The 137,290-nt window shown below is 40.3% G+C and overlaps 1 protein-coding gene across 1 annotated transcript; it reads left to right on the forward strand.

Moving 5' to 3' along the window:
- The first annotated feature begins 32,264 nt into the window (after nucleotides 1–32,264).
- WDR44 (WD repeat domain 44) lies at nucleotides 32,265–119,537 on the forward strand. The gene is made up of 20 exons (XM_080795828.1): nucleotides 32,265–32,759; nucleotides 61,381–61,414; nucleotides 68,124–68,198; nucleotides 74,823–75,459; nucleotides 75,884–76,014; nucleotides 77,114–77,209; nucleotides 79,488–79,624; nucleotides 80,411–80,494; nucleotides 86,797–86,903; nucleotides 87,661–87,812; nucleotides 91,898–92,036; nucleotides 93,293–93,357; nucleotides 105,279–105,392; nucleotides 107,464–107,586; nucleotides 111,933–112,124; nucleotides 112,305–112,406; nucleotides 112,623–112,738; nucleotides 113,598–113,725; nucleotides 114,509–114,643; nucleotides 118,402–119,537. Exons 1-20 carry the CDS (start codon nucleotides 32,683–32,685, stop codon nucleotides 118,494–118,496), a joined length of 2,739 nt encoding a protein of 912 aa, XP_080651954.1. The 5' UTR covers nucleotides 32,265–32,682; the 3' UTR covers nucleotides 118,497–119,537.
- The last annotated feature ends 17,753 nt before the right edge of the window (nucleotides 119,538–137,290 follow it).

The raw sequence follows: 137,290 nt of genomic DNA on the forward strand, positions 1-137,290 counted from the left end.
GATTGAGCCTCCACATCAGGCTCCGTGATCCAGCGGGAGTCAGCATGGAATTCTGTCTTTCCTTCTCCATCTGCCCCTCCTCCCTGCACTCTCTCTCTCTCAACCTCTCTCTCCCTCTCTCTTTCTCTTAAATAAATAAATCTTTAAAAAAAATTTTTTTAAATAATAAAACCAACCGCCAATTCTATGGAGAGATGCATTAATCCCAGGTTTCCTCCAAAATGTATTACCTTACTCTTGTACCTATATCTTAAAGCATCTGGCTTCGGCTGAAGTTAAGAACATAGTATGGAAACAACAATTCCGGTCTTTTAACTGTAGACCTACTACTTCAAAGTCCTTGGGACCCTAAGGTTAGAACACCATTGGCTCAAGTAACCAGTGAAATCAGAAAACTGTTTTGATAAATAAGGAGGGCAATATTTGTAGATATATATTTCTTTCACATCCAACAGAGGCAGGACCACTCACCAGATGCCCTACCACAGGAGCCAGAATACCAGGGAGCCTGAGAGTTCACTCCATCCCCAAAGATCCCCTGGCCTAAAAAATTATATCCACCTAGCATCATGTGGAATTACAACACACTAAGGAAAGCAGAAGAACATTAAGTAGACTGATGTATGGCTGAGGCACAGAGCTTCCCAGGGCATCATTTGTTGAGATGGAAAGCAAACGGGAGGTTAGAAGGATAGATACACTCTTTCCTAAGGACTTTCCATAGGTCTGAGAGGAGCCCACATGTAACTGATGTACATTCACCACAAGTAACTTCCCGGTTCTGCAAAAATGACCTCCCCAAATACCCTCCCATGCACCCACACTTGTGAAACATGTACCCAGATCAAGAATCCATTAATTCCACAAATACTGCACGTTGTTTCTGTGCCATATTCCAGGAGAGAGGGTGAGGGTGCAGTGAGGAACCAACCAGTCGTGTTTCCAGTCCTCGTGGTTTCGGGGATAATGCAGGTAAGGAGATACTAGACACATCATTACAATAGAGTTGATCATACTACTATGATTCAGAAAGTATAAGAGAGACCCAGAAGGCCCAAAGGGTTCCTATTTGAGGTCCAGCTCCCAATTTTAATGTGTGTATTGGGGGTGAGGGATGGTTCCACCACACCACCAACAAACAACGCTCCAGACATCAGCTGGGTATCTTACCACTCACCTCAATTCAGATACTATCTACCCGGAGATGACACGGGGTCTCATAGGTTAAGGGTTCAGTCCCACAAGACTGCACCACCCCCCCCAACACACACATTCTTCAGACAGCAGAAGTGAGCCCAGGTTGTTATCTGTGCTTCTGACCAACAGGATACAACAACCCTCCACCAACTTAGGATACCAGTTACAAGTCCAGGTTCTTTCCTGTACATCTGATGGCTACAAATCAGAAATTCCCCTGACCCCCTCCTTGGGTCCCTTTAATTTGCTAGAGCAGCTCTCAGAACTCAGGAAACCTATGGTATCTCTCCCAGTGGGATGGGGGGGCCCCAAATGTGGGGCAACGATCGGGTGGGAGCCGGTGCCATGGATGGCGAAAGGACTCACCCAAAACAAAACAAAGGAGATGGAAGTTTATCGAATACACCGGAGGGGAGCTACAGGCAGGACAGCAAAGGAGAAACTCTCTGCAACAGGGCAGTGGGCGGAGGCTGTATTTAAAGTGGGAAGTCGAGAAGGAGGTATGGAACCATATAGAATTTTCCTTGTTTTGGCCACTGTGCCTGGTTGTGAGTAGCCCATTGGTCAGTTCAGGCTGGATATACTGAGGTGGGGTGACAGATGGGCCTGTCTGGATTCAGCCAGAGGGTTGCTGTGGGCCCTTTCTACATTCCATCACTCAAGCCTGTGGCCTGAAAGCGGCCTCTACAAACGCCATTTACTTCTAGATTATTGGTTTAGTATAAAAGGATTTAATTCGGAAGCAGCCATATGGAAGGGATGCACCAGACAAAGCATGGGGAGAGGGTAAGGATCCTTCCATCTTCCATGCACTCCCAGTGTGCCGTTTTCCCCAGTTCTCCACAAGTTCAAAACCCCAGAAGCTCTCCAAACCCTGTCCTTCTGGATTTTTAGAAAGGCTTCATTACATAGGCATGACTGATTGAATCGTTGGCCACTGGTGATGGAGTCAACCTCCAGCTCCTCTCCTCTCTCTGGAAATCAGGGGGTGGGACTGAAAGTTCCAATCTCTCCTATTCCAGGCTGATTTCCCTGGCAACCAGCCCCCATTCTTAGGTGCATTCTGAAACTCGCCTGCTTAACATGAGCCTAGTGGTAGTGGAAAGGGGCTTGTTCTAAATAACAAATCACCCGGGGGGCACCTGGGTGGCTCAATGGGTTAAAGCCTCTGCCTTCAGCTCAGGTCATGATCCCAGGGTCCTGGGATCGAGCCCCACATCGGGCTCTCTGCTCAGCGGGAAGCCTGCTTCCCTTCTGCTCTCTCTGTCTGCCTCTCTGCCTACTTGTGATCTCTGTCTGTCAAATAAATAAAATCTTTTTAAATAAATAAATAACAAATCACCCGTTTCACCTTTATGGCTCTGAAAAGATTTCAGGCACTGAGGTAAGACACCAAATATTATAATAAAAGATGTTCCCATTATCCTTATGTTCAGGAAATTCTGAGGGTTTTGGCAGCTGTAAGCCAGGAACCCAGAAAAAAAAAACCTGAGTATTTATGAGAATTATATTTTGATAATCTGCATGACCAAATATGTGTTTCCCTTTTTTTTTTTTACGATTTTATTTTTAACTAATCTCTACACCCAACATAGGGTTGAAACTTCCAACCCCAAGATCAAGAGTCATATGGTCCACTGGCTAAGCCAGGCACCCCTTTATTTCTTATAAATCACAGTACCCTAGTTCCCCTACTTATTCTTAATTTCCGAACATTCCAGAAAATTGTCTCTATTGATAATACCATGTAGCTCTCCCTAAAGCTATGATTCATCGTGCTGTTAGCAGAATCATCTTTCAAAAACACAAATCTGGTCATGATACAAATTTATTTCAAATTTTTTGGTGCCAACCAAATATATCAAGCTCCTTGGTTAGCTTGACAACGAACGTCCTTCACAATCCACCTCTCTAGTCCACACTGAGCTCCTCCCAAGAGATACTGTCAGGAAGTTAAGACCTTCCTTGGCCCTGTGGTTCTTCTAGCTCCACTTAGAAACATAGTGACATGAGACAGAGTAACAGGAGAAAATCAAATTTAATGGGCGTACCTACATGCGAGTCCACAAATGCTTGGAAATTCTAAAACCAATTAGGCATAACAAAAAGCTTCTATGAGCTGAGGAGAGGGGTAAGGCCCTGAGGACTGCAAGAAGGTGAAAGGAAGTATTTGGAAAAACAAAGTTGGCCCGATTATGCAGATAAGTTCCTTAGGTAAAGGGCCCGGTCTCAGTGAACAGCTCGCTTCCTGATACAGCCTCTCCTTTCCAATGTCAATCTAGGCAGACGTGGGGAGGCAGAGAGCTTGTCCTGCATCAGCTGGGTTTTGATTACTTTTCACTCAAAATAATCCTTATGCCAAAGTGGCAGGTTCTGGGGTGTCTCACCCTGCACCCCTTCAACACCATGGACTTTTAGGTTCCCAGCCAATCCTATCCTAGGGGTGGTAGGGATTGATCATTGTTGCTGTTGTTTGACTTCTATGCAAATCTAGCCTCAGCACAGTGAACATGACTGGAAATGGGCAACTGACCAAGTAATTTCCCAATGGTTCCCCTGCGTGTGCAGGATAAAATCCCCATTTTTTAACATGGCCTACAAGGCCATCCATGATCCCGCCTCCTCTGACTTCTTGAATGCCCCACCACTCTCTGCCATGTATTTCATGCTCTGGCAGCTCAAAGTGCTTATAATTCCCCACTTGGTATTTTTCTCTCTGACTTACTGGTGCTCTTCCCTCTAAGAATGCCTCAGCCCCTTCCCCCCACAACCCCTTCATCTGCCTAATTCCTACAGGTTTCTTAACACTTAGCTCAGCTGTCATTCCCTCCAGGAAATCTTTCCTGGTTGCCTTCTCAAGCATCTTTCGTTCCTCCTCCTAGAATACAGAATGTAAAGTCCTATTAATGTTTGTCGTTCACTGTATTATAATCGTATTCTTGTGCAAGCTGAGGACAAAGCAGAAGCTGACACTCCCACAACCCTCCCCTCCCCATGGGATATATGTGACAGTCCTCATGTGCTCCTGGCCACCCTAAAGCTAAGGACAGGAAAAACAAATAGCTCACTTGTAGAGCTCACAATCCTGCAAGACCTGAGTCTCCCTCAGTTTACAAATGTCTTGGCGATCTACAAGAACAAAAGCATTTCTATCAATAACCTCGCTTCCAGAAGGAAATGCAGACACAATTAAATGTCATAACCTGCAGCCCACTGACAGATACTTGAAGCGGGCACAGTGTAAGTTTCCTCCAGGAAGCTCCCAACTATCTTCAAGTTAATGCTTTGCTAGAGAGGAAAACAACCTTAACTTGACAATGGCAAGGCCTCCAATATCTTAGAGGTGATCTTTAGTGTATGAAAGTTCTTTTAAAACCTCCCTTTTCCCCTTCCTCCCCCAACCCCTGAACCAGCCATCACTCAGAACCCTGGGGCAGCAGCTCTTTCTGCCCATGGGCCCTGTCCCCGTGCTTTCTAAACCACCATTTTGCACCTAAGATGTCTCAAGAATTCTTTCTTGGTCATGGACTCTGGACTCCACCCTATCGAACCTCACCTATATTCCAAAACCACATCACCGTGAGCCCACCTGATTGTAGTTTTCTCTAAAGGGAGACACTGTCTTACCCTCCCAGTACCCCAAAGTCTAACAATATGTGGCACACAATAGGCCTACAATAAATGCTTTTTTATTAAATTAACAAATAAATAGACTGTGTCCTATCAATTGCTTGGCGAATGAGTCTCCCTGCCCCAATCCAAAACTGAAAAAGTGCTTTGGAGGAGGGGGGAAATCAGCTACAAACTCAGTCACAAACACATTTTGAGAAACCTCTCAAATTTGGTTAAGATTCTTTAGCATAGCCCATATATAGCATCTCTACCCAAATATTTAGCCAAAGGGACATCTTCATTGAGGGAACAGACTGTTCTAATAAAGAATCATTTGTATTTTACATAATGGCTTGTTGTGCTGATCTGTTCCTGTATCTGTGTCTCAAGGTTGTCAACAACCCTTGACAAACAGTAAGCACTCAATAAATGCTTGTTGAATAAATTATATAAGACATATACTCATGCTGTCTCCTCTACCAGAAATGCCCCTTCTCCCTCTCCTTTTCCATCTAAAAAAATTATACCTTGTCCTTCAGGGTTCAGCTCAAATGTCAACCTTTCTAACTCAGCAAAAAAACAGAAATAATTGCCTTCTCAGAACTACTTTAGTTCTTTAAACATACAGCTCTCTCTTTCAAGTCTTTTTTTCTTTTTAAAGTAATCTCTAATCCCAATGTGGGGCTCGAACCCACGACCTTGAGATCAAAAGTCATGTGCTCCTCTGACTGAGCCAGCCAGGCACCCCTACACCTATAGTACTTGTAGCATCTACTATATGGTATGGTAATCAGTTAAATTTAAGACCCATCGCCCACTCTTTGTGAATTCCTCAAGAGCAGCAACTTTATCTTATTTACATTTTTTAAAGATTTTATTTAAAGATTTTTTAAAGATTTTTATTTATTTGACAGAGAGAGAGAGAGAGAACACAAGCAGGGGGAGTGGAAGAGGGAGAAGCAGGCTTCCCTGCAGAGCAGGGAGGCTGATGTGGGGTTTGATCCCAGGACCTTGGGATCATGACCTGAGCTGAAGGCAGACGCTTAACGACTGAGCCACCCAGGCGCCCCTATCTTTACATTTGTATCTCCATGTGGATACCTAAAAATTGAAGGCCCTAATTAATTAATTGTTTGTTAAATTAGATTGAAAAGGGGGGGTAATAGTAAGGATAGAAAGGAGGAGATATGTGTGATAACAATTGGTCAAGACCAAAGCAAGAGAAATTTCTTTTTTTTTTTTACAAGAGAAATTTTTTTTTAAGATTTTATTTATTTATTTGACAGAAAGACACAGTGAGAGAGAGAACACAAACAGGGGGAGTGGGAGAAGGAGAAGCAGGCTTCCCGCTGAGCAAGGAGTCCCATGCGGGGCTCGATCCCAGGACCCTGAGATCGTGACCTGACCTGAAGACAGAGGCTTAACCCACTGAGCCAACCAGGCGCCCCTACATTTGATTTTGGATGTGCTGAGTTTAAGGTTCCAGGAAATATCCAGCCAACATTTAAAACCCAAATCCTAATTTAAAATGCAAGAGAGTGGTGCCTGAGTGGCTCAGTCGGTGAAGCGTCTGCCTTCAGCTCAGGTCATGACCCCCAGGTCCTGGGATCAAGTCCTGCATCGGGCTCCCTGCTCATCAGAGAGCCTACTTCTCCCTCACTCTGCTGCTCCCCCTACTTGTGCTTGCTCTCTCTCTCTCTGTCAAATGAATAAATAAAATCTTAAAAAAAAAATAAAAAATAAAAATGCAAGAGGGGCAGGGTGCCTGGGTGGCTTAGTCAGTTAAGCTTCCTTTTTTTTTTTCTTAAGATTTATTTATTTCAGAGATTGGGGGGCAGTGGGGGGTGGAGAAGGGGCAGAGGGGAGGCAGACTCCCCACTGAGTGCAGAGCCCCACTCTGGGTTCAATGCAGGGCTTGATCTCCAGACATGGAGATCATGACCTGAGCCAAAACCAGGAGTCAGAGGCTTAACCAACCAAGTGAACCACACAGGAAGCCCAGCCTCTGACTCTTGATTTCGGTTGAGGTCATGATCTCTGTGTTGTGAGATCAAGCCCCACATGTTGGGCTCTGTGATCAGCGGGGAGTCTGCTTCTCTCCCTCAGCCTCCCCTCTGTGGTCTCTCTATTTCTCTCTAAAATAAATGAGGGGCGCCTGGGTGGCTCAGTTGTTAATCGTCTGCCTTTGGCTCAGGTCATGATCCTAGGGTCCTAGGATCAAGCCCCACATCGGGCTCCCTGCTCAACAAGAAGCCTGCTTCTCCCTCTCCCTCTGCTTGTATTTCCTCTCTCACTGTGTCTCTCTCTGTCAAATAAATAAATAAAATCTTTAATAATTAATTAATCAATTAATTAAACAAATAAATCTCTCTAAGAAATAAGTAAATAAAACAAAATGCAAGAGAGGAGTGCCTGGCTGGCTTAGTCAGTGGAGTGCATAACTCTTGATCTCAGGGTCGTGAGTTCAAGCTCCACGTTGAGCCTAGAGCTTATTTTAAAATAATAATAATAATAAAAAAATAATAATCTAAAAAATAAAATGCAAGAGATGCAAGCTTAACAGTCATCTATGATTGGAATTATCAGGATTAAGTGACAAGAAAAAAATATCCACTTTCACCATATTGATCTTAGTAAAAAAAATTAAAAGGAAGAAAATTGAGTGCTAAATATTGGAAAGTAAGAGACAACTTATTTGCTGATAATACGATGGCCTAACTTGAAAAGGTATAAAATAAAATAAAAACTAATAAAATTATAGGAGTCAAGATAAAACATGAAGACACAAAATCAATTGTTTTCAGTATAATGATAATCACTAACTAAAAATGCACTGAAAAAAACCCATATTCATGACAACAGCAAAACTATAATAGGTACAAAATACCTAGAAAAACTGTGTAAAATCGATATCAAGAAAACTATAAAATTCACTGAAGCACATAAAAGAACATCTTCAAAAATGAAAAAACAGGGACACCTGGGCAGCTCAGTCAGTTAAGCCTTTGTCTTCAGCTCAGGTCATGATCCCAAAGTCCTGGGATTGAGGCCCACATCAGGCTCTCTGCTCAGTGGAGAGAGAGTCTGTTTTTCCATCTCCCACTCCCCCTGCTTGTGTTCTTTCTTGCTGTCTCTCTCTCTGTCAAAGAAATAAATAAAATCTTCTTAAAAAATAAAATTTTTTAAAATTGAGATGTAGGGACATCTGGGTGGCTCAGTCGGTTAAGCATCTGCCTTCGGCTCAGGTCATGGTCCCAGGGTCCTGGGGTTGAGCCCCAGGTTAAGCTCCTAGCTCAGAGGGCAGTCTGCTTCTCCCTCTCCTGCTGCCCCTCCATCCCCACCCTCTTGTGCGCATGCTCTTTCTCTCTCGCAAATAAATAAGTAAAATCTTAAAAAAAAAAAACAAATCAAAGGATTAGAATACTTAAAGAATAGCGTTTCCTCAAATCAATAGGAAACAACCATCCAAAGGAAATTCAAAGATGAAACAGGTAATTCAAAGATGAAAAGTAGGAATTTCTATAAGACATTACTTAAATATTATTATTTTTTAAGATTTTATTTATTAATTTGAGCGAGAGAAAGAGTGAGAGAAAGCATGCACATGAGTGCATGAGTCAGGGAGAGGGATGGAGGGACAGAGACCAGTGGACTCTGCTCTGAGCAGGGAGCCACGCACAGGATTCAGTTCCAGGACCCTGAAATCATGACCTGAGCTGAAGTCAGTTGCTTAACTGACTGAGCCACACAGGTGCCCCACCAATAAGAATTTTTTAAAAAATCTTATTTAAGTAATCTCTACCCAACACGGGGCTCGAACTCATGACCCTGAGGTCAAGAGTCACATGTTCTTCTCACCGAGCCAATCCACCCAACAAAGCATTTTCCAAATGTTCAGCCTTCCTAGTAATGAAAACATGCAAATAAAAACAATGAGGCCTCTTCTTTTTACCATCACATTGGCAAAAATGAAAACAATCATGTTAACTAACCGGAATTTAAAGAAAAACTATAAAAAAGGAAAGAAGAAAGAAAAGGACACTCACGCGCTTGTTAATATCCAGTGGTACTGATGAGGGTGTGGAGAAATGAACTCTCTCACCCTATTGGTGAGAGTGACTAGAAATTGCTTCAAACTTTTCAGAAGGCAAATTACTAACTATTAAAGCTCTACAATAAATTCTATTAAAATGTTCACAGGAGGGGCGCCTGGGTGGCGCGGTCAGTAAGTACTACATCCAACTCTTGGCTGCCGCTCAGGTCCTGATCTCAGGGTCATGGGATCGAGCCCCAGGTCAGCCTCTGCGCTCAGCAGGGAGTCTGCTAAAGGTTCCCTCTCCGTCTCCCTCTGCCCTTTTCTACCCTTTCACTGCTCTTTCTCTCTCTCTCTAAAATAAATATTTTTAAAAAACAAATAAAATGTTCATTATATATTATCTATTTCAATTTTTCATATGTACACCCATGCATCCAGAAATTACGGTGTACCTCATAGATCCTGTTTCCTTCAGTCACAGCAGCCATCCAAACCTCTTGTTTATCATAATTTATATTTTAATTTGCATACTGCACTCCTCCTCTTCTAAGATAACCAAATCTCTCACTCTCCTTACCCTCCCCAATTCTTCTACTGTGTCCTCTAAAACTCAATTATTACCAACATGAAACTTTGCTAAACCTCAGCCTCTTCCCTAAATGTTTCCTTCCCCTTGTTCTCACTGAAACCTCACACTTCCCTAAGCACGATGCTTTGCCCAAAGCCCTGTCAAGCAGAGGCTGTTTCCCTTCCACAGAAGTCACACAACCAGACATGTAGGTAAAGTGCTCTCCTTGTTGCCCGTTGTCCTAGCGGCCATCTCCAGTTCCTTCCTCATTCAAAATCACCAGTTCCATGCATTGTGACTGTCATCTAGCCCTCCGTCACGATGACTCTGCCATCAGTCTGACATCTTGCTCTCCAAAACCATTGCATCATTCTTGGTGACTTTGATATTCCCATGGATAATCACAGAGTCCCTCTAATCGATCAGTTCCTTGACCTGATCACATCCAGTGATGTTTTTCTCCAGGCTACCTCAGCTGCCCACTTCTACCGCCATAACCTAAACCTTATAATGACTTTAACTGAACCACCTGTCAGTGTTAACACTGGAAACTGAAACACAATAGAGCAATGCCGGGGTGCCCGGGTGGCTCAGTTGGTTAGGTATCTGCCTTCGGCTTAGGTCACAATCCCAGGGTCCTGGGATCAAGCCCTGCATGGGGCTCCCTGCTCAGCGGGGACCCTGCTTCTCTCTCTCCCACTCCCCCTGCTTCTCTCTCTCCCACTCCCCCTGCTTGTGTTCCCTCTCTCCCTGTGTTTCTCTATCAAATAAGTAAATAAAATCCTTAAAAAAAAAAAAAGACAAAACAATAGAGCAATGCCTTCAAAATTTGAAGGAAGACTACATCCAAACCAAAATTCGGTACATGGCCAAACCATTAATCAAGTGACAGGGTAGAGTAAAAACATTTTATTTTTTTTTAAGATTTTTATTTATTTATTTGACAGACAGAGATCACAAGTAGGCAGAGAGAGAGAGAGGAGGAAGCAGGCTCCCCACTGAGCAGAGAGCCCGATGCGGGGCTCAATCCCAGAACCCTGGGATTATGACCTGAGCCGAAGGCAGAGGCTTTAACCCACTGAGCCACCCCAGCGCCCCAAGTAAAAACATTTTAAACAGGCAAGATCTCAAGTAACCTCTGATGACCCGATCAGATGAAGATTCTCATTCCCCTTCTCCCAAGGCACACACACAGAAGTGTTACCTTAGTTTTCCTTTGTTTTGTCTGCTTTTAAAGATTTTATCTCTCCATTTGACAGAGAGAAAGAGTGTGAGGGCTCACGCAAAAGCAGGATGAGGAGAGGCAGGCAGAGGGAGAGGGAGAAGCAGACTCCCCACTGAGCAGGGAGCCCAATGTGGGGCTAAATCCCAGGACCCTGGGATCATGACCTGAGCCGAAGGCAGACGCTTACCTGACTGAGCCACCCAGGTACCCCGAAGTATTACGTTTTGATCTGAAGAGCTGGAGGTTGACCATGGTGAGCTTAAAAAAATATAGGGCAGCCTGGATGCCTGGGTGGCTCAGTCCATTAAGCATCTACCTTCGGCTCAGGTCATGATCTCAGGGTCCTGGGATCGGGCTCCCTATCCTGTTCCCTGCTCAGTGGGGAGTCTGCTTCTCCCTCTCCCTCTGCTCCTCCCCTCTGTCATTCTCTCTCTCTCGAAAATAAAATCTTAAAAAAAACAAATAAAAATTTTTTTATCATTTTTATTATTAATTTTTTTCCTTAAAAATAAAATCTTAAAAAAGAAATGAAAGTAAAAAACCTGTATCTGTGTTATATAAATAACATATATAAATGTTATATATATGCTATTTTTGTTTTCTATATGCTTTTCCTTCAAAACATTTTTCTATGCTTTTATATATGTGTACGTATGTTTTTTCAATATGCTTCTATATGCGTATAAATATATGATGTATATATTTGTATTATATTTATTTTATATTGTGTATTATATTTTATTTATATAAATTTATATCTACATAAATTTATATTTATATTATATTGTATATTAATGTATATGCTTTTATATCTGTATGAAAGCATAATATTATACATTAACATTATAATATATAATAAAAATGCATATTATATGTATTAAAAAGCATATCAAAAAGCATATACACGTACACATATTATACAAAAGCGTGGAACATTTTGAAGGCAACTCACTAAACTCTTATGGTTACCACATGTTGGGGGATGTGACTGGGAAACAGCCAGGGGAAGACTAACAATTACAACATTTAACTTCTGTATTATATGAATCTTCATAAGCATGTACCTGAAGATTTCTTGTACAATTATAACATAAAATGTTAATATTTGCATAGTTGGTAGCGAAATTTTTACAAAAATATATGTTTAATAATGCTTAATTTAGTATAGCTTTGACTGGGACCTCTTTTTTTTAAGATTTTATTTTCTTATTTGATAGAGAGAGAGAGAATGAGCGAGGGGAAGAGCAGAAGGAGAGGGAGAAGCAGCCTCCCCACTGAGCAGGAAACCTGATGTAGGGCTTTATCCCAGGACCCTGAGATCATGACCTGAGCTGAAGGCAGACATTTAACTGACTGAGCCACCCTGGTACCCTAACTGGGACCGCTTTTATTTTATTTTTTTAAATTTTTTAAAGATTTTTATTTATTTATTTGACAGAAAGAGAGAGACAGAGAGGGAACACAAGCAGGGGGAGTTGGGAGAAGGGGAAGCAGACCTCCCACAGAGCAGGTAGCCCGATGTGGAGCTCGATCCAGGACCCAGGGATCGTGACCTGAGCCGAAGGCAGACACTTAATGACTGAGCCACCCAGGCGCTCCTGGACCTCTTCTAAGAGTAATCCAGATTAGTTCTGTCAAAGCAGCTTATGGATAATATGTAATCACAATCACAAAATAGCATATCTCTGACTCCACTTCCTCTGCTCTGCAGAAGTTATAAATAACCCTTCTTAAGTTTTTCTCAAATATTTCTGGCAGTAAGTCCTCTGAGGCTATCTCACATATGCTCTGTAAATGAGTCTGCTTTGCTGCTATGTGGTGCCTGCCATTTTTCTCCAGTAATGATGTCTCCTGTTCCCTTCATGACCAAGAGTGGCTTGTATGGTAACAATGCTCATGAAGGCCACGTGAGCTGATGTCTGAGCTGAAGCCACCAATGCTGGTTGTCAAAGGCACTGAAGGTACCGGGGTGCCTGGGTGGCTCAGTTGTTAAGCATCTGCCTTTGGCTCAGGTCATGATCCTAGGGTCCTGGGATCGGGCCCCGCATCAGGCTCCCTGCTCAGCAGGAAAGCCTGCTTCTCTCTCTCCCCACTCCCCCTGCTTGTGTCCCCTTTCTCACTGTGTCTCTCTCTGTCCTATAAATAAATAAAATTTAAAAAAACAACAACAAGACACTGAAGGTACCATTACTGAAACAGCTACTGTCCTCAACAATGACACTACGAAAACTGCTGCCATCATCACCATCATCTTGACATCTCTCCCAAGACCTCATATCCCATTTATCTATAAGTTGTATGGATTCTGGTGCCTGGGTGGCTCAGTCGGTTAAGCGTCTGCCTTTGGCTCAGCTCATGATCTCGGGGTCCTGGGATTGCGCCCTGTGTCAGGCTCCCTGCTCAGATGTCTCCCTCTGCACCTCCTCACACTAGTTCTCTCGACCTCTCTCTTCCTCTCAAATAAATAAAATCTTTAAAATATATACACATACATATACATATATGTACATATGTATGTATATATATACACACACAAAGTTGTATGAAGTCAACCTCCAAAACATATCTCAAATAGGCCAACTTTTCTCCAAGTCCACTATTATCACCCCAACCCAAGCCACTACCTTATCTTATTTGTGTTCTTGTAAATACCCTAGTAAGTGTTCTCCCCATTTCCATTCTTTCTCCAATCCAATCCATTTCCCACAACAGTAGTAGGAACAGTCCTTTAAAATATAAAGTAGATTTTATCATTTCCTTGCTCAAAACCATTCAGTGGCTCTCCATCGCACTTAGATCACAATTCAGACTTCAGCAACAACAAAAACCAAATTTCAGACTTTACCATGACCTATTCGACCGTACATGATCTGGCTCATGACTTGCGTCAGAGGCTCATCTTGTGCCGCTCTCTCCTCCATCAATCCAGTCCAGCCCCACGGCCTCCATTCTGTTCCTCAAGTGTGAAAGCAGCTCCTACCTTTGGGTCATTATATTTGCTATTGCCCTTGCCTACAGTATTCTTCTCCTTGAATTTTCTATGGCTCCCTCCTTCTTGTCATTCACACATTATAATGTCCTCTCTGCAGACAGCAACCTCCCTGACCTACCAAACCAAGGAGACACTCATTCTCTAACATATAACTCCATTTAATATCCTGCATAGTACTTTTCACTCCATGATGGTTTATCAGTCCATCTGGACCAACGCAACTACTACAGTCCATGATCCAAGAGAGAGGACCTGGTCAATCCTCTTTGCCTAGCACACAGGACAGGCTCTCAAGAAAATGTTGCTAGAGGAATCACCATCACCATTACTGCCGGTGTTGCTGCCAATGCCATAGCTGTTAACTCCTTATGTTCCTACTACTATCCTGCTGAGTTTTAGAGGACACCGTGTTTTGGCTTTTACTCTTTTTTTTTTTTAAGATTTTATTTTTAACATAATCTTGATGCCCAATGTGGGGCTTGAACTCACAAACCCCGAGATCAAGAGTTGAATGCTCCACAGACTGAGTCACCCAGGCGCCCCAGCACTGATGCTTTTGTAGCTCCTTAGATGTAGGTCTCAAGGATGGCAATTCAGGTGTGGCCACAGGTAGGAACCCCCACGCCCCCCCACCCCACACCCCGTGGGAGCTGAACCCAGGGGCAATTTGATTGGTAAACCCTTGCCGCACCCAGAACCACTCCTCCTCTTGCCACCTCAGCGGATATCCTTGACTCAGTCCTGTGTATTGGTATGTTCTTATCTGCAGCCGTTTCTCAATGTTGGCTGTAAAAAGAATTACCTGAGGAAGTTTAATAAATATTAATGCCTGGCCAATTAATTCTGATTAATTGGTCTGGGATGCATTGTGGGCATCAGAATTTTTTTTAAGCTCTCCAAGTGATTCTGATGTGTAGCCGAAAGTGACAACCACAGGAGTAGAATACATTCTTCCACGGAGGACTCCTTGATTTTTCACATAAATAGATTCCTGGTAGCTCAATTTCAAATCCTCTTAACTCTCCCAGAATTAGTATAACTAACAACTTTTTAAAAAAAGATTTTATTTATTTAACAGAGAGAAAGACAGTGAGAGAGAGAACACAAGTAGGGGCAGAGGGAGAGGGAGAAGCAGACTCCCCACCGAGCAGGGAGCCCGATGCAGGGCTCGATCCCAGGACCCTGGGATCAGGACCTGAGCTGAAGGCAAATGCTTAACTGACTGAGCCACCCAGGCACCCCCAAATACATCTTTCATAGCCCCTTCTTTTGCATACTAGGATCTGATGTCTCCAGCCTTGTAGTTCCCCCATTTACACTTTTGCAAGCAAAATTTCTTCACCCTATAAGGCCCTTCCTCTTCTTTTTAACCTGGTGAAATACTCCTCCTTCAAAATCCAGCTACAGAGTGTCCTTCTCTTCCCAGGCAAAGGCCATCCCTCTGGTGCCATCTGGGCATCCGAATTTTTCACAGCTCTCCAAGTGATTCTGATGTGTGTCCAAGGTTGAGAACCACTGCCACCATACATCGCCAATACTACACTGTATTTCAATCACTTTTCAGCATATTTGTCCTCTTTTCTACACTCTAAGGTCTGCGAGGAAATAAACCAAGTCTTACTCAGTTTTGTAATCCCATGCTGAATGAATGAATGAATGAATGAACCTTATAAGTAATAGAAAAACACAAGTTTCCATTAATATTGGTTTTTAAGTGGGGCTTCACACCCAACGTGGGGCTTGAACTCATAACCCTGAGATCAAGAGTTGGATGCTCTACCAACTGAGCCAGCCAGATGCCCCTCCATTACTACTTTTGTTATAACCATGTAAAGTTCTCTTTTCTAAAAATACGATGCAATGTTACCTTGTAAGAATGTAAGAACTGTCTTGCTGATTTAAACTAAATATTGTCACTAATAGTATAAAGAACATGATTGTCCTCACTGACAATATCTCAGTCTGCTCAAAGATACGGCCATAATAATTCTAGCTTCCTGTAATAATTTATCATCAAACCATTGTAGGTAAATTAATAAATCTCTTCAGCAGCTATTTATAATTCTAGCTAGTCCTGTTTTGTGGGGATAGATTTACTATTGGCATGCAAGAACGTTCCAGAGCCCGGTATTTGACACAGAGTGCAATGAAGCCACCTAAAATTTTCTTTTTTAGACAGAACTTGATCCTGGGACCGAGGACAATTTATCCCCAGAGCAGCTTCCTTGGATGCCTTCATTACACCATCACATTCTTATCAACAGCTGCTTAGATAAAAAGTCCTGAGGACAGCTCAGCCAGCCTAGCCCAAGGAACCTGAAGATATTTCTGGGATTAGAAGAGAGATAGTTGACAGACCATGGAAATAGAGGACATCTGTTGTTGTCATTCCACAACAAAGAAGACACCAGAAAACTGGGGCCTTTATCCTAGGTGGGAGTGCCTAACCATGATTTGGAGGTCTCTAGCCATGGGAAAACGTGAAGGCCCAACCCAGGCTGGGTCTGAGACTCTAATCTGAGTCCTGCTTTGGCAGGGGTGTCCTATTAAAGGGCCCTCTCGAATCCTTTCACCCCGTTTCCCTAGACACACATACGGTATTTGTGGACCAGGACCATTACCCCTCTCTAAAAGAACAGATCCCTGAATATTCGAGAAGGCCGTGAACTGGCAGTAAGAAAGTATCTTGGTGCGTGTGTGGTCAGAACAAGAAAGCCAGTGTTCAGGAGGAGTTGGGGCACATATCCACAAACGCACACAGGAGCATAAACTAAAGCTTACAGGCAGCCGGGAGCCTAGTTATTGGCCGGAGACCTGGTCTAAGGAGGGCTGTTTGGATATAAAGGCATTCTTCCTCTTTTTAGGACTTAAGGGGTGAGCATCGTGTTCTTCAAATGAAGGGTCTGTGGGGGCTGTTGATGGAATGAAACGGACCTGGAGGGGCACCTGGGTGGCTCAGTCGGTTAAGTGTTTGCCTTCAGCTCAGGTCATGATTCCAGGGTCCTGGGATCGAGACCCACATCGGGTTGCCTGCTCAGTGGGGACCCTGCTTCTCCCCGTCCCTCTCCCTCTGCCGCTGCACCCTGCTCGGGCTCGTGCGCCTGCCCGCGCGCACGCGCTCTCTCTCTCTCTCTCTATCTCTCAAATATGTTAAAAATCTTGAAAAGAAAGGAAGGAAGGAAGGAAGGAAGGAAGGAGCCTGCATACCCTCCAGCTGGGGTCCTCATTGTTGTTTCTCTACTGACCAGGTCCCTTGGTCTGTTCCTGATGCAAGTAAATTTAAAGCACTAAGAGGAAAATCCGGGTGGGGGAGGGAGCTATTTACATTTGTAGTGATGGCAAAGTACAACTCAACTCCGCATAGCCTGGGCTACTAACTAGGTCCTTCCAGTAGTCCTGCTAACATTCCTTATAGTATAGAGGACTCCCCATAGTGAGTAAACCCTGACCTAGAAGACCAGTTTTGCTAATTAATTTTCCCTACTTGTACCTTCTAATCCCGGATTACGATATAAGCCTTTTGGTCTTCTGAGGAGCAAAGTTCTTTCTTTTTTCTTTTTCTTTTTTTTTTTTAAGATTTTGTTTATTTATTTGACAGAGAGAGACACAACAAGGGAGGGAACACAAGCAGGGGGAATGGGAGAGAGAGAAGCAGGCCTCCCGCGGAGGAGAGAGCCCAATCCCAGAACCCTGGCATCATGACCGGAGCCCAAGGCAGCCACTTAATGACTGAGCCACCCAGGTGCCCCAAGCAAAGTCCTTTCTTGTCTAGCCTTCAGCAGACATGGTTTTGGGCTTTGGACTGAAGCAGCACTAACTTTCTGCCCACCTCTCAATACCCAGAGAACTAGTTTCCCTCTGGCTGTTCCCAGGATATCCTGTTTCTATCTCTTCCTCCCTGAGGCCCTGAACCCACATTGTTCCTATCCCTGCCCCTAGGATTATAGCATCCTGAATGGTCCGCAGTCTTTCTCTCTGCTGTCTCTCTCCAGGCTCCCTGGCTGCTGTACCTTCCAACTTCCAACATATATTCTGTACCTAGCTTTCTAAAGCTTCTCTCTGTCCCTGACTCTGGTGGTCCTGCACATTTTCTGTCTCTTATCTTTCAATAAACACTTTAGAATTTTGGATCTGTTTTTTTTTTTTTTTTTACAAATCTACCCCTAGGGAACACACCTACCTCCCCCAACATTTCCTTACCTCCCTCTAGTTCAATATTTCCCCCCATTCAGGCTTGAAAAACATTTATCTTCAGAACCATCCCACATATATACACTAACTGCCATCAAGCCTTTGCAAAGACTTAAAATACTTATATTTATATTTTAATAGTCCTGGGGTGCCCGGCTGGCTCAGTTGGTGGAGCATGTGACTCCTGATCTCCGGGTCATGAGTTTGAGCCCCACAGTGGTGTAGCGATTACTAATCTATATATATTTATTTATTACTAATATGTATGTATATATATATTTATACTAATATATATAAAAGAAGTATGTTTATAAGTACATAAGTATATTTCTATATAAATATATGTAATATATTTGTTACATATAACATACGTAAATATATATTAGAGTATACATATACACTAAAATATATATATATTTTAATAGTCCCACTTTTAGACCCCTCCTCCCCACTGTCACAGTCGCTTAGAGAAAGGAAGGCATTTCTTCTATAAATGTCTCTGAGTATTTATGGCTTGGATCTTCAGTCCAATGGCCAAATGGCAATCCTTAGGTATGAAAACATAACATGAAGCTTCTTCAAATCAACCTTGTTTAAAGTGTTGCCAAAGCACCACCTGCATCACAGTAAAATGCTGATTTCAGGGGCGCATGGCCCGCTCATTTGGTAGACCACATAGCTCTTGATCTCCAGGTTGTGAGTTTGAGTCCCACGCTGGGTGTCAAGATCACTTAAATAACCTTTTTTAACTTTTAAAAAATAAATAAATAAAAGGCTGATTTCAGGGGCTTCTCAGAGAGCAGAATTCGACAGGTCTAGGGTAAAGTCCCAGAATCTATATTTTAACAGGCTCCCCACATGAGTATATATTTTGGAAAGCACTGCAGTGAGACATGCTGTTTCACGGCTTTATTTCCTTCAGGTGTCAGGACCTTGACTGTGGTCATCATGACAAACCCATTAACAGGTGTTTGTTAGAGAGAGAGAGAGAGACAGCGTGAGCAGCAGAGGTGGGGGGCAGAGGGAAAGGGGGAGAGAGAATCTTAACCAGGCTCTATGCCCAGCACAAAGCCTGATGGGGGCTCCATCTCACATCTCTGAGATCATGACTGGAGCCAAAATGAAGTACTGGGCGCTTAAGCGACTGAGCCACCCAGGTGCCCTGTGGTGTTGTTTTTGCAAAGATTTTCTTTGTGGTTTTTTTTAAAAGATTTTATTTATTTATTTATTTGTCAGAGAGAGAGAGAGAGAGAGAGAGAGAGGGCACAAGCAGGCAGAGCAGCAGGCAGAGGCAGAGAGAGAAGCAGGCTCCCCGCTGAGCAAGGAGTCCAATGTGGGACTTGATCCCAGGACCCTGACCTTAGCCAGAAATGTAGCTGACCTTACACCTGACCTTACACCAGAAATGTAGCTTAAAATAGGTCTATATTGGCAGTGCAATTGATCCTTGAACAACACAGTTTGAACAGCAAAGGTCCACTTACATGCAAATTTTTTTAAATAAACACAATATAGTACTGTAAATGTATTTTCTCTTCCTTATGATTTTTTTAAAAAGATTTTATTTATTTATTTATGAGACAGAGAGCACAAGCAGGGGGAGGGGCAGAGGGAGAGGGAGAAGCAGGCTCTCCTCTGAGCAGGGAGCCCGACGTGAGACTCGATCCTAGGACCCTGGGATCATGAACTGAGCTGAAGGCAGAAGTCTAATAGACTGAACCCCCCAGGTGCCCCATCTTCCTTATGATTATTTTTTAAGTAAGCTCTACATCCATGTGGGGCTTTGAACTCACGACCCTGAGATCAAGAGTCACATGTTCTACTGACCGAGCCAGCCAGGCGCCCATCCTATGATTTTCTTTTTTTCTTTTTTTTTATGATTTTATTTATTTGACACAGAGAGAGAGAGAGCACAAACAGGGGGAGTGGGTGAGGGAGAGCAGCTTTCACGCTGAGCAGGGAGCCCAATGCAGGGCTCAATCCCAGGACCCTGGGATCACAACTCGAGCTGAAGGCAGATGCCCAACCAGCTGAGCCACCAGGCACCCCTTATGATTTTCTTAATATTTTCCTTTCTCTAACTTACTTTACTGCAAAATACAGTGTATAATACATACAACATACAAAATATGTGTTAATTGGCTGTTTATGGTATCAATAAGTCTTCTGGCCAACAGCAACCTATTAGTAGTTAACTTTTTTAGGGTGGCAAAAGTTATATAGATTTTGACTACATGGGGGTTGGTACCCCTAACTCCCACGTTGTTCAAGGGCCAAGTGGATTTCCAGGTGACTCATAGGAGGAAATACAAGTCTCTTCCAGAAGAATTCACTTCAAACCCAGATCTCAAAGAATCTCCAAAGAGAAGGGTCTAAGGAAGGTGTGCTCTCGAATAAATATCACGTCCACAAAAGGAAAAACATGAAGCACAGGTTAAAACATATAAAGGATCTAATGGGAAGGACCAACATGCATCTAATAGGAATACTAGAAGGAAATATTAAAGAAAATAAGAGAGATGGGGCACCTGGCTGGCTCAGTCCCTAATATCACATGGGTAGCAGGATTACAAGGCTTCAGAGATTTTGCAAATGGGGTTGAATTTGGGGGTGTAGTCTGGGTGGGAGTGTACAGGAAGCAAGATACTTCTTTCATATTGTAAATGCACGTTGGGTTATTTTTTCTAAATTCACTGTTTTTCTCTTCTGCTGCATTACACCTGAATGTTCGCTCCAGCATGAACATTCATTCCCGAGTGCGCTCAAGGACTTCAGAAAGCAAACAACATCTGTTGACCTATTACACTTGTTTTACCATGACCTACTTAGATCTGTTGTCCGTTTTTTGTTTTTTGTTTTTTTTAGATTTTATTTTTAAGTAATCTCTGCACCCAATGTGGGGCTTGAATTTACAACCCAGGGTTCAAGAGTTGCATGTTTTGCTGACTGAGCCTGCAAAGCACCCCTAGATCTGTCGTTTTTAACTGGCAGAGGGAGAATAGGGATATTTACCCCTGTAATTGTTTTTTGTTCTTTTTTTAAATAATCTCTACACCCAACGTGGGGCTTGAGCTCACGACCCTGAGATCAAGAATCACAAGCTCTACCCACTGAGCCAGTCAGGTGGCCCTCCTTGTAATAGTTTTTATTGCTTTGTAACAAATTACCCAAAAGTTAGTGGCTTTGAAAAATACAAATTTGTTATCTTACAGTTCTGTAAATCAGAAGTCTTGGGGACAGTGGTGGCCAGGCTGGGCTCAGGGTCTCACAAGGCTGAAATAAGGGTGTTGGCCTGGCTGCATTCTCCTGAGGAGCTTGGGGTCCCTTTCCCAGCTTGTTCAGACTGCTGGCCGAATTCAGTTCCTTGCAACCACAAGACTGAGGGCTCCAATTCCTTCCTATCAGCAAGGGGCCATTCTCAGTTGGTAGAGGCTACATTCCACACCTCATCAGCAGTTCACAGCATGTTTGCTTTCTTCCAAGCCAGCCAGAGTGCATTGCTCTGACTTCCTCTTCCCCACCAGCCAGAGAAAACTTGGCTTTTATAGGGCTCATGTGATTAGGTCAAATCCACCTGTATAATCTCCCTATCTTAAAGTCAACTGATTTGGGACTTTAATGACATGTGCAAAATCCCTTCCTAGCAGCACCTAGATGAGCATTGAATTGAATAACTGGGAGGAAGGGTGAGTCCACTGGAGCTAGGAAATCTTGGGGTCTATCCTACAATTCTGCTGACCACAACACCCAATGTTGAGATGTACCCATTTAGATTAGGAGTATATAAAAATAGAAGGAAGAAAGAAAGATCAGCTAGTTGCTTTAATCTTTTTGTTGTAAGTTTATCATTTCTGACACTTCGCTCGTTAACATGGCTCAGTTGCTATAGGCTAGTAAAACTACAGGAAACTCTGGGGAGATAATGAATAAAATAAAATAAAAGTGTGACCTTAGTCTCAAATCTTGACCACTAAATGCCAGCTATGGAACTTTGGGGAAGTTACTTAACTGCTCTAAATTTGTTTCCCTAATTATAAAATAGTATATTCTTCATACATTATATGGATTAAGAGAAATAACATATGTAAAGTACTTAATAAAGTACCTAGAACTAACTTAATGAGAGCAATCATTATTATATTATCATTGAATTACGTAAGAGATGTGAAACTATCTCAGAAAGTATAGTTATTCTAATGTAATATATTATTACTAGGTACACAAAGAGAGCATACTGTTAGGCAGGTACCCTACATATGGGTAGACATGTTTAGCATGTACACGTATTAGCCCATACTTCTTTTTTTTTTTAAGATTTATTTATTTGACAGAGACATAGCAAGAGAGGGAACACAAGCAGAGGGAGAGGGAACATAAGCAGAGGGAGAGGGAGAAGCAGGCTTCCCACCGAGCAGAGTACCCGACGTGGGGCTCAATCCCAGGACCCTGGGATCATGACCTGAGCCAAAGGCAGACGCTTAACGACTGAGCCACCCAGGCGTCCCTGTCCCCTACTTCTTTAATGTACATTTGTGCATTTGAAATTCCCATTTGTCTTTGTCTCTGAACACATTTAGTGTAAACACATCAGTGTATATTCTCACAATAAAAAATAATAGAGGACGGATAACCATGTTTAAATAGATTAAAGGTTTTATATAGACTTACTAACCAGAATTATAACCAGTAGATGTAAATTAGAAACACAGATTCAGGCTAAATACAATGAAGAAATTTGTTAACATTTATCAAAAAGTGGATTAGGAAAAGAAGAACAAAAAAGTGGATTGGGTAGGGGTGTCCTGGTGGGCTCAGTCAGTAGAGCATGTGACTCTTGATCTTTAGGTCGTGAGCTCAAGCTCCACATTGGGTGTACAGATTAGCTAAAAATAAAATAGTATAAAATAAAATAAAATAAATAAAATAAAATGAAATAAAATCAGGGGCACCTGGGTGGTTCAGTAGGTTAAGTGTCTGCCTTCGGCTCAGTTCATGATCCCTGGGTCCCAGGATGGAGCTCTGCATTGGGCTCCCTGCCCACTGGGGAGTCTGCTTCTCTCTGCCCCTCTGCCCCTCTCATTCTGCCCCTCTCCATGCTCGTACGCGCTCTCTCTCTCCCTCTCTCTCTGTCTCTCTCTTACAAATAAATAAATAAATAAATAAAATCTTTAAAAAAGAAGTTTACAACATGTGTTGGAGAGGATGTGGAGAAAGGGGAACCCTCTTACATTGTTGGTGGGAATGCAAGTTGGTGCAGCCACTTTGGAGAACAGTGTGGAGATTCCTCAAGAAATTAAAAATAGAGCTTCCCTATGACCCTGCAATCGCACTACTGGGTATTTACCCCAAAGATACAGATGTAGTGAAAAGAAGGGCCATCTGTACCCCAATGTTTATAGCAGCAATGGCCACGGTCGCCAAACTGCGGAAAGAACCAAGATGCCCTTCAACGGACGAATGGATAAGGAAGATGTGGTCCATATACACTATGGAGTATTATGCCTCCACCAGAAAGGATGAATACCCAACTTTCATATCAACATGGACGGGACTGGAAGAGATTATGCTGAGTGAAATAAGTCAAGCAGAGAGAGTCAATTATCATATGGTTTCACTTATTTGTGGAGCATAACAAATAACATGGAAGACATGGGGAGTTGGAGAGGAGAAGGGAGTTGAGGGAAATTGGAAGGGGAGGTGAACCATGAGAGACTATGGACTCTGAAAAACAACCTGAGGGTTTTGAAGGGGCGGGGGGTGGGAGGTTGGGGGAACCAGGTGGTGGGTATTAGGGAGGGCACGGATTGCATGGAGCACTGGGTGTCGTGCAAAAACAATGAATACTGTTACGCTGAAAAGAAATAAAAAATTTAAAAAAAAACTTTAAAAAAAGTGGATTGGGTAAATAGTAAACTCCATGTCCCTGAGCAACCATTTATCAGGGAGGCTTGTAAAAGGAATTCATGTTTCAGATATGAGGTCTGGACTAGTGATTTTTTTTTAATTTATTTAGTTGACAGATAGAGATCACAAGTAAGGAGAGAGGCAGGCAGAGAGAGAGGAAGGGAAGCAGGCTCCCCGCTGAGCAGAGAGCCCCATGTGGGGCTTGATCCCAGGACCCTGGGATCATGACCTGAGCCGAAGGCAGAGGCTTTAACTCACTGAGCCACCCAGGCGCCCCTGGGCTAGTGATTTTTAAAGTCCCTTCCCATTATAAGAGTCCATGAAATTCTAATTGTTGCTATTGAGTGTGTCTGTGTGTGTGCACGCACATGTGTGTATTAGCCTGATGACTGAGATTTCTAAATAAATGTTTGTCATCTGATTCAGTTTTAGCAATTAAAAATACATGTAGGGGAGCCTGGGTGGCTCAGTGGGTTAAGCCTCTGCCTTCGGCTCAGGTCATGATCTCAGGGTCCTGGGATCAAGTCCCCCGTCGGGCTCTCTGCTCGGTGGGGAGCCTGCTTCCTCCTCTTTCTCTCTCTCTCTACCTGCCTCTCTGCCTACTTGTGACCTGTCTCTGTCAAATAAATAAATAAACTCTTTTAAAAAAATACATGTAAATGTCAAGGTGGGGGAAAAAAGCCTCTTCTCTAGTTTTTGACCTTAAGTAATATTTGAAGCATAAAGTTCTTATGTTCTAGTTTACCCCTGTTTAGATCAGGCCATATATATTGTTTAGTTTACCCCTGTTTAGATCAGGCCATATATATTGCTTATTGTTCTGAAAAACAAAATTATGGTTAGTTCATATTATTAAAAGTGAACCTCTAATATTATACTTTGCCTCTAGAAGCTTCACATCAATCCATCATTTCGTAGCTGCTTTGGAAATTTCTATTATCATTCTCTGTGTGTCAGGCCTGCAGTGCAAAAAAATAGTACTTTTTACTGGTAGACTAACTATATTCCAAGATTTGCTTTATGGGTATTTTTTCCAAATTCAGCTTTTTAGTGGGACTTACTGAACTGGTCTTGAAGCTAAGTGTGACACCTTCAACAGGCCCAGGACTATTGAATCTCAGCTCTTTATTTTGTATTTAAGTCTACCTTGTATATGATTGGTTATTATTTCTTTTACTATTTCCCCTCATTTATTTTATTTTTTTAATTTCTTAAAAGATTATTTATTTTTTTATTTATTTGAGAGAGAGTGAGAGAGACAGAGGGAGAGAGCATGAGCAGGGATAGGGAGAGGAAGAAGTAGACTCCCCTGCTGAAAAGGGATTCCAACTTAGGGCTCGATCCGAGCTGAAGGCAGACATCCAACTGACTGAGCCCCCAGGCGTCCCTATTTTCCCTCATTTAAAAAGTAATATGGGAAAAAAAAAAGTAATATGGGGCACCTGGCTGGCTCAGTCAGCAGAACATACGACCCTTGATCTCGGGGTTGTGAATTCAAGCACTGCTTTGGGTGTAGAGATTACTTAAAAGTAAAAATCTTAAAAACAAAAAATAAAAAGTAATATACATTCACTGTAGAAAATGCAATCATTATATGAAGATATAAATAAGGCACATATCTCGTTATTTTAATTAGCAGCCAAAGACCATCATCACCAATCATTTCTGAACACTCTTCCAGAATTCTCTATGCTTATACACACATAAACATAGATAAATGATTTTACATAAATGGGATTATTCCACATGCAGTATTTTATAACATCTGTTTTCAATTAACACATCATGAGCTTTTGTCATGTCAATGACAACAGAGACCCAAGCCATTAATAACTGTGGTTAGCACATTGTTCCTGTCTGCTAGTAACCCTCTTTTGGAAAAAACAACCACTGCATATTCCATGTGGTCCTAGTGAGAAAGATACTCACAGTCGTCTCTTCCCACTTGGTGTGTAGCAGGGAACCAGCTTGCCTTAGCCTGACAAATAAGAGTTCTCTATGCCCTTATCTAGAGGAATTTCCTAAGGCCAATCAACATCTCTGAGACTTAATATATGACCCCTGGGACAAAAAGAAAAGTCTCACTTCTTTAAGGATTGAGAATTATTAGGACATTATAAACTCAAGTTGCCTGTAGCCCTCTTCACTGAATTCAAGAAAGAAGCTGTCTGTGATAGGAAAATTGAAGCCACATGACAAAAAGAAGCAGAGATAAGCAAAGATGAGAGATGGGTAAGAGGAGAGAGTACTCATATATTGGACCCTGGATCCCGCTATATCTAAAGCTACTTCATCTGGACTACAGTCAGGGCTGCCATGTGGTGACATATGCTTTCCTAAAAATCACTCCACTATACAAAGTTGTTCAGTAAAAACCCCAGGGTTTATGTGGAAAATATGGCTAGGAGTACACCATTCGAAAACTTCGTTTATAGACAGGGTGGCTGGGTGCCTCAGTTGGTTAGGCATCTGCCTTTGGCTCAGGTAATGATCTCGGGGTCCTGGGATTGAGCCTCACATTGGGCTCCCTGCTCAGCTGGGAGTCTGTTTCTCCCTCTAATCCTCCCCCCTGCTCATTCTCTTTCTCCTTCACGCTCTCTCTCAAGTAAATAAAAAATGTTTTAAAAAAACAACTTTGTGTATAGAGATGTGAAGTCACTATATTGTACACCTGAATCTAATGCAACACTGTTAACTATACTCAAATAAAAAAAATTTTAAAAACCATACCAAGAAAATATGTGTTTCTGAAAACTGAATAACACCTAACTGCTCTAAAAAAAAAAACCCCAAAAAACCACACCAAAAACCTTTGTCAGTGGCACATACCCAAAAACATACAAACCTAATAAAAATGGTAGTGGCAGGATTTTACACTTATAAAATGGTTATGAAATAAACAGATAAATAATGAAACAAGTAGGGCACTTTATTTTGAAAAAGACCTGAAGTTTGCTTGTGGAAATGGGTATCAGAGGGGCTGTAGCTTGTGAGTTATTGTGAATGGGTAGAAGGAGGGTTATCTGAAATCAGACTCCGAAGGAAAGTTCTAGCGCTTAGATATGGACGGGTGTGACTCAAAACACACACAATGATCTGAGGGAGCTGGTTGTTGTCTGAGGTAGATGGGTGTGTATTTTGTGCATTCCTATGGGACTTGATTGAGCTGGGTGTACTTTTCTGCTTTTACCTAGTGCTGACAAAAATCTGGCTGACAAAAATCACACTTAAGGAAATGCAAAATTTGCTTTATGCTCAAATTCTTCTCTAATATATTAATCACAAAGGAACAGACGTGTTATCGCAGTCTATGTTTGATTATGTGAATGAATAAATTCCTTTTTTTGTTGTTTTGTTTTGTTTACGAAAATCCCAGTTAGTTCGATTCCAGAGTCCCGAACAGAATACACGACTACTTAGTATTCCACTACATAACAGTAAGACAATTTAAATCCCAAGCTCACTTTCCTGCATCTCTTTTTTTTCCTGCCTCTCTTAACACATTTCTAAACTCTCTTTCTCTACTTTCAGTTCTTGTGTGCTCAGATTTTGAAAATTCACTTTAATATTAATATCAAGAAAACATCATTAAGAAGGTGGTACGGACCTAAAAAAGGTATAAAGATTCCAAAGGCAAATAGAAATGATTTTTTTGAATATTTACCATCATAATCTGGAACACAGCTGATCTTTCCAACATAACTGACAGTTGATGATTACAGAATTTTAGCTTGGTCCTGAGAAATTTTGGCCAGTTTCAGAATTATTTTCTTTTATGGATTCTGATACTCCAAAATCCATAAAAACTCTCACAGAGATTGCAATATTAAATCAGGTCATGTCAATATTTTATCTCAAATCCTGACCCTGTGTATAAAGTTTCTCCCTGCATTATCACTTTAACTCTTGTTTGTAACAAAAACCTACCCCCGTGACAGTCTTGTCACTGATCTTCCTTCCCAGTGATTACCCTTGAGGTTAGAGCAAAGTTGGCCCCAAGTATACTGCTGGGTTGTATTATTCTTGCCAAGTGAAGAGAGAGAGCATCCCACAGACAAACTGTTCCATACACTGACTGTGACTTCTCACTTTTTAACTCCTAAGTAGAGTTTATGCTGTGCAGATGAGACGGAAAAAGTTTCCTTAAACCCACTTTAGCCTTAGACCTGGGTAGTTTTTATTTTATTTTATTTTTTATTTTTTAAAGATTTTATTTATTTGAGAAAGAGAGAATGAGAGAGAGAGAGAGAGAATGAGAAAAGGAGGGTCAGAGGGAGAAGCAGACTCCCTGCTGAGCAAAGCCCAATGGGGGACTTGATCCTGGGACTCCAGGATTACGACCTGAGCCAAAGGCAGTCGCCTAACCAACTGAGCCACCCAGGCACCCCTAGACCTGGGTAGTTTTTAAAGCTACTAGGAATGAGCCGGGTGGGGAAAAGTTTTATCCTCATTCTTATTTGTATATATGATTTTGTGGCATCGTACAATTCTCTTGTGAAATGAATTCAAATAACCATTTAATATGCATGTACTTTCAGTTCTGGGGTACCCTAGAAAGTAGCATCCTATGGACCAAAGGTGGGCAAAATTTTGTGTAAAGAGCCTGGTAGTAAATATTTTAGTCTTTGTGGGCCATGCAGTCTCTGTCCCAATTACTCAACTCTGCCCTAAAAGCAGACATACAATACGTAGGCCTGGCTGTGTTCCAATAAAACTTTACAGTAGTCCTGCTTTATCCATGGGGAATATGTCCGAGGACCCCCTGAGAAACTGAACCCCGCAGTACCTGAAACTACATATAGCACCGAACCCTATATATACTCTGTATTTTTCCTATACACACATACCTATGATAAAGTTTAATTTATAAATTAGGCCCAGCAGAAGATTAACAACAATAACTAATAATACAGTAGAATAATGATAACAAGATAGTGTAAGAAAAGTTATGTGAATGCGGGCTATCTCAAAATATCGTATTGCATTGTACTCACCCTTCTCACGGTGATATGAAATGATAAAATGCCTATGTGATGAGATAAAGGGAGGTAAACGATGGAGGTGTTCTGATGTACTGTTACATGACACGTCAGAAGGAAGAGCATCTGCTTCTGAACCACAGTTGATCTTGGGCAACTGAAACTGCAGAAAAGCGAAACCACAGATAAGGGGGAATTGCTGTATTTACAAAAACAGACAGTGGGACAGATTTGTCCAGTGTACCATCATTTGCCAACCCCTGCTTTGGATCAGTAGCCTCTGATTTTTTTTAATGGTGCCCTGGGGCAGTCTCTGGAGCCTCAGGGACCTGAACTATTCCTGCTTCAACTGGAGCAGTTTTTCTTTCTACGATAAGTAGACTTTAGGTTTAATTAAAAAGTTTCATTTCTGGGCGCCTGGGTGGCTCAGTGGGTTAAAGCCTCTGCCTTTGGCTCAGGTCATGATCCCAGGGTCCTGGGATCGAGTCCCGCATCGGGCTCTTTGCTCAGCAGGGAGCCTGCTTCCCCTCTCTCTGCCTGCCTCTCTGCCTACTTGTGATCTCTGTCTGTCAAATAAATAAATAAAATATTTTTTAAAAAAAAGTTTCATTTCTAATAAGAAGAAAAGCTTTAAAACTACTCCCTTGGACTAAACCTAAAACCTGCTGCTTTACAACTTTAGATGATTCAGGCAAAACATTCTTAAAAATGATGACACGGAGTTGGGGCACCTGGGTGGCTCAGTGGGTTAAAGCCTCTGCTTTCGGCTCGGGTCATGATCCCAGCGTCCTGGGATCGAGCCCCGCATTGGGCTCTCTGCTCAGCAGGGAGCCTGCTTCCTCCCTTCTCTCTCTGCCTGCCTCTCTGCCTACTTGTGATCTGTCTGTCAAATAAATAAATAAAATCTTTAAAAAAAAAAAAAAAAATGATGACACGGGGGGCACCTGGGTGGCTCAGTGGGTTAAGCATCTGCCTTCGGCTCAGGTCATGATCTCGGGGTCCTGGGATCGAGCCCCACATCGGGCTCTCTGCTCTGCGGGGAGCCTGCTTCCTCCTCTCTCTCTCTGCCTGCCTCTCTGCCTACTCATGATCTCTGTCTATCAAGTGAATAAATAATAAAAATCCTTAAAAAAAAATGATGACACGGGGTGGGGGGAGGTGGCTGGCTGGCTCCTTTGGTGGAGTGTGCGACTGTTGATCTCAGGGCTGTGAGTTCAAACCCCATGTTGGGTGTACAGATTACTTAAAAGTCCAATCTTAAAAACAGCTATGAGGGGCACCTGGGTGGCTCAGTAGGTTGAGCATCCAACTGTTGGTTTGGGTTCAGGTCATGATCTCAGGGTTACGGGATCAAGTCACTGGTCAAGCCCCTGCCCCTCCCCCAACTTGTGCTCTCTCTCTAAATAAATAAATCTTTTAAAAAAAAATTACGAGGGACGCCAGGGTGGCTCAGTTGGTTAAGCCGCTGCCTTCGGCTCAGGTCATGATCCCAGGATCCTGGGATCGAGTCCCACATCGGGCTCCTTGCTCGTCAGGGAGCCTGCTTCTCTCACTGCCTCTGCCTGCCTCTCGGCCTGCTTGTGTGTACTCTCTCTCTCTCTCTCTCTGGCAAATAAATAAAATCTTTTAAAAAAAAATTATGACACGTAGTACACATGTGTTTTGATTTTACCAGAAACTCACTGTCTCACATAACTGATAAAAGCATTTAAACAGGCAACTTTAATAGCTCTAATATGTTTTCTGCTTATCATTTCTCCACTTTAATTTTTTCTAAGCATAATGTTTATGGTAACTGAAAAGGTCCAAGAGGAAAAGAAAGATCCAAGAAAGGTGATATGGTATAGTGAAAAAAAAGGCACCAAATTAGGAATCCATATTTGGATCTGTTGCTAGATTGTGAGCTCCTGGAAGACAGGAACTAAAATATCTTATTCATATTTTTTTTAAATGATCTCTACGCCTAACGTGGGCTCAAACTCAGGACCCCAAGATCAAAAGCCACATGCTCTACCAACTGAACCAGTCAGGCACCCCAACACCAAACTTAATTTTTAAGGCAAACATAAATTCACTACTAGATGACCACGAAGAGAATACATTCAGGTAGTTTATCTTCCCATAATCCATAAGGGAAAAAAGCATATCTTTCCTAGTGAGCAATAAAACACATAAAAGCTAATAATTACTAGATTGTGACAAAAGGACACAAGGACCCAGAAATCTGCTATTTTGAAATTCAAAAAGCTCTGGAAACTAAGAATTTTCTTTGTAGTTTTAGTAACTTATTTGACAGTCTAATTGATCTAACCTAAACTTATTTGGCAGTACTATCTGACCTGAACCGAATGAGGTTATTCACTGCTATTCATTTACTCCATATGAATTATCATATGGTCTGCTGAAAAAAAAATTACCATATTTGAACATGCAGTGTTTCCCCTGAATTCCCTGGGATGTTATAGAAGTTACAGTATATGGCATTTGGTTTTACTCCAGTACACCAGACAATGCCAGGTCTTTCCCTGGTTGCTGTACAAGGAGAAATCTGGAACTTCATTTTAGCCTCTAAGGCCAAGTGCCCAGACCCAATCCAGTCTTTCTTGCTGCCATCTTGAGCAGTAGTTGAGTCTGAGCAAACAGTCCTGAGAGTCTTCCTGTCATGACGTCAATGGTAAACAAATGTGTTTCGGCGATCATATAGAAAGTCAATGTTATCACTTTGGTGGTTAATGATCCAGTAAGAAAGAACACCTTGGTCTTTCAAAAACTATTTTTCTATTTTCATCACTGGACATTGGGCAATCAAGGGTCAGGATAAAGTTACTAGCTCTTAGCTTTGCAACGGTACCTGTTCAATATATATTTACCATTGACTGATCCACCTCTTGGCCGGTCTAAGAATTTCTCTCACATTAACCATGGGCAGCAACAAATATTTGTAGAAGAGAGTAACTGGAGGCCCTATGCTGGCTCTGATCCAGCAATAAATCCATCATTACTTCATGGAATTGGCACACTCCCCACGTATCTCTCTTGGACCCCACCCTCTGGCCCGCAGAATATTATCTAGGGATCGCAATTAGAGATCCTGTAGTAAATAGGGAAAGTTATTCCCGTAACGCTAGAGAAGGTGGTCCTGCCTATGTCCTAGGGTGGGATATTCTGGGCTTGGATAAATTAAGACGACGTAAATAAATGTAAACCACAATGCCAATGCTTCCCGACAGCATTTCCTCTCAAAGGAAAAAAGCAGACTCAAAACCACCCCTCTGAAGACGCCTCTCTTTGGAACTGCAAAGTTACAGTATAAGATCATCTGCCGGACCCCACCTACGTCGGGCTCGCTCGCTCAGCTCTAAGGTACCACGCCGCTCCTGCGCAGGTTGTAGGCTCCACCCTCCTCGGCTACTTCCGGCCTTCACCGAACGCCCTCAACGCGCTTGCGCCGTTTTGATAGGCCTCTCGGGTAGAAGAAATCTGAGCGCTGCCGCTCTGGAACCGCCCCCACCTCCTTCTCGCCCCGCCCACGCTTTAACCGGCCCCTCCCGAAATCTCGCGAGGTTAGGTGCGCGTCCGTATTTTGCGGGCAACTGACTCTCTCAGCTGCTGTAATTGCTGCTGCGGGAGAAATTGGAGCTGCTGTCGTCGGCGCGCCCGCCCTCCCCCACAGAGAGCCACCGCCTCTTCTCTCGCTCTCCTTGTACACCTATCGCCGGGAGCGGCGACTGCAACAGTCCGTGGACCTACCGCCGCCTTCTCAGGCTGCCGCTCGGCCGGTCATTCCCGCAGCCCGGCAGCTGACGGCGGCCCCTGCCCCTCGCCGGCTCCTCACTCTAGATCGTCTCCCCGGTCCCTGTCCTCGCCCGGGACCCACCACCCCACGGTCTCGCCGGGGCGGAGGACGACGAGGAGGAGACGAAAGTCACCCTCCCTCCAGGCGGCGCCGGCCCCCTCACCCGCGGGTGTGTCCTATAAATGGCGTCGGAAAGCGACACCGAGGAATTCTTTGATGCCTCTGAAGATGTGCACCTGGGGGGCGGCTACCCTGTGGGGTAAGTAACTGGAGCTGTGGCCCAGAAGCCGCGCGCTCCGGTCCCCGGGCTTCCCCGGTGCCTTCCTCCGGCACCCCTCCCAGGTCCCGCTGTGTCCGCCACTGCTGCTCCTGTGTCTCACTCGGGCACTTCAGAGGGAGTCGGGGAGGGGGAATCGCCCACCTCGGCCAAACCCCCGCCTTTCTTTGGTGAGCGGCCCCTGGGGCTAAGGATCCTCTCTCTCGTCTGGTCCAGCTTTCTTCGAGGTGGGACAGCTTACGTGCCCGAGAGCCGGCGATTTGTATTTGTGGGGTTTCAGCGCTTTACCTTCGAAACATCCGTTTTCGCCCTGGGGACCACAGATTAAAGGAGCAGTAACAGGACAAATTGCATTTCCCATGGGTTTTTTTCTTTTGCCGCTAACTTACCTGTTCGTTTCAGAGGTAGCTTGTAACTATCTGCCGTCCTCTTCGTTGCACTGAAAGAAAAGGAGCGGGGGAATGGTTGGGTATTTTACTTGGGAAAGTCCTCTAGCTGATGTACTGTACATCAACAGTGTTTAATTAAAATAGCACCTTACGGTGAGGCAAAGGAAATCAAAGACAAGGTCCTTACTATTAAGGGAGAATGCGGTCTTAAAAGAGTAGCTGGACTCAGTTGTACATAACCAACTACAGAGATAACAAACAAGTGCTGAGTAATCTGGTGGTTGGAAGGAGAGCCACAGCTTTGTGTTATTTATCTAATTCTGCAAGATGTTTTAGTGATGATTCGAATGAGAGATTCTGCTTAAGGAAGCGCAGTAGTTGAAATGCTTCGCTTGACTGGGACTTCTACTTACCCACTCTTCCACTTTTCAAAGTTGAAACAGGATTTAAAGCTATTTTGCCGAACTCTTCTACCGACTTGTGTGGAAGGAGAGGCAGTGAAATATATTTTCATGCTGTAAGAACTTAAGAATTGGTAAAATTTGTATGTTAATGTAAGTAGACACTAATACGGTTACAGGAGTTCAACTGCCTTCAATTCCCACACTTACCCCCTGGAAGAAATACCGTGTTTGATGCAAATAAAATTTATCTGTACTTTCTAGAAGTCATTCTAAAGCCTAATATATTTTATATATAACATACACCAAAAAAGTCGGGACAGCAAAATCAGAGAGAAATGTACATTCGTGGATCGCAGATGTGTTTCCACCAACCTTCCTATCACTATTATGAGATTTTTGGGTGGCAGTGACCAGTCTTGAGGTGGTACTGAGTCTCCAAGTTCAGTATCTGAAACGAGTTCATAGCTAGATGGTAGAGGATTGAAAATACTTTTGAATTTCCAAATAGATTGGATTCCCTTGAAATTAAATTTTGTTTCCCCTCAAAGTAATGAACTGTTGAACTGTCGATTTAGATTAAATGACAGACCTAATGGTTTAATGCTTTTGAGTTGTGTGTATGTGGAGTGGGGGAAGGAAATAACTATGTGATCTTAATCAGTTTAGAAATATGTGAATATTGTTCCTTTTCAATGAATGAAACATTTAATTTTGAAGGACAGTTATATCAGGAGTGTATATTGTCTAGCCTAGAACCTGGCACAGAGAAAGAACCCAAATGTCCATTCCCTTCTTTCTTTCTTGGAATTAAAAAATTTAACTTCACACAGTGGATACTTTGGGAGGAAGTATGCAGAACTTGAAGCTGTTTAACTTATTTAAACCCAATGAGTCATTTTGGTAGAATTGATAGAATCACTTCTTGCTTCTTGGGATAATAGAGCTTCTCAAGCACTTTGATCCTTTGATATTAGGTGAAAAGTAAAAACATCTCTCCCATGGGACCCAGCCTTCTAATTTTAACTCTGACCTCTCCAACCTCTCCAAATACTACTGGTGTTGAGCTCTATGGGTAAAGCTTTAGTGTCAGTCTGTGAATTTCATGGCTCCATTCTGTATTAGTCAGGGGAGGGGGGTTGGAAGAGAATTAGATTCATCTGGAGAATTGCATCTGAAAAGAACTAGCAGTACTGGGAGGACTGAAAAAGTTGGCATCATTAACATTTCCTCTGTCCTTTGTGACTGCTTTTGTCTTTTGCATAAGGTACCATAAGGTACCGTGAAGAGAAAGGCAGTAAGAAATCTTGATTTGTGGAAACAGATGGTATCAGTAGATATTTGGTCATCAGAAGTATCTTCTGTCCCTTGATAATGAATTGGAGTGGCACACCATACAAACTCTGAGAGGTTAACAGACTGAGTTTGCAAACTTTAAGAAATGTTCCTTGCTGTTGGGTGTGCCACAGTACACAGACCATTTCATCAAATTGTAGTAAACGGATGGGCAAATGAGAGTTCTCATCTGTTTTGTTAATCAGAATCCAAATACACAATCCGTTTCCTGAAATTTATTTATTTCTTCTGTTCCCCTCGATTGGTGTCTTCAGCTTTGTTGTTCTACTCTTTGAAAGTTCAAAATCAGCCCAGTTTTTTAATAGAAAGACTTGATTCCAGTACAGCCTACTTTTCCACAGTGGTAGATCTCTAGTCACCCAGCTTTGCAATATTACCATGTTAATTTTTTTTAATTTTTAAAAAGATTTTTACTTATTATTTATTTGAGAGAGAGAGCACAAGTGGAGGGGGGTGGTAGGGGGAGAAAGAGAGAAGCAGGCTTCCCACTGAGCAGGGAGCCTGAAGCGAGACTCGATTCCAGCACCCTGGGATCATGACCTCAGCTGAAGGCAGAGAGGCTTAAACGGCTGAGCCACTCAGGCGCCCCTTGTACCACATTTATAATGCTTTATTTTGATTTATATTTTAGGACGGATTTCCTTGTTTTCTCCATTTTTACCTATGAGGAGCCTTTGGCTCAGAGAGGTTAATGAATTGGCCTAAGAGACATAGCTTGTAAGTGACAGAACTGGCATTTGAAGCCAGTTCTTCAGACTCCTAGTCTGGAATTTTTTTTTTTTCCCCAGTGCATTATAGCTGTCCCACACTGTGTGTGTGCATTTGTGTGTAGAGATTCTGGAGTAAAATGCTTTAGGACCAGTTTGCTGAATTGAGCTGATAATTTCTGTATATAAATTATTGTGAAAATCGAAGCCTAGGGACTTGTCCAAGGTGCCACAGCAAATTAATGGCAATTAGAACCAGAATTCAGGTCAGTTTCAGTCTAGCATTCTTTTTGCTACTATGCTGTCTTTTGATAAAGCAGGAAAGGGAGGAGGAAGTGTGGTATAGTAGAAAAAAGCCCTGGACTCTGAGTCATTTCATTTCTTCATCTTTAAATTGAGATTACACTGAGAACTCTTCTTAATTCTAAAAGTCTCTCATCGTGTTGAGGTTTAATAGTGTGCTTTTACTGATAAGCTTTTGTTCTTGGGAAATCTTTCCTTTTTTTTTTTTAGATATTTTGTTTATTTGACAGAGAGACAGGGAGAGAGGGAACACAAGCAGGGGGAGTGCGAGGGGGGAGAAGCAGGCTTCCCGCAGAGCAGGGAGCCCAATGTGGGACTCAAACCCAGGACCCTGGGATCATGACCTGAGCCAAAGGCCGATGCTTAATGACTGAGCCACCCAGGCGTGCCCCTATTTTCTTAAAGTTTTTGAAAAAATATTTTATTTATTTATTTGAGAGAGAGAGAACGCACAAACAGTGGGAGCGGGAGCCAGAGAAGCAGGCTCTCCGCTGAGCAAGGAGCCGGATGCGGGGCTCCATCCCAGGACCCTGGGATCATGACCTGAGCTGAAGGCAGACATTTAACGGACTAAGCCACTCAGGCATCATTTTTTTTAGTTTTCAGTTTAACAAATCTGATACTATTTAGTACATGATTCGGGACCCATAGACTTTATTTTTTGTTATTTTAAGATCAATAGATTTTATTTTTATTTAAAAAACTTTTTAAAAGATTTGTTTGAGAGAGAGAGCGTGCATGTGCAAGAAGGGAGAGGAGAAGCAGACTTCCCGCTGAGCAGGGAGTCCCACATAGAGACTAGATCCCAGGACCCTGAGATGGTGACCTAAGCCAAAGTCAGATGCTTAACCACCCAGGTGCCCCCAGACCCATAGATTTTTAAATTAAACGGTTACTGGGTAAATTATATATGAGATGAATGCTCCTCCTAGTTTGTGTGAATTATACATACACATACTAAAGGCTGGCAGTGAGAACATGTTATAAAAATGAATATGACATTTTGAGCAGTCTTTATTTTTTTAGTGGCAACCAAAATATTTTTGAGGTCTTGAAAGGATGGATAGAATGATAACATTTTTATTTTAATGGAACACAAGCAGGAGGAGTGGGAGAGGGAGAAGCAGGCTTCCCACTGAGCAGGAAGTTTGATGAGGGGCTCCATCCCAGGAGCCTGGGATCATGACCTGAGCCAAAGGCAGGCGCTTAACGACTGAGCCACCCAAGCGCCCCTGATGGTAACATTTTTAGAGAGGAAAGGATCAGAGATCATTCAGTCCAACCCTCCCATTTAACTGAAAGAGAAACCTAGGCTCAGAGAGGGGAAGTCAACACATTGCTGATTAATGGCAGACTTGAAACTGGAACCCAAGTCTCCTGATTCCTCATTTATACCATGCTGCCTTTTCTCTGGAAGGAGGGAAGTATTGATAGCTATTCCTGCTCTAGGTTACTGGCACTTAACCCTATTAGTGGGGCTCTGTTTGTTTGGTTTTTTTCTTTCTTCTTTTTTTTTTTTTTCCTGTTAGTGGGGATCTTAAGGTGGTCTTCTATCTAACGTGATTCTGTTTTGTTGCTGTCAGAGGACATGGACTGTTCTGTCTAGGGTTCTAACTTTTGCCCACTGATTTTCTCCAAATCAGGATGGTGGCAGAATAGTTGATCTAAGAACAGTGATTATTATTTAGTTCAGTTTCAGGAGTCTATAATTAGTATGAACCCCACTCTTTTTTTTTTTTTTTTTTTTTAAGTAGACTCCATGCCCAACATGGGGGCTTGAACTCAAGACCCTGAGATCAAGAGTTACACGCTCTCCCAACTGAGCCAGCCAGGTGCCCCACTAGTCTATCATAATGGGTGAAATCTTGATTTTCAAGTCATGAGAACTGAGATCAGACTGTCCTGAAGAATTGTTCAATCTGAAAACAAAAAGTTGCATAGCCGCCTCTGTTGAAAACATAGCTTCTCACTTTCTTAGGCATTAGAAAGATTTCCCTCTGAAGTGAAAATTGATACAAGTTTAAATTTAAAAAAACGTTTGTGCAATATGGGTTACTTTAAGAATGTTTGCTTCAAATGGCTGTTCATGGGTTGGATTTAATCAGATTATATTTATAAATCCTGGATTATTGTTGATTGCTTTTGGCTTTGTGGATTGATAGAAATATATTTATAAAAGCTGTTTATCACACCCACATAACATCATGTTGAAGTGAGGGGAACCTACATATAAGGTAAATTCAGGCTCTAAATTTAGTGTCCTCCAGCTGTCAATTGGTGACTCATGGAGGTAGGACAGTCCTTATTAGTATGGCAATTTGGGGGTCACAATTTGAATCTGTACAAACTCCTATAAACTAAAAATTTTACTCGGTTCTTGTAATAACCTACTGCATAAAATAGAGTAGATAAAATTTGATTTTGGGGGGCGCCTGGGTGGCTCAGTGGATTAAAGCCTCTGCCTTCAGCTCGGGTCATGATTCCAGGGTCCTGGGATCGAGCCCCGCATCGGGCTCTCTGCTCAGCGAGGAGCCTGCTTCCCCCTCTCTCTCTGCCTGCCTCTCTGCCTACTTGTGATCTTTGTCTGTCAAATAAATAAATAAAATCTTAAAAAAAATAAAATTTGATTTTTGAAATGTATATAGTTTTGGGATGTTGACAGTTCCGTGGTGGACCTACAGAACAGAAAGAAGTCTGTAATTGTTGGTATTTGAGACTTACTGTGTAACCTTTACATTACACAGCCATCCATGTGTTCTCTACATTATTTTAACTTTGAAAAAGTCAGGTGAATTTACCAGGCAAGCCCCTTAAAGATGCTGTTTGTTTCCCCCTCATACTGGGCTGCAATTCTGGTAATTACCTCCTGGGGTAGTGTAGGTGGAGGATGGGTTTGGTTAGTGGGGGTATGGTGATGGAGGTAGAGGTGGTGGAGGTAGGCCCAGCAGCCGCTATGGAGACCAGGTTATAAGGCTGCTTCCTGGAGTGTAGATAACTGAGATAAAACAAAGCACACCATTTAGTATTGTTTTAGATTCACACCTACACAGTGCGAATTAAATAATTCTTTTTGTAAGAGATTAAGAGCCCATAAGGAATAAATCAAAATTTAAAGTAACAAAAAAATAGGTACTTTAGGATGTTCTCCTCATAACTAACTTGAATTGACAAATAACCTACATTTCTGTTTTTCTACCCAGAGCTAAACTGATTTCTACAGACTTTCACAAGGCCTGTTCTCTTTTAGCTGTGGGATATTATTGAGCTAAACAGCTAAACCTTTAATTGGGTGCTTTCCTTACTCTTCAGAGCAGAAGCCCATTCTCTTCTTTCAAACCGAGTGGTCTTTGTGTTAGTTTGTCATCTTGTGACTGAAAATTGAGGAAAGAAGCACATGAAACATAATATGGGCCTCATACCTGATGGCAACCCCAGTGTTCTTCCCCAGTCAGTATACAAATTTACCTTGGTTACTCTAGCAACCAGCCTATCAGTTATTCTTCTAGCTCCTTTGCCTTGTCTTGATACTGGGATTACCATATAATCAGGTTCTGCTAAAGCTCTTCAGGTTTTAGCGTTTTATTACCAGCTGCAGCTGTCCCGAAGTTTACAGTTTGGCATTCCATCAGGGGCAGTTAGTTTTAAGTCCACAAAACCTTTTTGTCTCCCAACATTTTAAGCATACAGAATTTAACAAGAATGCATTTAGGCAACAGTTCCTCACTCTCACGTTCCCAGTTCCATTGTTAGTCCTTGTCCTGAAGATTGAATACATTGCATCACAGACATCCAATGGCCATCCTTTTGTAGTATCAGCTAGAGTAAGTTTCAAGATCAAGAGTAGCCATGTAAGAAATAGTATTTGCAAATGTGATTTTAGACTAAGTATCATCAGAAACTAGCTCAAGTGATTTAAAAGCCACCTTGATTCATCAGCAGCTACCAAATAAGTAACCTGGCTTATAACAAAAATAATTTCTGTAGGTTATAGAAAGAATGGCCCTTAGATTAATTCATTCTAATTTGAGAAAATTGTTTAGATATGTAATAGGAAAGGTTATCTTTCTTTTTCAGCCTTCGAATAAACAGGAAAGGAAAGGTAAAGACTGAATAGTTGTGTGGGTCATTATTGTAAGCCTTTCTATTTACTTGACAAGTGCATTTTTTATTTCTTAAAAACCTCGGAATTCATATAAATATATTAGTTTTGAATTATAAATGTTTACTTGTCTTGCTAAAAATAAGAATATTGAAGGGGTATCTGGATGGCTTTGTTGTTTGTAGAGGGTGTGGCTCTTGATCTCAGGGTCATGAGTTCAAGCCCCACATTGTGTAGAGTTTACTTTTAGAAAAAAAAGGATATTGAAATATTTAGGATTTATAAATGGTTGGTTTATGTATTAATGTTTGTGTTACTGTTTGTCTTTGGTGCTAATGCTTGTTAATACTGTATGGTGTACTAGTGACTTCTAAATATGCACAATTAATCTCTTGGTTTACCTGAATTGGACATGGTTAATCTGCTAATGATTTAACCAATACTGGTATCTGTTTCCATATATAAGTAATGTCGTTTTAAAAATCAAAGTAGAATTTCAGTCTTAGGATTTTTTTTTTTAACTTTTCAAAACATGTTTATCTTGTTGAACTAGAAAATTACATAGTAAGATTGTAAATTTGTGAAATGATTACATCTTGCTGGTTTGAATTTTTGTTGAAATCATGATTTGAATGGCTTCATTTTAGGACTGGTGTATCCTAATCAAAACTGTGGTTAAAGTCTGATAATGCTCCGAGGAGAACTTTATTTTAGTTGCACAGATAGATTTAGGGGCACTAGAAGTTTTACTTTCTCCACAGGGCCCTAATCCTGAGCGTTGTTTTATAGAAGGCCGGGGGTGGAGTGGGGAGGAAGATAAATAGTTGTTTTGTTTTGTTTTGTTTTGTTTTAGAAGCGTGAAGGGGGTGCCTGGTGGCTCATGTCGTGGTCCCAGGGTCCTGGGATCGAGCCCCGAATTGAATCCAATTGAATCGGGCTCCCTGCTCGGAGGGAAGTCTGCTTCTCCCTCTCCCACTTCCCCTGCTTGTGTTCCCTCTCTCTGTCTCTCGCTCTGTCAAATAAATAAATAAAATATTTAAAAGTAAATAAATAAAAGCATGAAACATAAAATTTTTGGAAACTTCTGACTGAAAACCTTAACAATATTTTCCAGTAGGCAGCCTGTACAGAGCAAGCCATTCCTGTGTAAAACCTACCTGAGCACTACTAATTGTCATAGACTGTTCCAGTGCAGACTAATTGAACTGTGGGCATTCTTTTGAACCACAGGTCAGACTTTCTAGAGAACCGATAAATAGAATGTAGAGCTGTATTCAAACCCACTTTCTCAGAAGCAAGCATTCTGGTTACTAAGCAGGTTCATGAGAAGAAGTAGGAGTTTTTGTTTTTGTTTTTTTTTTCTGGCATTGCTCTTGAACTGGAAAAATTAGCCATGGATGAACTTAATATCACTAGTTCTCTTTTAAATTTGTTCCTGAAAGTGTGTTTAAATTGGGAGACTGAGGGAATCATCTTTCTGGTTATTAGCAGTACTGTTAATAATTCGTGTGTTTTTATTTATTTTTTAAAATTTATTTATTTTTTAATAAACATATAATGTATTATTAGCCCCAGGTGTACAGGTCTGTGAATCGATACTTATTTATTTTTAGAAAGGTTTTTTAAAAATGTGCTTATCTACTCATGTCAAACTGAAAATGGCAGGTTGTTTGAACATTACTCCAGCCTCAGTTTCACCCCTTTTACCCCCATCTTTCTCCTTTGCTTACCCAATGTCATTAGTACAGAGATTCATTACATATAATAACTTATTGTCCCTTAGGACGGAAAAGGGGCCCTGATGGCTGAAATATATAGTGGGTGAGTCTTTGGGAAGAGGTGGAGAAAGATTGATTAAATAGGGTATAGTGAATGTGTTGGTAAGTGGGATAGGTTAGCATCACAGGTGGGGTAGATTTATTGGGTTAGTGGAAGATAGGTGAACAGAGTGAATAAATAGGTAGTTTGATAAAACTAGGACATTTGTGAGTGAAAGTGAGTAGGTTTGTCAATATTTTGCAATTGGTATTTTATCTTTATTGGGTTGGCTTTAGAGATTACGGCTAATGACTGAGATCAGTTTTTTTTCCCTTTAGGTGAACTTTACTATCCCTATTTTGTTTCAGGTCATAGCTCTTGGCTATTGACTTTTAACCTTTGCCTTATTTCCCAGCACAGAGAGATGTCTACAGCTGCTGTGTGGTAGCAACAAAGGGTTTAGATGGTGATAGGAATGGTGAGTAGGCATGCTCTGTGGTGTTCCACTTCTTTTCCCATTTTCTTCTACTTTTGAACTTCCTGGTTCCCTCAAATCTGCACTCCCACCCCCACCCCAGTTCCTTTAAGAGCAAAGAGGGAGGAAAAGGAGGGGGCTGAGGCAAGGACAGTGGTTTGGATTTATGGAACCTTTGTAACTTGAGGACATCCTGTACTCAGCAAATATTAAATGTTAACAGTGAAGCCTTGGGAGGCGTTGCCAGTTATCCTGTAGTCCTATCAATTTCTTGTTATCAACTTTTTCTTCCAGTGAATGGGTTCGTAATAAGAAAGAAATATTATAGCCCTACGTGTTGTTACATGTAAAGAAGGATGGTATACCATCAACCAATGTTGGTCATTAGTTTACAAGGTACTTCTTTAGTCTCATTATCTCTTCTGATTTCTTGCAGCTCCGTGAGACAGAAGGACAATTTTTGTGAGATAGGTAGGGCAATTATTAATGCTAATTTTGCAAATAAAACTCAGCTCAGGGTAGATTAAGGCCAGCCAGCAGAAGCGGAACTTCACTACTTTGTGATAATTAGATGATGGTTTTGAATGAAGATCTAAAACATTAGGTCTCACGGCGCCTGGGTGGCTCAGTTTGTTAAGCATCTGTCTTCAGCTCAGGCCATGATCCCAGGGACCTGGGATTGAGTCTTGGCATCAAGCTCCCAGCATTGCAGGGAGTCCGCTTCTTCTGCCTCTGCCTTCCTCTCTTTCTCTCTCTGTCTCTCATGAATAAATACATAAAATCTTAAAAAAAAAAAAAAGATTAGGTCTCTCCTTATTTTGCTTTTCTAAACTATAAACATTTGTGATGTCATGTTTTAAATGTGAATTATTTGAATGATGAGACTAACTCTTCTGCCATTTGGGTATGTATAATTTATTGTTTAAAACAATAAAAAGCAGTATTTTTAAAAAAGATTTTATTAGAGAGAGTGAGAGAAAGAGAGCGCACATGCACACACAAGCAGGGGGAGTGGCAGGCAGAGGGAGAGAGAGAAGCAGGCTCCCGGCTGAGGAGAGCCTAGACCTGAGTCAAAGGCAGATGTTTAACCAACTGAGCCACCCAGGCTCCCCTAAAAAGGAGTATTTTTAATGTTCTTTTCAAGCTTTGACGGAATTAATTATGGTACAGTAGCTAGGTCAGAAAATGACCTTGCTACTGCAAGAGCTGGAATTCCAGATACTGCTAACTACATTTCTTAGGGTATGTTCTTTGTTCCTAAGGGAAAACCCCTCAAGATGTGAGCCACTGCTGATTGGGCTTCTGTGCCTCATCAAAGAAGTCGTAATCCTAGATTTTTTTTTTCCCTGTATTTGTTTTATAGCTTTTTGTCAGTTGTTTACTTAGACCACAGTTCGGCGGGGGCGGGGGGGGGGAGTTAGGTCTTTTGTTTTTTGTTTTTTAGTATAACTGATTCATATTTTTGGCTACAAGCCACTAATTGGAAACACAATGCTGCTTTTTTTCCCCTTCCCCTTCAGAGGTGTTTTCTAGCAGTCACAATGAATGCATGTGGTAGTTATTAATTTTTTCCACCTAATCAAACCTCTGTTGGCTGTCAAATTAATGGGGAAAATGCATTCCTTGTAGCTAAGTAATTAGAAAAATAACATTATCAGTAATTACTATTTAAGATCTAAATAAGATTGAATAACCATTTTTATAATAAATAATAAACTTGCCACTCAGAATGTTATTTTAAAGATTTTATTTATTTATTTGAGAAAGAGAGAGAGAGAGCATGAGAGGGGCAGAGGGAGAAGCCAACTCTCTGCAGAGCAGGAAGCCGGATGCGGGACTCGATCCCATCCCAGGACTCCAGGCAGTCGCTTAACAAACTGAAACACCCAGGCGCCCCCACTCAGAATGTTTTACTATCAGTTACACCAACGCCTCAGTTCACTCATTAGTTTACAACCCCCTTTCCCATCAACCTTTTATCACAGATAGCAGTAAATTTAAAAAAAATCAAAACCAAAATAAATGGTTTTGTTTGATTTTTTTCCCTCTGCCCATCTTTGGTGATGAGCAGTAAACTCAGAGAAAAGTGAAGAATCTCAAAGTCTGGATAAACCTGTTCACTGATCATAGAATTGATTTATGTAAAACTTTTTAAAGGGGGGATTGTGACAGATTTTTTTTTTAAAGATTTTATTTATTTATTTGACACAGAGATAGAGAAAGAGCACAAGTAGGCAGAGCAGCAGGGGCAGAGGGAGAAGGAGAAGCAGGCTCTCCATTGAGCAGAAAGTCTGACGCAGGGTTCATTCCTAGGACCCTGGGATCATGACCTGAGCCAAAGCAGGCTCTGAATGGACTGAGCCAGTCAGGTGCCTCATGACAGATTCTTTAAAGCTCTAATTTTTATATAGGGTGGCCTTAGATGTTATAGGTATTTACTTTTTTTTTTTTTAAAGTAAGCTCTGCCCAACATGGGACTTGAACTCAAGACTGAGGATCAAGAGTCGCCTGCTCCACTGATGGAGCCAGACAGGCACCCCTGGCATTTACTTTTTAAGATTAGTACACCTTTGGATGTTTTAGATAACTTGCAAAATCATATTAGCACATTAACTTGCTAAAGCTTTTGATATAACCTATAGACCAACCTCTTGTTTACTTTTTAAAAGTAGGTTACAAAGTGATTTGGCATGACTGCATTAGTAATGACTTGCCTAGGCAGTCAAAAATTTAGTTACCTGTTTCTGTTATGATTTTACTAAAAATTACTTTAAATCATTAAGAGATGTGATTTTATCTAACCCGCTCTGACAAATTGGGACATTGTGAGATAGATGCCCTCTCCTTGAATTACTGTTTTAATGTGGGTATTTATTGAAAGTCTGTAAACGCGCAAAGTAGAATGTTTTTAGTTTAGAATTCTTGAGTAGGCCCAGGGAACGGATATATTTTTCTGTTATTTTTGTCAGTAAATAGATTATCAAGATGTTCTTTCAGGAATATGGCATAAAACTATATGGATTATGTAAATGAGTTTTGAAAAATCAGGTTGTCATTTTAGAAAAAATACATATCATTAAGGATCTACTTTAAGTTTGTAATTACTTCACATGTGACTAGATTTATATTTATGAAGTTTTCTTTTATTACAGACTATAAATGGTGCCACAAAAATACACTTTGAAAAAATAGAGCCATTGTGCCAAATTTTTTTCACTATCTATTCCCATTAATATCATGGATAAAATAGTTATATTAGGTATTTTAGATATATTCTACTTCTTCACTTTCATAGTATTTAAAACTTAAAATGGTCTTTCAAAGAATAATAGAAGTAGTAATTCACATCTCGAAGATTCAGTTAATTCCCTATTTGATAATTATAACTATATTCTTGGCTTTTGTTAATCTTGTTAATAAATCAGTGTCGCCATGTATCTAGGGAAATATGAGTCCTATTTTCAACTGCTTAGTTAAAACATGGCATTATAGATTGTACCAGGAAAGTAAGACTCATTTGTGATTGCCTAACATTTTTTTTCTGCTATTCCTAGACTTTTCCAGTTGGGATTTTCACTTTTGGTAGCAGCCAACTTAAAATAGAGCTGTGAGAATGGGTGTGGTACTGTCACAAATTATTTTTTTTATTTTTACAAATAATTCGATTTTGAAAGGCCAGCAAATAATTTTCTCTTAGATCTCATTTCTTTAGTTTGAGTACTGTTATTAGTTGAAGGTGTTCTTTGACTTACCACTTTCTGTGGGTGATTTTATCGCTTCATATTTGATTAGTAAAACTTAACATAAGAATCTGCCTGGGCCCCTGGGTGGCTCAGTAGGTTGGATGTCTGACTCGTGATTTTGGCTTGGGTCATGATCTCAGGGTTGTGGAATTGGGCCCCGCATCGGGCTCCACACTCAACGTGGAATCTGCTTGTCCCTCTTTCTCTGCTCCTCCCCAAGTGCGCTCGCATGAGTGCTCCGTCTCTCAAATAAATATTTAAAAATCTTTTTAAAAATGTGATTAATAAAATCAGTATATATACCTCAATTCCAATGAATAATACTGCATACCAAATTTTATTTATTTATTTATTTATTTTTAAGATTTTATTTATTTATTTGACAGAGATCACAAGTAGGTGTAGAGGCAGGCAGAGAGAGAGAGAGAGAGAGGAGGAAGCAGTCTCCCTGCTAAGCAGAGAACCCAATATGGGGCTCGATCCCAGGACCCTGGTATCATGACCTGAGCCAAAGGCAGAGGCTTAGTCCACTGAGCCACCCAGGCGCCCCTATTTATTTATTTTTTAAGATTTTATTTATTTGACAGAGAGACAGAGGGAGAGGGAACACAACGAGGGGGAAGGGGAGAGGGAGAAGCAGGCTTTCCACTGAGCAGGGAGCCCGATGTGGGGCTTGATCCCAGGACCCTGGGATCATGACCTGAGCCCAAGGCAGATGCTTAACCAACTGAGCCACCCAGTCACCCGCTTCCCCCCCTTTTTAAGATTTTATTTATAGAGCAAGATTTAAAAGATAAAACTGTATCTTACCTAAATTTGAACTGTTTTCAATTTTTGTACAACCCTGGGTTTTTGTTTTTATCTTTGGCTTTCTGTTTGATGTTGTTTTCATGCCTGACCTAAGTGGGGAGAAAATCTTCATGTCAAGGTTTTCTGATCATCAGAACCCTTCTGATTCCTAATTTAGACTTAGCCACTTGGGTGTTGGTCTTAGTTTACCATCATATCTTCCTGTTTCAGCTTACTGGGTTTTAGAAAGAAAACTCTTTAATTACCTGCTTACTTTAACGACTTGGTAAGGCCTTATCTATGCTCATATCCTATTCACCTCAAGGACCTTAGAATCCCAGCACCCACTTTGTACAGGCAAGCTGTTCTTTGTTCTGCTTGATTCAGTTCCCTGAAAAACTGCTTAAGCTCATTTTACTTTTATATTTTCCTGATGGCAAAGGCAAAAAGAAGAGGAGGATAAAAACAAGATCAAGCTATAGGGTAATTCTCTGTTAAGCCGTTGGTAGTCACCTTTTTATAAGAAAATGTTCCCCCAGCTTTGTTCCAGCTGATTCACTCTATATTCCTTCTTCCATGTCATTGCTGCTTTTTACCCCTTTAGGACTCTGCCAGGAATTTTGCAACCTGGCAAGAGGCTTCTTCAGAGCCAACCACTTTTTTTTTTTTTTCCTCTCAGAGCCTAGAAAAAGGTGCATCCTCTTACTGACAGAAAAAGACTTTGTTCATCCATTTTTCTTTGTGTTGCAAAATTGTTTTGGTATATTCTTTTCATCCAGTATAGTATAAAGTCTGCAAATGTGAATGTTAAGTATGAGATTGCTTTTAATATTTTATTTGTGTGCTTTAGGAAGTGGGTCTTTGAGTTCCTAGTCGTTTAGTTGACTATGAAGCAGGTGGCAAATGTAGGTTTAGTTTGCACTCTCCTTCCTTCCTATTGTCAGAAGGCTTACAGATTGTGTTTGTTTGCTTTTCAGATAACCCTCAGGTAAGAGGCAGAGGAACACTAAGCCCAAAGGCAGGATCTGTAACTAAAGGATGAGAAACTAGAGGTAGGGTGGTTTATGGGATCTGGCTTTTTGAAACCACAGGAATGCAGTATTCTTTTCTAAAGCAGACTTAAGCACTTGCACCATGATTTTAAGGCCTGATTACCATAAAGCCATAGCACATGAGTGATGAAGATTTAAGTTTAAAATTGGAAAAGGTGGGGCGCCTGGGTGGCTCAGCTCAGGGTTAAAGCCTCTGCCTTCAGCTCAGGTCATGATCCCAGGGTCCTGGGATCGAGAGCCCGCATCGGGCTCTCTGCTCCTCGGGGAGCCTGCTTCCCTTCCCCTCTCTGCCTGCCTCTCTGCCTTCTTGTAGTCTCTGTCTGTCAAATAAATAAATAAAGTCTTTCAAAAAAAATTGGAAAAGGTGATCCAGTGATTGCCTGGAGAGAAACCACTTGCTGAAGCTCTGAAAAACCAAGACTCCTATCTATAATCACACAGGTCAATACCTGATTTCAAAACGTGGGCTTTGCAGTAAGCCAGGCAAAACAGTGCATGCAACTAGCTTCTATTTGGGGAATTTAATCTATAAAGGTTCTTAATACACACTTGTATTGATTGCCATTCAAATCTAGGAGCTATTAGTGCTTGTGGTTGTGGAAGGATTTTGAGATTATGTAATGACAGACTTGGGAAGCAAATCCTTCATATTGCAGAAGACTCATCCATTTTTTGGTTGACAAATAATGTATCTGAAATATTTCTAATATCCTTTTTATAAAATGAAGAGTGTCGTGGGGCGCCTGGGTGGCTCAGTGGGTTAAAGCCTCTGCCTTCAAATTCAGCTCAGGTCATGATCCCAGGGTCCTGGGATCGAGCCCCGCATCAGGCTCTCTGCTTGGCGGGGAGCCTGCTTCCCCCGCTCTCTCTGCCTGCTTCTCTGCCTACTTGTGATCTCTGTCTGTCAAATAAATAGATAAAATGTTTTTTAAAAAATGAAGTGTCCTAAAAAGATTTTGTATATATAATTGAATCCCCCCACCCTCCTTTTTTTAAAAGATTTTATTTGGGAGGGGGGGCATGAACAGGAGGAAGCTGCAGAGGGAGAAGCAGATTCCCTGCTGAGTGGATCATGACCTGAGTCGAAGGCAGATGCCTAACGGACTGAGCCACCCAGGCACCCTGGGAGAGAGAATCTTAAGCAGGCTCCATGCCCAGCACAGAGCCCAAGCAGGGCTTAATCTCACAAACCTGAGATCACAACCTGGGCCAAAATCAAGAGTTGGACACTTAACTAACTGAGCCATTCAGTTGACCCTTATTTATTTATTTTTAAGGGTTTTAGTTCTTTAAGTAATCTTTATACCCGATTGTGGGGCTTGAACTCAAAACCTCAAGATCAAGAGTCATATGCTCCACCTACTTAGCCATCTAGGTGCCACTTGAATCCCTTTTTAATGACAACATAATTTTAATTGATATTGATCTAGAAAGTTGGCTGTTGATGTTTATTTGACCTATATAGGTTAACCTCATTTTGAACATGTTGACTGAGAACAGCTTCAAAAATGATATAAATAATGGTTATAAGTCAATTTGCAGTGGTTATAAGTCACTTAGAGGTTTTGTCAATTTGTTACAGTAGCCATCTTGTTTTTTGTTTTTTTTTGCTTTTTGGGGAAGGGAATAATCTAAGCCAAAATAATTAAGCTATTAATATGCCTTTGTACTCTTTGCTGAGCACTTTTGAAAAACGTACTTAACTGCGTATATACAGTAGTATTTGCTTTTGGGCATATGCACTGAATGCATTGTGGGAACGCTTTGAATTCACACATGTGCAAGGTTTTTTTTTCTTTTTTTTTTTTGGTCAGTGAACACTACTGAATACTTCGATGAATATTTATGCAATGATATTGGCCATTCAATTCCTCCCACTTTTTCCTTTTACCACACACTAACAGATCATAGGATTAATTGTCCACTTAATTAACTTGGGTGTGGGGTAGAGTCACCAAATAAAATACAGGACTGCCAGTGAAATTCCAGTTTTAGGTAAATATACCAAAAATGTATTTGTTATTTATCTGAAATTGGAATTTAACTGGACGGCCTATATTTGTAGTTGCTAAATCTGGCAGCCCTTGGTGGGGGAGAAGCAGAAGATGACTGGTGGTTATGGGCACAGTTTTGAGATTTAAATACAACTAGAGTGTGCAGTGATAAAGGTAGCCTTCACTTTAACAGGAATACTAAAATTTTTGAGTGCAGTGTTTAATTTTGAGTCCAACACTTTTTTCTTTGGAAGTGCATCAGTGAAAACAAAGCTCAGAAACACCAATGTATTGTTTAGGGTTACCTTACTTTTTTTTTTTTTTTTAAGATTTTGTTTATTTACTTGACAGACCGAGATCACAAGCAGGCAGAGAGGTAGGCAGAGAGGGAAGGGGAAGCAGGCTCCCCGCTGAGCAGAGAGCCCGATGCGGGGCTCGATCCCAGGACCCTGAGATCATGACCCGAGCCGAAGGCAGAGGCTTAACCCACTGAGCCACCCAGGTGCCCCGATACCTTACATTTTTAAATGATAAAGTAAGGGAACAATAAATCCAGTCTGGGCTAGTGGTTTCCTCAAAGGGAAAGGCAGCAGATAGAATAGAGCACAGTAGCCGTACTGGTCTTGACACTGTTCTTGTTCTCAGGTGATATGGTCAATCATTGTTCATTGTATTTGTTATGCTTCAGAATTACATGCATATGCTACATGTACTTTTTTGTACATATCAAATATAAAGTAAGAGTTTAGAATGTGTTTTAGTGAGAAAATTAGACTATATGCAAAGTTTCACTGCCTGTACTTTCCAAAATAAATTCCAAATCCAAAAAGTAGAGTCATTCATTTCCTTCCTTATCTTCTCCAGGTTAGCATCCTTAGTTTTATGTATAATTCTGCTTGGTTTCTAGAACATTCACTAAATTGTTTCTCTTTTTCAGATATGTTCTGTTTCATCAGTGCTTCTCTTAAAATGTGGTATCCCAATTGTACACGATATTCTTATTTATTTATTTATTTATTTATTTTTACAGAGGGAGAGAGAGAGTAGAGTGGGTGGGCAGAGGGAGAGGGAGAGAGAATCTCAAGCAGACTCCCGCTGAATGAGAGCCTGACACAGGGCTCAGTCTCATGACCCTGAGATCATGACCTGATACCTAAATGTTTTTACCTGGTTTGCTGTTAAATCACATCTCCCCAATCATGCATTTTACCATTATCCCTACTACACTGCAGTCTTTTAAGATTTGGTTTATTGTTCTAATGTGTTATAAAATATTTTTGGGCCTTGTCAGCTAGTATATTCCTTATCCCTCACTTTGTGTCATCTGTACATTTGGTAGATAGACCATCAGTGTCCACATTCAAGACATTAATAAGAATAAATAGGATGGGGTACCTGGCTGGCTCAGTTGGTAGAACATGAGACTCTTGATCTCAGGGTTGTAAATTCAAGCCACACATTGGGTGTCAAGATTACTTTAAAAAAAAAAAAAAAAAGAAGGAAGATAGAGCACAGGAGAAATTATTTAATAGTTCCTTATGGTTTTTCATTGATCCATTAATCAGCATACCTTGAGTAATGTTCAACCAGTTACAAACCTACCTAAGTGTGTTCTAGCCTACATCTCTTTGCTGTCTATAAGGATATCATGGCTGGCTCGGTCCGTCAAGCATGTGACTTTTTATCTCGGGGCTATGGGTTTAAGCCCCACATTGGATATAGAGATAACTTAAAAATAAAATATTTATTTATTTATTTTATTTCAAGATTTTATTTATTTGACAGAGAGATACAGCGAGATAGGGAACACAAGCAGGGGGAGTGGGAGAGGGAGGAGCAGGCTCCCCACCAAGCAGGGAGCCTGATGCAGGGCTTGATCCCAGAACTTTGGGATCATGACCTGAGCCGGAGGCAGATGCTTAAGGACTGAGCCACCCAGATGCCCCTAAAGTCTTTTTTTAAGAAAAGGGATTTAGTGCTTAAATCCAGATTTTTTGGTATGTATACAGTATTCCTTTATATTGTAGGCCAGTAACCCTATCAGAAAAGGAAATTAGGTTAATCTCATATGATTGGCTTTCTGTGAATGCTTACTGACTCTTAATTATCTTTTACCCACACCTAGGGCCCTTAATCCATTTAATAGTATACTCAAGAATTTTGCTTAGGATTGACTCTGTTTATAGATTTTAGCATCTACCTGCTTTCCAGTGTTGATTATCTAGTGTTTTTCTCATTTTCTTCTTCCAGACTCTGATTCTTTAAAGGTTTTAGATAAGGAAGTAAGCTGTGTAAATTCTTGGGGGTATGCTAGGGTATAATTTGTCTGGGACAGGAGAACTGAACTCATTTAGATTATCTAGGTACTTTTATCTCCTTGAATGCTTTGGGATTAAATTTCCTCATTCTGCAGTTTTGTTTTTCCTTTTCTGGTTTGACTATCAGTAATCTTGATTGGAAAAAGAAAAAGAATCAAGGCAGCCTTTTACATTGTACTATTTGTCTGTAAATATAAGCAGACCTGTACCTTTTCTTGTTATTGTTCTGAATATAAATTAAAATAAAATCTGTCTTTTTTTTTTTTAAATCCTAGCACATTTTGAGCACCAGTCTTTGTGATACTGTTCTTACCGGTGTTTGCAGTTTTCTTTGGACATGTACCCGTTTCCTCCTTCCAATTTCTTCTGCATGTTTTCCTTTATTTTTTTTTTAAGATTTTTATTTATTTATTTGACAGAGATCACAAGTAGGCAGACAGGCAGGCAGAGAGAGAGGAGGAAGCAGGCTCCCCGCTTGAGCAGAGAGCCCGATGTGGGGCTCAATCCCAGGACCCTGAGATCATGACCTGAGCCAAAGGCTGAGGCTTTAACCCACTGAGCCACCCAGGCACCCCCTGCATGTTTTCCTTTAAAATATTTTTTATGATATGACATTGTGGAAATGCAATCAACAAAATTCAGACCATGAGAATTTCTACAGAATGAACGATGTAGTTTCTTTTGTTGTTGTTGTTTGGTTGGTTGGTTTAAGACCTTTTTTTTAAAGAGCAGTTATAGGTTCACAGCAAAATTAAGAGGAAGGTACAGAGATTCCCCATTTACCTCCTCCCACTCACACACACATAACCTCCCACATTATCAGCATCCCTCATCAGAGTGGTACACTTGTTACAATTGATGAGTCTGCATTGACACATCATAATCGCCCAAAGTCCATAGTTTACTTGAGGGTTCACCCTTGGTGTTAGACATTCTACAGGTTTGGACAAATGTATGACATATACTCCTCATTATGGTATCATAAAGAGTAGTTTAACTGCCCTGAAAATCCTCTTCAGGATGAATAACCTATTTCTTCTAATACATGAACTGCAAGAAATAAGAGATTGAAGGGGACCCTACTGATTAAGAGGGACATATCAACTGATTATAACACATGGACCTTATTTGGATATTAATTGAAAGAAACAAACTGTAAAAACTAATTGAGACAATCTGGGCAATATGAATTTGTGACTGTGTATAATAGAGTATTGTTAAATTTGATAATAGTATTGTGGTTATGTTTTATTTTTTAATATGTTTTTTTAAAGAATTATTTATTTATTTGACAGAGAGAGAGAGAGCAAGCGCAAGCAGGCAGAGTAGCAGGGAGAGGGAGAGGGAGAAGCAGGTTCCCTGTTGAGCCAGGAGCCAGATGTGGGACTCCATCCCAGGACCAATCATGATCTGAGTCGAAGGCAGTCACTAAACCAACTGAGCCACCCAGGTGCCCCTGTGGTGTTTAAATAGAAGTCTCTTTTAAATACATGACATTTTTATGGGTAAAAATAAAACAGTTTCTGGGATTTGCTTCAGAATAATCTGGCAGGGGTGTGGGGGAGGAGTATTGGTATCATTATTGATCATGGTCAATATATTGTACATGTGGGTTCATAATATTCTCCAATTCTGTATACGTTTGAAATGGCCATAATTGAAAGTTAGAAAAACTCCCCCAGAATATATTTTTATGGTCAGTCACATTGTTACTAGCAGATTCAGGACTAAAAGTCCTATCTCTTGATTCTAGCTTATGTTATTTTACTGTGTAGCTAAACTTCTAGCCCTTCAACTTCCAAATTGATGTTACGTTGCCTTCTCAGTCTCTGGGCCCCCCATGTCTTCCCTGGGCAATTTGTGGTGGCACTTTCGATTATCAAGGCTGTAATAAGTGGCCAGTTTTACTTGGTTGGCTACATACCCATGTGAAACCATGGTTTTTAGAATTATTAGGGTAAGTTCACAGGCTCCATGGGTTGTTAGAATCAGCAAAGAGACTTGTGTCCTAGTCCTAACTAGGCCTTTGATCTTAGCTTAAGCTCTACAGTGGTCGGGATCATGTTGGCTTTGTTCATTGTTTTACACCCAGTGCTTAGCACTGTGCTGGTACATGGTAAACAGTAGGTAAATGTTAAATGAATGGGTTAATGTCTCCTTATTTAGCCAGTTTTCCTCACATATGAAATGAGATCATTAGTATAAATGGTTCTTAAACTTCCTTCAGACACTTTAAAAAAATTATTTTTCCCATGGTACCTGAGTGGCTCAATTGGCTAAGCGTCTGATTTAGGCTCAGATCATGATCTCAGGGTTGGGAGATCAAGCCCTATGTTGGACTCCGTGCTCAGTGGGGAGTCTGCTCCCTCTTCCTCTGCTCCGAACCCTGCTCGCTCGCCCGCTCGCTCTCTCAAATAAATAAAATCTTCAAAAAAATTATTCTTCCCTTAAAAAAAAAATCCTTTTAGGATTTCAGGGTTTGGTTTTGTTCTGTTTACTTTTTAGGATTTTGAAAAGAAGTACTATAAATTTCTTTAACGCTAGGCAACATCAATAGATAGGTATATGCACTTCTGTCCCCTGTGACAGAAAACCCACAGTTATGTTGCATCCACATCTCTTAAAAATAGCCTGCTGCTCTGTATTTTCTATAAGACTGATTTTGTTTTTCCAAAGTAAATGAGTATGTTCTTGCAGTTACTAGAGAGTCAGGTTTAGCAAGTTCCAAAGTCAAGGTATCTAAGAGGGTTAATAAAGCGTTGTGTTGCTTGCATATTTGTTAAGCTTTCACTGAAATTGTATTGAATGCAGTATTATTGTGTCAGAGCTTATAAAGGATTGGACATTGTGCTTCCCATGGACACTTGGTGAGCAATTTTTAGGTAAGTTGCAGTTATTGTCCTCAGATCCAAGTCTAGTGACTGGGCACCGGAAGTGTGACCTTATTATTCTAATGAAATTGTGCTGAAGGTAGGTATAGGCTATCACTGGATCAAGTCAGAGTTTATAAAAGAAAAATAACTCCTGTACTGTCTTGCACAATCACCAAGGCAATGTTTTGAAGCCATGTAAATTAAAAAAATAATATTGTGCAGACATTAAAATGAATTGTTCTAAACACAAATACCCTAGCTGCAAAAGGAAAACTATAATTAAAATGCTAAATGGATAGGGACTTTGAGAAACCATCTGTCACATGTTATTTTATATACAAACATGAACTTTGTTAGTGTAAGCTCAACATAGCATAGCGAGTACATGAAAATAACTTTCTTAAACAAAACAGAATATAATGAGGGGCGCCTGGGTGGCTCAGTACATTAAGCATCTACCTTTGGCTCAGGTCATGATCCAGGGGTCCTAGGATGAAGCCCCGTGCTGGACTCCCTGCTCAGCAGTGAGTTTGCTTCTCCCTCCTCCTCTCCCTCTGTGATCTCTCTCACTCTCACTTTCTCTCAAATAAAATCTTTTTAAAAAGGGTTTAATGACTTGAGATACTCTCTCTGTATTGAAAATTACTGAAGTTCTAGTTTGATAATTTTATTTATATTCAAAACCCAAGTGGAAGCCACAGTAAAAATAATTTTTTTTTAAAGATTTTTTTTTATTTAATTTGACAGACAGAGATCACAGGTAGGCAGAGAGGCAGGCAGAGAGAGGAAGGGAAGCAGGCTCGCCGCCGAGCAGAGAGCCCGATGCGGGACTCGATCCCAGGACCCTGGGATCATGACCCGAGCTAAAGGCAGAGGCTTTAACCCACTGAGCCACCCAGGCGCCCCCACAGTAAAAATAATTTTAATGTTGATCTGTAAGCCCTGTGGGGTTTTTTTTTTTAGTAGAATACCAGTACTTTTTTTTTTTTTTACAACAGCCTTTATTATAAAGCTGTTTTAGAAATTGCTTGTTTTTCATTTTTAAATTTAATAGTGTCATTGGTAGATATTGTCTTCAATTTCAGAAACTTGCAAACTCAAAGATTTTCTTTGTTTGTAACTAGTATTATTAGTATGTTTGAAGTTTTACTTATGCTTTTAGGTAGTCAAGGAAGTATAGCTTTTATGTTTTTGTTCAACTTCATAAGAAGCACATTTATTATTTAAATTAAACTTTGTCAATCAGATATTTAAATATGTTGAAAATATTTTATTTAAAAATACCCTATTGGGGCACCTGAGTGACTCAGTCAGTTAAGCATCTGCCTTTGGCTCAGGTCATGATCCCAGCCAGTGTCCCGGGATTGAGCCCTGCATCAGATTCTCTACTCAGCGGAGCCTGCTTCTCCCTCTCCCCCTGCCTGCCACTCTGCGTACTTGTGCTCTCTGTGTCAAATGAATAAAAAAATCTTTGAAAAAAATAAAAATAAATAAAATTATCCTATGATAAAACTTTCAAATGAAAAAATGAACTTTTGAAGCTCTCATTTTGGTTTGTTAGGTTTTATTTAAGTAGGGGTATACCACCAATACGTAAATATGTCTACCTATTCGGAGTTTGGTTTGGTTTGGTTTTTTTAAGCAGGCACCATACCCAGTGTGGGGCTTGGATTCAGGACTCAGAGACTGAAAGTCCTTTGCTCTACCGACCAAGTCAGCCAGGCACCCCACTTTAGAATTTCTTTAAGATTTCACTTGTGTGGGGTGCAGTAAAAGTTATTTTATGTAGGCATTTAGACTTTTCCTGGGGAAAAAGGTACTGACCTTAACCTGTAAAAACAAGGAACCTAATTTACAATATTTAGTATCTACAGAAATTTTGAAGGAATATTTTTCTAGTTAACTAGATGTATGAAAGTAATACTGGCTGTTTCTGGATGTGTGTGTTGGATTATGTCAGTGTTTCCTACAGTATATCTCAAGTTTAAGGGAAATCTGAGGGTATGAAATTTAGATCATTAATCATGGTATAAATCAGCATCTTCTCTCCCAAGCTAATGAACGGTCTTAAAATTTCCTAAAATTACAGGAACTCTAAAAAAAACTCCTGCTTAAAGGTCATGCAGCTTAGTTTGTTGGGAAAACCTAAAGTAGAACTTAATTTTCTTGACCTCTAGACACCCATTTCTCCTGTCCCCAAATTTGAACATGAATAGTTTAGGCACATAATCGCCTTGAAATAGTATAGTGTTATCTCTACTTTGAAGTTAGAGACTGAGAAACAGTGGCTGAGTTGAGCTATTGTCCAGAGATACTTAAGATTAGGGACCCCTCCCTTACCTGTCAGCCACTTCTTTGGTAATGGATTCTCTAGTACAGCTGAAAATAAGAAGTAATCACTTAAACAGTCTGACCAATCAAAAAAGTGCCACAAAGTCCACAGTAAAATCGTGTACAAAAATTCTCATGGGGAGACCCTCACTCAGAATTTCTGGACTCTTCCTTTAGATTTACAATTCCATTTTTGAAAACCTGGTTTTCCCTCTCAGTGAGGATTAGAAGCAAAAATTAGAAGGGGATGGGGTGCCTGGGTGGCTCAGTCAGTTAAGATCTGCCTTTGGCTCAGCTCATCATCCCAGGACTCCTGGGGTAAAGCTCTGCATGGGCTCCCTGCTCCCAAGGGGCAGCCTGCCTCTCCCTCTCCCACTGCCTGCCACTCCCCGTGCTTGGACTTGCTCACTTTCTCTCTCTGTCACATAAATAAATAAAATCTTTTTTAAAAAAAATTAGAAGGGGATGGGCAGAGAAGCTTTTAAAGACAGATACATGGCCAACTGTAAGAAGTGACCAATTAAAATGGCCACTTAAATTGAGGAAAGAGATTCAAAACTGTAAAACAGACATTCCAACCATAATAGCCTAGGGTCCTATAGTGTGAAGGCAAATAAAGTCCCTGCAAATAAGTGTACCTGGAGGGCATTACTATATTAAAATGTAGTGTGGTATTTGAGCATAATTACTCTGTCAGTAAGAAAGGGAAAATTTTATATCCTTTAAGAAGGTATTTTCAAGGGAAAGATTACTGAAATGGCAAGACTTAGCCCATGATGTACTTATTTACAAACAGCTTTTGAAATGGAAATTCAAAAATAATTAAAATACATTCAAAAATTTGGCACTGAAAGAGAAGCTTCATCTCTCTTGAAATATATATGGAATGTTTCATTATTTTATTCCCTAGCAGTGCCAAATCAATTAGGTGTTAATTGTAATTGTAAAAGGCAGATTAGGATTCAGAGCTTTTGACTTAATCAGTCTGGTCCAACTCAAGAAGCAGCACTAATTGCCTTTACTTCGGTGTTCATTCATAGCACCAATTAGGATATTTTCATAATCGTCATCTTAACACCTTACCCAGAAAGGAGGCAGTATTGCGAAGTATTTTAGAGAGTGGGCTCTCAGCATCAAACTGCCTGGGGTCTAATTCTGGCCCAACTATTTATTAGCAGTGCAATTTAAATGACCTTATCTGACCCAAGCCTTAAGTTTTGTTGTGTAAAATAGGGAAGGTAATAAAACTACCTCATAGGAAAGTTGTGAGGACAAAAGAAGCTAAAACAGGTCAAGTCTTAGCAAGGTTTTGGGCACATGCTTAATAAATGATGGCCATTGTTTTATTATTACAATGCCCCATTAGGAACACTTCCTGTGGGAATACTAAATAATGATTTACTGTTTCTTAGGGTGAAACTAATCGTCCTTTTCTCATCTTGGCACATGATACAAATCATTTTAGCCAACTTCACAAATTACAGATGTGCTTTCACTTTTTTTTTTTAAGATTTTGTTTATTTGACAGAGATCACAAGTAGACAGAGAGGCAGGCAGAGAGGGGAGGGGAAGCAGGCTCCCCGCAGAGCAGAGAGCCCAACTCGGGGCTCGATCCCAGGACCCCGAGATCACGACCCTAGCCGACGGCAGAGGCCCAACCCACTGAGCCACCCAGATGCCACTACTTTCACTTTTTACTAGATGCCAGTGTTCTATAAATGGTTCAAAAAAATGTATCATAAAAGAATTCTGGTCTTACCTGCAGGCTACCCTGGTAAAGACAATCTCAGGCTTGATTAGCCTAGAAGAAGGTATAGTAGTCTGAAACGTTTTACTGCCTACCAAGAGCATAACAACTTCATAACATTTAAAATATGTTTCAAACATGAATGTCTTTTGTTACTAGTTTTTTGTTTAATGGCATCACAGAATGTAAGCCAGGTCCCATTTTGATCACCAGCTCAGTATAATCTGATTTTTTTCGTATTCCCTGTTGGTAAGTGGGCTGGAGTTTGACAGCCTTTAGGGTATCTTTTCTGTGTTCAAAAACTGGACTCGGGCTCCCTGCTGCTGACAAACTGCCAGAGTATCTTGGAGGTACTTGGTGAAGCTCATCATTTGTGAGTTTGGATGAAGCAGTTTAAAGCTGCTAAAGAAACTCCCACTTACTGTGCGTGCCCCATGGCTCTCACTTAGTCCTTACAGAAGTTCTGCGAAATCGAGTGCTTTTAGCCTTTTACAGAGGAGATTGAGGTTTGGAGAAATGAAATGATTTGATCAAGATCACATGTAGAGTAAATGGTAGAAAGACTATTGAAGCAGAGTCCATATGCTTGAAAGCTCTTGCTCTTTTCATTATGTCCCCTTGGCTCTCAGAAGGAAGTAATAAATTACTCTTTACAGTTTGTACATCGCTATATGTAAAGTCCTGTTAGAACCAATCTGGAATATTTCCATGTGTGTCAACAATTGGCCCATAATTTAGATCCTGTGACTCAACGGCCAGAAAGCGTTCTTTATGAAATCGGTTACATAACAGATAAATGTGGCTCCACATTCTGTGTGTGGTTTTGTTTTCTTTGACAGCTAAAAAACCTGGTCAGATTTCTCAAAGTGAGGGCCATAGGGAAAGTAGATTTTCTTTTTCTTCCCTTTTCTACCTCATATGGGGCTTAAGTTTTTTTTCAATCTTACTTCATCTTGCAGCTACACCTCTGAGGCGGGTGATTTTTTTTTTTCCTAATTGGCATTCAGAATATATGCCGCATAGAAATTCAAGCCCCTTCAAGGTTTTTGTTTTTATTTTTGTAATTTGGATTGCACTTACATTGTTTTAGACATCCTTTGTGTGGAATCTTTTTTCTTTTTTTAAGATTTATTTATTAGAGAGTGAGTGTGCTTGAATGAGGGGGTAGAGGGAAAAGGAGAAAAGCAGACTCCCCGTGGAGGGTAGAGCCGAATGTGGCACTTGATCTCACCATCGTGAGATCAGATCAAGAGTCCAAGGCTTAACCTACTGAGCCACCCAAGCACCACCCCTCTTTTTTCCCTTTTTTAAAAATCATAATAGCCTTGGTCCTAATCACCTCTGGATAAAGAGAATTTTGTTACATAGCAGTATAGGTTTGCCCGGGAAGCCAAATAATTGGGAATATATTTTTCATTTCTGAAAATTTTCCTATGTTAACATGGAATTATATTGTCCGGGCACTACAATTACATGGTGTGCACTATTTTATATAGCTACTGGGGTTTTTGTTTGTTTGTTTTGGGTTTTGTTTTAAGATTTACTTATTTTTAAAGAGAGAGAAAATACACATGACGTGGGGAGGAGGGGTGAAGGGAGAGGGAGAGAGAGACTCTTAAGCAGGCTCCATGCCCAATGTGGAGCCCTACTGGGGTTTTGATCTCACGAACCTGAGATCATGACCTGAGCTGAAATCAAGAGTTGGGAGCTGAACCGACTGAGCCACCCAGGCACCCCTAGAAAATTTATTTTAGGGACGCCTGGGTGGCTCAGTTGGTTGGGCAGCTGCCTTCGGCTCAGGTCATGATCCCAGCATCCTGGGATCGAGTCCCACATCGGGCTCCTTGCTTGGCAGGGAGCCTGCTTCTCTCTCTGCCTCTGCCTGTGCTCGCTCACTCTCTCTCTGACAAATAAATAAATAAAATCTTTAAAAAAAAAAAAAAAAAAAGAAAATTTATTTTAAAGACATTTATCATGGAAGAGCACAGAATTTTATTTCCAAGGGTGCTTATTATAGTGTTATACCTCATAAGTACCTGGGAAGAGAAAAGGTACATACTCAGATCTTTAGATTGTAGGATTATGGATCACTTGTATTTTCTTCTCTACTTTTTTATGTTTTCTACATTTTCTATGTGCACAGAAGACTTTTTTCAATCACAAACTATATAATTTTTTTTTTTAATGTGGGCTTCTCTTTAATAAATGTGTAGAAGTATTTCCCTTCTTGCTTCCACTATTCATCTCCTTCCTTTTATTTCTGTACAGGTCTCCAGGAAAGGTTGGGATTTCAACATTAAAGGTAAGTTGTGTTTTCTGAGAGTTATATTTCTACAAGTTGTGTACACTTCTCATTCGTTTTTCTATTTTATGTAAATCTTCATTTTCTTGCTTTTGCTGTTACTTATTTTTTGGTAAATAATATTGTCCCTGTGTCTTACTAGGTGTGATTAGGTACTCTAGAAATAACAAATATTGTGCTATAAGGAAGGGACTGTAAATATTTTAGATTTCCACTAATTTTGTTTTATAATTTTTCGAATAGAAGAATACTATAAAATATGTGTATATGTTAATTGAAAAAATAATACTTGCATGACAGAAATGTGGAATAACCAAAACAGTTGTATACTTCTTATGGGCACATGCATTGGTATCATCACTCTATATAAAAGTCAATCCCAGCTTTATTTCCAAGCAAAGGAGTTTGATATTGAGATGTGATGCAAGTGAGAGCCATTTTAGGTCCAAGAATATCACCAAACAAAACTATTTCCATCAAACAGAATATATACTGTATGTGTATGTTTGAGTATGTCTGTGTATAATGTATGTATAATTTCAAACATGCTATATTTTTTTTAATACCAGTGTCCCTACCTTCTATTTATACACATTAGATACTGATCTCTTTGATAAATTGTGGTATGTTCATATGGCATATTCTACAGCAGCAGATATGAATGAATTGGTAATATACAGTGACATAGATGAATTTCAGCACCATAGTGTTAAATGGGGGAAAAACAAGTCACAATAAGATACATACAGTAAGATTCCATTTATATTAAGTTCAAAAACATGTGAAAGAATATATTCTTTAGAATGTAATGTTTAGCGATAGAAACGTGGTAAAACTGTAAAGAATGGCGAGCGATGATAAACACAAAATTCAAGGTATCCGGCATCTCTGAGGGGGAAAGAATGTAATAAAAATGAAGAAGGATATGCAAGAGGTTGAAAGCTAATGGTAATGTTCTTTTTCTTAAACTGAGTGTTTAAGGTTGTTCTTCATTCCTTATATTTTTTTATAAAAGTTCTCGTATTTATTTGATGAAAACAGTTTTTAAAAATAATTCCTGACATGGTTAAAATCTGCAAAAAGTAGATGGTTGAAAATGTAGCTTCCCTCCCATTCCTCATCCTCCACTTCCCAGTCCCCACACCCAGAGACAATTGCCGTTTATGTGTATAGGTTTTAAAAGCCACTTAGCTCTAAGATATTTATAGGTTATAAGAAATAGGTTTGCCCCCCCCAAAAAAAATAGGTTTGTGAAATTTACTTTATCTCAGTAATTATAGATTGTGCTTAACTTGAATTTGAATAAAATTAGATAGAAAATATACATATTTAGTAAAAAAAAAAAGTTGGATGGTGTTCTTTTTTACTTTTTATTTTGAAATAATTACAGATTACAAGAAGCTGCGAACAGAGTACAGAGGACTCCTGTGTATCTGTCATGCATTTCACCCAGTGGTTATATCTTAATTATAATACCATATCAAAATCAGAAATTTGACATTGGTACAATGGGAGTGTATGGTTTTGCTTCAGTTTATTACATATATATATTTGTGTAACTACCACCACAAGGTGCAGATCTATTTCATCACCACAAAGATCTCCCTTGTGCCACCCTTTTATAAAGTCACACCCGCCCCCTCCCTCACATCATCCCTAACCCCAGGCAGCCACTAAGCTGTTTTCCATTCCAATAATCTTGTCATTTGAGAATATCCTATAAATGCAATTATATAGTGTGTGGCCTTTTGAGACTGGCTCAAAGGATTGAGAGCCAAATTGTTGCTTGTATCAACAGTTTATTCCTTTTTATTAAATAGTAGTCAATGGTATGAATGTACTCAGACTATTGAGTGCATATCATGTATAACGGTGTATCTATTGATATTAAGCAGTCCAAAGAAAGATTTGGTATAGTCCTGATTTTTTTATGATTTTACAGTCTCACAGAAGAGGGATGTATATGAGGTATTGGTGTTTGTAGAATAGAGCACCCTTTAAGTGCTCCAAGCAGTTTGGAAGAGGAAGGGGGAGATAGAACAACAGGAGAGAGCATGGGTACCTGGAATATCAGAGAAAAGTTTCAGGGAGGAGGTAGAACTTGGGCTGGCTTTGAAAATTGGGAAAGAACTGCATAGGCAGATAGAGAAAAATTGGGAAAGCATTGTATGTTAGGCAATAGTATGAGTTCATTAATATGCAAAAGTATAGAATTTGCTGGGAACATTGAAAAACTGGTGTGACCTATATAAATGTTTCAGCAGTGAAATGATGGAAAAGTAAAGTGGGGCCAGATTTTGATGAACCTTGAATGTCAGTTTAAGAACTCTGGGCTTTGGGACACCTGGGTGGCTCAGTCGGTTAAGCTTCCAACATTTGGTTTCTGTTCAGGTCCTGATTGAGCCCAGGCTCTGTATGGAGTCAACTTATCCCTTTCTCCCCTATCCCCTACTTTCCGATAAATAAATAAAATCCTTAAAAAAAACTCTTGGCTTTAAAATTTTGAAGCAAGACATTTTAAAAGTCAATTTTTATATGTCTTAACAGTTGTGCTCTTCAGAATTTTTTGGCTGGGGGACTTCGCGAAAGATTAAGTGGTGGAAGGGTGGGAGATAGTTTGGAGGAAAGAGACTAAATGCAGAGAGAGCTAAGAGGCATTTCGAATGTCAAGACTTGAGACTTGGACAAAGGAATTGTGTTGATAGGAATTGATGGATGGACGTGACCACTATTTTAAGAATTATTTCTTGGTTGTTTTTCTTTTTTCCTCTTCTCAGCAAAAGAGAGTAGAGGTCATTTCTCTAAATAAAACGTTTTTTATTTTGCTTTTTATTTATTTATTTATTTATTTTTAAAGATTTTATTTATCTGACAAAGAGAGACACAGCCAGAGAGGGACGCAAGCAGGGGGAGTGAGAGAAGAAGAAGCAGGCTTTCTGCCGAGCAGAGAGCCAGATGTGGGGCTTGAACCCAGGACCCTGGGATCATGACCTGAGCCAAAGGCAGAGGCTTAACGACTGAGCCACCCAGGCGCCCCTAAAATATTTTTTTAAAATTTCACTTTTGGGGCATGTAACTGCTTCAGTCGGAAGAGCATGCGACTCTTGGCTTGATCTGAGAGTCATGAGTTGGAGCCCCACATTGGGGGTAAAGGTTAACAAAAAATAAAAACAATAAATAAACTTTAAAAAAGTAAATAAGTAAATACATAAAATTTTACTTTAGTCACTGTTAATAGCTTCCCCTTCCTCACTAGTAAGAACTAGAAGTGACCTGAATTTTTTAACAACTGACATTTTTAGCTTACTGTTCTTTAGTAGATAATAATGAAAATCTCCTAGAGTGTAGATTACTTTTTTTTAAGATCTTAATTATTTGAAGCGCCTGGGTGGCTCAGTGGGTTAAAGCTTCTGCCTTCAGCTTGGGTCATGATCTCAGGGTCCTGGGATCGAGTTCCGCATCAGGCTCTCTGTTTGGCGGGGAGCCTTCTTCCCCCTCTCTCTCTTTGCCTGCCTCTCTGCCTACTTGTGATCTCTGTCAAATAAATAAATAAAATCTTTTTAAAAGATTTTATTTATTTGACAAAGCACAAGGAGGGGGAGCAGCGGAGGGAGAGGGAGAAGTAGGCTCTCTGCTGAGCTGGGAGTCAGATGCAGGACTTGACTTGATCCCTGGACCCTGGGAGCATGACCTGAGCCCAGGCAGACACTTAACTGACTGAGCCACCCAGGCACCCCAGGTATAGATTACTTTTGTACAAATTATTTGTTAAAATGATTAGTCTTTTATTGGATGTGCTTATTAAAATTAAAAAGCTCAAACTGTAGAACTGAGTACTGTGAGGAGGGTATAAGCAGCTTTCTAATATACAACAGAGATGGAGGGAAACAGTGGAGTGAATTGCTAGACACTGAATGATCCTTCCATACCTCTTTTTTTTTTTTTAAGGTTTTATTTATTTGAGAAAGAGAGCATGATCAGGGTGGGAGGGTGGATGGGGGGAAGGGACAAAGTTTGAGGGAGAAGCAGACTCTCCACTGAGCAGGGAGCGGGATGCAGGACTCAGTCCCAAGGCCTTGAGATTATGACCTGAGCTGAAAGCAGATGCTTAACCAACTGAGCCACCACCCATGCACCACCCCTCCCCCAACCATACCTCTTAAGGAAATCTATTCCTGAGGTTGTGATAGGCATGGGTTAAAGCAATGGCCTGATGGTGGGAAGCTGGATTTGGTAGGCCTTGTGCTTTAGTAATGCAGCAGCCCATCTCCGGAAGGAGGTAATAAATGAGGAGTGTCTGAAGTTCTAGTTGGTGTTGGTTGTCTGCAGGCACACTCTTGGCTTCCAATTGCATTACCTCCACAGCCTGATCAAGGTGCTAGGGGAAAGACCTGGACCTTAGACATACCTGAGAGAGAATCACAGATGACTATATATGTGCTAAATCAGGTTTTACTAAGAAACCTTCTGATGAACTTCTCTAGAGATTAGATCCTCTGGTAGGTTCCATATCACTCCATTAAACTTGTGACTTAACCACAGTTTACCTTATAGAGGTTGATACCTTTCAAAGGTTCAAAGTCCAGGAGAGTTTTGTTAAAGCTAGATAAAATAGAAGTCTAACCACTGCTTGGCAGTTTTGATCAGTGGGACAATGTTAATCTGTGATGGTTTTAAGTACTTAATTCAAACAAATTAAATTGAGGCACAAGAATTATTAGTGTGTATGTTTGCTTAGTTTAATTTAGGGAACATACCCATGGAATTAATGTTGTATAGTGCTTCTGATTTTCCTACTAATGAACAGTTATTGGAGGATAATTGTATAAATATACTTAATTCATAAGATAGTTGAAGGTGGTTCTCTAATATGCATTAACCGTACTTGATGACCATCAGCCTTTCAAGTATTCTCTGTCCTTCATCTTGTCAAGATTATCTTACTAATTGGTTTTCATTAGAGTTCTTTTTCTTTTAGTTTAAAACCAGAATTTGATTAAAGATATATAAACTTAAGGTATGTGTATTTACTAAAGAAATGCCAGAGCCATGCGTTATTCAGCATTCATTTAGCAAATGATTACTTTTCCTGGCACTGCTTTAGGTACTGGGTACATAGTGGTAGACGGAACAAAGCCCCTGCTCTCATGGAGCTTACATTCTAGCGGGGCAGGGAAGAGACAAAAAAAATAAGCAAGTTAACAGGGTCGATTCAGATGGAGATAAAAGTACAATGAAGAAATGGAAAATACAGATAATGTGATAGAAAGTTAAGCAGGTAAGGATCTTTTAAGGTGGTCAGGGAAGGTTTTTCTAATGTGATAACACTTGAGCTGTCACCCTAAGGTGGTAAAAAGAAAAAAACAAAACCATCCAGTTGGCCACAGTGTGATTGTGGGGTTACGGTGGACAAGGGAGGTGAGAAATATAGAAGGTGTCAAAGATGTAGGCCCTCATGGGTTGTGGTAGAGTTAGGATTTTTTTAACCTGACACTTTAAATTCCATTTAAATTCCAACAACTTTTCAGCTGAAGATATCGGAAATCCTACAGAAATTTCTCTAACACATTAAATCTTCAGCATTATGTTGCTCTGGAGTAATTTTATCACATCACCTATCGTGATCATATCCTAATACTTGTATAAGTGCTACCTTCATACGTACATCGTTATGTGCCTTAGGTTGCTTATCTGTCAAAAATGGTTATTGTGACCTTCTCTGACTCAATCATGTGTACCAAAAATTATGAAAAGTTTTTTTTCTCAGTATCATTAATAGCATTCAAATTGCTATACTTCTGTAAACATAATGACATTTTAGAATGGAGACATTTGCAAATGTGTAATTGTCTTATTTTACCAGAACTTTTTTTCCAGCAGAAAAGCCGTATCCATTTCTACATTGTCTAACCTCCCAAATATATATATATATGTACGTATGTGTATATGAATGTATACGTAGATATATATGTATTTTTGGTGGGTTTAATTTTCATCTGTTACTGTTTGGGGGACTTTATTTAACTTCTGTTGTCTTGATTCCTTTCATCTAAAGCATGTAGCATTTTTAAGAAAACTATTCTCTGAATGTGGTTTTTTACATTATGTACTTTTATATTTATGCATATTTATGGAGCAATACTCAGGGAAAAATAGGAATTCTGATTCTTGCTTTAAATCCTTCATCTTTTTAAGCTATAGAGGTACTCAGTAGTTTTTACCTTCCTGTATGGTTTTTAATGTTAAAAAGATGGGCACATTTATAGGAAAATAACTTATTACCATAGAAATCCGAAAATTGGGCACCTGGGTGGCTCACTGGATTAAGCCTCTCCCTTTGGTTCAGGTCATGATCTCAGGGTCCTGGGATGGAATCCCACATCCAGCTCTCTGCTCGGTGGGGAGCCTGCTTCCTCCTCTCTCTCTCTCTCTTCTGCCTCTCTGCCTGCTTGTGATCTCTCTCTGTCAAATAAATAAATAAAATCTTAAAAAAAAAAAAGAAATACCAAAAATTGCTGACTAGTAGTAACCTTATACAAATCAGTTTTCCCGCTTGGCATAAAATATCTGGGCATCTTCCTCAGACAAACATCTAAGCCCTTTATGGGCCTTTGCTTTATTAATGCTGTGTTTTCTAATTTGTACCCATCTTAAGCAGAATTTTAAAGAAGTCATCATTTGATCTGTTTTTCTTTTCTTTTTAATATAGGAAACTGAGAACACTGCACACCAAGTTGGAAATGAGTCTCCTGTGCAAGAATTCAAACAAGATGTGTCTAAAAAGGTTGGTAAGATATAATGCCAGTATTAGTTTAACAGATGTCATATGTATATGGTGTATTTAAAGTGGAAAATTTTCTATATCATTTTAGTATAGTGCTGTGTACTTGGCAGATGTTCAGTAAATGTTCCTTGAATCTTGAGTTTGAGATTGAAGACACATCAGGCTTTTTAGAGGTCATTTCATAAGCAACTAGTCTATCATTGTTCCTTTAAACAATATTTTGAAAAATGTTTTGTAATGTATTTTTATTTTTTATGCTCTGTTTTTATAGAATAAGCTGTAGCTATTCTTGAAGTTACTACCAAGAGTTAAAAAGGTTTTGAAAAGCTCAGTGCAGCAAATTCTGATGTCTTTAGGAGCTAGAGGTTACAAGTCATTACTCTGATAATGCCTTTGATACCTTTTAAAGAATTGATGCTTTAAAGCTTTAGAGTTCAGTTTACTAGAAGAGACTGAGCACAAGATAAAAATTTTGACAACGGGTAGTTCATAGAATCAGAAGAAAACCCGAGGAGAAAGGATGCCGTGTGTTCATTCAGTTATACTGCTTGTGAGTACTTTCTGGGCCTCTGGCCCTGTGTTAGCCAGTGGGTTTCTGGAGACCAGCAACATGACACATTCTCTGTCCCAGAGTTTCTCAATAGTGACACTTTGAGCTGAATAATTTTTTATTGCGGAGGGAAGGAGACACTTTTCTGTGCATCATAGGATATTTAGCAGCGTCCCTGGCTTCTACCCACTAGACATCAGTAGATTCCTCCCTACCTGCACCCTACCATGACAACTAAAAATGTCCTGCAGACATCACCAGAATTCTGGGAAGGAGTACTAGGCCAGATCGCCCTCAATGAAGATCCATTGTTCTTCCCTTACGGAATTTATAAATTTAATGGACTCCATATTTTAAGTGTTATTTTATTTTATTTATTAGGGAGGGAGAAAGAGTGGGGAGGAGCAGAGAAAGAGAAAGAATCTTAAGCAGACTCCATGCCCAGCATGGAGCCCAATTCCACAACCCTGAGATCATGATCTGGGCCAAAATCAAGAGTCAGATGCTGAGGAATGCCTGAGTGGCTCAGTCAGTTGAGCGTCTGCCTTCAGGTCAGGGTCATGATGCCAGGGTCCTGGGATCGAGTCCCACAGCGGGCACCTTGCTTGCCAGGGGGCCTGCTTCTCCTGTCTGCCATTCCTCTTGCTGCCCTCTTTCTGTCTCCCTCTCTGACAAATAAATAAATAAAATCTTAAAAAAAAAAAAAAAAGAGTCTGATGCTGAACCAACTGAGAGACCCAGGTGCCCCATTGGACTCTATATTTTATTTTATTTTATTTTTTTTTTAAATATTTTATTTATTTATTTGACAGACAGAGACCACAAGCAGGCAGAGAGGCAGGCAGAGAGAGAGGAGGAAGCAGGCACCCCGCTGAGCAGAGAGCCCGACGCGGGGCTCGATCCCAGGACCCTGAGATCATGACCTGAGCTGAAAGCAGAGGCTTTAACCCACCGAGCCACCCAGGCGCCCCTGGACTCTATATTTTAATATTGATCAGCTTTTTTCCTTTAAAAGGAATTTTGGGGGGAGAAATGGTATTGTGTATCAGCATAAATAAGATAACAAAACTAATACCATTTTTTTTCTTTTTAGATCAGAAGTTGCCCACAGTTCTACACTATAACAAACAGTGGTCTTAATTTTTCAGCATTCCTTTCAGCATTCCTCTCACCCATTTGCATGCATTTTTGTTTTTTTGGTTTTCTTTGCCTAATAATAGTGTAGATAGAATTCTGTATTTTACTTTTTCCTCTTACTATTATTAGTTTTCATCATATTTCTATACAATTTCAATATTCAATTTTCATTTGATAGTGTCAGTTTCTATCTAATGTATTACAAGGGATCTAGCCATTTTTATTGTTGCAAACTTGAAATGTTTCTATTTTTTCCACTAGAGTTCTTCTTTTCCTTTTTAAGAATTTTTTCTTAGGATAAATAATAGTGTCCAAAAAAGGTGATTTTTAAGGAGACTTTAGAAACTGAAAAAATAATAAACATTATGGAACAGTTGAGTGAAGCTTAAGTCCAAGTCTGACTTTAAGTTCTAGTCTTTTCAGTTGATTTAAGTATCATATCTGAATGATAAAGGCTGTGGGAATATACACTGCTCCAGGCAGGAAGGACACAGTCCCTGTCCCCAGGAGCTTATTATGTTTTAGTAGAGGCAATTAGTTAAACACAAAACTGAATGTAAAGTGTTCATATAAACTTACAAGCTGTAATAAGAACAGAAAGGGAGACTTAACTTCCGGCTTGAGGATAGGAATGGGGAAGACCTCATGGAGGAAGTAACATCTGAGCTGGTTCTTAATGAATGGATAAGATTTGCACAGGCAGGGGTGAGAGTTGAAAGGCATAACCAAAGGCATGGAGAAGAGAAAATGAGCAGAATGGCTGCAGATGAGACTAGAGCCCCAAGTTAGGGCCAAACTATGGGAATGCCTCTTATATCATTCTAAAACATCTGGTTTTATAGTCACTGGAAAATCAGTTTTTTGAAGCAGGGGGGTGTTGTGGAGCTAACAGTTGCTTTAGCATGTTTATCTCTATGTTGGTCTCTTTTTTTAAATTTCATTTGTCATTATGCCTTTATTAAATATAAACAAGAAAACAATTTTGGGACTGACTCCAGCACCATTTGCCATAGAGATCCTTTTAGTTTAAAGAAAGAACTTTTTGGAAGTATGTCCAGGGGAGAATATGATAATTCTTTTGTAATACAAAGGGTGAAGTGATGGAGTTCGTATCACAGAAGATAAGAAGGGAAGATAAGAGGGTATGTCCCCTGTTAGTGTGTCTTTTTTTCTCTTCTATTTTTTTAAATTAACATATAATGTATTATTTGTTTCAGGGGTACAGGTGTGTGATTTATCAGTCTTACACAATACACAGAGCTCACCATTACACAAACGCTCCCCAATGTCCATCATCCAGCCACCCCATCCCCCTCCACCCCCTTCTGCTCCAGCAACCCTCAGTTTGTTTCCTGAGATTAAGGTTTGTCTCCCTCTCTGGTTTGGTCTTGCTTCATTTTCCCTTCCCTTCCCCTATGATCCTCTGTCTTGTTTCTCAAATTCTTGTCAGTGAGATTGTATGATAATTGTCTTTCTCTGATTGACTTATTTCACTTAGCATAATAACCTCTAGTTCCATCCACATCTTGCAAATGGCAAGAATTCATTTCTTTTTTTGATGGCTGCATAATATTCGTGTGTGTGTGTGTGTGTGTACACATATATATACACATGCATACACACACCACATTTTCTTTATCCATTGATCTGTTGATAGAATTCTAGGCTCTTTCCAGTTTGGCTATTGTGGACATTGCTGTTATAAACCTTGGGGTGCACGTGCCCCTTCGCATCACTATGTTTGTATCTTTGAAGTAAATACTCAGTAGTGCGATTGCTGGGTGGTAGAGTAGCTCTATTTTCAGCTTTCTGAGGAACCTCCGTGCTGTTTTCCAGAGTGGCTGCACCAGCTGGGATTCCCACCAACAGTGTTGCATCCTCACCAACATCTGTCATTTCCTGACTTGTTAATTTTAGCCATTCTGACTGGTGTGAGGTGGCATCTCATTGAGGTTTTGATTTGTATTTCCCTGATACCGAGTGATACTGAGCACTTTTTCATGTGTCTGTTGGCCATTTGGATTCTTCTTTGCAGAAATGTCTGTTCATGCCTTCTGCCCATTTCTTTTTTTTTTTTTTTAAGATTTTATTTATTTATTTGACAAAGATTACAAGCAGGCAGAGAGGCAGGCAGAGAGAGAGGAGGAAGCAGGCTCCCCGCGGAGCAGAGAGCCCAATGCGGGTTTCGATTCTAGGACCCTGAGATCATGACCTGAGCCGAAGGCAGAGGCTTTAACCCACTGAGCCACCCAGGCGCCCCGCCTTCTGCCCATTTCTTGATGGGATTATTTGTTCTTTGGGTGTTGAGTTTGATAAGTTCTTTATAGATTTTGGATACTAGCCCTTTTTATCCAATATGTCGCTTGCAGATATCTTCTCCCATTCTGTCAGTTGTCTTTAGGTTTTGTTGACTATTTCCTTTGCTGTGCAAAAACTTTTGATCTTGGTGAAGTCCCAATCTATGTTGGTCTTGATTCTCACTGTTCTTTTGGTCTTTCCCTGCTTGCTACCTCCTGAAACCCAGAAAATAAACATTACAGGGTTAGGTACTACACGTAGGTGCCATGAGGGCTTGTCAAGAGGGGGAAAATATGGGCCTTGTGTTTCAAAAGCTAATTATCTGCTATGGAGAAAATATTTATATAGTGCTACCCATATACTACTTTGTGTTTATATTATCGTTCATACTGTAGTGAATGGTAAGACTGATAGAAGTTTAGTGAAGGGATAAGGGATTGGGGAAGACTTACGGTTTTTAACCTCATTTTAACCCCTCTTCTGGCATTAGCCTTTCCATTGTGCATTTTAGACCTTTACAGTCACTTCATGCTCACTGCGCCCACATGTATCCTGTTCGCTTTCAGCAGATAACCTTGTTTCTGACTACACTAAGACATTAGAGACTAAAAAGCCTGAATTTACACCATTTCTTCTCTCACTTCCCTTATCTGCAAATTCGTTTTCATCTTTTGCCTCTTTTTCAAGTCTGAGAATTTAGAGGTAGCATGGTATAATATAAAAAACACTGGATTTTTGGGAAAAACCTGGATTTCAGATTTGACTTTGTAGTTTACTAGCTGTAGGACCTTGGACAAAAATTTTTTTTCTTGGACAAAATTCTTAATGCCTTTACTTCAGATTCTTGTTTCTATAGAAGGGAGATAATCTAGCTGTCTCAAGGCCTGTGTGATGATTAAATAGGAAATATGTGTGCAGGCCTAATATACAATAGACCCTCTTTCTTTTGTTCTCCAGAACTTTGTTATCTTAGTTTCCATTGACTCCTTCCCCTCAGCTTGTGAAAGTGCTGGGTCACTTTCTTGCAGTCTCTTCCATTTATAGTCAAGCCTTTTGAAAACATGGGTTGTGCTGGCTATCTCTATGTTGTCACCTCTTACTCATTCTTAAACCCACTGGCTTCTGTTATCACTGAGGTACTCAGTGCTCAGTAACCACCTAATTGACAAAGTAGGTGGACCCTAGTTAATATTCCTGTGTTAAAAGTGTGATCAAAACTAAGATAAGGGGTGCCTGGGTGGCTCAGTTGGTTAAGTGACTGCTTTCCACTCAGGTGGCCCTGGGATCCAGCCCCATGTTGGGCTCCCTGCTCAGTGGGGGGCTTGCTTCTCCCTCTCCCTCTCTCTCTGCCTGCAACTCCACCCCCCCCACCCCCCAGCTTATGTTCTCTCTCTCTCTCTCTCTCTCTCGGATAAATAAATCTTTTTTTAAAAAAAGACTAAGGTAAAAATTTGAAGGTTGAGAAAAATCATTATGTGGACTATGCTGGGAAATCAGAGAGGAATATTATCGAGCAGCAGTTTTGTCCGGTTCAAGTCAGCATAAATTTGTGGTAAGCGAGATCAGGATGGCTCTGTGATACGTTCTGTTACTTTTTGGAGCCAAGCAGTTGAGAAAGCAGAAGTCATCCATGGTTGGGCATGGTGGAAATATAAGTGGACTGAGAGATTTTATGTGGTAATAATGACAGTACTGGGTAGAAAATATCTTTTCTTTTAAATGTTGGTAGAAGATATAGAAACCCCATCTGTAATTTTCAGCTACAGAAAAGAAATAAAACGGGAAAGGCCAAGGTGAGCTGAGTGTTTGAACTCTTTTCGTGGTCCTGCCATTTCTCTGAATAGTGCAATATTAGGTGTAGTTTGTTTAAGAATGTTAATCTCCCTGCATCTGCTGGCTTTTTCTGTCTTAGGCTTGAGTTCAGAAGTAAACAATTCGAATTCTTTGTGCTAGGTGGTTTTGAGTCTCATGGTTTTGTTAACTAGGCTCAAAACAGTAGGTTGTTACTGGAACTAACTTGGCATAAATATGTAAATGAAGAATGACATGAAGAGTCTGAATGTAAATTTAGGTCTGAACTTTATTTTACAAGGTTGGTTGAACTTCGTGATTATACATGCTAACAGATTCCCTATTATAATGGTTAAAAGTTCAGATTCCGGAACCAAACTCCCAGGATTTTTGCAAACTTCATCACTTACAAGCTCTGTGTCCTGGGACAAATCACTTGATCCCTCTATGCCTTTGTTCCTTCATTTGTGTAATGATGATATTAAGAATGCAATCGCATATGGTTATTTGTAAAGATTAAAAATGTAGGGGCGCCTGGGTGGCTCAGTGGATTAAGCCTCTGCCTTTGGCTCAGGTCATCATCTCAGGGTCCTGGGATCGAGCCCCACATCAGGCTCTCTGCTCAGCAGGGAGCCTGCTTCCTCCTCTCTCTCTGCCTGCCTCTTTGCCTACTTGTGACCTCTCTCTCTCTCTGTCAAATAAATAAAATCTTTAAAAAAAAAATTAAAAATGTAAAGTGTTAAGAACATTCCCTGGCACATAGTAAGTACTATGTAAATGGTTAGCTGTTATGTTCTTGTAAATAGCCTCATTTTTTAAAAGCTGGTTTTTTTTAAACCTTTCATCAGATTATTGAAAGTATTATAGAGGAGAGTCAGAAAGTACTACACCTGGAAGATGACTCCTCGGATTCCAAAGGAAAAGGACACTCTGACCAGGCTACTGCCAGTTCTATCGTGGCTGGAACAGATCTTAGCAATATGCCTGGACTCTTAGCCATAGATCAAGTACTACAGGAAGATTCCAAAAAGGCGGAGAGTCAGAATGCAACTGAAGAAACTGAATTAAAATCAAAAAGACGTTTTCCTTCTGATGACACCTATGAGAAGTCAGTAGATGAATTCACTAAGTTAACTGAAGTAAGTTCAACTGAGCAACATCATGTACCTGAAACGGAAACAGAAGTATTGAACAAGGAAGCCATGGAAATCAAAGGAAGTGAGGTTCTAGAACCTGTGTCCTCAGACTCTTCATCTGCTAAAGATTTTGCTGCCATGGAAGAAGTGGCTCCCGCCAAACCCCCTAGACAGCTCACTCCAGAGCCTGACATTGTGGCTAGCACAAAGAAGCCTGTTCCAGCGCGCCCTCCCCCTCCAGCTAACTTCCCGCCTCCAAGACCCCCACCTCCGTCTCGGCCTGCTCCGCCACCAAGAAAAAAGAAAAGTGAATTGGAGTTTGAGGCCCTTAAAACGCCTGATCTAGATGGCAAGTATTTAACTGAGAAATAACTTTTTGCGGAGAGATTCTGGAGTTGAAACTCTTGACTTTCTGGTTTTGTTTCAGTTTATGCTATATACAGCCACATCATGACCATGCCCAAGTTTTAAAAGTTATTTTAGTAATGAAAAGTGAGATGTTTACATTGGTAGTAACTATGTTCTAACATTTTAGTAGACTTCAAACTTTCAAATCTGTTACTATGGGGGATTTAAGAGGAATTGAAATGACTTGTTTGAACCCTGGTTTCTCCATATATAAAATAAGAGTAATAAAACTACTTTCCTCATGGGATTGTTGGTAAAAATCAGACAAAGGTTAAAATACTTTTCAAGCTCTATATAAGGTCCTGTATAAATACTAGTTATTGCTGTTATCCTCCTCCTCATTATTATTATCATCGTCATTGCAGTTCCCAAAGAGAATATTACATCTGATACTCTCCTAAGTTCGAACATGGCTTCAGAGAATACAGTCAAGGATTCCCAGCCCTCTCTTGACTTGGCAAGTGCTACCAGTGGAGATAAAGTAGTTACTGCCCAGGTTGGTGAATTCATGTTATATTTGATAGAGGCTTTAACTTTCTGTAGCTGTCCGGTTTGTTGCTTGTTGAACCTTCTTCTCCAGGCAGAATATTTCCTTGTCCTTAAAATCTGGCCTTCTTAAACCTCCTTTTTAGCTCTGCTAGTGCATAGCTAGGTGATTCTAACAAACTATTTAATATCTGAGTTTCAGATGTCCCATTGATAAAATGAGGGGAAAACCTTCCTTGGAAGGTGTCTTGCAAGGATGAAATGAGCTGAAGTATACCAAGTACCTGGCATGCAGTAGGCAATCAAAAAATGAAAGATGCTGCTATTTGTAATATTATGATATTGTTAATAAACATCAACTATAGTCTTCATTTACCTTACCTGCAATGGTCAAAATTGAGGACTTTTATTTATAATATCCTCTACCTAATCATGAAACAAAACCTTCATATGTAGGCTATATATCTATATATGAAGCAATAGAAAGCACCTGATAGCATGAATTTTTACCATAGCCCAATTTCTGGGACTCAAGGCTTACTTATGTGGTAGCTGTGGTAGGGACAGGTTAGCAAACTGGGAGATATGGCACTTCAGTCTTGTCATAGCCTTAGAACAAAGACTGGCAGTAGTGTGTTTTTGTAGAGTCCCTGAGCTAAGAATAGGCTTTACATTTTTAAAGGATTATAAGGAAGAAAAAAAAAAGAATATGTGATAGACATTATATGTGAAGCAGAAAGCCTAAAACATTTACTATCTGGCTCTTTATAGAAAAAGTTTGCCAACCCCTGCCTTCGAGATAAGCACAAGTATAAGCCTGATTAATGGCACTCTTAGTGCTGGCATTCTGCCAGTAGAGAACTGCTTTTGGGTCAGGTTCAAATGGAACATTTATTTGCTTTCAAGACGAAGACATTATTTCATGGGCAGCAATGTTTTTCAGCATGTTGGGAATAATAAAGGACTGAAATGGAGTATTTCATTTAAATTTTCAGTAGGCTCCATTATGTGAATTATGGAATTCTTTAGAGCCATGTGTGGTAATGAATAATTGAGTGTTTATAGAAATTGACTCCATCTACTTTCTGTTTATAAAATTATAATTTTAGGAAAATGGAAAAGCACCTGATGGGCAGACCATAGCCGGGGAAGTGATGGGCCCTCAGAGACCTAGGTCCAACTCCGGGAGAGAGCTTACTGATGAGGTATAATTAGATTTGTTTTGTTCTTAACATAAAATATAAAAACCATAATGAGAAGATGAAGAAGTTCTTAAGATGAATGGTGGTGATGTTTGCACAGCATTGTAAATGTGCTTAATACTGCTGAACTATATACAACTATAAAAATATTTTACCATGATTAAAAAAATTTTTTTAAGTTTATTGCTGGTAAGCAAAAAAAATATAATGTAGAGCAAAAAATGAAAATTGATGATTTTCTTAGTTTTTAAACATTTATTTATTTATTTATTTTTAAGCACTACATCCAGTGTGGGGCTCGAACTCACAACCCTGAAATCAAGAGTTACGTGGTCTACTGACTGAGCCAGCCAGGCATCCCAGTTTTGGGGTTTTTTGTTTGTTTGTTTTTTGGTTTTGTTTCTTTGTTTTTAAAGACTTTGTTTATTTATTTATTTATTTGAGAGAGAGAGAGAGAGAGACAGAGATAGCAGAGAGAGAGAAGCAGGCTCCCCACATGATCCCCAGGACCCTGGGATCATGACCTGAATCAAAGGCAGACACTTAACTGACTAGGCCAGCCAGGTACCCCAGTTTTTGTTTTTTTAATATTTTGGAACTTGTAACTCTAACTTAAAATTACCTTTTTTATACCATTATGTGGTAGAATAAATGTATTGAGAACAAAGACCAAATTTAATAGAGAGTGGGCTTAAAAAGAACTTGATGTTATAATTACATGTTTTTATACTTATTGGGTGATAATACAGTGTTATACAGACTCAGTACTTACCGTTAAAATTTAGTATATATTGATTGGCCAATTCTGAATAAAGTTTTGAAGCAAAATCTTAGTTTTGTTTCTTTTTTTTTTTTTAAGATTTTTTTAAAGTAATCTCTACACACAATGTAGTGCTCAGACTCAACCCCAATATCGAAGCTGCATGCTCCACCGACTAAACCAGTCATGTGCCCCAGTTTTCATTTCTTTTAAATGATACATTTAAAAAAATTACTGTACTTTGGAAAACAGTATGGCAGTTCCTCAAAACCTTAGACATTGAGTTACCATGATCCAGCAGCTTTACTCCTATGTGTACACCAATAGAAATGAAAATATATGTCTACCCAAAAAACGTACACAAGTGGGGCGCCTGGGTGGCTCAGTCAATGAAGTGTCTGCCTTCGGCTCAGGTCATGGTCTCCGGGTCCTGCATAGGGCTCCCTGCTCAGCGGGAGTTTCCCTCTCCTTCTGCCCTTCTTTGCCCCCCTGCCTGTGCTTGTGTGCTCTCTCTCCTCTCCTCTCTGTTATATAAATAAAATCTTTTTTAAAAAAGTACAAAAGTATTCATAATAGCCAAGTGTGGAAACCACACAAATGTTCATCGCCCATGAATGGATAAATAAATGTGGTATATCCAGTCCACATGGACTATTTTTTGGCAATTAAAAGGAATGAAGGGGCGCCTGGATGGCTCAGTTGTTAAGCGTCTGCCTTCGGCTCAGGTCCTGGGATCGAGCCCCACATCGGGCTCCCAGCTCAGCAGGGAGCCTGCTTTTCCCTCTCCCACTCCCCCTGCTTATGTTCCCTCTCTCTGTGTCTCTCTCTGTCAAATTAATAAATAAAATCTTTTTAAAAAAATTAAAAGGAGTTCTAACACATGCTGCAGTATGGATGAACCTTGAAAACATGGTGCTAAGTGAAAGAAGCCAATCACAAAAGACCGCATACAGGATGACTTTACTTATATGAAATGTCTGGAATAGGCAAACCATAGAGACAAAGAGTAAAACAGTCATTGCCAGGGGCAGGGAGGAGAGGGGAATGAGGTATGACATTTAATGGGTATGGGGTTTCTTTCCGACATAGTGGAAATACTCTTAAATAAAGGTGATTGTTGCACAACTCTGAATTTACTCAAAATCATTGAATTACACACTTTTTTTTTAAGATTTTATCTATTTATTTGACAGACAGAGATTACAAGTAGGCAAGAGAGGCAGGCAGGGAGGAAGGAGGAGGAAGCAGGCTCCCCGAGGAGCAGAGAGCCCGACTCAGGGCTTGATCCCAGGACCCTGGGATCATGACCCGAGCCGAAAGCAGAGGCTTTAACCCACTGAGCCACCCAGGTGCCCCGAATTACACACTTTAAATGAGTGCATTTTGCAGTGTATGAATTGTGTATCATGAAGAAAGTTAAAAATTACTGTACACAATACTGAATGTATCTAGAAAGTCCTTAGCTTAAATGTTTGAGGATAATTAAATTATAGGTCCTCTTGGTGTTATTTTTTACCTCAGGAAATTTTAGCCAGTGTCATGATTAAGAACCTGGATACTGGAGAAGAAATACCTTTAAGTCTTGCGGAAGAGAAACTGCCAACAGGTATTAATCCTCTCACTCTACACATCATGAGAAGGACTAAGGAATATGTAAGGTATGGCCTATTACTATTTATCATTCATAGTATTTCAGAGTGTTGAAGATTTCTCTGTTAATGAACTACAACAGTCCCTAATTTGGTTTCACTCAGTCTTCTTTTTTTTAATTTGGGATTAAAATAGAGTTAGTTAATGTATGTATTCAACATTGTTCTCTCTTAAGAGCATACAGTTACTTGGGGGAAAACAGTATATATCCAAAATCTCTTAGTATTTCGTTTCTCTTCTAAAATGATTTCTATAATACTGGAGACATTATTGAAGCATTTTGAGGATAAAAAACCATGTAAAATGAAGACCTGGCTTCTGAAACCTTGCTTTAAGGACCACAAATTTTATAAGTAATTGTATTATCTGTGTAGGTCAGGAAATGGCTTTAGAGTGAGGTGATTAACTTTACTGTGAGATCTATGTAGATCGAAGAAATGATTATTGTGAAAGGAAATCTTAATAAAGTGTAATATGTGATGTACTTGAAGAGCAAAGAGGAAGCTCATTTGTCATTTCTGTGCAGCACGTTTTATCCAGCAAAAAGCCTTTTTGGTAGTAGGTTTTCCATAAGTTCCTAAATTGCTTTCCCTTGCATTTGTATATTACACCATGCTTAACGATTCTGTTCTTTGATCTCTCAAGTCTTACATTCTCAGGATCATCATTAAAATTAAACTTAAAGTATGTTAATGTAGTTTTATTCTGAGTACCTGAGTATATCGTATACATGGATTGTTGGGAGGTGTAGGGGAAATGGCTTCTTTTAAAATGACTTCTTCCCCTTCTTGTAGTAATGATGCGGCACAGTCAGATGATGAAGAGAAGTTACAGTCTCAGACAACAGATACTGATGGTGGAAGGTTAAAACAGAAAACGTAAGTTACAATACATTCCTTTTCTTTATTTCACGCATGAGTTACGGTACATGTCTTTATTTCAAGCATTTATTTTAAAAATATGTGACTTGCCATACTATTTTAAATCTGTGTTCTATCTAGTTTATATGTCCATCTGCCACCAGCATTTCCTATCCCCAGCCAGGGCATTATGAGTTGTTCAAGGCTGTGTTGGTGGTCATTTCTATAATATCTGACAAATAGTAAATGATCAATAAATTTTGCATCATGCCTGCATTATTTTTCTGATGGTAGGTCCCAGAAGTTTTAGTAGAACATGATTGTTCTTGAAATTGCTTTCAAATCCTATTTGCTTTTCTAAACTCCACAATTTTTCCCAACTACTCCGTGTCCTAGTAAATTTCTCTTTCTCAATTTTAGTGACATCTGCAGTCTGCGTAACTTACACTTAAATTTTACCTTTATTTTATGTTATCTTAAAGTGTTTTCTGAGTTTTAAAAATTTTTTTAAATATTTTATTATTGGGGCGCCTGGGTGGCTCAGTGGTTTAAAGCCTCTGCCTTCGGCTCAGGTCATGATCCCAGGGTCCTGGGATCGAGCCCCATATCGGGCTCTCTGCCCGGCAGGGAGCCTGCTTCTCCCTCTCTCTCTGCCTGCCTCTCTCCCTACTTGTGATCTCTGTCTGTGAAATAAATAAATAAAATCTTTAAAAATATATATATATATTTTATTATTTATTTATTTCTCTATCAGAGAGAGAGAGACAGCAAGAGAGGGAATATAAACAGGGGGAGTGGTAGAGGGAGAAGCAAGCTTCCCACGAACTGGGAGCCGGATGTGGGGCTCAATCTCAGGACCCCGGGATCATGACCCGAGGTGAAGGCAGACGCTTGACTGAGCCACCCAGGCGCCCCTTCTGAGTTTTTTTTTTTTTTTTAAGATTTTATTTATTTATTTGAGAGAAACAAACAGAGCATGAGTAGGGGGAGGGCAGAGGGAGAGGAAGAAGCAGACTCCCCACATGAGCAGAGCACAGGACTCAATCCCAGGACCCCGGGGTCATGACCTGAGCCAAAGGCCAACCCTTAACCAACTGAGCTGTCAGACACCCTGTTTTCTGACTTTTATTTTTTTTAAAGATTTTATTTATTTGTCAGAGAGAGAGTAAAGCAGGGGGAGAAGCAGGCTACCTGCTGAGCAGGGAGCCTGATGTAGGACTCGATCCCAGAACCCTAAGATCATGACCCAAGGTGAAGGCACATGCTTAACCGACTGAGCCACCCAGGCGTTCCTGTTTCCTGACTTTCAAAAACAAGATAAATGGGTGCTAAATAATTAAATCATATGTTGCAAAAGGATTGTAATCATAACATCCTTCTGATTTCCTTACAAACATCTAGCAGAAATGGTGGGCATATAGATTTTGCTTGACTATACGCTGGTCATTTATTTGACAGTAATTCCCCAAAGCAAATTCTCCACTATACTCTGATCTTTGCCTAGTGTGGGAAGTGTATCAATGAAACCATTGAGAATTCTTAGAAAAGATCTACCCACAATACAGGTGTATGATGAAACCTCAGATTCCTGGAGCTCGGCTGTCCAGCAGTGGCAACTAGCAGAAATCAGAATTAGGAATGATTAAAGAGATAGGTAAACACCTAGGAGAACTGTCACTTACTCCATGCATTAAAGCTCATTCTTCTTCTTTCTTCTTTTTTTTATTTTAAGTCCTGCATGAGGCTTGAACTCAAAACCCTGAGACTAAGACCTAAGCTGAGAGCATGAGTTGGTTAACCCACTGAGCCACCCCGGTACCCTGGCTTATTATTTTTCTAAAAGAAAAACTCTTTAGGTTTATTCAAAGCCATTATACTTACTTTTTACATAATTTTTTAAAAATCTGGTCATCTGGTATCTGAGGTCAAAGCAAAATAGAAGTAGCAAACTGTGACAACGTGTAAGTTGACACATAAGAATGTCAGGTAATATTTTGATTACACGAAGGGAATCCAGAAAATGATAAAAGGACTCATACATAGCATAGCAATTCCATATGTTACTGCTTTCAACTTTTTCTCAACACGACACACACAAAACATGGTAATAGTTCCTCTGAACACTAGGCAAGCTAATGAATCTGCTAATGGCCAGAGGAGTCTGCCCAGGGTTCTGGCTTCCCTAGATCCTGCTCTGTCACCTTGAAGGCTGAGGGGGAGCTAATATTATGGCCCACTTACAATCCATATGAAAGGCCCTGGATATATTAAAAGTGAAGGTGGTAACTGGCTGTTTTTTTGTTTTTTGTTTTTTGTTTTTTTGACAGACAGAGATCACAAGTAGGCAGAGAAGCAGGCAGAGAGAGAGGAAGGGGAAGCAGGCTCCCTGCGTCACAGAGAGCCGAATGCAGGGCTCAATCCCAGGACCCCGGGATCATGACCTGAGCCAAAGGCAGAGGCTTTAACCCACTGAGCCACCCAGGCGCCCCTAACTGGCTGTTTTTTTTTTTTTTTTTTTTGTTTTTTTTTTTTTTTAAGATTCCGTTTACTTATTTGACAGACAGAAATCACAAGTAGGCAGAGAGTCAGGCAGAGAGAGAGGAGGAAGCAGGCTCCCCGCCGAGCAGAGAGCCCGATGAGGGGCTCGATCCCAGGACCCCGGGATCATGACCCGAGCCGAAGGCAGAGGCTTTAACCCGCTGAACCACCCAGGCGCCCCTAACTGGCTGTTTTTAATAAGGAAAGCAGTTTATCGAACATTGAGTGCCGTTGAAGAAGTCACAAAAACACATTTTAGAAATGTTCTCATCAAAATGATTAAAATATGCTTTCTTGCCTAAATAGTAGTAAACCTGTAATTATCCAGAAAATATAACTTCCGAGTTATAGGTAGCAGAGACCTTATAATGATTTAAAAAAAAAAAAGATTTTATTTATTCATTTGAGAGAACGCATGAGAGAGCGAGCAAGCGAGAGAAGGTGAGAGAACACAAGCAGCGAGAGGGGCAGAGGGAGAAGCAAGCTCCCCGCTAAGCAGAGAGCCTGATGTGGGGCTTGATTCCAGGACTCTGGGATCACGACGTGAGCTGAAGGCAGATGCTTATCTGACCGACTAAGCCACCCAGGAGCCCCATGATTTTTTTTTTTAAGATTTTATTTTTAAATAATCTGTACACCCAACATGGGGCTCTAAAACACAACCCTGGGATCAAGAGTCACATATTCCACCAACTAAGCCAACCAGACACCCCAAGATCTTATAGTGATTTTTTTTTTTTGAGCGAGAGAGATTGAGAGCACACATGCAAGTGGGGGGGGGGTGGAGGGTGTTAGGGGAGGGGAGAGGGAGAGAGAGGGCATGGAGCCTGATGTGGGGTTGGATCTCATGATTCTGAGATGAACTCAAGAGTTGGACACTTAACCCACTCTGCTACCCAGGCACCCCCTTATAGTAGTTTTAAAAATGGTTTATCATCTGTGTTTTCTTATTATCAAAACCAAAACAGGGACTCCTGGCCTGGCTGGCTCAGTCAGTGGAGCTGCAACTCTTGATTTCAGGTTTGTGAGTGTAAGCCCCATGCCAGGTGTAGAGATTACTTTAACAACAAGAACAGAAAAACTAATACAGAAATATGGAAAATGAGAGTCTCATACTCTCACCCCCAGACATAACCAGTGTTAATAATCACGTGTATTCTCCATAGAATTTTTTTTCCTCACAAAAGTAGGATTAATACTGTGCCTGTAGTTTGTTGGCTTGCTTTTTTTTGCGACCCCCACCCCCTGCTTTATTTTAAAGTAAACTCCATGACCAACGTGGTGCTTGAACTCACAACCCTGAGATCAAGAGCCACATGCTCTGCTGACTGAGCCAGCCATGTGCCCCGTCAGCTTATTTTTGTTTGTTTGTTTGTTTTATTTTTATTATTTTATTTATTTATTTTAAAAGATTGGTTTTATTTATTTGACAGAGAATGAGAGAGCGCAAGCAGAGGGAGCAGCAGAGGGAGCGGGAAAAGCAGGCTCCCTGCTCAGCAGGGAGCCTGATGGGAGGCTTGATCCCAGGATTCCAGGATCATGACCTGAGCCAAAGGCAGTCACTTAACCATCAGAGCCATCCATGTGCCCCAAGCTTGCTTTTTAAAGAATACATGATACATAATGTACATCTTTTCATTCCAGTATCAGTAGTAAATATATTATAGCCTTTCTGTCAGCCAGACATCGGAGTTCAGTGCTGTAAATATAATAGTTAAGACAGTCATAGTCTCTGCCCTCCTAGAGCTTCCAGTTAAACAGATACTTAAACATAATTGCACAGATAAATCTAACTACATTTGTAGTAATTGCAATAAAAGAAATACATGGGGTACTGTTGGCATATAAAACAGGAAAACCTGCTCTAAAGAGTCAAGAAGGGCTTTTCTGAGAAATAATGTTTGGTCTAAGTCCTAAAAGATGAGTAGAAATTAGCCAGGGGAGGAATGTTCCAGGCAGAAATAGCATGTGCATTGGCCCTGAGGTGACTGAGAGCTCAGTACTTCGGAAGAACTGAGGTTTGCCTCATTTATTTTATTGCATTCCATTTTGAGAATATACTGGCATTTACTTATGCATTGCTCTGTTAATGAAAAATCAGTTTGTCTCTACTTTTTATGCTTTTTCCCCCTACTTTTTACACTTTGTAAATAATGCTGCAGTGAACATCTTTGTATATATAGCTTAGCAGCTTATTCAGGTACTATCCTTTAATATCATGAACTCCCATGAATTGGTAAAAATTTCCGCCTATAAATTCTGTTTTGGTTTTAGATATCATGTATATACTGTGCTTTGTTTTTTATGATCTTGATACATGAAATTCGAGACTGAGATTATTAGAAAAGGAATAAGTAAGTCCTATTTATAGAAGCTTGAGATGCATCCTTGCATTACCTTGTGTTTGGGAATACTTCCCGGGAAAGCTCAACCTAACTGTATTGCATGCAAATACCCAAACTGAAAGAGAGGAGACAAACGGCCATCATAGGGTACCAAACATTTTATTCTGTAAGTAAATACCTCTTTATAGTTTCTTTCTTTCTGTCTGTCTTTTTTTTAAGATTTTATTTTTAAGTATTCCCTATACCCAAGATGGGGCTCGAACTCAGAACCCCAAGATCAAGAGTCACATGCTCTTCTGACTGAGCCAGCCAGGCATCCCTATAGTTTTTTTATTGGTAGAAATGTGTTTCTAAGGATTACTCTTTTTTTTTTTTTTTAAGATTTATTTACTTATTTTAGGGGGAAAAAGAGCTGGAGCTCACAGTGGGCCGGGGAGGGGCCAAGGGAGAGGAGAAGCATCTCAAGGAGACTCCATGCTGAGCTCAGAGGCCAAAGTGGGACTCAGTATCATGACCTAAACTGAAACCAAGATTCAGACATTCAACCAACTGAGCCACCCAGGCACCCCAAGGATTATTACTCTTTAAAGCAGTCTTCTCAAAGACATTCTCATTGCAGATTAATGGCCTGACCTGAGACACACTAAATCATATGATCTGCAGATGGGTCTCAGGTTCATGCGCTTTAAACACTCCCCTCCCACCCCATCCCCACCAATTTTTTATTCACCATTGAAAGCCAGTGCTTGAGGAGTGCCTGGGTGGTTCGGTCAGTTAAACGTTCTCGGTCAGTTAAACGTTAGACTCTTGATTTCAGCTCAGGTCATGATCTCAAGGTTGTGAGATCAAGCCCCTTGCTGGGCAAGGAGCCTGCTTGGGATTCTCTCTCTCCCCCTCTTCTCGTGACCCCTGACCTTTGCTTGAGCTCTTTCTCTCCCAAAGAAAGAAAGAAAGAAAGAGGGGGAAAAAGGGAAGGAAGAAAGGAAGAAAAGAAAAGAAAGTAAACCAGTGCTTTAGAGTATATGATGCTGTACATCCAGAAGTACCTGTATTTTCTTTGTAGCCATATTGACTTGAATGTATTTATTCCATAGAACAAAGGATACAGGAACTCAAAGACCTATTTTTTATGTTAAAAAGGAGTTATTTCAAAATAATGTACTTTTCTTGTGGCTGTTATGAAATTATCTGTGAATTATTGAGCTTTTACAGTTAGTTAATAATTTTGGTTTTGGGGATCACCTGGGTGGCTCAGTTGGGTAGGAGTTCATGATCTCAGGATCCTGGGATGGAGCCCTGGGTCAGGCTTCTTGCCAGCAGGGAGTCTGCTTGTCCCTCTCCCAGTGCCCCTCTCTCTGCTCATGAGCTTGCTCTCTCTCAAATAAATAGGTAAAATCTTTTAAAAAAATAATTTTGGTTTTTTGTATTTTTGGTAAGGACTCAACTAAAGAAGTTCTTAGGAAAATCAGTAAAGAGAGCAAAGCACCTTGCAGAGGAATATGGTGAACGTGCTGTGAATAAAGTTAAAAGTGTTAGAGACGAAGGTAAGTGAAATAGAACATTGCAAGTGAATATTTAATTGATTTGTAATCATCCAAATTTAGCCTATAATTTATAAGAGGCATTCTTATTGAAATTAAGAAACCTTGGTAGCAGACATCTTAGCATTTCAATAAATCATGTTATTCTAGGTATCACTTAATTTTATGAGCAGGAAGAAAAATAAATTTGTTTATCTTGAACATGAATTTGTACATACTTTGTAAGTATGGCAACCTGGAAGAGATGAGTGTTCATTATTCAATTGTAAATTAGTTTTGTAAGGTTAGTTTTTATAAATATTTTCAAAATTTGGAAAATTTTCTAAATTTTTACAGATCTTCACTTCCTGTGTCATTTGTTATAATTGTACTCATTTATTTTATTTAATAAGAACTAATACAGTAATTATTTTGTGCTAGACACTGTTCTAAGCACTTGGATCTATATTCATTCATTTACCCTTCATAAAAACTCTGTGAGGTATGTGCTATTATTATCTCCATTTTACAGATGAGAAAACCAAGGCACAAAAAGGTCCAGTGCTTTGGCTATGGTCACACAGAAAATAAATGACAGAGCTGGATTTGGACCCAGACAATCTGGCATGATCCCGTGCTCTTAACCAATATGCTATTTAGTAATAGACAGATACTGTTTTTCCATTTAATAAATTTTCTTGATTAACAGTAGAATGAAAATCTTGATAGTAACTTTATCTACATTAGCCAGTGATGATTTCTGTATTGCTTTTCTATTCAGTGTTTCATACTGATCAAGATGATCCTTCATCAAGTGATGATGAGGGAATGCCATATACAAGACCAGTCAAATTCAAAGCAGCGCATGGTTTCAAAGGACCTTATGATTTTGATCAGATCAAAGTGGTGCAAGATCTTAGTGGTGAGCATATGGTAAGCAATCTTTATATTTTTCAGGATTGATTCTGTTTTCATTGAGAGAAGTACTTTGGCTTCTATAAAGCCAATCTCTTATGTACATAATTTTGCTAACCTGATTCAAGAAAAGTAAATTAATATTAATAATGATTTAATGCCTAGGTAATGCAGAGTCTATTTCTGGATTATTGTTTAGGAACTGAAAGGTTTTTTTAATTTTTTTAAAAGATTTTATTATTTATTTGTTTGAGAGAGAGTGAGAGAGAGAGAGGATGAGAGGGGAGAAGGTCAGAGGGAGAAGCAGACTCCTCGTGGAGCTGGGAGCCCGATGCGGGACTCAATCCTGGGACTCCAGGATCATGACCTGAGCTGAAGGCAGCGGCTCAACCAAATGAGCCACCCAGGCACCCCAGGTTTTTTAAATTTTTTATTTAAATTTTAGTTCATTAACATGCAGTGCAGTACTGGTATCAGGAGTAGAATTCAGTAATTCATTACTTATATACAATACCCAGTGCTCATCAAAGCAAGTGCCCTCCTTAATACTCATCTAGCCCATCCCCCCTCCACCTCCCTCTGTCAACCTTCAATTTGTTCTCTATTGTGAAGAGTCTCTTACGGTTTGGGGCACCTGGGTGGCTAAGTCAGTTGAGCATCTGACTCTTCTTTTCAGCTCAGGTCATGATCTTGGGTTTTGGGATTGAGTCCTTTGCTGAGCTTTGTGTTCAGCGGGGAGTCTGCTTGAGATTCCCTCTGTTTCCTTCTCTCTCAGCCCCTCTCTCCACTTGTGCGTGCATGCGCTCTCTCTCTTTCTCTCTCTCTTGCTCTCGCTCTCTGTCTCTAAAATGAATGGATAAATCCTTAAAAAGAAGAGTCTCTTACGGTTTGTCCCCCCCCCACTTCCCTACTGTTCATCTGTTTTGTTTTTTAAATTCCATATATGGGGGCATCTGGGTGGCTCAGTCGTTTAAGTGGCTATGTTGGGCTCAGGTCATGATCCTAGAGTCCTGGGATTGGACCCTGCATCAGACTTCTTGCTCAGTGGGGACTCTGCTTCTCCCTCCCCCTTCTCTTGTGCTCTCGCCTGTTCTCTCTCTCTCTCTCTCTCTCTCTCTCCCCCTCTCAAATAAATAAAAATAAAATCTTAAAAAATTAAATTCCACATATGAGTGTGAAATCATATGGTATTTGTCTTTCTCAGATTGACTTACTTTTACTTAGGATAATACATTCTAGCTCCATCCACGTCATTGCAAATGGCAAGATATCATTTTTTCTGATGACTGAGTAGTATCCCATTGTATATATGTATATACCACATCTTCTTTTGCCATTCATCAGTCAATGGACATTTCTGCTCTCTCCATAGTTTGGCTGTTGTTGATAATGCTACTGTAAACATCGGGGTGTAAAAACCCTTCAAATCTCTATTTTTGTATCCTTTGGATAAATACTTAGTAGTATACTTGCTGGATTGTAGGGTAGTTTTATTTTTAGTTTTTTGAGGAAACTCCATATTGTTCTCTGGAGTGGCTCCACCAGTTTGCATTCCCACCAACAGTGCAAGAGGGCTCCCCTTTCTCCACATCCTTGCCAACACCTGTTGTTTCTTGTGTTAATTTTGGCCATTCTGACAGGTGTGAGATGGTATGTCATCATGGTTTTGATTTATATTTCCCTGATGATGAGCGACATTGAGCATCTTTTTATGGGTCTGTTAGCCATCTGGATATCTTCTATGGAAAAATGTCTATTCATATCTTTTGCCCATTTCTTAACTTTGTTATTTGTTTGTTGGGTGTTGAGTTTGATAAGTTCTTTATTTTGGATACTAACCCTTTATCAGATATGTTGCTTGTGGGGTTCTGGCTGGCTCAGTCGTTAAGCCTCTGCCTTCGGCTCAGGTCATGATCCCAGGGTCCTGGGATCAAGCCCCACATGGGGCTCCCTGCTTCACGGGAAGCCTGTTCTCCCTCTCCCACTCTCCCTGCTTGTGTTCCCTCTCTGGCTGTGTCTCTCTGTCAAGTAAATAAAATCTTAAAAAAAATTTTAAAAGATATGTTGCTTGCAACTATCAAGAAGTGAAAGTTTTTGTTTTTAAAGATTTTACTTATTTGAGAGAGAGAGAGAGCATGAGCAGGGGGAGGGGGGCAGAGAGAGAGGGACAAGGATACTGTGCTGAGCATGGAGCCCAATGCTGGGCTTGATCCCAGGACCCTGAGATCGTGACCAGAGCCGAAGTCAGACACATAACCAACTGAGCCACCCAGGCACCCCTTAAGAAGTGAAATTTTTTGAATAAGTAAACTCTAGGCCCATATCATGAAGAAAGCTATGTAAAGGTACCAGACTTTAAAGCAGTTAAATTTGCAGGGTGGTCTGTGTCTTTGGAAACCATTTAAAATGTTCCCAGGGTATATTTTTAAAAGATTTGATTTATTGAGAGAGAGAGAGAATGAGCGAGCAGGGGGAGGAACAGAGTGAGAAGAACGAGCAGATGCCATGCTGAGCCCAGAGACTGATGCGGGGCTCGATCTCATGACCAGAAGATCGTGACCTGAGCCGAAATTGAGTTGGATGCTTAACTAACTGAGGAACCCAGGCACCCCTCCCTGGGTGTATTTTAAATAATGAACACAAATATTGCAGTAGGTTCGTGTATTTTGTAAAATGGCAGCTAAAACCAGAAGAGAGAGGTATAAGTTTTCTACCAGAGTAAAAATGTACCAAAGTGGGGATAAAGTACACAAGTGGTATTGTAGTTATACCCCTTGAAAATGCCAGGAACACAGGGAAGCTGGTAATAAACTGCTGGACAGGACAATGATGCTGTCGGTCTTTGATCAGGGAATCTATTTTTCTATTTAGATTTTAAATCCAAGATGTGACTTAACTGGAAGGAAGCGACCATAAACACATCAGATGGCAGCCAGATTGGAATTTAAACTTCAGTGCTTATGATCTCCACATAAAATACTTGATTTGATTTTAGTAACTTCCTTAAGGAACTGATGAACTTCCTTGTACTGTTTTGATTCACTTTCATTATTTCCAGTTTTAAGTAAAGTCTCATTGTAGTAGGTTCCCAATAACAAATTTCTTAATATGCTTGCATTTTATGGAAATGAATGTTATTTCAGTATATGAACTATTGCCTCTAACTTGGATAATCTTTTTTTTTCAAGTTTATATTTATTTTTAAGTAATCTCTACACCCAACATAGGGCTCAAACTCATGACCTAGAGACCAAGAGTTGCATGGTCTCCCAACCAAGCAGGCACCCCTAAGTTAGATAATCTTTTTGATCTGCATACATATGTGTTGTAATAGTAGTTATAACAACATTTGTTGTAATAGCATTTGGCTTTTCCAAGTTAAGGGTTCATGTTCTTAAATCACGCCACCCCCACCTCCCGACACATACCCACACAATTCCCTATTGCTAGCAGTATCTGGGAATTCTAACCATACACTGTAAAATCTTGTTTCTGGGGGGAAAACAGGTTGAGATCACACCATTCCAACACTTGCAAATGCCCAGTGCCATGAGGGTCACTGCTGACATGGGCCTGTATTTCCCTCAGCCTTGGTCAAGGGTATTAGTTGCATCCTGAGGCCTCTGCCTCCTCCAGTGCCACTCCCTCTTCTGTTCAGATAGGAGACTGAAATCCCCAACTAGGATTTGTGTTTTTACAATGATTTATGGCTTCCTCGGAACTCCGTTTCCATTAATTTGTAGACAAGGCTTGGGGCTTTGAACTTGTTAGTTTAGATTACAGTAAACTGCTGCTATCTTATCCTACTTTTCTCTTAAAAGTTGCTCTTTGTGCTGTTGTGTCATCATTGAACTGTTGGCCTTAAGTGGTATTAGTAATATGAGGATTATCTTAGTATCATTTGGAATAATTCTTTACTTTGGTTTTAAAATAATGTTTCAACTCTTAGGGGTGCCTGCTTGCTCAGTCGGTAGAGTATGTGACTCTTGATCTCGGACTTGTAAATTCAAGCCCCACATTGGGTGTAGAGATTACTTAAAAATAAAATGTTAAATGTTTCAACTTCTAAAGAAATAACTCTGAACCTTTCTTTGTTTTTATAGGGAGCTGTTTGGACCATGAAATTTTCTCACTGTGGCCGATTACTTGCCTCAGCTGGACAAGACAATGTAGTGAGAATATGGGCTTTAAAAAATGCTTTTGACTATTTCAACAATATGCGAATGAAATACAATACCGAAGGTATTTTTTATTTACTTGTGGGCCTTAAAATTCTAGAGACATCTGGTATTTTTACATTTTAGGTATAATAATGCCCTCTTCTCTGGCAACCATTTGCAGCAACCACTATTTTTAATAGTGGCCACAAACCTAAAAGTAGAACAGAAGTCAACACCGAAAAAGCATCTGAATCCCATGGAAAACGCTACCATAGAGCTTTTGACTTTATCCCATTTGAAGTATTGTGCAGAGTTTAATTCATCAACTATTGAGAACAAAGTTGCTTGGTTTCCCCTGACAACCTTTAGTTCTCTCCTGGGTTTAAATGAAATAACCTGATTAATTTAGAAAAGGAATGAGAATAATAATATCCATCCAGTAAGGAAAGAAAAAAGGAGACCCAGCCATGAAAAGGAAATATGATTTGTCAGTACATCAGAGGTATATGAAAAAAGGTTAAATGGCAGAGAGAAACCTCAGAATGTGATGTGTGTACACCATGATTACAACTGTATAAAATATTTCTGTATATTGGTAACTTACCAGGAAAGCATGTAGAACTGATGTAGGTAAGAGCTTTATGTTTATGGGATTCTTTTCTTATAATTATTTAACTACAATAAATTTTCTCCACAAACCCCTCCCTTCCACTCCCATCCTCGCCCTAGCCCACTAAGACTGAAACCAAGAAGTTAAGGGATGGGAGAAAGGAGACTAGGTGGCCACAGGCTGGAGGATAGGGCATATTTAAAGCACCGGTTTGAGGAACATAGAAATCTGGGGAGATCCACTAAACTGGCAAATGATCCCTGTATACTTTAGTGGCCCTGTGGGTATTGCTTGCATTATAATACATAATTGAAGATGAAATTGGGTTGGCAAAAAGTTAAACTGTGTTTACAATACATTTTTTTTATTGCCCTGCCTGGATCAGAAAGACTGTTCCAGCGACCCTTGCGACTTCTACCACCCCAGACCCTTTGTGTTCCTTTATTGTTCATCTTGTTTGTATTCACTATGAATAATGAAGATTTAATAATATTTTATTAAATTGACGATATGGTTATTCTAGATTTTATGATAAAAATGATAAAGCCTATTATTTTGGTGCCCAGAGAATTAATACTTCACTTATTTAGAAAATGTGTTTTTTCAGAATGTTATATTCTATGACTATTAATTAGGTGTTCATGTGTCATTATTTCTGATTGATGTGTGTGTGTGTGTGTGTGTGTGTGTATGTACATGCCTGTTTATAATTATTATTTTGTTTTTAGGACGTGTATCCCCGTCACCTTCTCAGGAAAGTCTGAATTCATCAAAGTCTGATACAGATACAGGGGTATGTTCAGTATTTTATGGTTACTCTAGTTAAGTACTATAATTTGATTTGTTTACCACGAAATACCTTGTTGTCTGTCAGAAATTACAGTTACATGAAAACAGTTAATTAAGATACATTAGAGATAAGAGTTTCTTCTGTTAGAAGTGGTAAATGAAAAATTGTGATATTTAAAAGCTGTCATACAGTGCATGATACTACTCCAGCTACCAAACTACTAATACAAACTTAAATAAACAGAATCCCTTCCCCTCAAATCCATGTTACAATTTTAAAAAATATTGGATACTGAATAAGGAGTGATAGAGGAAAGAAAAAAGTGCAGGAATATTTTAATTTTTCCATCTTCTTGGTTTAATAAATGCTTCCTCACAGTTTCAGGTAGTTTAAAATATTTTGATGGTTTTCATTTGGTCTGATAGCTGGAAGGTTAAATATAACCAATTTTACACCTAAAAAGCAAACTGGAGAATATTATTCTAAGCTGTCCCTTGTGCTTCTTGTGTATTGACCTAGACAAGGGTGATGTAAAACGAAGAACCTAAAATGTCCACCTGCTCAACAGTATTTTCCTGAAATTTCATTGTCTTTATAGTATTTGACACTAATGTTTCCCTACTCTAAACATACTCCTCTCAGCTTTCTAAGGTTCTATTTTTCCTTGTTCTCTTCCTACACCCTTGCTGTCTCTTCCTCTTTCTCTCACTTAAATGGTGCTGTTTTTCAGAGTTGTGTCCTTGGCCATCCTTGTCTGACATATTCATTTGTTGCCTCCAGATCTGAATTGGCTTTTACCTTCATAATTCTTGCCTTTGAGAATAGCTTGATGGTTTCTAAACAAGCAGAAGATCTTACTGGGCATGCTACCCTTTTCACGTAACAGTGTGTGTAGGATCTCTCCATCGGTGTATTTACCACTCACACTGGCTGATAGGTCTAAAACTGAACTCCCTCAACAAATGTTTTTTGAGTGCCTGTTAATGTGCCAGATACTGCTAGATTGCATAGAGTCAAATGAGACATAGTCTTTGCCTGGGGACTGTGCTAACTGGTGAAGTCAGTGTATCCACAATTCTAGTATTGGATGGGAATATTCTACAGAAGGTACCACACAAGTACAGGAGTTTTAGTTATCCCAACAAATCAGAGCGTGAGCAAAGTCTTCCTGGAGGCTTTGTGTGCGAGCCAGGAGTTCGCTGTGTGAGAGAAGGAAGGCAGCAGAGCATGGGAGCGATCAGCTAGTGCAGAGGCCTGGAGGCAGAGATGGCCCAGCACGTTAAGGGTGCTGCCGGAAGTTCCATGTGGCTGGAGCCAAGCGGGCGTGCGTGAGAGTTGGAGGAGAGGTAGACAGGATTAGGATTTTCAGTGGTCCTTTGTGTTAAACCAAGACGTTTGGACTTTGTCCTGTAAACTGCAGGGGAGTGGGAAGGGGCTTTCAGGGGCTTCAATCAGGAGCTTAATTAAAATATTAAGATTTTTGTTTCCGGGAGAGCTTTCTGGTAAATACTGTAAAGGATCAGCTAAATGGGGGCTCCAGGCTAGAGACAAGGGAGACTACTTAAGAGGGTATTAACCCAGGAGAGAAACGGTACTTTGATTATGAAGCAGTGAGTCTAGAAACCATAATGATGAGCTGAATTTGAGAGACCATGGAAGAGATAGGATCTCTGGCACTTGGTGACCAACTAGCTGGGTTGGCAGGTGAATAGTTTAGGACGATTCCCAGCTGTCTGGCTTGAGTAACTGGCTAGATGTTAATGTTCACTCATGGAAATATTTTTATTACCTACCTAGAACCCTGCTTCCCTCTTTGAGCCTTTAATGGCATCACCATCCATGAGTTACTTTTTTAACTTCGTCAGAAGATACTCTATTACTTTTTTCCTTACCCAGATACCAAATGAGTTATAAATTTCTATCCACTCTGCCTCCATTTACAAATGCCTGTGGAATCTGTTCGCTCATTCTCCGTTGTCACTCATATTATCTAGGCCTTCAACATTCATTGAGATGTTTGCTGTAGCTTCCTAATTGCTTTTTCTGTCTCCGGTCTCTACGCAATTAAATTTTCTATACTGCCACCAGCTTTTTTTCAAAATCCCAATCTGATGCCATTTTGTGGTTTAAAATCTTTTGATGGCTCCTTGTCACCTGCAGAATAAGGCCCTTCCTGATACTGCCTCACCTTACCCTTTTAAAAAAAATTTATGATAGCAGATGCAATTTTTTAAAAAAAGATTTTACCTATTTGAGAGTGAGAAAGAGAGAGCATGATCGGGGGAGGGGCAGAGGGAGAGGCAGACTCCCTGCTGAGCAGGGAGCCTAATGTGGGGCTCGATCCCAGGAGGCCAGGATTATGACCTGAGCTGAAGTCAGATGCTTAACTGACTGAGCCACCCAGGAGTCCCCTCATCTTACCTTTTTAACTCTGTTCTAATTTCCTGGTGCCTATGCAGCCTACTCACCATGCTGGACATGGGTCTATACCCTAGCCATTCTTTTACTTTCCTGCCTTTGTCTGTGCTATTTGCTTTGCCCTCAGTGCCCTCCTTTTCTCACTGCCCTCCCTTTTCTCACTGGTCAGAGCCCTGTTCATTCTTCAAGATTCAGTTCAAAAAAAAGAAAAAGGATTTGGTTCAAATATCTTATCGTCTCTTAATATTTTCCCTGAACCAGGCAGGCAGAATTGTTCCTCATTTTTATTCCGACGGAACGTTACAGGTATTTTGACACTGATATTACTTACCATGTCTTCTTTGGCAATTTGTCTCACTGGCTAGACTCTGGGCTGATTTAAGGCAAAAAACTATAGTTCATAGATCTTAGTGTCCTTGGAACCTAACCCCATGCCTGACTGTAGTGGGCCTGAATCAGTGTTGAACTCCTCCTTCTGTGACTTTGTTCCTGTCCTCCTTATCTGGAGGCCTGTCATCTCCCTTCTTTCTGTTCGAAGCTTGCTGGTTCTTCAAGGCCCACTTCCTCCATAAAGCCTTCACTGACTAATGTAGCAGTAAAAATTTTAACCACTTTGCTTTGGGGGAAAGGTTTTGCTTTTATTAGTTTAATTCACCGTAAAGCTTCCAGGCATTGATTATTATTAAAAACTGGAACTATTTGTCCCAACTTGTATTTCAACAATCCTACTAACAGATCATTTTATGTATTTTTTATTTTTTTTTAAAGCTTTTGCTTATTTATTTGACAGAGATCACAAGTAGGCAGAGAGGCAGGCAGAGGGGTGGGGGGGAAGCAGGCTCCCTGCTGAGCAGAGAGCCCGATGCAGGGCTCGATCCCAGGACCCCGGGATCATGACCCGAGCTGAAGGCAGAGGCTTTAACCCACTGAGCCACCCAGGCACCCCCGTTTTATGTATTTTTTTAATATTTTATTTATTATTTACTTTAGAGAGTTAGCGCAAGTTGGGGGTAGGAGCAGAGGAACAGGGAGAGAGAGAATACTAAACCAGCTCCCAGCTGAGCTCCGAGGCCTCAATCCCAGGACCCTGAGATCATGACCTGAGGCGAAATCAAGAGTTGGAAGTTCAACTGACTAAGCCAGCCAGGCTCCCTCCTATTGACAGATCCTTAACTACGTCTATCTAGCCCACTTCATCCCTGCAAAAAGCCTAAGTAACTTACCATCTTGTTTGAATACGGGCCTTTTATTATTTTTTTAAAGATTCATCTATTTGAGAAAGCGAGAGTGCGAGCCTGTGGGGTGGGGTGGGGCAGAGGGAGAGGGAGAAAGAAACTCCAGCAGATTGCATGCTGAGCACATAGCCTGATGCGGGGTTTGATATCACGACCCTGAGACCACAACCTGAGCCAAAAATAAGAATCGGACGCTCAGCCACCTGTGTCAACTGGGCGCCCCAAATACAGGCCTTTTAAATGAGGAGCATAACAATTCTTTGACACAAAAAGTAGTGACCCCCCTGGAGTACTGAGCTTTTTTCCTGTAGTAGTTGAGTATCATTTATATCTGTTGTTTTCAAGAGTAGATTGGTACTACTTTCGCTTCTGTCATTTTGATTGGGGATGGTTAGAAGAGGCCTGTATTTCATATACCTTTGGATTATGGTACCTGCTGTGTTGTCTGGGAACCTAGTGCTAGCTATAATGAGGGGCAGTATGCACAGTGTAGCTTATTCATTTATTAATTTTCCTGATGTGTGTGTTCTTTTTTTTCTTTTCTCATGATAGTGATGTATTTATCTCTTTTTAACTATAACCTCACTCTTGTTAGCACTCATGTAAAATAGAGTACCTGAAAGTGTACCTATAGTACTGTTGGGCATATAGAGTGGCACACCCAAGATCCCTAACTTATTCATTGGTCACGCCAAGCCTAGAATTCTGCCTGCTGTGCTCTCCATTCCTACTGATTTCCAAAAGTAGCTCAGTGCATGTATGCAAGAAAGGAAGAGGGCCTGCCTAGCTTGCTCCATTATGGTAGATTTGTAAAATTTCTGCTGGAAACTAGAAGTCATAACTATGCTGTTAACCTAGGAATTGGCGCTTTGCTCGGGTTTGATCTGTGTTGGGTGTGCTTGACTAGTGGAAACATCAGTATCGGTGCCTCAGCATTTTGCTGCTGCTCGGAATTCTTGAGAGAAGATTGTAGGGAGGGAAAAAATTTGCTCTACTCTCTTGGGTTCCACAGCCATGATTTTGCAGCTGGGATCCATGAATAACCTGACAAAAGACAGATTCACAAGAGAAACAGTTTACTATGTATGTGTGTATGTACACACACACACACACACACACACACACACTATATGGAGGCCTTCATAGAAAAATACTGAATGCAAAAAGTAAAAAAAGGAAATAAAAATACTGAATGCCTAAAGAGGCAGTTAGACCCAGGGGTTTATATATGATTTTAATAAAGAAAGGTAAGTTTGTTGAGAAGTGACAAGAAAAAGAGGGGCGGTGAACATTAGGGGCAGTATATTGTGACCAGGTAAAAATATTGGGGGAAACTAGTGGAGGATAAGGATTACTTAGTACTATCTCCAGAGGTAAGATTTATTTTCCCCTTCCTGGCAAGGAAGAGGTAAAGGGGACACACCTTCACAAAGAGAATTTCATGCCCTGCTTTCAGGTAGAAGTAGGGAGGGCAAAGACTTTTTCTTGTGTCTGCTTATTCTCAGTTGCCTTCAGCCCAAAATGATCTTTATGTAAAGGTAATATTTTGGGGTGACATAGTCTGATCTCCTTCAAGATTATTAGAATCTAAAACTTGGATGAAAGGAGTTACCTATAAGGGGGTGAGGTATTTTTGTGAAATTGTAGATGTGCAACATTTTATTTTAAAAATATGTATTGATGGGGCACCTGGGTGGCTCGGGGTCATTAAGCGGCTGCTTTCAGCTCAGGGCCTGATCCCAGTGTCCTAGGATCCTTGCTTAGAGGGAGGCCTGCTTCTCCCTCTCCCACTCCCCCTGCTTGTGTTCCCTCTCTCGCTGTGTCTCTGTCAAATAAATATAAAATCTTTAAAAAAAAAAAATACGTATCGCTGGGCACCTGGGTAGCTCAGTTGGTTAAGCCTCCCACTCTTGATTTTTGGTTCAGGTCATGATCTCAAGGTCATAAGATCAAGCCCCTCATCAGGCTCTGCGCTCAGTGCAGAATTTACTTTAAAATTATCTCTCTCTCTCTTCCTCTGCCCGCTCCCCACTTTCTCTTTAAAAAAAAAAAAAAAAAAGAATTGGCTGCTCCCGTATTGGGGGCATAGATATTTACAATTTTTAGATCATCTTGGTGGATAGTCCCTTTAGGAATTATGTAGTGTCCTTCTGTATCTCTGACTACAGTCTTTAGTTTAAAATCTAATTTATCTAATATGAGAATCACTACCCCGGCCTTCTTTTGAGGCCCATTGGCCTGAAAGATGCTTCTCCATCCCTTCACTTTCAGTCTGGGTGTATCCTTAGGTTCAAAATGGGTCTCTTGTAGACAACATATGGATGGGTCCTGTTGTTTTATCCAATCTGCAGCCCTATGTCGTTTTATGGGCGCATTTAGGCCATTCACATTGAGAGTGATTATTGATAGATACGTTTTTATTGACATCGTGTTACCTTTGAAGTCTTTACTGCCTAGAGCCATCTATACTTTTAATGCCATTCCGATCAAAATTCCACCGGTATTTTTCAAAGAGCTGGACCAAATAATCCTAAAATTTGTATGGAATCAGAAGAGACCCCGAATTGCTAAGGAAATGTTGAAAAAGAAAAACAACTGGGGGCATCACGTTACCTGATTTCAAGCTTTACTACAAAGCTGTGATCACCAAGACAGCATGGTACTGGCATAAAAACAGACACACAGACCAGTGGAACAGAGTAGAGAGCCCAGATATGGACCCTCAACTCTATGGTCAAATAATCTTCGACAAAGCAGGATAAAATATACAGTGGAAAAAAGACAGTCTCTTCAATAAGTGGTGCTGGGAAAATTGGACAGCTATGTGTAGAAGAATGAAACTCAACCATTCTCTTACACCGTACACAAAGATAAACTCGAAATGGATAAACGAGAGACAGGAATCCATCAGAATCCTAGAGGAGAACATAGGCAGTAACCTCTTCGATATCAGCCACAGCAACTTCTTTCAAGATATGTCTCCAAAGGCAAAGGAAACAAGTGAAAATGAACTTTTGGGACTTCGTCAAGATCAAAAGCTTCTGCACAGCAGAGGAAACAATCAATAAAACAAAGAGGCAACCCACGGAATGGGAGAAGATATTTGCAAATGACAGTACAGACAAAAGGTTGATATCCAGGATCTATAAAGAACTTCTCAAACTCAACACATACAAAACAGATAATCATGTCAAAAAACGGGCAGAAGACATGAACAGACACTTCTCCAATGAAGACATACAAATGGCTATCAGACACAGGAAAAAATGTTCATCATCACTAGCCATCAGGGAGATTCAAATTAAAACCACATTGAGATACCACCTTACAACAGTTAGAATGGCCCAAATTAGCAAGACAGGAAACGACGTGTGGTGGAGAGGATGTGGAGAAAGGGGAACCCTCTTACATTGTTGGTGGGAATGCAAGTTGGTGCAGCCACTTTGGAGAACAGTGTGGAGATTCCTTAAGAAATTAAAAATAGAGCTTCCCTATGACCCTGCAATCGCACTACTGGGTATTTACCCCAAAGATACAGATGTAGTGAAAAGAAGGGCCATCTGTACCCCAGTGTTTATAGCAACAATGGCCATGGTCGCCAAACTGTGAAAAGAACCAAGATGCCCTTCAACGGACGAATGGATAAGGAAGATGTGGTCCATATACACTATGGAGTATTATGCCTCCATCAGAAAGATGAATACCCAACTTTCGTATCAACATGGATGGGACTGGAAGAGATTATGCTGAGTGAAATAAGTCAAGCAGAGAGAGTAAATTATCATATGGTTTCACTTATTTGTGGAGCATAACAAATAACATGGAGGACATGGGGAGATGGAGAGGAGAAGGGAGTTGAGGGAAATTGGAAGGGGAGGTGAACCATGAGAGACTATGGACTCTGAAAAACAATCTGAGGGTTTTGAAGGGGCAGGGGGTGGGTATTATGGAGGGCACATATTGCATGGAGCACTGGGTGTGGTACATAAACAATGAATTCTGTTACACTGAAAAGAAATTTAAAAAAAAAAAAAAAGAAAAAGAAGAAGAAGAAAGTCATGGAGGTGTAGATGGGGCAAACAATGTGTAAGCCATTACAGGGACTGTGGCTTTTACTCTGAGGGAGATGGAAGCCAGTGGAGGGTCTTTGAACAGAGAATGACAAAATTTAACATATTTGAAAAGGTTCATTCTGGCTTTTAAATAGTGAGACTAGATAATTAGAAACTAAGAAATGTCTTATTTATTTTGTTTTCTCAAATAACTAACACAGTATCTGGTATATAGTCAGTGCTAATAAATATCAAAAGGCTTACAAGTTTTCATAGCAGTCCATCTTTAAAATGACATTTTTAGATAACCAGGATATTTTAATATGGATTAGATATTAGATGATATAAATGGTATTTTTTAGGTGTGATACTAGTATAGTAGTTATATTTGAAAGAGGGCTTATTAGTTAGAAATACATAAAGAATATTTACTGATAAAATCAATAGTGTTTAGATCTTGCTTTAAGTGTTCCAGCAAAAATAAGCAAATATGTAAAAGTGGGAGGACTGATAAAACAAGATGAGTAAAATACTGATAACCATTAAAGCAGGTGACGGATGTATGGGATTCGTTCTACTATTTATTACATTATTCTACTTCTGTGTATATTTGAAATGGCCATAATAAAGTTGTGTATATGTTTATATAGAGACATAAATATATATTTATCTTTCTAGATATAGATACCTGTTTATAGAGATGTATACATATAGATAAAACACATAACATTTTACTTGGTGATTATACCTTTAGTAATTCTACCTTTAAAAATCTATCATAAAGAAATAATCAGATGGGGGTACCTGGCTGGCTCAGTCAGTAGAGCAAGGGACACTTGATCTCAGGATCCTGAGTTGAAGCCCCACCTTAGGTGTAGAGCTTCCTTTTTTTTTTTTTTTTTTTAAGATTTTATTTATTTATTTGTCAGAGAGAGTGAGCACAGGCAGACAGAGCGGCAGGCAGAGGCAGAGGGAGAAGCAGGCTCCCCGCTGAGCAAGGAGCCCGATGTGGGACTCAATCCCAGGCCGCTGGGATCATGACCTGAGCTGAAGGCAGCCGCTTAACCAACTGAGCCACCCAGGCGTCCCAGAGCTTCCTTTTAAAAGGAAAAAGGAAGGGTGCCTGGGTGCCTCAGTTGGTTAAGTGGCTGCCTTTAGCTCAGGTGGTGATCCCAGGGTCCTGGGATCCAGCCCCCCCACCACTTCCTTCCTTGGCGGGTAGTCTTGTTCTCCCTCTCCCACTGCCCCTCCCCCCACTCGTGGGCATGCTGTCTCTCAAATAAATAAGTAAAATCTTTTAGAAAAAAAAAATCAGATAGGCTCAGATGTAAATAAAAAGATTTTCATCTTAGTATTCTAAAAATAGCTAAAATTTAAACACCTACATTTTTAACAGCTGGAAAATAAAAACTATGGTGTTATTGTTAAAGTAGAATACTATGCAGTCCTTAGGTTGTTTTCAAAGACTATTTAATGACTTTAAAATATTCAAAATAAAATGTTAAGTGAAAAAAGCAGAATGAAAAATTGAATACAATATTATCCCAGTTTTTACTAAGCATATCTAAATACTTTGTAGATTAAAATTTCAAAGAAATACACTAAATTTGGGGCACCTGGCTGGCTCAGTTGGTAGAACATGTGACTCTGGATCTCAGGGTTATGAGTTTAAGCCCCACATTGGGTGTAGAGATTACTAAAAAACAATCTTTGGGAAAGAAAAGAAATATACTAAATTATTACTAGTAGCATCTCTAGGTGGTGGGATTTTAGGTCTTCTTTTTTTCTTTTACTCTTTATACTTCTCTGTACTTCTAAAATTTTCGTTATTTTTCTTTTAAGATTTTTACTTATTTATATGACAGAAAGAGATAGAGGAAGGCACAAACAGTGGGAGCTGCAGGCATAGGGAGAGGGAGAAGCAGGCTCCCCACTGAACAGGGAGCCCAAAGCAGGCCTAGATCCCAGGACCCTGGGATCATGACCTGAGCCGAAGGCAGACGCCTACTGACTGAGCCACCCAGGCACCCCTAAAATTTTCTTTAGTAAACATACCTGCTTTTATTAAAACAGATAACAGAAGATACTGTCAAAGTCTCAAGCTCAAAACCTTTTGACCATAATACCCTTTATATTAAGATAAATAAATAATAAAATAGACATAAAGAGTCTGTGTTCCAGGATGTTCATTGAATTGCTATTTATGCTAGCAAGAAACTGGAAATATCTAAATGACCAACCAGTTGGAGAATGATTAAATTATGGCACATCGATGTGCAGCTAGTAAATGTTTTCAGAGAGTGAATTACTGAAAATACTCATGGTATAATAGGAAGATACTGAATCGTGTATGATTTAAATTAATGTTTTTTAAAAAATGAAAGATGAAGGTGGTCATCATGTTAGCAAAGTGTTGTTTTAATTTTTGTTTTATTACTTCCTGTGCTTTTTGAATTATCTGCACTGGCCATGTATTTATAATCAAAAATGTATTTAACTATTTTGAAACAAAATACAGAGTACAAGGAGAAGAACTTGGATGTTTGAGGAGAAAAATAAGATCTGGAATCACTGCTAGAGGAATAATGCTGAGAACTTAATGAAATGTAAATGATTATTAAACAAAAGGTTGGACTTTATGTAATAGGTCAAGCCTGTTTAGTTTTATGTGTTCCAGCTGTGCTCACCAGGCTGGCAGCACAAGGAGAGGCCGGAGCCTAGTCCTCTAGGATTAGGAGTGCTTGGCAAAAGGTCAGGGCACCGCTGTAGCTGCTGTACCTCCACAGTGGTATGAAGATGCTTTTCTACACTGTCAAGTTCTAGGCAAATAGTAGTGGTAGTTCTCGTCTGTCCCTCGGCTCCCGGCCTAGTTGCAGCCCTCCTTATTCTTATTCACACTTACTGACTGCTCTTTCTGCCTCCACGCTTTCTCCCTACCATCTTTTACCTTCCTGCTTAGCTTTCTCTTTCTAAAGCACCGGTCACATCATGTTATTCTCTTTCCGGAAGCCTGTGCTGGCTCTCCATCTCCTTAGAATATCTGAACTTTTAAGCCACAAATGCGAGGCTCATTAGGATCTGGTCCCAAAGTACCTTTCCCGCCTGATCCCCTGCTATATCTCCATACACCTTTTTCCTGGGCCTTGCCATCCTACCTGTCCTTCCCTAAGTAAGCAGGGCTTGTTAGCTGACAACTCTGTATTTTTGCTCATGCTACATCCTCTGAAACATTTGAGCGACAACCTTTGGACTTACAGTTGTTATTTCTGCTTTGGTTCTGCTGTTTACAGGTGGCTGTGTGAGCTTTAATATGTTATTTTGATCTCTTTGAGCCTCAGGTGTTTTTCTTAATTTCTTCATCTTCATAATGTTACTACCTACCTGACAGAGTTGTTAGGAATTCACTCAGGTAATGAATACAAATGCATGTTGTAAGCTAAATGCACACACGTATGGCATTATTTTCTACCTACCTCTGTCAGGATGCTTTTGACTTCAAATAACAGAAATCCAACTGAAAATGGCTTAAACAATGAGGAAACAAGTCTGGAGGTAAGGTGGTTCCAAGGTTGGTTAATGCAGCAGCTCAGTAGTGTCGTCAGGGACACAGGGTCCTGCCATCCTCCTGCTCTGCTCTTCTTTGTTATTCTTAGGTTTGTTCCCCTCATGGTAGTAAGATGGCAGCTACAGTGTTAGGTGTCACACAGATGGCTGTGTTCAGAGGAAGGAGAGAACATTCCTTTAGTATGCCCCTTAGGAAATCTTTCTGGAAGCTTCTCCCCTGTCTCCACCTACCCCTTTCCCCCTATAAACTTTCCGTCATGTCTGATTGAAAAAAACTGCAGCACATGCCCATGCCTAAACCAGTCATCACTGGGAAAGGGAATGAGCTCATCTTAATTAACTCAGACCAATCATGACTCACCCCCTGATGCTGGCTCCCATCTCTCCGAAAGGAACCAATGCTCAGAAAAGGACAAAGTAGGGGCTCTGTTAGGGAGGGAAAGATTGCAATAGCACAGGCTTCAGGGATGACCCTGGTTTGTTGGAACAAGGAGGTAAATGAGTGATAAGTAGTAGATTCATTGTTAAAGGGGAGTTTTGTTTCTGGTAGATCAAGATTTTGGTCAGGCAGCAAATGATGAGAGAACAGATGGGGTGGGAAGAGTGTGAAGTTTTTGCTTTTCTAGTTTTAACATTTGTCTTTATATCTACATAGGTGTGCAGTGGAGCTGATGAAGACCCTGACGATAAAAACGCACCGTTTCGGCAGCGGCCATTTTGCAAATATAAAGGACATACCGCTGATCTCCTTGATCTTTCATGGTCTAAAGTAAGAAATTCTTACTTGGAGAGTGTATTAATTCTACATAACTATGACTTCAGGATAAAAACAGATGTTTTGTTTTTCAAGTGTTTGGTTATGTATACTACATGGGAGTTACCTACAAAGTAATCGGTTAAAAGAGGAGAAACATTCAATTAGGCTAATACATATGTTTATATTAACAGCTTCTGTCTGGATCTGTCTTTACACTTGTATTTTTGGCTTCTTTGTAAACTAATTTTGCAAAGTTGCTGTTCTTACAAAATGAATATATGATTTCAGCTTCAGTGCTAAAGTCAGATCTATCTAATCAAGACTGCTTTGGTTAATCTGCTATATTTATTAAATCATTAAGTTTAACAATATATGATAAGTCATCACTTTATGTGTTTTTTCCCTTAGAGCAAAATTATTTCAGAAGTAGAGGGCCTGTTTTGCCACTGAACAAATATCTTAGCAGTTTTGCAAAAATTTAAAGAGATACTTTAAATTTTATTTAAGGCATTTGAAGCATGAAGCAGTGTTTGGAATTCCATCTCCTACCCAGCTCCCCTCCAGCAACCCTCAGTTAGTTTCCTACAGTTAAGATGTCTCTGTCTTTCTCAGACTGATGTATTTCACTTAGCATAATGCCCTCTAGTTCCATTCACATCGTTGCAAATGGTAAGATTTCATTCTTTTTAATGGCTGAGTAATATTGTACCAGAGTTCTATTTTTTGGTTGTATAATACACTATCTATTTTTTTTTTAACGATTTTATTTATTTGACAGACAGAGATCACAAGTAGGCGGAGTGGAGTGGGGGGAGCAGGCTCCCTGCTGAGCAGAGACCAATGCAGGGCTTGATCTCAGAACCCTGAGATCATCACCTGAGCCAAAGGCAGAGGCTTAACCTGAGCCACCCAGGCACCCTTACACTATCTATTTAAAAACAAGTAGGGGTACCTGTGTCACTCAGTTAAACATCAGACTCTTGATTTCTGAGAGTCTGCTTAAGGATTCTTTCTGTCTTCCTCTGCTCCTCCCCTCCATGTATGCAGGCAGCACATGTGTGCATGCTCTCTCTCTAATTAATTAAATAAAAACAGGTATACCACATAAAACATACACTTTTACAGCTAGCCCCAAATATCATATATTTATCAGTGCAGTAACATATCCAAATTGATATTTGCACTTAGTATTTAACATCTCTGTGCCTCAGTGTTCTCATTTGTGAAGGAGGATAATGATACACCTAGTTCATAGTATAGTGTTAGCAATTTTTAGTACATTGCAAGTACTCGATAAATGTCATCATTGCTTTGATTTGTTTAGCACCTTTAGGAATACCAGAGAATACTAGGGTCTCTTTGTGTTGCCTCATTCAGTATAACACATAGTTCTTAAATTATGCCAAAAAGTTAAAGAACTTCTGCCAGCTGGAAACTTTTGACAGATAGATGTTTGGTTCCTGGGTGATGGGCCATCAGCGTGCCTAAAGCAGGTACAATCCCCTCTTCTAGCTTCTAGAAAATTCTATGATCTATTCTGAGATGTTTGACGATTTCTCTTCTCTCATTTTCTTGCCTTGGGTGTGACAGGTGCACAATAACTTTTCATTTCCATGCTGCATTATAGGGTAATCTTTTTGAAGGCATTTTAATTGGCAATTCGGGAATTCTTGTGAGTTAAAATTCACCAGTGTTGCCAATGTCAGAATAACTAAAGTGACAATCATGTGAATGGATGTCTTATAGTCATAGCCTAGTTTCACTATATGGGGACTATAAAAACTAAGGCACACCTTAGTCGTCTTGGTGCTTAGCAGATTTATTTTAACATAGATCGTAAGATAATCCTAATTTTAGAACAGGTCATATAAAAAAAAGTCTTAGAACCAAAGGAATATGGCATATAATGGGGAGAAAAATGGGATCTTCCAAGTGAATTGGATAATCTTTTGTTCGTTCTAATGCTAGGTATAACAATAATAATAACAAAACTGTTGAGATACATAGAACTGAAAGTTTGCTTTTATTATGCAAGTAGTGTTTTCTTAGGGTGATAAAATGATCAATGTCAATTTCTCACTAGAACTACTTCCTGCTTTCTTCTTCGATGGATAAAACGGTCAGGTTATGGCACATTTCCAGAAGAGAATGCCTTTGCTGTTTCCAACATATAGATTTTGTCACTGCCATAGCTTTCCATCCAAGAGTAAGTAATTGTTTTTTTGGGGTTTTTTTGTTGTTTTTTTAAAATTTTATTTATTTATTTGATAGAGAGATCACAAGTAGGCAGAAGCAGGCAGAGAGAGGGGGAAGGAGGCTCCCCACTGAGCAGAGAGCCCGACGTGGGGCTCGATCCCAGGACCCTGGGATCATGACCTGAGCTAAAGGCAGAGGCTTTAACCCACTGAGCCACCCAGGCGCCCCAGAATTGTTTTTATATATTTTTTATTAGACCATAAGGAAGATGAGGGAACCTGGTTTCTCTGGAGGGCTGTTGAACTATAGGAAAAAAATTATTAACAGCCACATAGTTATTAGTCTTTCTCTTTCTTTCCTTCTTTCCTCCCACCTCCCTTCCTCCCTTCCTCATTTATTTATTTTAGAGTACGCTCCACACCCAGCATGGAGCCCAATATGGGGCTTTAGCTCACAACCCAGACATGAAGACCTGAGCTGAGATCAAGAGTTGGACTCTTGGGGCACCTGGGTGGCTCAGTGGGTTAAAGCCTCTGCCTTCAGCTCAGGTCGTGATCTCAGGGTCCTGGGATCGAGCCCCGCATCAGGCTCTCTGCTCAGCGCAGAGCCTGCTTCCTCCTCTCTCTCTCTCTGCCTGCCTCTCCGCCTACTTGTGATCTCTGTCTGTCAAATAAATAAGTAAAATCTTTTTAAAAAAAAAAAAGAGTTGGACTCTTAACTGAGCCACCCAGGCAGCCTTTTTTTTTTTTTGGTTAAGATTTATTTATTTTGAGAGAGAGAGAGAGAGACACCAGCATGAGGTGGGGTGGGGAAGGAAAGAGGGAGGAAGACTCTCCAGCAGACTCCCTTCTGAGCGCAGAGCCCGACAATGTGCGGCTCAGTCTCACAACCCTGAGACTGCGACCTGAGCCAAAACCAAGAGTCAGATGATCAACCTCCTGAGCCCCCCAGGCACCCATTAAGTATCTGACTCTTGATCTCAGCTCAGGTCTTGAACTCCAGTTTGTGAGTTTAAGCCCCACCTTGGGTTACAAGCGTGTAGCCTATTTAAAGAAAAGAGAAGAAAGGAAATATTCTGCTAATCTGTATTAGAACTAGAAACGTTACAGTCTAACTATAATAATGGAAAGCCATCCCAAATCTTTGATAAGATGTGCAGGGTGTAAATAACGTATCCTGTTAAAGATGAGAGAGATTGGAGGTGGAAAAAGAAGAGACAGCAGGTGGGTAAATAAGATAGGGAAGCATATAGGGAAGAATAGTGGGAGGGGTGGGGTGCGAAGAGACAAAGAAGAAAAGGTTGAAAGAGGCAAAGACCAAAATTCGCTATAAGGTATACTGAATTCCTGTTTAATGTCTGGAAATACTGTTTTTGGTTTTTTGGTTGGGTGTTGTGGGTTTTTGTTTTGTTTTGTTTTAGTGAGCTCTGCACACAGTATGGGGCTTGAACTCAACGACCCCGAGATCAAGAGTCTCATGCTCTACCGACTGAACCAGCCAGGCGCCCCTGGAAATGCTGTTAATCATGAGATCCATGTTAATTCATTTTCAGTGTAGAAAATCCCTCACAATCTTTCCTCTGAAAAGGAAGTATTTCATATGATTTCAACCAAAGGAGGAAAATTCATCTTGGAATTGCTGACTTTATTATGTTCTTATAGGATAAAGCCACCAAATGAGTAAGGCTAAATTAATTTTCGCTCTTTACAACTATAAGCACAAGGGAAGTCCCGTGCCAGTGCTGCTCCACTAGCTGGGCTGAGATAAGTGGAGGACTTGAGCTGACCTGACTTACCCTCCCCCATGTTGATGTATAAATCCTATTTCTAAAAAAAAAAAAATCCTATTTCTATTCATGTCCCCATCTCTGTATGTTTAACACCCATTGTCATGTTAATGCAGCATTTTATTTATTTTTTTTAAGATTTTATTTATTTATTTGACAGACAGAGATCACAAGTAGGCAGAGAGGCAGGCAGAGAGAGAGAGGAAGGGAAGCAGGCTCCCTGCTGAGCAGAGAGCCCGATGCGATGCGGGGCTCGATCCCAGGACCCTGGGATCATGACCTGAGCCGAAGGCAGAGGCTTTAACCCACTGAGCCACCCTGGCGCCCCAATGAAGCATTTTATTTACATTCACATTTCTTCCTCTTTTTCCCCAAATTAAGAAAGAAGAATGACTTTTTTCCCCCTTCAATATCATTTCCTTCCCAGGGCAGGCTTATAATATAGACCCTTAGAAGACTTTGGTTCAGAACTTGGCAAATTAAAAATGCTTAATCTTTGCAGATACCTTATCAGTTTGGACCGTCAAGCTTTTTGAGGCTTCTTTCTGAATAACACCCCCATCCTGTCAGCCGAGTATACAGCAAAAGAATGGCTTTACTCCTGTCAGCAACTGTGAACAAAATCCTTCCCTCACCTCTATTTTAACTAATATGTCAGGGTGGAAAGGGAGAAGTATTAGGTGTGATAGTTACCTATGTAGTACTTTATTATTAAGGTTCCTGTTTAGTCAGCACTTTTTCTATACTTACATTTGGTTTCATTTTTGGAAACCGAAGAGCCCTAATTCTGAAATTCTGTAGATCTGAAGGATTTTTAAGAGGGGCTGGGGTAGGATGGTGTGGTGTTAACATTTTCTTAGGAAACATGACTCTATTAAAATAATGTTATCTGGAAAGAAGGAAGCAAAATTATAAAAGAAATAGCAAAATGAAGATAATATATGCACACACATATACACACACGTATGCATGTATGTAAATAAAATTCTGATTTGTAAGACCAACATGAAGTCTTTTTACTTGTTCTGCTCTTCTACTGGTAGTCATTAAGTAGAGTCTCCTATGCCACAGCCATAAATATGTCCTTTCTCTATAAATTGTCTTTGACAAGCTTCAGAGGTGAGTAAAAATGATAGTCTTAAGCAGAAGGGAATACTTCTTGTTTTGGCATTCCGATTATTTTACTCTTAATTCTTATGTTACCAACAGGCCCGTTTAGGTGATCGTTTTGCAACATATACAAATCTTGAATCATTATGTTATACCCCTGAAACTAATATAACATTGTCTGCCAATGATCTCTCATTAGACCAGCTTAGTGGTAGGCCTGGTTTAGTGTATAGCAGGGTTTCTCATTTTTGGCACTTGACATTTTGAGCTGGATCATTCTTTGTTGTAAAGGGAATAAATTCTGTCCTGTGCATTGCAGAGTGTTTAACAGGATTCCCGTCCTCTCCCCACTAGATGCCAAGAACATCCCATCCCCAGTTGTGACAGTCAAAAATGTCTCCAGACATTGCTAGATGTCTTCTGTGGAGCCAACTTGCCCCCTGTTGAGAAGCCCTGCTTTGGGATTGAGAATTTGAATACTGAAGCAATTTCCTACTGACATGGTGTCAAAATTAACCACAAAACAACTGGTTCTCTGGGCTAACCAGCGTTAGTCTTTTATCCAAGTACTGCGTGGATCCCAGAGGAAGATCCAGACAAACATATCATTACAGGGTAGTTTCTCCCAAAGCGTGTTCCTTGAGGGTGCTAACCCTGCTAGGTGTTCCTGCTGACTCTCTCCCAACCACAACACCCCCCCCCCAAAAAAAGGTCCCTGGTTATATAAGTTGGAAAATGCTACCTACTTTATTCCTCTTTTGGAGATTGAGAATGCATATTAACTGAGAATCCTCTCTAACTTTCTGTAACCCAGAATCTCTCAAACTTACATGAACCATTCTCCCACACAACCATTCTCCAACACATTATCCATTAACATCCATACTTTGGGAAAAGCAGTTTAAGGATATGATAAAGTAATTAGAAAGTCATTTTTCTTTTTTGTTAAGATTTTATTTATTTATATGACAGATCACAAGTAGGCAGAGAGTCAGGCAGAGAGAGAGAGAAAGAAGCAGGCTCCCTGCTGAGCAGAGACCCCCCCCAATGAGGGGCTCTATCCCAGGACCCTGAGCTCAGGACCTGAGCCAAAGGCAGAGGCTTTAACCCACTGAGCCACCCAGGTGCCCCCAGAAAGTCATTTTTCCAAAGTGAATACTGAAGTTTCTAATAGTTATTTTTAGTGAATAAAATAATGCTTGCTTGGGGGTGCCTGGCTGGCTCAATCCGTAGAGCATGTGACTCTTGATCTCCTTGGGATTGTGAGTTCAGGCCCCATATTGGGTATAGAGATTACTTAAAAATAAAATCTGAAAAAAAAAATACTTAAAGAATAGTATTTTATAAGTGGGATCTAAATATTTTTAAGCATTAATTCTAACAGGCTTTATGTTTTGATTTGCTAATGAATTTTTCTTGATCTGGTAAAATGAGAGCTTTCTCTTTTGTAACATTTTTAGGATGACAGGTACTTTCTAAGTGGGTCATTGGATGGAAAGCTCCGCCTTTGGAACATACCTGACAAAAAAGTCGCTTTGTGGAATGAAGTAGATGGTCAAACAAAGTTGATCACAGCTGCAAATTTCTGTCAGAATGGCAAATACGCAGTGATTGGGACGTATGATGGCAGATGTATTTTCTATGATACAGAGGTAAAGGATTATGTTGTGTAAATTGTGTGATGAAATACTTAGCAGTTTCGTATAAGTTGGTATATCCTCTCTGGGCATATAAATTGGGGTGAACGATACTTGGCCTCTCTGTAGGTTGTATCAGATGATCTTTGAGGTTCCTTCTAATCCTCATATTTTAAATTTGTGATTTCTTTTCAGCATTTGAAATACCACACACAAATACATGTCCGGTCTACCAGAGGACGCAACAAAGTTGGAAGAAAAATTACCGGCATTGAACCTCTACCTGGAGAAAATAAGGTACTAAGTATTCAAAACTATCCTCACGCTGTATATAGACTCCTGAAAATTCTTACTGTCTTGGCTTAAGAATGTATTTTCTGTCATGTGGAATACAGGCTTTTCTAGTTTTGAGGTATATTCTCTCTGTATATGTGTATGTAATACCCTTTTTGGTTGTACCTTAACTTAGATTAAAAGATGGCATTTTTAACTTTTCCTTTGATTTATTTTTAGATACTGGTAACCTCAAATGACTCCAGAATCAGACTATATGATCTTAGAGATTTGTCACTGTCCATGAAGTATAAGGGTTATGTCAACAGTAGCAGCCAGATCAAAGCAAGTTTCAGGTAAACTGGCAATGAGAAATTCCCAAAAGAGGTATTTCTCTTCTATTCCCATATTTTCTTTGATCTATGCCTTACGTCTGTATGGTGTTTTTTATTTTCTTTGCACTTTTAAAACTGACCACTCACGTTGTCATCCTGCAGTCCTAACCGTATCCACCTGTTCAGTCGGTAGAGTTGAGTTGCCCCTATTCTGCAGACAAAGAAACCGAGACTCAGAAAATGAAGTGATTTGTCTGAAGTCACTGGTAGTTGCAGAGCTGGGATTAGAAGACTCACTCCCAGCTCTGGAATTTGTGGTTTTGTACTTTTATGTCAGCTTTTCTAAGAGGAAGCTTACCTGCCACCCACCCATGGTCTTGATCCTTTTAGGTACTGAAGCTGATAAAGCATTTTAACACCCTAAAGTACGGCATCCTGTATTTATAACTTTACATCACATTATTATTTGAACTCTTAATTGGGGGTCTGGAGGCGCTCCTGAAATTACTGCGTCTTCTTCCTCGTAGCCCTCTTTCATTCAGCCCTTTCCTTAACAGTTTCCTTTCTTCTTGAATTACCCAGTAATTACCGTGAAATTTAGTTGGTGAAGTGTTCTGCTTCTCTCTTTCATCTCTTAAATTGGCGTTTCTCCCCGTGTGGGTTAACAGGCAGCACAGTTATCTAGAGCTTTCGTGAAAATCCTTGTGCCTCTGGGCTCCATGTCAGACCTGCATGTTCAGAACCTCTCGAGTGAGACTAGGAGTCTGTATGTCAACAAGCTCTCCTAGGTGTTCTCTTGGGAGTCTTAAAGTAGGAAGGGCTGATAGAAGGAAACCTAAAACATCCAAAACTGACTTTTTTTTTTCTTTCCCAAATTTAGCCATGATTTTAGTTACCTCGTCAGTGGCTCAGAAGATAAGTATGTTTATATCTGGAGTACTTACCATGACCTCAGCAAGTTTACTTCAGTCAGGAGAGACCGGAATGATTTTTGGGAAGGTATTAAGGGTAAGTAAATGCCCGCTCCTGTGTGTCCTCCAAATGAGTAAAGTTAAGACGGAGATGTATTAGGGGCGCCTAGGTGGTCAGTGGGTTAAAGCCTCTGCCTTCAGCTCAGGTCATGATCCCAGGGTCCTGGGATCGAGCCCCGTCCGGCTCTCTGCTCAGCAGGGAGCCTGCTTCCCTTCCTCTCTCTCTGCCTGCCTCTCTGCCTACTTGCGATCTCTGTCTGTCAAATAAATAAATAAAAATCTTAAAAAAAAAAAAAAGATGGAGACGTATTACAAGTAAGTGTGAATAGGAATTACTTCAGAGACTCTGGCAGCCATAACTGCTTTTGCTTTGTATTTGGCTTTGTTTGACTTTTCTATACCAAGGCCGAACTTATACAGGCGCACCTCATTTTAATTAAGCTGGGTACATTGTTTTTGTACCTAATTCTGTTGCACATTAATTGACTGCAGCACAGGATAGATACAATTTTTATATATGCACTGGCAAACAGAAAAATTCGTTTGACTTGCTTAACTGTGATATCTGCTTTTTTACAATGATCTGAAACAAAACCTGCAATATCTCTGAGGTATGCCTGTATGTGGTATTTTTTTTAAGCACATATATTTGGGTTTTAAATAGTTCTTAATTACTTACGTGCTAATTTTAAAGGATACTAGCTAATAACATATACTGTTTTAAAAAAATACACTATTGTATTTTTTGCATATGACACTTTCTGTCTGGATGTTTAGGATCAAGTTTATTAGTTATGCTGAAGTACATTTTTTTCCCCAGCACATAATGCAGTTGTTACATCAGCCATCTTTGCTCCAAACCCAAGTTTGATGTTGTCTTTGGATATGCAGTCCGAAAAAGCAGAAGGGAATGAAAAAGGTGAAGATGCTGAAGTTTTAGATACCATGCCCTCTGGTAGGTACTCATATTTTATTTGACCTACATTTTTTCTAGTCAGCACTTATAGCTTCATTGACCTACGTTGGGTATTGTGAGTTTGTGTATGAAGAAATACTTCTTGTTTACGACTTAAGTGTGAGTTTCCCCTTCCAAACATTTCAGTAACCTCTTTCTTGCAAGTTTTACTTCATTTAGATTTACCTTTGAATTAAAAATGAAAATTTTGGAAGTTCTTTTTTTTTTTAAAGGTTTTATTTATTTATTTATTTTTTATTTGAAAGAGCGCACAAGCCAAGTGCTTGATCTCAGGACCCTAGGATCATGACCAACCGAAGGTAGAACCACCCAGCTGCCCCCATCATTAATTATTATTTTTAAAGATTTTATTTATTTGAGAGAGCAAGATCATGAGCCGGGGGAAGGGTAGAGGGAGAAGCAGACTCCCCGCTGAGCAGGGAGCCCAGCGTAGGACTCAGTCCCATCATGACCTGAGCTGAAGGCAGACACTTAATCGACTGTGCCACCCAGACTCCCCAAAAGTTTGTTCCCTTTGGAGAAGTGCAAACAAGACATACAAATACAAAATTTCTTTGTTGTCTGTCTCTTCTAGCAGACTGTCATTCTGAGGACAGAGACTTAATATGTCCTATATATTATTCTAATGCCATTGCCTACATATAGTTGGTCCTAATAAGCATGTGTTGAACTAATGAATTAAACCAAATAAAAGTAGTGTCCTTTTCTACTTACCACAAACTGATAGCTTTGTAACTTCTCAGGTAGCTATTTACAAGCCTGTGATTTCTTGTGATTTGCAGCATATGTTTAGGAAAATAAGGAGTAATTCCAGTTATATAAAATGGTCAGATTAGGAAGTAAAAAGAAACCACCAAAAAGTTGTACCGAGTGTCAGTTATATAAAAATGGTTCCTATTAGGGGCGCCTGGGTGGCTCAGTGGTTAAAGCCTCTGCCTTTGACTCAGGTCATGATCCCAGGGTCCTAGGATCGAGCCCCACATTGGGCTCTCTGCTCGGCGGGGAGCCTGCTTCCCCTTCTCTCTCTGCCTGCCTCTCTGCCTACTTGTGATTTCTGTCTGTCAAATTTAAAAAAAAAAAAAGTTAAAAAAAAATGGTTCCTGTTAGGGGTGCCTGGGTGACTCAGTCGGTTGAGCGTCTGACTCTTGATTTTGGCTCAGGTCATGATCTCAGAGTCTCTGCTGGAGATCCTCTCCCTCTCCCTCCCACCCAGCTCTCTCTCAAATTAAAAAAAAAAAAAAAAAAAGAAGTCGTCCCTGTTAGCCCTTAAGAGTATGGTGAGACCATATAAATTTGAAAAACAAATGTATTGTTGAAATGAGTTTCAGAATAGTTTATTAAATGTTCTTTTTCATTCTAGAGACTACAGCTAGACTTTTTAGAGAGTTTTAAAACCACAACAGAAGTTACAGTATACAAACCGCTCTTCTAAAAATATTTGAATACTTTAGAGTTCACAAGTATTTTATTTCATTTAATCTCAAGTAATTTCCCTTGCAGTTTTATTTACACTGTGCATTACACTAAATATACTATTTCTTCTGTCCGTGATAGCAAAGATGAACTTCAGTCTAGCACTTCCTTCAGTTACAAGACTTAGAAATATACCAAGTCAGCATTATTAAACCTTTACTAAATGCCTGTTTTGGCAATTTTTCTTTTTCTTTTTTTCTCAGAACCAGATCCAGTGTTCTCCTTTAACTCAAGTCATTTGGGCTATTTTTTTCCCTCCCAATGATACCTTTTTATACTCTGTGCATCTCCCCTCCACATTTCACTGAAAATTCTAGCCTTTTTAAGGATTTTTTTTTTAAGATTTTATTTATTTATTTGACAGAGATCACAAGTAGGCAGAGAGGCAGGCAGAGAGAGAGAGGAAGGGAAGCAGGCTCCCTGCTGAGGAGAGAGCCCGATGCGGGGCTCGATCTCAGGACCCTAGGATCATGACCTGAGCCGAGAGCAGAGGCTTTAACCCACTGAGCCACCCAGGCACCCCTTAAGGATTTAGTTTTTTTAGAGAGAGTGTGAACTGTGGGGGAGGGCCGGAGGAAGAGAGAGAATCCCAAGGAGTCTCCACGCCCGAGCTCAGGGCGCTCACAAAAGTCTCACAACCCTGAGATCATGACCTGAGCCGAAATCAAGAGTTGGACGCTTAACTGACTGAGCCACGCAGGTGCCTCTGAAAATTCTAATGTTTAAAACAACTTGAAAGATGAAAAAGTCCTTTTTAAACATTTTTTTCAGAACTCCACCATATTAACAAGGTTCGGTTGACTCGCTGGGTCCTTTTTATAGAGGACTTTTAATGGATTATACTCAGATTTGTGTTTGTTGTTCTGTACCCATCAAGGTAAAATGTAAAAAGAAAACTCTGAAAACTGGTATGAGATCATAAAATATATCGGATTGCCCTCTGTCTGACATAGTTGGCAATTTATGCTTCAGTTTTTCTCATGTATAAAGTCATGATAATCCCTAGTTTATAAGTTTGTGATAAGAATTCAAGAGAATATATAAAGTGTCTAGCAAAATGCCTATTGCGTAGGAGACGTCTTTATTGTTGTTGTATCTTACAGAGCATTTATCTGTACACTACGAATTATGTTCTTCTCCAGTCTCTCATCATCTCCTATCGCAAGTCCTTTGCTGCCTCCTGCTGCCTAGCACAAGGTTGAGATAGGCCAGAGAGTGGGAAGGAATGTTCACAGGCTTAGGATATGTTTTTAGCAAATCTAAATGGAGCCATTTTGTCTTAACCCATTCTGTACCCAAGTTTCCAGTTAAAGTTTGGATTATTTTCTTCCTTACTAATCAGTCCTTCATAAATCTATAGTTTCTACCTATGCATAATGGAATTGTGAATTTTGTTTGTTAAATGCTTTTTACTGGTAAATGTCAGAGGTAGGCATTTCACCCTTCAGCATAGCTGCATGGCTCTTCATACAAACCATGGAAGCAAGTTGCTGTCAGCATTCACAGAGCCATCATGTGTACTTCATTTCCTGGCAATTTCAGTATGTCTACTGGACCATGAACCTTACTGTCAACCTCATTAGAGACCCCTGATAACAGCACACTTGGCCCAGCTGATCCCATTCTGCCTGCATTCCAGTTCTGGAGCTGAACGACATGCTATCCTCTTGCTGTGAAGTGAAGCATTGGACAGTTTAGCGGCCTAGGCTGCCTGGGAGTAAATCCAGGCATCTAGGCCCCAAGGGACTGTAATCTCCCCAAGCCAGGGAAAGACTGGCTAAGGCACCAGAAGTGGAAGTGAGCCTCAGAGAGGAGGAGAGTACAGGAGAATGAAAGGATTACTGAAGCGAGCTGGAAAAGAGACCGGCACCTGGCTGGCTCGGTCAGGGGAGTGTATTACTCTTGATCTTAGGGTTGTGAGTTTGAGCCCCACTTTGGGTGTAGAGATTACTCAAAAAAAAAAAAATCTCGGGGCACCTGGGTGGCTCAGTGGGTTAAGCCTCTGCCTTCGGCTCGGGTCATGATCCCAGAGTCCTGGGATCAAGCCCCGTGTCGGGCTCTCTGCTCAGCGGGGAGCCTGCTTCCCCTCTCTCTCTCTGCCTACTTGTGATCTCTGTCTGTGAAATAAATAAATAAAATATTTTTTAAAAAAATCTTGGGGGGAAAGACTGAAAACGTGGGGAAAATGTGTGGGGTCATGGGCACGTGACACTTAATACAGCAGACTTTATATTCAACTAAAAACTTTTTTTTATGCTTTTAAGGTATCATGAAGACAGATAATACAGAAGTTCTTCTTTCTGCTGACTTCACTGGAGCCATCAAAGTGTTTATTAACAAAAGGAAAAATGTATCTTAATTTGAAATGACATTTAAAATAAACATATCAGTAAGTTTCTGTATGTATCAGAACTGAAAAAAGTATATTATAGTGTTTCAGGCTAACATCCTTTTTTTTGTTGTTTAATTTTTATTGGAAGTTGTTCAAATATAATATATTTTTTGAGCGGCAGTGTTAATGACCTATAAACCCTGGACTGATAGACTAGACAGAAATGTGGCTAGAATAACATTGCCAGACATTAGGCTTTATGTTTTGTTATATTTGTGTTTTTGTTACATAATTGTGAACATGCACAGGTTTCTGCATGAAAATATATTAATATATTAATCACATGTGTGTGCCTTTTGGTTACATGCACTAAATCTAACAGAGTTAAATTATTTCAGTGGCCCTTTTGGCCTCTTACAGGGAGCGGGGGGAGTCTTGTTTCTAGCTTATAAAGTTTCTTTTGCACAAAACTTCATTTTTCAGAAAAGTGGTATTGACTGAGTTACTGTTTTGAAAATGTTATACAGGTTTTCAATAGGTCAACAACCATGTGTAAATGGTTTTTATAAATTTCTCAATTTGGGGACAAGAGTTTTTTTGTGTGTGGTCTAAATTGTGGACTTAAGATTCTTTTCTTTATATGTATATATATAATTTTTCTTCCTTTCTCTTTTTCTTTATCTTCTTTTGTTTTTCTTTTCTTTCTTTTTTTCTTTTTTTTTTTTTTTGCTACACTGGAGCATAATGTTTCTATGTAAAAAATTATTTTCATTCTTTATCCATGAGCACCAGGCTTTGCTCACTTAAAAAAAATTAAGCCGCATTAAGGAGTGAGTCTTCTTTTTTACAATAATGTAAAAATGAACTGTTTACATTTTTTTAAAGCATTGTAGTTTTAAAAATTAAGCTGTTTTGTTTTGTGTTGTTGAATTTGAAAGCCTTTGTAAATATTGATATAATGTACCAATGAAATAACATCTGGGGCAATGGAACCCTGATCATGTTGTTGATGGTTAGCATATGTTTCTGAAAATTAAATATGTATTATTAAAAGTTGGTCGCCAAACATTTGTTAAATATGTGACTTTATTTTCAGATGACCTTGGGAAACTGAGGAATGTAAGAAAAACAAAGTCTTACTTTATACTTTGATTTTTAACAAGCAGAAAACCAGATTTTGGACCCCTGACTTACAGTGCATTAACCACATACCTTACGAAAAAATATTTTTCTAATTCTAAAATGAACACTGATAAGAGTTTACCTGTATGCTTATGTGTTCTTTATTGCATTTGTTTTTGGTATCTGTGTGAGAAGCTGGAAAGCCATAATCATATCCGTATTAATCAGCATGGTCTTGGAGTGTTCTGGATATTCTGTGTGGGTTTTTTTTTAAGATTTTATTTATTTATTTGACAGACAGAGATCACAAGTAGGCTGAGAGGCAGGCAGAGAGAGGAAGAAGCAGGCTCCCTGCCAAGCGTAGAGCCCGATGTGGGACTCGATCCCAGGACTCTGGGATCATGACCTGAGCTGAAGGCAGAGGCTTTAACCCACTGAGCCACCCAGGCACCCCTGGATATTCTGTTTCATTGCATGTTGTTTGCCTTGGTTTCACCCCTGTGCTGCTTTACCCCTATTGCCCGTGCTGTGCTCTCCCCCTTCTCTGCTCACTCTTCTGTACTCTACGTGACACATGGAATTGTTAGGCCGTTGGCTCTGTAACCGGTCCGTTGCTTTAGTCTCAAGATCTGGCTGGCAGTTGGATTGATCTAGTGTTTCAGAGAATTTGATGTCTTCAACTCTTCGAGGCAGCTTGGCTTTCACTGACTTCTGCCCAAAGACTTGTAGTACTGTTGTGGCACTAATCATTTCAATTGCAGATAATTGGGGCCTTGCCATATGAGTATTTCCTGATAGGTTTCATGTGGTTTCTGGAACGAAAAGGCAAAAAATAGTTGGCATGCAAGTTTGAGAGACTAATACTAACCTTTCTAGGTTTAGTTTTTTAAATGTTTGCTGACACTACATAAATAACATGCAGATTTACAAGTCAGAAGGTGAATTTGAAAACAGAGACCCAAGATGTATACCAAGAAAAATTGATTAATATTTCTCCACAAAATGAGTATTAGAAACTCACTATAATGAGTGGTGCAGAAGAAAGAGCACAGAATGTAGAATCAGATAAACTTAGTTTTGTCTCCCTCCATTAGCACATTCCTTAAGTAAGTTATTTATCCTGTATTAACTTCCATTTCCTTGTCTATAATAGGAGAACACCTAACTGAAATTAAAAATTTTTACTGAGAAATCATGTATGTCTAAAGCTTGGTGCCTAGTCAGTAGGTGTTCTCAACAAATGTACATTTCTCACTACCTTTTCCAAATCCCTTCGTGCCCTCTAGACCCTCTTCCCCCATAAAAAATATATAGAAGTGCTTTCTAGACATCTGAGATTTCTTGGGTGAATAGCCTTTTAGGGGTTGACATAAGGCACCAACTTTTTTTTTTTTTCCAACTTGACGCTTTAATCTTTTTTTTTTTTAAAGATTTTATTTATTTATTAGACACACAGAGAGAGATCACAAGTAGGCAGAGAGGCAGGCAGAGAGAGAGGAGGAAGCAGGCTCCCTGCTGAACAGAGAGCCTGATGTGGGGCTCGATCCCAGGACCCTGAGATCATGACCTGAGCCGAAGGCAGAGGCTTAACCCACTGAGCCACCCAGGCGCCCCGACACTTTAATCTTAAACCATCTACCATCACCTCTTCAGAAGAGAGAACATTTTAATAGTTAAAAAAAGTTAGCTATAATCTTACCATCTTAGAGCAATGAACAATCTACTAAAGTGAATAAACCTAGCTTGTGAAAAAAAGAAAAAAGTAACCATACTCTCCTTTTTTCCAGTTTCTCCTTCTGTGTATTAAAAGCTCTTTGAAAAGTCATTTTGAGCTTTTTTTCTCTCTCTCATTTACCTGAATTGGAATTAAAATATTAATGACTCAACATAATTTAGCATGCCATTTTCTCTAATCTTCAAATGGTACAGCTGGGCAGAGACTTTTTATTCTTGAAATAACATATTTAACAATATATTATCCCTCAAATCCCGATTTCAGTTGTGTAACTTTGAGAATCGGAAGCCAGATATCCCTACTCATGAAAAAAAGAATATTTTTCTTAAGGATTTTAGTTATTTTTAGTTAAAGAAAAGCAGCCTTTTCCAAGGGTTAGAATATTTTTAAATAGCCTCAGTTACTATGAGGATTCAAGGTAAAGACCTGTTTGGGATTTAATGTTTGTTTCCCCATCACTTTTCAAAAGAAAAATATTCCCAGTTTTACTGGTTTCTAGCTCTCTGACTTACTTATTCATGAAGCAGGTGTTTATTGAATACCTACCACACACACAGTGCCGCTGGGACTACAGCAGAATAAGACAGCATTCCTGTGGCAGGAGAGCTCACAGTCTGGTGGAGAAGATGCCCACAGAAACAAGTAAGAGGCTTGGAACCGTCTTGTGGCTGTGGCCCCAGAAATGCCCCTTCTCATCCTAACCCCTGTCTGTTCCACCCTTCCTGGTAACTGGTGGCAGCCACTTGATCTCAGGCCAATCTTTGTTCATCTGATACTACCAGCAGCAAGAATAGTATGGGTAACAGAGTTTATAAGTAAGCCAGAGAGAGGTAAGGCAGAGAAAACCGAGTACCCTCCATAGCGACATTTTCCCTGGTCTCTGGTCCTCTCCTCCCAGCCTGGAATCTTTGTCTTATTTCCCCCCAAAATCTTAACTGCCTTCTGCTTTGAGCTAACTCCAGCTTAATAGACCCCTGAGCTTAGCTGCTCTCCGGTTCCCTTCAGTTCGGAAGCTTTGCCTGTTCCGTTTTGTTCTGTTTTGTTCTCTAGATTGGAGTCATCCATGCTCCTGGGGAAACCAGGCTTCCCTTCCTAACCACAGGCACTGCTCTGGTGTAGATTCACACACACGTGAAAGCCATTCAGGAGGACGCAGCGAGGTGGAGGGCGGTGGCAGTGTAGACCGCAAGGAAAGATCTGTTGCAGAGTCCCAAACAAACCAAATGCCGTCATGGAAGTTAGCTAGGGTGGTCCAAGCAGATAGTTTGCTCATACATCCAGCTACCCTGCATTACATTTTTTTAAATAAAATTTTTACTTTGGAATAACTTTAAATTTACAAAAAAGTTGCAGAAAATACGGAATTCCCATATACTCCTTTCTCAGTTTCCGGTCATGTTGACATCTACATTACTGTGCGGCGTTAGTCAACACTAAGAAACCAACCTGGTACACTACTGTTAAGTAAAGTCCAGACTCTTCAAACTGCACCAGTTTTTTCCTCTAGTGCCCTTTTTCAGTTCTAAGATCCAATACAGAATACCATATTGCATTTAGTCATATGTTTTCTTAATTTAAATAAGCATTTTATTTGAGAACATTAAGGGGCGCCTGGGTAGCTCAGTTGGTTAAGCGCCTGACTTGATTTTGGCTCAGGTCTTGATCCTTGGGGTCGTGGGATCGAGCCCTGCATTGGGCTTCGCTGCACTCAGCGTGGACTCTGCTGGAGATTCTCTCTCTGCCCCTTCCTCTCCACCTTCAAATAAATAAATCTTTTTTAAAGAGAAATAGTTTAGGGGCGCCTGGGTGGCTCAGTGGGTTAAATCCTCTGCCTTTGGCTCAGGTCATGATCCCAGGGTCCTGGGATCGAGCCCTACATCGGGCTCTTCTGCTCAGCAGGGAGCCTGCTTCCTCCTCTCTCTCTCTGCCTGCCTCTCTGCTGACTTGTCATCTCTGTCAAATAAATAAATAAAATCTTAAAAAAATAGTTTATAAGATTTTCAGGAAAGTTTGCAAAGAGTTCCTGTATCTCCCGTACCACTTTCTCTGTTGTTAACGTCTTACGTTACTGTGGTGCATTTTTCACATCAAAAAACCAACAATTGGTACATTACTACTAAACTGTGTGCTTTATTCAGATTTCAGTAGTTTTTAAACTAATGTCCTTTTTCTGTTCTGGGATCTCTTCCAGGATATGATATTACTGTGGTTGTCAGGTCTCCTCAGGCTCCTCTTAGCCATTATGGTTTTTCAGATTTTTCATGCTTTTGATACCCTCAACAGTTTCGAGAAGTACTGGTCAAGTATGTTGTTGAATGTCCCTGGGTTTGGGTTTGTCTTTAGTTTTTCTCATCATTTGACTGGGTTTATGGACTGGGAGGAAGACGACAGAGGTAAATTGCTCTTTTCATTGCATCACATTAAGGAAACGTACTATGAACATGGCTTAGGACCTGGCTAAGGTTGTGTTTGTCAGGCTTCTCCACTACAGAGTTAGTTTTCTTTCTTTCTTTCTGTAAATCTGCTCTTCGGAAATGAATCACTAAGCACAGCCCAAACTCAAAGTGTAGAGAGGAGTTACGGCCCGCCTCCTTGAGGGGCAAGTAGCTCTGCAACTTATTTGGCATTGTCATGTGCAGGAGATAGGTCTCTTCTGTCTCATTTATACATGTATTAACTCAACCCTTTCTTTATCTTAGCATGGGCTCGTGGGTATTTATTTTATGCTTTGAGTTGTAAACCAATACTGTATTATTTTGTTGTTTAACTTGTTCCAGCCCTTAACAATTAAGAATTCTTTCAAGGGGCGCCTGGGTGGCTCAGTGGGTTAAAGCCTCTGCCTTCGGCTCAGGTCATGATCCCAGGGTCCTGGGATCAAGCCCCACATGGGGCTCTCTGCTCAGCAGGGAGCCTGCTTCCCTTCCTCTCTCTCTCTGCCTGCCTCTCTCCTTACTTGTGATCTCTATCTGTCAAATAAATTAATTAAAAAAAAAAAAAGAATTCTTTCAAGGTGGCTTCTGTGTCCAGTTGACAAAGCCCCCCCACCTTTTTTGAGCATTTCCTTGCTTTCTGTCACTCCAAGATGCTCCAGGCTCTTATCTGTTTCCTGCCCCAGCCATTTAATCAAGGAGCCCTGGTTCCTTTTATGGGAGAAGGGTATCGGAAACCACCATCTGGGTGGTAGATGTGCTCATCGCCACCGGGTGTCCTTTCTCTTAGGCCTTCTCAGCTGGCAGAGCAAGGACATATGTGTATATGCTAATATCTGTACATACAAATTATAAATATTTCTATGTAACTATCAGTATTTAATTAAATATGAGTTCTTATTGATGTCTCTGACTAATCCATTAATACATAGATCTTTTTAGTTTCTTCTGCTTGCTTATCAGTAACCTCCTCCAACAGTGAGAAACCTGGCTCCCACCATTTACTATCCATTTACTTATTTATTCAATCCCAGCACAGCATATTCAGCAGTTTCAGAATTGGTAACCCATATCCCATGAGAAACAACTTTACCAACAGGAGTGCAGTTTTTACGTATAGTCCTTTATCTTTGGTGTCATGGTTCTGGTCACAACACTGTCTTCTAAAGTTATATAGGTGAGCACCTTTCTCTCCACCCACATTATCTTATTAATATTAGATTAAATTATCTGTCCCTTTATAAAATCATTTGGGATTTGATGACATACATAGCCATCCTTATGTAATAAGTAAGCTGTGGCATTTTTCTGTAGACCACTTCCTGCCTTGCTTTCAGATGCTTAGCATTTTCCTAAAGTAGTTACTGTTCTGTCCTGTTACTGCACTGAGGTTCCACTCATTCAGCAAACATCAAGGGCTTAATCTGTGTCAAGATCTTAAGGGAGTCTAATAGGAGAAACAAACAAGAATGTAATTCTGTTAAGACTGTGTTTACATGATTAAAAGTGGTCATCTCCGATTTTCTGACCTCAATGTCAACCCATTTATTGAGGGAGAGGGGAATATATATATATTCCCCTCTCCATATATATATATATATATATATATATATATATATATTCCCCTCTCCATATATATATATATATATATATATATATATATATATATATATATCTTACATGAAGAAAAGAATTTATGGGGCGCCTGGGTGGCTCAGTGGGTTAAGCCTCTGCCTTCAGCTCAGGTCATGATCTCAGGGTGCTGGGATCGAGCCCCCACATCGGGCTCCCTGCTCAGTGGGAAGCCTGCTCCCCTCCCCACCCCGCCTGCCTCTGCCTACTTGTGATCTCTCTCTCTCTGTCAAATAAGTAAATAAAATATTTTTAAAAATTTATAAGGAATACATAAGTCTATACATATGTATAAAGAATGTCAGGTTCCTAGAAACCCACTTCTCGAATTCAACATGCAAGCAGGTGTTCATTACACTTGGCTTATTTATAAGCAGTATTCTGAGTTGTCAAAAAGCAAACATTTGAGAATACATGATTTAGTGACATGAAGAATTAGTAATTCTTAGAAGGTAAGAAAGGCATTCTTTCCAAGAAAGTCATTTCTGACTTGGTTATGCATAACTTAATCCTCTCTCTCGATGAAAAGCCACTGAAGTACACCCATTCTAAGGGACACTGTAGAAGTTGAGGGCATTGGTGGTTGGGATTCATACTGTGAATCTTCCTGGAGGCGAGCCTGACAGCCCATAACTCAGTTGCAGATGAGTCTGCCTGCATTCATTTGCTAGTTCTGTCATAACAAAATACCACAGCCTGAGTGGCTTCAACAACACAAACTTGTTTTCTCATGGTTCTGGAGGTTAGAAGTCTAAGATCAAGATGCTGGCAGCTTCGGTTTCTTCGGAGGCCTCTCTCCTTGGCTGGCAGATGGCTGCCCTCAGGCTACCTCTTGACCTCGGTGCACACGTGCCCCTGATGCCTCCCTTCATGTCCTGATCTCCACTTCCTAAAAGGACACCAGTTAAAATTGGATTGCCTCACCTGAAGACCTGACTGTATCACCTCTTTAAAGGCCCTATCTCCATATAATAGAGTCACATTCCAAGGTTTTAGGGATTAGGGCTTCAACATAGGAATCTGTGGGCAACATGAATCAGTCCATGACACTGCCCAGTCATTTTATTTAAAATGAATCTAAAAATTGACAAAACTGTACTAAGAGGAAACGGAAATTAAAAATACTAATGACTCAGCCTCCGAGCTCAGAGTTATACATGAAATCCATCTAAAACAGAAATATTAAATATGAAAGTGACTGTAAAATAGAATGTCAAGGCTTATAAATTTATATATACACATATTTGTATATACACATACATTATTATCTATACACACATACATAATACATGTTTTGTATATATACACACATACAGTTGGCCCTTGAACAACATGGGAACACAAGTTTGAACTGTGTAAGTCCACTTATAAGCAGATTTTTTTCTTGAAAGGTGTTTTGTTTTGTTTTTAATTTTTTATTTCTTTTCAGCGTAACAGTATTCATTGTTTTTTCACCACACCCAGTGCTCCATGCAATCTGTGCCCTCCCTAATACCCACCACCTTGTTCCTCTGACCTCCCACCCCCCCGCCCCTTCAAAACCCTCAGGTTGTTTTTCAGAGTCCATAGTCTCTCATGGTTCACCTCCCCTTCCAATTTCCCTCGTCAATCTCTACACCCAGTGTAGGGCTTAAACTCACAACCCTGAGATCGAGAGTCACATACTCTACCCACCAAGCCAGCCAGGTGCCCCTATAAGCAGATTTTTTTCCCAGTAAATACAGTTCTGTAAATGTATTTTCCTTATGATTTTCTTAATATTTTCTTTTTCCTAGCTTACTTCATTGTAACAATACGGTATATAATACATTTAACACAGAAAATATGTGTTAATCAACTGTTTGTTATTAGTAAGGCTTCCAGCCAAGAGTAAGCTATTAGTAGTGGAGTTCTTAGGAAGTCAAAAGTTATAAGTGGCTTTTTGACTGCATGGGGGTGCAGCCCCCCCAACCCCTGCATCGTTGAAGGGGGTGTGTGTGTAGTGTTTACACATATACAGATACTAAAATGTCTAAAATTCAAAGTCATTCCTTCTCGTGCACTTTTAAACATCTTTATTGATATAAAATTCACATGCCATAAAATTCACCCATGTAGTGTACAACTCAAAAGTGTTGGTTGTGCAACCATCACCACCAAGTTTATAATATTTTCATCACCCCAAGAAGAAATCTTGTGCCCACAGCGATCACTTCCCACTTCCCAGTTCCATGCACCCAGCCCCAGCCCCACTAGTCTACTGTCTCTGTGGATTTGCTTATTGTGGACATTTCGTACAAATGGAATCATTAAATATGTGTTCTCTTGTCTCTGGCTTTTTTTAGTTAATATTTTCATCCATGTTGTATCATATATCTGTATTCCATTTCATGTCTAAATAATACCCCATTGTACCTCTGTCTTATTTCCCGTCTTTGGCTACTATGAATAATAATGTTTTGAACTTTGGTGTACATCTTTTTGTATGGACATTTGTTTTCTTTTTTTTTTCTTTTTAAGATTTTATTTATTTATTTGACAGAGATCACAAGTAGACAGAGAGGCAGGTGGAGGGGGGGAAGCAGGCTCCTTGCTGAGCAGAGAGCCCGATGTGGGGCTCGAACCCAGGACCCTGGGATCATGACCTGAGCCGAAGGCAGAGGCTTAACCCACTGAGCCACCCAGGCGCCCCTTTTTCTTTTTTCTTTAAGGTTTTACTTATTTATTTGGCAGAGAGAGACATAGCGAGAGAGGGAACACAAGCAGGGGGAGTGGGAGAAGGAAAAGCAGACTTCCTGCTGAGCAGAGAGCCAGATGCGGGGCTGATCCCAGGTCCTGGGATCAGGACCTGAGTCAAAGGCAGCTGCTTAACGAATGAGCCACCAGGCACCCCCTGGGCACTTGTTTTCAATTCTCTTAGGTATAAACCTAGGAATAGAATTGCTGGGTAACGTGGTAAATTTTTATTTAGTTTTTGAGGAACTGCCAAGCTGTTTTCTTCAGTGGCTGCACCATTTTGCACTCCCACTAGCAGTGTGTCGGGGTTCCAGTTTCCTCACATCCTCATCAACAACTGGTTATAGTCCATTTTTTAAATTACAGATATCCTTGTGGAAGTGAAATCTATTTTCATTACGGTCTTGATCTGCATTTCTTCTTCTTTTTTTTTTTTTGAAAGATTTTATTTATTTATTTAACAGAGAGAGAGAGATCACAAGTAGGCAGAGAGGCAGGCGGAGAGAGAGGGGGAAACAGGCTCCCCGCGGAGCAGAGAGCCTGATGCGGGGCTCGATCCCAGGACCCTAAGATCATGACCCGAGCTGAAGGCAGAGGCTTAACCAACTGAGCCACCCAGGTGCATCTTTTCATGTGCTTGCTCAGCATTTGTATGTCTTTGGAAAAATGTCTATTTAAATCTTTTGCCCATTTTTAAACTGAGTTATTTTTCTTTTTGTTACTGACTTGTAAGAGTACTTTATATATTCTGGGTACAAATCCCTTATCAGCTATATGATTTGAAAATATATTGACCATGATGTGCCCTTCGAAGCACAAGTCTTTATAATTTTCATATGTTGATTTTTTTCTTTTGTCATTTTTGCTTTTGATGTTGTAGCTAGGAAACCACTGCCAAATTCAATTAGAGATTTATTCCTAAATTTGGTTTTTTTTAAAATAAAAGTCTTACGGTTTTACTTCTTACATTTAGGTCTACGATCTGTTTTGAGTTTTTATTTTTTTATTTTCATTTTTATTTCTGGAGTCGCAATTCTGTTCCATTGATCTATATGCCCATCCATATTCCAGTGCCAAATTGTCTTCATTACTCCACCTGAGTAATAACTTTTGAAATTGGGAACTATGAGTCTTCCATCTTTGTTTCTCCTTTTCAAAATTGTTTTAGCTGTTCTGGGTCACTTGCATTTCCACATGAATTTGAAGATCCGCTTAGCAATTTCGCAAAAACTTTTGGTATTTAATGGGAAAAGTAACCCTCATTTCTCTGACAAAATATATTTTTGATGTACTTCTGAAGAGCTCATCAGAGTCTCAAAACTCCGTGTGAACCAAGTTTGAAGCAGCTAGTTGAGGCTAAAACAAGACAAGAAAAATTTCAAAGCAAAAAATTTTCAGATAACCACCTAGGTTGCCTTGAACCATGTATAATATGTATGCTTTGGATCTTAGATACTCCTGAAAGAGTTACAATATATGATTTCAATCATTTTATTGCGTGTTTTCTGAGTTCCTACTATATTAGGTACTGTAAAGGACAGAAAGATAATAAGGTATGGCCCTTTCCCTCCAAAGTCACAGTCAGAACACCCTTCATTAATAGAAAGCTTTCCCACTGTTAGAATTGGTAATAAAGCCTTTTCAGACTAATGCAAGGACATAAACAATGTGAAGATCCGTGACATGTACACTCAACTTTCAGTTTCATGAGAAACCTAAATCTTGAGATGATTTGGTGAAAATCTATGATTTTTAAATCATAGATTTTTAAAAATCTTTTTAAAATTTTTTTATTTTTAAAATTTTTAAAATTTAAATTTTTAAATTTTTTTTGAAAGCCATGATTTAAGGATTATGTACATGCAAAATATTACCCTTGCGGCAGCATTTGTGGGACCAGAGTTGAGTTCTATATGCTGATTGCTGGCTGGGACTAGTAGCAAGGCTTAGACATTAGAGATGATTCGGTTGCTGGCATAGCAGATGTATAAGCTGACACAAATTCATAAGAAATCTTTTTTAACTTAAGATTTTATTTATTTCACTTTAATACTTGCTCATCATAGAAAACCTGACATATACCAAACAGTATAAATAAATAATCACCCGGAATATTGTAATTCAGAGATAAACAGTACTAATATTTTAGTGTATTTAATCTTGTGCATATATATTTTTAAGAGCTTATACAATTATACAAGGTAACTTGAATAATATGCTACATATGGGCAGTTTCCGTATTTTTTATGGCGTATAAATGTTCTATCATATGGACACGGTTTAAGCATCTATTAAACATTCAGGATGTACCTGTATTTTATTACTGTGAGTAACAATGAGAGATATAGACATAAATATCTTTGTCAGCATTTCTAATTAGAAAAATAGGGCATTGAAAAAATGTTGGAAGAAAGGGAAGCAGAGGGGGTTGCCTGGGTATCTCAGTCGGTTAAGCGTCTGTCTTCAGCTCCGAACATGATCCTAGGGTCTCGGGATCAAGCCCCACATCAGGCTCCCTGCTCAGCTCAGCGGGGAGCCTGCTTCTCCCTCTCCCTCTGCCGTTTCCCCTGCTTGTGCTCTCTTGATCTCTCTCTCTCTCTCTCTCTCTGTCAAATAAATAAAAATCTTTCTAAAAAGATGAAAGAAAGGGAAACAGATAGGGGAGATAGGAATTGCTTCTGGGGCTGGCTGTGCTAGCCCCAGAGCAACTAGGAACCCCAACTGGGCCAACCCCATCAGCCCGTCTCACCCAGCTGCCAGGACAGGTCAGGCTTTGTGCTAGTAACGTCTTTTTTTTTTTTTTTTTAATATAGTTGACACACAACGTTACATTAGTTTCAGGAGTACACCTTAGTGATTTGACAAGTTTATAGCTTATGCTCCGCTCCCCACAAGCGTAGCTCCCATCTGTCCCATTACTCACTATGACAGCATCATGGACTTTACTCCTTATGCTGTGCCTTGTATTCCTGCGACTCGTTCATTCGGTAGCTGGAAGCGTGTATCTCCCGCTCCCTCTCACCCATCTTACCCAGCGCTCTCCTCTGGCAGCCAGCAGGGTCTGGTTCTGCTTTTGTTTATTCAGTTGTTTTTGTTCTTAATGTCTTTATGTTCTTCTGATCTGTGGCACCAGAATGACATAATCAGTGACCTGGGTTCTAGCCCTTGAATTTCCTTTTTTTTTTTTTTAACAATTTTTTAAAAAGATTTTATTTATTCATTTGACAGACAGAGATTACAAGCAGGCGGAGAGCCAGGCAGAGAGAGAGGAGGAAGCAGGCTCCCCGCGGAGCAGAGAGCCGGACGCAGGGCTTGATCCCAGGACCCTGGGATCATGACCTGAGCCGAAGGCAGAGGCTTTAAACCACTGAGCCACCCAGGTGCCCCTAGCCCTCGAATTTCTATTTACAACTGGTCGTGCTTCACATCAGTATACTGAGAAGCATTTTCCCTAATGTTTTTTCCCCAAACACATGCATCAGCTGGATTAATGAATATTGCCTCCCCACCTGGTACTCAGCATTAGTGTGCAGTATTCACTATCTGGATGAGAAAACAAAAAGCATGACTTCAAATTCCTAGAAGAACAAGGGCTTAGATTTTCACCATCCCCAGTTGGCGAGGGGAGTGGGGAGGAATATCACAGCAAATGGCAGTACTTTGCTTCTCCTGGGACCAGACCAAACAGAAGGAGCTAAAATACAGGAATGAACTGAACCCCCAAACGAATTTCACATCTATTTTAGTGAAGCACGAAACTGACCTGTTATTTACAAAATAAAGTGTTTAGCAAAACAGTGCTTTACTAAAAGCAGAACGAGAATGAAACCGATCTTCTTAAAATGTTGGCTATGAGTAATTAAAATAATGGCCACAGAGAACTTAAATCAAATCTCACTTAGGTAGGTCAGAGTCCATAATCAGGAGAGTCTTCAGAAAGGTGAGTTTTGGATGAGGCAAAAAAGAAAGGTACACTTGGTCTTAATGAAGCTCCATGTGTGGTAAGAGTGAACCCCAAACTATGAGGCCCGTGGGGGGCAGACTGCAGAGGCTGCGCCAGTGGAGACAGACATAGGGGGCAATGGGACTGGAAGGTGGTGGAAAGCCTTAAAACCCTCTGGGAATCAAGTTGAAATAAACACAGGAAACAAGTGAATCATTCCTCTTCCTTGTTAATTATTACGGACTGACCCGTAGGTGCATATGAAAATTGATCCCGAGGCCTTGTAAGTATGAGGTGCTCCACAAATGTTCCATCTGAGTTGTGTCTGCTGCGTTGCACAGTACAATGTGGAAAAGGTTGGAATAATAGAAGAGAGATTGAAAATTACATGTGATTACATTGGTTCGATTTTTGCCTTGACCTGAGCATTCACTAAATAAAAGGAATAAACCATTAGAGGCAGAGTTGGGTCAGCCAAGCTCTCATGCATCTCCATTAGAGAAAGGGTTTATTTTAAGCTTATAAAATATAAACAAGTACATGAAAGCTTTTCGCTCTCATGCATTCATGTCAAGAACAGGACATTTCGTTTCTCCTTTTTCCAGTTCCTCTCCAGTTGCTCTGATGTTCTCAAATTGTGGTCTGTCTGGTTGGTTCACCTTCCTCTCCTCGGAAGCACCTGGGGGCTTGTTAAACATGCAGACTCCTGGGTCACACTGAGTCAGAAATGGGGGGAGGGAGGAGGAGGGTCAGGAATCTATTTTGGAAAACTTTCTAGAAGATTGTTTGGACCCTCAAGTTTAAAAATCCCTGAGCTAGGAATGGAAGTTCAAGGAACTAACTCAATTTGGTAAAGGCTAAGAGGCAGACAGGCAAGGCCACGGATTTGTCCAAGGCCAACAACCAGCGGTGGGCTTGCAGAGACGGACTTGAACAGACGGATAGCGCTCTAAAAGCGAGCCCTGATTCACAGCATTTGCCATTTCTGTTGTGTAAATATGCTCACTGGAGCCCCTTTCTGTCTACCAGCGACCCAACCCTAACGCGCAAGGAGCAGAGGCACAGGGCAGAGGGCTTTTCTGTGGCATTTCCACCATACAGAGGTGATAGATGAAAATAATCACAAGATCATAACCGAGAGCAAAAAGTGAGGAAAAAATTACGAAGGGACATGTCCTGAGTATTTTTTTACCTTCGTCTTTATTATATTTTTATTTTGCTGCAATTAAATTTTCTTTTTTCTTTTTCCTTTTTGCAATGTAAATGGTAACTAGGACTCTTGAACAAATGGCTTGCAGCTCTAATGCCTGGCTCTCACGGACACTGCAAGCCGACACCAGCATAACGCCGTCCCAGCCATTCCCGAGAGACACACAGCCTACCGTTGGCCTGTGGACCCATCATGGCGCATGACTAACCTCAGAGAAGCTGCCACCTGCCCGGCGACCAAAGAGCAGGGTGTCCAAAGAGCAGGGTGTGGGGAGGGTGGAGGACGGGCTGTTTAGGGAAGGATTTTGCCAGCCGCCAGCATGCATGAATTGCTGTTGGTTTGTTCACTCCACTGGGACTTAACGTGGCCCTCATGGAGCCCACTAGGCAGCTACCTGAGCCTCATTCAGAGCCCTGCCCTTGACCCTGAGCTAAGCGAAAAGGGCCCCAAGTGGTTGGGTATCTGCACATGCCTGCAGCCCACGAGCAAACTGTCCTCTGCCTCTTGAACTCTAGCCCAGGCTATCCTGAGTGTCAAGCCCAGACAACGCGCACCATTTGGGAAGGTGGCTGTCTGGGGCAGGGGGACCCTCCCGATTCAGCATCACAAGGAACCAGCCCCAGAATCTGCTTCTTTACAAACTCGCCAAGCCATTCCAGGAAGCCGTAAAATCTTGGAACTCCTGGGTTGCAGCTGCTGGGAAGGACACATGCCTCCACTTTCATACGTTCTCGGAGTTCCTAAAATCCCTCTGTCTGAGGAAGAGGCAGCATGGAGACTCTCCTTTCCGGAGCACCTGTCTCTCCCCTTGACAGACAAGAGAAAATCCTGCTTCTCCTCCAACCCAAGACTTACTGCAGGGACTGGCTCCAGGGCTCCCTACAGACAAACAGAGGGACGATTCCAAATACTGGAGCCGGGGGCCAGTCTAGTGGTTTCTGATGATTTGCTCACGGAAAATTGAAGCAATACCTCGTCTGGGGCTCAGTCCCACCGGGCTCAGTCGGTAGGGTCTGAGACTCTTGATCTTGGGGCTGTGAGTTCAAGCCCACGTGGGATGTGGAGCTTCCTTTGCAAAACTAGCTTTGATAATAGATCACTGCGTTCTTTATATATACTTGGAAAGGGTTCAAAGAACTGAGTGGCATAGCTCTAGCAAAATTGCCACCTACTGAAAATTGTGAATAAGGTTCCTCAATGCTTATATCTATAAAAGGAAAGAAAGATAAGAATAAAATTGAGGCTGAACCCCGTCTCCTTTTAGCAGTAAGAAAAAGTGATCCGCAGGGGTGCCTGGGTGGCTCAGTCGGTTGAGCATCTGCCTTTGGCTCAGGTCATGATACCGGGTCCTGGGATGGAGTCCGGCCTCAGGCTCTCTGCTCAGCCCGGAGTCTGCTTCTCCAGCTCCCTCTGCCCCCCTCCGCCCCTCCCCGTGCTTGTGCGTTCTCTCTCAAGTAAATAGAGAAAATCTTTAAATTTTAAAGAAGAGTCATCCACAGAAATATGAACTAATTTAAATATAGTCCCATACACCTCATTTAGAGCTGTACTTCCAATAAAAATTTACTTCTCAGGGGGCCTGGGTGGCTCAGTCGGTTAAGCATCTACCTTCGGCTCAGTTCCTGACCCCAGAGTCCTGGGATCCATCCCTGAGTCAGTCTCCCTGCTCAGCGGGGAGCCTGCTTCTCCCTCTCCCTCTGCCTGCCTCTCTCTCAAGTAAATAAGTAAAATCTTTCCAAAAAATTTACTTCTCATGTTTAATAATTACTGGTTAAAACTGATTAAGTGTGCGGCAACAAAACTGTAAGACTAACTCGCTTCAAGAGAGGTGTTAAACATTTAGAGCACTATGGTCACAGGAAATGAAAAATACAAGTTTAACGTGTGTATCTGTCTGTGCTGCACGGAAGTACAATGGGATGATCAATATAAACACTTTCAAGAATAAAGATACATGGCATTAGGATACAAAAAGGAAGGGAAAGAAAGTACAGTCCGTCCCCCCTTATCCGTGGGGGATATGTCCCAAGGTCCCCACTGGATGCCTGATAATGCAGATCTGGGTAATGAACCCAGTATATACGCTATTTTTTCCTATACAAACATACCTTTGATAAAGTATAATTTATTAATAAGGCTCAGTAAGAGATTAAGAATAATAATTAATGAACTACATAATTATAGGAATAAACTGTAATAAAAGTTATGTGCATGCGGCCTCTCTCAACCTATCTTACTGTACTCCCCCTTCTTGTGATGAGGGGAAATGAGAAAATGCCTATGTGATGAGACGCAGAGGTGGGAATGACGTCAGCATGGTGATGTAATGTTAGGCTACTAGTGACCTTCTGACAACGTGTCAGATAGAGCAACATCTGCTTCTGGACAGTGTCGACCGTAGGTAACTGAAACACAGATAAGGGGGACTACTGTATATATTCAAGGAAAAAAAGAGAACCAATGGTTTTCAACTGTTAAAGAAATTTGTCTATATGTTTGTTAAAGAAATGGTGGTAGCTATCAAATTATTATGGTACGAATCCTATGATATATGAAATGTATCTTAATAAAGCTGTTATTAAAAAAGAAAAAAATTGGAATGGGACAGGATATACGGTATTTTGGAATAACTAGTAATTGTTCCTCCATTCCTAAAACTAAATTTCTGGGGGTGCCTGGGAGGCTCACTCGGTTAAGAGTCCAACCCTTGATTTCAGCTCAGGTCTTGATCTTGGGGTCGTGAGTTCAAGCCCCGTGCTGGGCAGGGAGACTACGTAAAAGAAATTAAATAAGTCAAATGGGATTTCTGAAAAATATATATTGGATGACAAAGCACTACAACATTTAAATCAATTCTTCTGCTTTCAACCGGACTAAGTTGCGTTTTGTTTTGTTTTTTTTTAAACAGAAGAGTTTCAAGGATTTCTTTAAAATGATGGAGGATACAAGGAAACAGAGTATATTCTGACTCTGCCATTAGCTTTATGACTGAGCAAGTAGCTTCCTTCCTCCCAGACCTCAGTTTCCCTATCTGCGTAAGAAGGGATTGGACACAATGGTACTTCAAGTCCTTGCAAGTCTAGTTGGTGATCACAACACCCAGCTCACCTAGCTGGTTGTTTGTCTTCAAGCCATTGTATCATTTCAGTTCATGTCCACTAGAGGGTAGCCAGAGAAAGGAGATGAGACTCCAAACAGTTGCCTCTATTCTTTGCATTTAGTCCTGACCCCCCTCGCAACATCCCACCCACCGCGCAAAAAAAGTGATTCAGTGATGTTAAACAGACAAAAACAAAACAGGGATTTCTGTTGGTTTCCTTTATTTTAGCTGTTGTGCTGCTAAATTACACAAGGAAATTATGAGAGAGATGTTTTACAGAATGTTCTTTTTATTCCATTTGAGGAAACCAAGAATATACCTGATTGTCAGGGCACCTGGCTGGCTCGGTCAGGGCAGCGTGCGTCTCTTGATCTCAGGGTTGTGAGTTCGAGCCCCACCTTGGGGCTCTTGATGGGGGGAGAAAATAAAACTCTTGAGGGGGGAGAAAAAAAGAATATACTCGATTGACAATGCCATGTCCAAACAGTCTATTCCCAGCCAAAAATGTCGATCTTCACCAAACCAGCCCTTCACATTTTTCTTCCTGGGATTTCCAATTGAGAATTCTGATCAGGAACTTTCAGTGATTTCCGTTTGCTTACCACAAGAAATCTCAGCTCTCTAGACAACTTTCTAATCAACCTTGTCTCCCATCCCTTCCCAGAAATTATCTTGGCCCCTCGAAAGGCACCTTCCCATAAAAATCTCACAAACATTGTCCTGGTGTTGGCAGGGCAGACCCCGTTGTGGTGTGATAGAAAGAGCCATAAACGGGGACGCCTGGGTGGCTCAGTCGGTTAAGCATCTGCCTTCAGCTCGGGTCATGATCCTGGGGTCCTGGGATTGAGCCCTGCGTGGGGGTCTCTGCTCAGTGGGGAGCCTGCTTCCCCTCCTCTCTCTCTGCCTGCCTCTCTGCCTACCTGTGATCTCTGTCT

Source organism: Martes martes (genome assembly GCF_963455335.1).
Source record: "Martes martes genome assembly, chromosome: X".
Classification (NCBI taxonomy): domain Eukaryota; kingdom Metazoa; phylum Chordata; class Mammalia; order Carnivora; family Mustelidae; genus Martes; species Martes martes.

Excerpts from the sequence above, each read along its gene's own strand:
- WDR44 (XM_080795828.1), top strand. The coding sequence starts at position 32,683 with ATGGCGTCGGAAAGCGACACCGAGGAATTCTTTGATGCCTCTGAAGAT. Across the intron at positions 80,495-86,796 it reads GGAAGGTTAAAACAGAAAAC|GACTCAACTAAAGAAGTTCT; the intron begins GTAAGTTACAAT and ends ATTTTTGGTAAG. Across the intron at positions 107,587-111,932 it reads CCATAGCTTTCCATCCAAGA|GATGACAGGTACTTTCTAAG; the intron begins GTAAGTAATTGT and ends TAACATTTTTAG.